At 43.3% G+C, this 120,549-nt stretch overlaps 2 protein-coding genes across 9 annotated transcripts; one reads left to right on the forward strand and one right to left on the reverse strand.

Moving 5' to 3' along the window:
• Positions 1-4,665: 4,665 nt before the first annotated feature.
• ESYT3 (extended synaptotagmin 3) lies at positions 4,666-55,715 on the forward strand. The gene is made up of 23 exons (XM_044754496.2): positions 4,666-5,219; positions 21,173-21,214; positions 23,200-23,334; positions 26,650-26,726; positions 28,229-28,295; positions 28,950-29,039; positions 29,469-29,524; positions 30,936-31,056; positions 33,324-33,494; positions 34,199-34,281; positions 35,977-36,025; positions 36,461-36,550; positions 37,087-37,149; positions 37,278-37,340; positions 37,935-38,003; positions 38,476-38,562; positions 39,292-39,441; positions 41,250-41,746; positions 42,638-42,736; positions 43,259-43,390; positions 51,049-51,154; positions 51,997-52,046; positions 52,384-55,715. The coding sequence occupies exons 1-23, from the start codon at positions 4,902-4,904 to the stop codon at positions 52,418-52,420; spliced, it is 2,652 nt and encodes an 883-aa protein (XP_044610431.1). The 5' UTR covers positions 4,666-4,901; the 3' UTR covers positions 52,421-55,715.
• A 2,729-nt stretch (positions 55,716-58,444) lies between these two features.
• Positions 58,445-117,502, reverse strand: CEP70 (centrosomal protein 70). 8 transcript variants are annotated; one of them, XM_070493402.1, is made up of 19 exons: positions 117,358-117,498; positions 115,400-115,502; positions 100,121-100,199; positions 99,260-99,379; positions 96,295-96,385; positions 96,064-96,187; positions 95,559-95,739; positions 90,424-90,593; positions 89,867-89,923; positions 85,742-85,829; positions 85,562-85,650; positions 83,959-84,033; positions 75,483-75,588; positions 67,758-67,925; positions 63,870-64,016; positions 63,524-63,692; positions 63,224-63,338; positions 61,843-61,922; positions 58,445-59,184 (listed from the first exon to the last, which is right to left on the reverse strand). In XM_070493402.1, the coding sequence occupies exons 4-19, from the start codon at positions 99,344-99,346 to the stop codon at positions 59,123-59,125; spliced, it is 1,809 nt and encodes a 602-aa protein (XP_070349503.1). In that variant the 5' UTR covers positions 99,347-99,379; positions 100,121-100,199; positions 115,400-115,502; positions 117,358-117,498; the 3' UTR covers positions 58,445-59,122. The 8 variants fall into 8 exon arrangements, with proteins under 8 accessions (XP_070349503.1, XP_070349501.1, XP_070349498.1 ...); XM_070493400.1 differs by having other exon boundaries at positions 100,121-100,202; XM_070493397.1 differs by having other exon boundaries at positions 100,121-100,205.
• Positions 117,503-120,549: the final 3,047 nt, after the last annotated feature.

Genomic DNA, 120,549 nt, shown 5'->3' on the forward strand with positions numbered 1-120,549 from the left:
AAACATTATGGTGTTTTTCTTAAGAAACTAAACATAGAATTACTACACGATCCAGCAATCCCACTTCCTGGGTATAGACCCAAAAGAATTGAAAGCAGGGACTTAAACAGATATTTGTACACCCATCTTTTGTTTGTTTTTGTTTTGGGGTTTTTTGTTTGTTTGTTTTGCTGAGGAAGATTCACCCTGAGCTAACATCCATGCCAATCTTCCTCTATTTTTTAGTATGTGGGCCGCCAGCACAGCATAGCTACTAACAGAGTGGTGTAGGTCTGCACCTGGGAACCAAACCTGGGCCACTGAACCGGAGCGTGCTGAACTTAACCACTAGGCCCTGGGGCTGGCCCTGTGCACCCATCTTCATAGCAGCATTATTCACAATAGCCAAAAGGTGGAAACAACCCAAGCGTCCATCAATGGGTGGTGAATGGATGAACAAAATGTGGCATACACATATGGAATATTATTCAGCCTTAAAAAGGAAGGAAATTCTGACACATGCTACAATGTGGATGAAACTTGAAGATATTGTGTTAAGTGAAATAAGCCAGACACGAAAGGACACATGTTCCATTTACATGAGGTACCTAGAGTAGTCAAATTCAGAGACAGAAGATAAAATGGTGGCTGCCAAGGGCTGGGGGAAGGGGAGTGAGCAGCCTATCTAATGGGAACAGTTTCACTTTGGGATCATGGAAAAGTCCTGGAGATGGATGATGGTGCTGGTTGCACAACAATGTGGAAGTACTTAATGCCACTGAACTGAGCCCTTAAAAATGGCTAAAAGGGTAAATTTTATGTTATGTATATTTTAACACACACAAAAATAAGACATCTTTGGTCTCATTTACTTTTTGTAAATAAATACTAGTGTGTAGATGTCAAGAATTGCAAGAGTGGAAGTTGGAGCCAACAAGATGGAGAAAAGGGGCGGGAAGAGAAGAGAACTGAAGGAGGAGATGAGGCAGGACTCCCAGACCTGGCCTTCAGGCCCTATCTAAGGAGTTCTGGACCCACACCTGTGGGCAGGCGGAGGGATATGGGGTCACAGCCCCAGCCCAGGGTGGGCCTCTGGGGGAGGCCCTGCTGAGGCCTTAACAAGGTGGTCACCCCACCAGCCTCCTCCCCGTATTAGGTTGGAGGAGGAGAGAAGCAGTTAGAGCCTGACCTTTTGAGATGGCAGCAATGGCCACGCTCCCGTGCCCTGGTGGATGTGCCCAGGAACCCCAATTTGATTCAGAACAGTGAAGACCCCTATGGCCACCTTCCTCCCCTGAGGGTGTTAGAGTGTGTGGGAAGTGTGGTGGCACTGGAAGCACAGGCTGGATCTGCCAAGAGGTCATCTTGGAGTGGCAGGCAGGGGTCAAATCATGAAGAACATTGTAGGGACATGCCCCAACTCCCGCCCTTGAAATCTTCCTGCTGCCCCACCACTTCAACACACACACACACACACACACACACACACACACACACACACACAGACCCCTCCACCACATTTTCATGATAAGAGTGTAAAATAACCAACTTCTTAGGTGCATTCTCTGCACCCGCCCCCATCCCAGGACCACAAACAGTGCTCTACAAATGTTGTCAAATTTCATCGGCTGTTGTATAAATGGCCTGAAAAGGTTATAGGCTAAGCAGCCTATGAGTCTGCAGCTCCCTCCGTAGTTTTTTTATCAGATGACATGATTAAGAACCTATTCTTGGCTCTAACACATTCACGTATTCATTCATGTGTGTGTTCCTCCACAAACATTAACCACCTACTGCCAGGGACCAAGCTTGATAACCCAGTGGATTATCAAGACACAGAGAGAATTGCAGCCTCTTAACAGAAGAACACCTCACAGATACTCTGGTTAAACTATTCGTTTGACCAAAGGAGTCCAGAGCAGGAATGAGATCTGCACAAGCTCATACAGCAAATCACTGTTTTTAAATTTTTTTTCCAGCTTTATTGATGTATAACTGACATATAACATTGCATAAGCTTAAGGTGTACAATGTAATGATTTGATATATGTATATATTGTGATACAATCACCAAAATAAGGGTAGTTAACACATCCATCACCCCACATAGTTAGAATTTTTGAGTGTGTGGTGAAGACTTTTAGGATCTACTCTCTTTGCAGCTTTCAAAATACCATACGGTATTTTTTTTTAACTATGGTGACCATGTTGTACATTACATCCTCAGAAGTGCAATGGCCTACAAGCATATGAAAAGCAGCTCAACATTACTAATCACTAGAGAAATGCAAGGCAAAACCACAATGGGATACCACCTCACACCAATTAGGATGGCTACTATCAAAACCTCCCCCAAATAACAAGTGTTTGTGGAGAAACTGGAACCCTTGTGCACTGTTGGTGGGAATGTAAAATGGTACAGCTGTTGTGAAAAATAGTCCAGTGCTTCCTCAAAAACTTAAACACAGAATTGCCATAAAACCCAGCAATTCCACTTCTGGGTATATATGCCCCCCCCCCCAAAAAAAACTGAAAGCAGGGTCTCAAGAGATATTTGTACACTCATGTTCATAACAACATTATTGGCAAGAGCCAAAGGTAGAAACAACCCAATCGTCCATCAATGGACAGATGGATGGATAAACAAAATGTGGTATATACACACAATGGAATATTACTCAGCTTTAAAAAGGAAGTTCTGACACATGCTGTCACACGGATGAACCTTGAGGACATTATGCTAAGTGAAATAAATCAGTCACAAAAAGTAAATACGGTATGATTCCACTTAGATGAGGTACCTAGAGTAGTCAAAATCATAGAGACAGAAAGTAGAATAGTGGTATCAGGGACCAGGGGGAAGGAGAAGTGGGTGGTTGGTTGATGGGTCCAGAGTTTCAGATTTGCAAGACGAAAAGAGTTCTGGAGATGGATGGTGTGGTGGTTGCACAACAATATAAATGTGCTTAATACCACTGAACCGTGCACCTAACATGGCTGAGACAGTAAAGATCATGTGATGTGTAACTGATCACAGTAAATTTTTAAAAATTATACAGATAATACACAAACACATTCTTGCTGTAAAAAGTCAAACAATACAGACAAAACTAAAGTCTTCCTTGACAACTTCCCCGTCTGGATGTACAGCTTTATACACAGTCTGTCTTACTTAATCCTCTTAACCACCCTAGGATTTAAGGATTACTATGATCCCCATTTTACAGATGAGGAAACTGAAGTGCAGAGAAGCTAGGGAGCTTTCCTGGAGTCAGGGACTGCTTGATTTAAACTCAGGCAAACAAATGACAAAGACTGCTCTGACCCAGCGCCCTCCCACCTCCCTTTGTATGTCCAACTCTGTGCTGGACACTGAGAACATAAGATGTATTGGACACAGCCGCTGCCCTCGAGGAATTCCGTCTGACAGAGAGGGCAGACACCAGGAAAATTCCTCTAGCCCCATATGGAGATGCAAAAGTAAAACTGATGACATATAGCAGAGGCTATTCATCTTTCTATTCCAAAGGAGAGGTGCTTTTCTGAGATAGTGTTTTTTAAAAAAGATAAAATTGTACATACACTTTTCTATTTAGGTCTCAAGTCAAATGTGACCTCCTCAGAGAGTTCTTTCCACATCACCCTGGCTAAAACAGCCCTCCACCCCAGGCTGGTCACTCTCTCCCACGCCACTTACTGCCTTGTCCTCAGAGCACTTCTCCTTACCTGCTATTTTCTTCTTTATTTGACTGTTTGTCTTCCCGACGAGATGTCAGCTCTATGAGAGTAGGGATCCTGTCTATTCTGTTCACCCTGAATCTCCTGTGCCTACAAGAGTGCCCCGCACTTGGTCAGTGGCTGTCTTAGTTTCCAAGGGCTGCGATAACAAAGTACCACAAACCGGGTGGCTTAGAACAACAGAAATTTATTCTTTCATCACCCTAGAGATTTACTGTCTGCACTTGGAGTCTCAGACCTCCACCAGCTCTGATCATTCAGAAAGGATTAGATGGAAGCCGTGGGCTTCCCAACTGACCCCCAAGCACCCCAGCTTGCTCATCATTTCTCTTGTCATTCCCCCATCGCTTGCCATGCTGGGCGCCCCAGAGATGAGCAGGACTGGCCTGGCCCCTGGAAACTCCCGGTCTGATGATGCAGGGGATGAAGATTCAACCTGACACCCGCACAGAGGGTGGGGAGTGCAGGGCAGAAGAGGGGCACAGGAGGGGCCCTGAGCTTGGTCAGGTTCGGCTGGGAGCCGGGCCTACGCTTTATACATGCCAGAGGATGGGGCAGCGATGCAGAGCTGGAGGGGCCACTCGGAGGGCTTAGACACAGGGTCAGGCCCACCCTGGGGCTGGGAAGGCCTCGAATGCCCAGCTAAGAGTCTACACTGGACCGCAGATTGTGGACTGGGCGTAGGAAACAGGTTTTAGGTGATGTTTATCCACGACAAGCCATTTGTCCACATACCTCGGTGAGTCATAAACCTCTTGGGGCAGCACTTGGTCCACCCCAGGTTCTCTCCGGATGTTGCGACTGCACCCTCCGCTGACGCCTGCGCGGGACGTTGAGGTCCCACGGCGCCCTCTTCCAACCGGTTCATTTTTGGGCTCCAGCAGGCGCCAGCCCCCGGTCGGACCCCGCCCCCTCCCGCCTGGGCCCGCCCCTGGGGGCGGAGACCTCGGGAGCTGTGGGCCTGGCGCCGAGAGGAGCGCAGCGGCGGTGCGGTCCGCGGTGCATTCCTGCTCTCCGCGCTCCAGGGCGCGGCGAGGACCTCGAGCGCGGAGACGGCGCAGGGCCGGCGGGGCAGGGGCGGCGGTCCTATTCTCGCGCTTGGAGGACAGATGTGCCCAGGCGTCGGGGTGCGCCGACCAGAGCTCAGGTGAAGCTCTCGGAAAGGGCAAGACGGCGGCGAGGAGATGCCAGCGGAGGAGCCCTGCGCCCCCGGTGCCCTGGGAACCCAGCGCGAGCCCGGCCCCGAGCCGCGCCTGTCCAGCCAGCTTCTGCCCGAGCTGTACACCTTCGTGGCGCGCGTGCTGTTCTACCTGGCGCCCATCTACCTAGCCGGCTACCTGGGGCTCAGCATAACCTGGCTGTTGCTCGGCGCCCTGCTGTGGACGTGGTGGCGCAGGAACCGCCGCGGGAAGCTCGGGCGCCTGGCGGCCGCCTTCGAATTCCTGAACAACGAACGCCAGTTCATCAGCCGCGAGCTGCGCGGCCAGCACCTGCCGGCCTGGGTGAGCCGGACCGAGCCGGGCGGGGGTCGGAGGTGGGGCGGATGCCCTTGGAGGTTCGGAAGGAACCTGCGGTCAGCCGGGGAGCTGGGGCGCACAGACCCGAGGGAGGGCGGGAGCCCCACGACCTGCACACCCGGTGCCCCACCGCGCCCGGCGCCCAGACCCTGGAGGCGGTGGCCGTGCCCCTCACCACGGAGCCCGTCAGCCGCATTCTCACTTCTGGTCGGGCTGCTCTGGGAGCGGGGAACCTGGGTTTCACTTAAGGGCCCAGAGCCCAGGAGAAAAGTCACGGGCGGACCACACCCAGGAGAAAAACAAGGGTGTCTGGGACTCTGCGAAGTTGCTCGAGAGGGAAGCAGAGGGCATTTCTTCTACCCGCCTGTTGATTCGCAGAAAGAACGCGGGGCGCGAAACTGATCGGCAAAGACAGCCATGGCAGAAACTGGCCCGGACAGAGGGAGGCGGCCGGGCTAGAGATGGCAGGGCAGGGATGGGGCTGAGAGCGGGCTGCGGAGAGGCCCGGCTGCGCTGGGTCACGGGCTTCCCTCCCTTCCTCCCTGCCTCCCTCCGCCTGGGAGGGATGCTGTTACACACACACTCTCTACAGCTACAGACCCATCTCCTGGTGTGGAAGGCCTGGATTCTGGTTTCTCCAACGCTTCTGGTTCTGACAATCACCTGGTCCACTTAAAAACAAGTTGTGGGCCCCACCTCACAACCCCTAGGTGGGGTTGGGGCACCCTTGTGAATCTTATGATTAGGCGAGTTTGGGAAACACTGCAAGAGGGGCGTTCAGTCCAAGGCGTGGTCTCTGGGCACCTCCCCCGCTGGGTTCTTCTCTGGTACTTCCAGAAATGCTCAGGCCCACAGAGGAGAGGTCCAGAGGCCGCCAGACCCTCATTTCCTCTGGCCTGAGGCTTGTGTTCTAAATTCCAGCCAGGCCATAGTTTCCTCACTCCTGCCCATGACAGTGGCCATCAAAGTGGGGTGTGAGAAGAAAATATCAGAAAGGCCTATTTATCTTAAAAAAAAAAAAAAGAAGTTCAGCCTTACTGTATCAGTTTGTCAGAGGTGCCATATCAAAGTACCACGGACCGCGTGGCTTAAACAACACAAGTTTACCAAGACCAAGGTGTCAGCAGAGTTGCTTTCTTCTGAGTCCTCCCTCTCTCTCTGGCTTGCGGTTAGCTGACTTCCTCTTATGTCTTTGCGTGGTCTTGCCTGCGTACATGTGTCCAAGTTTCCTTTTCTTATAAGGTCACCAGTCAGATTGGATTAGGGCTCTCCCTAATGACCTCATTTTAATGTAATCACTTCTTTAAAGGCCCTATTTTCAGAAACAGTCACCTTCGGAGGTACTGGGTTTAAGATTTCAACATATGAATTTGGGAAATACAATTCAGCTTGCCGGCACAGCGTGGAGGCGCAGCATGGCCAGTGTATGCGGGAGCACCGTGTGGTTTGGCCTGGCTGAAGTGTGTGATGGCGCTGTGGACAGGGGCCAAGTTGTGGCAGGCTTGATGGAGGTTGTGCCTGACTCTGAAGGCTCAAGGAGCCTGTGGAAGGTTTTGGAAGCACCCTGTGAAACACAGCATGGAGGGAGGAGTGAAGCTGGAGGAGAGAAACCAGCTGAGAAATTGATTTAAGCCAAGATGGCAGTAGTGGGGATGAGGAGGAGGGGATGAAAGGTGTGTGCGAGTGGGACTCCACACGCTTGGTGGCCTCTAGATTGGCGCAAAGGAAGGATCCAGGGGTCTCCAGGGGGCTTTCTGATTTGGGGAGCTGGACACCCATTACTGGGGTTGGGAATCCAGAAGGAGAAGCAGATCTGGGGAGGATGGTTGTCTGTGAACACCTGTGAAAAGCATGCAAATAGATGTAAATGTGGGCTTTTGGACCCACTTCCTGAAGGTTTCCAAGCCTCAGGATGGTGGGGAAAACCTGGGACCTGCTTGGGTAGATATTTTTCCGTTCTCTCTGCCTCCTGAGGAACACGTTCTGCTTATGAAGGCAGAGATATGTGGCTCTGGGTATGGTGGGGGCAGCGTGACCTTTGCCCACGATTTTGGAGCACAAATGTCTTTATTCTTAAATGCAGTTCTCAGGGTGCCTTCTTCCGTGTTTTGAGCACTCATTTCCTTCATGGAGGTAGGGCTGATGGCTTACGACCTCCTTTAATATCAAGAAATATTTTTACAAAGTAACAGATGGCAAACCAGTAGTCAGGAACTGAAGGAAAGTTGAGGGTCACGAGGGCCTGGTATGTGCTACCACCCTCAGGCCTGCCTCGCTGTGCGGCACCCACTGAGTCGGGGGTGGATCTACAGCCCACCTGCTGCTTGTCAAGCTGAGTGCTGTTTGGAAAGTGCACCTTATTCTACTTTGCGCCAAGCACCTGTGAGGGGGTGGAGACCAAGGCCAGGCTGGGCTGCAGCCAGAATGCCGTTGCGCTCCCCTGCCAGGCCATTCTTGGTCAATTCTTAGCAGCGCCTTGCTGCCCTGTTAGACTCCTCAATACCGTGCTCCAAGCTGCTGCCTCCAGGTGACCCCAGAAGTTGCTCTCCCTCGTTTGGCCTCGGTGTCCTCACCTGTAAAAGGAGGTTGTTTCTGGTCAAACTTTGACAGACCTGCTCCTCCTCTGGTTCTCTTGCATGGAAGATAGAACTTGAAGAAAGGATTCTTCTGCTTTAAAAGGGGTCACAAGGGAAGGACCTGTGGATCCCCTTGTCTGGTGAGTGTGGCCTGGCCACTCTGAACAGAGGAGCGGCTGCCACTCACTGTTTACGTGCGAATGTTCCTTGCACATTTCTAGATATATTTTTCAAGGAATTAAGAGCCTGCTCAGCCCTTTCCAGGGCTGGGGACTGTGGACAGCACAGTGATCAGAGTGGGGCCTGTGATGCTACTGGGCTGGTGAAACCCCCCCTCCGCCTCACCTGGCTGTAGGCCTTGAAAGCTCGGGCCTGCACACGGTCGTGGTGAGCTGAGTGTCTGAGAAGCCGCTTGTGCAGGGCCAGGCCCACGGGAGTGCGCAGCAGCAGCTGGTGCTGTATCTCCTCAGTTTCCCAGGCCTCCTGACTGCCTTTTCCTAACGTGAAACTCATTACCATGCGTCCCAGCTGCAAACGTGTCTCTGGAGCTGGATGACCGCAGAGGCTGGAGCAGGTAGGAGGACAGAGCAGAGCACGTGGGTGAGGCTCCATCCTGTGGCCCTGGGGCTGCTCCTGGAGGTCTGGAATCCCAGCTCTGGTGCCCCAGGAGCCACTGCCCTTTGGTCTTCAGAGCCGCTCCTTCATGCTCTGGGCTCCTCAAGGCCCTTCTTGGGTAACTTCGCTGCTTCCCTGCCCCACCACCTCCCTCGGCATGGGCCCTTGGTTGAAGGTCTGCAGGCGGCCCTCCCCGATTCGCCCACTGGTTCGGCCTTTCACTGCTCCATGCATTTTCAGGTTGTTCATCAAACACTTGACCACAGCTGGGTGGTTGGTTTGTGTATCAGAGATCTGTTTGGCCCCTGCCACGGCTGGACTGGCCTGAGGAGGGAAGTTTGGTGAGAGCCTCGCCCGGCTCCATGTTAGGTGGGCTGTGTTTGGGGCAAGAGGGCCTGGGGCCAGGTAGAGAGGGGAAGGAAAACCTGGTAGTTTCGTCTGTCTGTGGTCTCAGGTCAGTCAAGGGCTTGCTCTCCTGCCCTCTGATAGCAGTCAGCTGGCAGCCTTGTAGGAACAGTTAACCCTTGTGAATCTGCCAGGGGGAGGGGGAGGGAGCTGACGTGATGTGGTGGCAGGGATGGACTTGGATCCGATGCTCGTTTACTGGGGGACCTTGAGAAGGTCCTATCTTCTCTGGGGCCCTGATTCCCCTCTGAAAATGATGAAGTTTTAGGAGATGTTCTGTAGAGTGTTTTTAGCTATAGGATCTGCCATCATGAATCAGTCCCAAATTAGTCTTTCTTTGGTGCCACGTGCCCATAGGACCCTGTTCCCCAACTTTTCCCGCCTATCCACCATCTACCTGGGGGTGCCCTGGGGGTGCTGGCTGAGGCGAGCGCTGGGGAAGGGTGAGCCATTCACCCAAAGCAGTGAGCATTCCAAGGCTCGCAGCATCCCTGGGATGCTGGTCCCCTCCAAGCCTCCCTGCCAGCCAGTCAGGCCACTGGCAGGGCCGAGTGCTTTGCTTTCCTGGGGCTGAGAGTTTGACGTTCTTTCTGTGGGTAGAGCAGCAGTCTTCTGGGGCCCAGTTCTCATGGTCTGTCCTGAACTGATCATTTGTTAATTAGGGGAAGTAAATGCACTGACAGCTGAGCTAGGCTGGGCTCTCTCAAATTAGACCACAAAGCTCAACTCTCGGAACCAGTGACATGGAAGCTGGTTTTAAACATCAGTACTGGTTGCGGGTGGCTTGGAGTTGGGGGACTTCTTCCCTACGAGGTCCCTGCAGCCCTGTGGGGCCATTCGTATGGCTTGGAGTCAGGCTTGTCCTCAGGAAGGAAGAGGCGTGGCAGGTTTTAGCCTGCCTCTTGAGTCTCTGCCCCATGTCTTAGTGATGCTTCACGGACTTATCATGTCCTGGGCCAGGATTGAGCAATAAGGAACAGAATGTGGGCCTCCCTCCCTCCAGGCCCAGCGCGGGGAGCTCAGGCGTCCATGTTCATTCCTGGACTCAGTAGGCAAACATCGGTGGAGGGCTTGCAGTGTGTCAGACAGTGCTGCAGCCTGGCCCTCGACATGAGTGACACACGGTCCCTGGCCTCAAGGAACCCCCCGGGCTAGATGAAGATTCAGAGCCACGAGAACAGGTTCTGAGAATTGCAGGGTTCTGAGAAGGCCTAGGGGGAGGGTTCTAAGCGGGCCGGAAGTCACCCAGGAAGGCTCCTTGGATGAAGGAGCAACATCTGCTGGGTGTTGCTGGCGTGGTCAGGGGTGGGGGACTCAGGGCCCGAAGTTTTCCACAGGTTTGGTCACTTGAGCTCAGCATCTCATCCTGGGGTGTCCAGGTTCTGGGACAGCAATTTATGACACCCAAACTCACAGGAGACTGCTTGCTGCCTAACTTACCAGGGACTGGCTGTCCCTGGGACACGAGTGTCTGCAGCAACCTTTTCTCCAAGCCAAGGGTCTGAGGATGTGAGTCTCTGGGAGGTCCTCTGGTGAGTGAGGAACAGGGCCAAGGGCGGGACAGCCCCGTCCCCTCCTCTGACATGGCTCTCTCTCCCGTGGGCAGAAAGGTGTGGAGAGCTGATCACCAGCTTCTCTTGGCCTCCTGGCCCAGAGCCTGGACAACAACAGAGACGGCACGTCTGTGGGAATGTCCCCAGTGCCTTTGGGGGAGCCACTGGGAGATGCGAGCTGCCCCTTGATGACCCGTGAAGGCCACAACCCAGCTACTCCGAGGAGCAGGGGACTGGGGCCTTGCCTTCCCTCTCTGCCCCTCCCACCCCTCCATTCAGACTTACCTCCCCAGGCAGGGTGCCAGGGGAGCCCTAGCGCCTGTAGCCCAAAGTGCTCACCTGCACCTGAGGACAGAGGTGGCCCTTCTCCTCCTCTACTGCAAACGGGTGGGGGCGGGGGGGGGAGGGGCGGAGAGTTAGGATGTTTTCTGCCCGTGGGAACTATTAAAGGGACAAAGGCCCATTCTCTTACCACCCTGTCATTTCAAGGGCGGCAGGGCCAGCGCCTGCAAGCCATCTCTGTGGGAGCGCAGGGTCCCGCCCCAGGGTACCCCAAGTCATTCGTCCTCCCAATGCTCAGAGTCAAAGCCAAGGGACTTCTCTAGGACACAGGATGTTTCAAGACCCTGGAGTCACCCACTCCATTCCTTGGCCCAGGTTGTGTTTACTTTTTCAGTAACTGGTTATAAACTGCTTAAAAATCTGTTTTTTCTGGTTATAAAAGTAAAAATATTCCCACAGTAGAGTTATTTGAAAACAGCCTAAAAGTGAAAATTAGATTAAGCATTTACCATCCTCCCCCAAACCCCCAAGATACCTCATTATATTTGGGTGTACTTCCTTTGTATGGAAGGTCTATGCACACAATTTTTTAAAAACTTGTGCATTTTTTTTTCTTTTTCTCCCAAAGCCCCCTGGTACATAGTTGTATATTTTAGTTGTGGGTCCCTCTAGTTGTTGCATGTGGGATGCCGCCTCAGCATGGCCTGATGAGCAGTGCCATGTCCGCACCCAGGATTCAAACCGGCAAAACCCTGGGCTGCCGAAGCAGAGCACGCGATCCTAACCACTCGGCCATGGGGTCAGCCCCTTATTATTTTTTATGTTCTTAACATTATATTACAAACATTCTTCAAAAACACATGTTTAAGAATTATGATATCCTAAATATGAATATGCTATAAGCTGCTGACCCATTTGTCTAACGTTAATTATTTCCCAGTTCGCCCTGTCCAGGCAGCTGGCCAAGGTGGATGGTGGCCCCTCTCTCTGTCTGGAATTTCTCCCTCTGATCAGCCAGTCTGGCTCCCTTGACTTTTCGAGTCCAGGCTCAGGGCCCACAGCCCCCCGAGCAGGTCTCCATCACCCCACTTCCCGTGCTGATCACTTATTTTTAGGTCTGACTTTTCCTCCAGACTGAACGTTCTTTTAAGGCAGCGGGTGATTCTTGTTCATCTCTGTACCCTCAGCTCCTCACTCAGTGCCCAGTACGTAGTAGGCTCTCAATAAAAGTCTGCTGTGTGAATGACACAGGGGATGTCTGCTATATAAATCTTAGTCCGTGTTTCTCCAGTTCCTTGCTAGAGATTCCTGCACACTAAACCAATATGTCAAAGCTCATGAACTCTTAAAGCTCACCGTTCCTACCTCACTGCGGCCGTATCAGCATGGAGTATTATGTTTTCTGGCCTTTTACTAGTTTGATAAGCAAGAGGATAAGTTTTTTAACCTGTAGGCCTTACCAAACCTAAGTGGGTCATTGAAATCTCCAGCAACTTACCTCCCTCAGGTCTCCTTGAAAAAATGACTCTCTGGACAGCTCAGGGCAGTCCCCCGCTGCTCCGAGCCCTTATTCCTCAGCAAAGGGTGACAGGCTCCTGGCACCAGTGTTCTTGTCACCGATCACTGCCTTTGGGGTTGATCTGCTCAGCTGTCCTGCTGCTGCTGGGTCCAGCTGACTTAGGCCAGTTTGCAGGCTGGGTGTTATGGAGCCTGTGCATTCTAGAACAGCGCTAGACAGAATTTCAAGTTGGCAAAGCAGTTCTTTCCCTTAAAGCACTTTTAGCAGGGTAATTTTAAGCAGACGAGTGGGCAGATGTAAAAGCAGTTTTCGTGGTTGAACGTTTACCTCTCAAGAACAGAGAAAGAGGGACAAAAGGCTGCGCTTCAGGAGAAAAGTGAGTGAGGGGCCTGTTTGCCAGTAGAGCAGGAACCACTGAACAGGCCCCCACAGAGCAGGGGCCTGCTTGTGTAGGACATCCCTGCAAGACGCCGGAATGACGGGTCTCCTCTCCTCTCTGAGCCTAGGGAGGGTGTTGGCAATGCCAGTGTGTGTGGGTAAGAATGCCCTTTGGGGCGGAGAAGAGCCACGAAGCTTTTTTTTTTTTCAGCAAAGAGGGTGTGTATCACATGTACACACACCTGTGGATGTGTCTCAGTAGTTCTGGGAGTGCGTGTCTCAGGTCTTTTTGTATGTGTCTGTGTATGTGTGACTTTGTGTGTGTCTGTGTATATCTTGGTATGTATGTCTGTGTGTGTGTTTCTGTATATGTGTGTCCACGTATCTCTGTATGTCTGTGTGTCTCTTTGTATCTCTGTGTCTGTGTCTCTGGACATGGCTGCTCCCATGGGAGGAGCTCCCGTTCCTGTGAGAGGGAGCCAGCAGGAGTCACCTAGTGACAGGCAGGCCCTTTAAGTGAATCCCCCTGCCTCCTCAGAGGGTCTGGTGTCCAAAAGCTCCTGTCCAGGCCTCCCACCTTCACCCCAGCCCCTGTGGGCCGGGCCCAGCCAGGGACGCAGCCATCACTCTGGCTCCATTTCCTCGCTACTGTGAATCATTTTTCCTAAAGGGTTTAAGAAAGCAAGCACATGACCACCTAAAGATGACACATCCATGTGGGCTGTGTTGGTGGCCTCTGCCAGCCTGGAATTCTGACTTAGACTTGAGTATGCTCTACAGTCTGTCTCTCCTCCTTAAGCTCTCATTACTGCCACTCCCTTGACAATGTCACAAAACGCTGTCATTAAACTATTAGCCCACTTTGCCTGGAAGGCTTCAGCCCAAGTACAGTGACATCAGCAAGATGTGTGTTAGCTTAAGGAGGCCTCAGATGGGGGCCAGGACCCCATCTATTTAAACTTCTCCGGGGGTACTGCAGGGGGAATAGCAGGCATCTGAGAGCCTGGTGACATGACCGTGGGCCCAGGCAACTTTGGAATTTTCCAGGCCTGCTGTGGGGAAATGCCCACACCTGGAATCCATCAGTCAGGGTAGCATTCACACTTCTGCTGGGTGAACCTTGCTCTGAATTTGTCTCCGTCTGGAAGCTGATTCCCATCCATGATCTCCCTTGACTGTAGATCCAGACTGCAGATCCTGGGCAGCACAGGAACTGACAGGCTCCCTTCTCGATCAGAAGAGACCTGAGCTGCAGGAAGTGCGTCTGGACTCGACCCTGCTCCTCTGCCCCCTGGCCGCACTTCCTACTCATATGAGGTGGCGGCTATGGGGTGGGAGGGCTCCCCTTTTAGGGGTAGGGCAGTGCCCAGAGCCTGCGGAATCATGGTATCGGAAGTGTTTTTCGCCTGCTAGCCCTTGCCTCCTCTTGCTCTCTGTGGCACAACAGAGATTCCCTTTGTAAAAGAATTGAAGTCCATAGGCTGCTGGTAAGAATTTGATGACAAAGCAGTGTTCTTCCAGAGTGACAGCTGGAGACACAGGCTGTGACTTTGAAGCTCTAGTCCGCAGCCCCAGGGCCTGCGCAGGTCCCCCAGCCCGGGGAGCCCTGTCCACGCGTTCCTCCACACCCTGCAGCACCACGATCTGAACGACCTGGGCGGCTCGTCAAAGATGCAGGTTTCCAGGCCCCTGTCCCATCCTCCTGAATCAGGATCTCTGCGGGCCCTGACCAGGAGCCAGTCTGTATCGAGCTCTCAGGTGGTTTTCCTTCGGAAAGGTGGAGGAGCGCTGCCTGAGGCTGGTCCTTTGCGTTGCCAGGTGGTGTGGGAGTCTGTCTCCCCGCTCCCTGGTCCCGGAGACTCCCCGCCTCGGGGGAATTGGCACAAAAGCTCAGAGGTTTTAGGACGCAGTCTGGGAGCGAGCACCTGCCTTCTTTTTGTGCCTTCCTTCTGTCTACCTAGCGAGGGAGGGACACAGACAGGCTGGGATTTGGCCCCTCTGCCAGTCTCGCCGTGGAGCGCCTCCGTTGGGCGGAGCCGCACATGCACCCCACAGGCGGCGGGCCCAGCAGGTCTGTGGTCTGTCCCCGGGACGGGACGGATGGCTCGGCCAGTCAGCGGAGGCCAGGGACACAGCTGTCGACTCGGGTCCTTGCCCTTGGCCTCAGCCGCTTTGCCGTGTGATGCTCTCCTCATCTTCTATTCTCCCTTCTCAGCGGTTCCCCAAAGGGCTGAGCTGCAGGCACTGGGAGCCCCAGTAGAGAATTTGCGGGGCTTTGGGTCACACAGAACTGGACACATAGCCCAGGTGACCTTGTTCTTGGCGTGTACTTGAGGTCAAAGGTGTCAGAGTGTCTGCACCTCCGGGGTCTATAGAGCCGCCAACAACACTCATCACTTCTGGAACATTTACTCTGTGCCAGGAAGGATACTGAGGCCTTACAGGCATTGGCTTCTTTACATCAGTTTTTCAGGAACTCTGTGAAATTGGCAGTATTGTGCCCATCCTGTGGAGGAGAGAACTGAGGCATACAGAGGTGGAATTTTAAATGCACAGGGAATAGTTAGAAGAACACTAAGAAATGAACTTTAAATACTGACGTTTCAGGTGGGGGAAGGGGAGGAGAAAATGGGCAAGAAAAGATTTGAAGGCTGGGCTCAAATCCCACGCAGGTGAGAAGATCTGGGTTCTGGTCACCTGGGTGATCTGGGCAAGTCCTAACTCGTCTCTGAGCCTCTCCTCCTCTGTAAAATGGGGACAGTTGTAGATTTGCTGGTCACCTTAGGGAGTTTTAGGTGGATTGAATGAAAGTGTGGATGTCCTTTGTAAGCTGTAAAGCGTGGCCTACCAGTGAAGACTCAGGTCCCATGAATGCCATCCTCGATAAATTAGACTTTCTGTGAAAGAGGAAAACACAGTGGATGTAAGGTTTTCTTACGAGGAGTGAGTGGGGAGGTGTGGAAAAGCACTCTGTGACCAGACAAACCTGGCTCCCGGGCTGAGCACCAGCACTCCACAGCTGGTGATTGTAAGTAACCTCTCTGAGCCTTAGTTTTCTAATCTGTAAAATGGAGCTAATAAGGGATTAAGGTGAGTGTTAAATGACATGAGATAACATGAACTCAAAAAGATTAAAAATAGGATGGGCAACTTTGAAACAAAAGAAAGCTGGAATAGCAATTTCCATATTAGACAAAATAGAATATAATTCAGCTATATCATAGAGACAAGGATATTGTATCCTCCTAAAAGGAGTAATAATTAATAAGATAATATAATAATTGTGGACATATATATGCTTCACAATATAGATTTGAAATATAAACCAACAACTGACAGAACTGCATGGAGAAGTGAGTAGTCAACAGTTGGGCTTGGAAACTTTAATACATTCCTCTCTGAAAATAAGGTAGACAGAGAATAAACAAGGATAATGAATATTCGAAGGGCATGATTAATAACTTGATCATACATGGAACAGTCATGGAAATTGGTCATGTACTGGCCACAAAGGAATTATCAACATATTCCAATGAATACCATTCATTGAGATGATAAAGAAATGAAATTAAAAAATGATAATAAAAAGCTATAGAAATCTCACATGTCTAGATATTTTTAAGTATTACTATTTAAGAAGTCATTGTTTAAGAGGAGGTCAAATTGGAAATTACAAAAAAATTTGAGAGCTGAATAACAATGAAAACAGTGTCAAAAATTGTAGGGGAATTTATAACTTTGAATTTATTTATCATAAAACAAGAAAAAATGAAAATGAATGATTCAACTCCAGAACTCAGAGTTCAACTGTAAGAACATAAGAGTAATAGATTTAGATCAAAGAAATAAGGAAAGAAATAATAACTATATGGATGAAAATGAACAAAAATTTAAAAATAGAGATAAAGAGGAAAGAAAATTAACAACTAAAGCTAGTTCTCTGAAAAGATTAGTACAATAGGCAAAACCTTTGTCAAGATTGATCATGAAAATATAGAAAAGATGAAAATAAACAAGATATGTGATGAAAAAGGTAGAAATAACTACAAATATAACATTAAAAATAACATTATAAACAACTATACATCAATACATTTGAAAACCTAGATGAACTCGATACATTTCTAGAAAAATATAAATGCCAAAATTACCACAATACAGCGATAAGTAGACTTTGAATACACCATTAACCACTAAAGAGAGAAATGGTAATTTACCACCCCAAAAAGCCTCAGCCTAAGGTGGTTTTATAGGTAAGATATGCTAAATTTCATTGATCGGATAATTCCTATATTTGCAAGTTATTTCAGAAAATAGGATAACTGAAGCTGTCCCACTCATTTTACAATTCATTGTAAAATCTTTATACTAAAAGCAGACATGAACCGTACAAGGATAAAAATTGTAGGTATCACTTTGAATCACGAGTGTATAAAACCTAAATGAAATCTCAAGCTAACTAAATATATTACACTTTAGTGGGGTTTATCCCAGGAACTAGAGAGGGTTCTGTTTTAGAAAGAAACATCAGGTAAGTTGACCGCATTAATGGAGAAAAGGGGAAAAAAATAACATGATTATCTCAATAGATTTGAGAAAGGACTGAATATAGTTCAATACCCACTTATAATGGAAAGCTCTTAGAAATTTGTAGGAATTCAACAGAGCTTTCTCAACCTGACAGGGGCCGTCCAGCCCAAATACCATCTTTAATAACTGCAAAACCCACAAAGTAATCTAACAAAATATGTACAGGACTTTTACAGAAAAAAGTTTATGATCCCAGATGTGAATAAAATCAAATGTGAATAAAGGGAACTATTCTGTTCATAGATGCAAAACTTAATATTGTAAAGACGTCAGTTCTGCCAGAAATTATAAATTCAAAAATACAGCCATGCGTCGCTTAATGACAGTGATAGATTCTGAGAAATGCGTCGTTAGGCGATTTCGTCATTGTGCAAACATCCTGCAGTGGACTTACGCAAACCTACATGGTATAGCACATCTAGGCTGTGTGGTACTAATCTTCTGGGACCACCGTCACATACGCAGTCCGTCGTTGACGGAAACATCATATGCGGCACGTGACTGTAACAATCAAAATCCCAGGAGGATCTTTTTGGGAAGATCGGCAAGATGATTCTAAAATTCACATGGAAGTACGAATACCTACTATTAGCTAAATCAGTTTGAAAAAGAAAAGCAAAAGAGAGGAATCGCCCCCCAGGTCGTCCTGCGAAGCCGTAGCGATTGAAACAGTGTGGTGTGACGTGGGAGCAGGCACGTGGGCCGTGGAGTTCAACGCCAAGTGCAGAACACACCAGGTACACAGGGAAGCTGATTTATGAGGCAAGGAGCTTCAGAAGTTAGGCAAAAGATGGACTTTTTTTTTTTGTATGGGATGTTAGAAAATTGCCTTAGTGAGAGTGTGGAGAGCAATAAAATTGTGTGCCTATCTCACCTGCTATAAACAATTCCAGACAGATGGAAGACCTAAACACAAAAGCTAAAATATAAAGCCGATAGGTAAAACTCTAGAATAACTTTGAGAGTTTGGAGTAGAGAAAGATACAAAAAAGACCAATTATAATGGAAAAACAGTGATTTGCCCGCGTCAGGCTGAGGGAGCAGTGGGATGAGGAGCTGCTCCACAGTGTCGGTCTCTGACTTCATTCCCTGGTCCAGAACTAAGTCAGGGGCGGTCACAAAGGAGGTGGCCGGGCTCCTGAGTACCGGGTCACTGGGGAGTGACGACAGGTGCTGAGGTTCAGGCCGAGGGCAGCCTGCAGGGCGCCTAAGGCAGAAGCGGGTGACTTTACTGTCTATTTGCTTGATCTGAATTGCTGCTCTCATCAGGGGGTTCAGACTCGCTCTCTGGAGGAATCTCTGAGTGAGGAGCCTCAACCACAGACATGGGTGGCCACGGGACACCATGAAATGTACTCAGTGTGCGCCCTGGGCGTGCCGGTGCTGTCCTCACTGTCAGGGTGGGTGTGGGTCACCCTACAGCAAGGGGTGGGCTGGCCATTGATAGCTCACAACCAACCCTGACTGAACTCCAGCATCATGCCAGGAGCTTGTTAAAAGTAAATTGGAAGCCCCACCCCATACACTCTGATTCAGCAGGTGTGGGGCAGCTCAGGAATCTTCGTCGGACTGGCTCCCACGTGTGGCCAGGGTTGGCCCCGCCAAGCTGGATCACGTTTCCAGGGCCCAGCAATCAGAACCTCTCAGCTTCCGGGGTGCAGAACCGCCTGGGGGTCTGGGTGGGAGGTTGGAAGGGGTGTGCACAGAAGGTGTGTCCTGGGAGCAGGAAGGAAGTGCAGTGGTTAGGATGGAAGGAGGAGAGAGAGGGCCAGGAGTACCAGTGAGAGCCCAGCTGTAACCAAGCTCTCCTCTGTGGGGGCCCCTCCGCCCCCCGCCCCCAGCCTTGGTACTGACCCTGTTCTGGAATGATCAGTTCATTGCCTGCTTCCTTACCAGTCTGGGAGCTCCTTGAAGGCAAGAACCTTGTATTCAGTCATACATTCATTCATTCTACAAATATTTATTTAGACATTCATATGCCAGGGGCAGGCGCTAATGGGGAACCAGGCTGAGTCAGCCCACTAGGGCTTCCAGTCTAATAAGGAGGCAGGAAGACCAAGCAGCTGTAATAGGCTGTGTTAAAGGCCACGATGGAGAACCGGCAGACACCTAACAGGGACACCTATTCCCGACCTGAGAGATCTGGAAGGACTGCCTGGAGGAAGTGAAGTCTAAAATGGTGATGGGTGGAGCAGTCGAAGGGGTGCAGGGAAGTCTGTTGCAGACCTAGGGAATGGTGTGTGCAGGTCTTTATTGGGAACGGAAAAGGCCAAGGTGGCCGTACTGACGGGTCTCAGGGCAGAGTCTGGGGGATGAGGCCATGCTGGGAGCTGGGGCCCCTCTCAGGACCCCTGTGCAGGAGTTTTTACTTCAGTGCTGGGCAGTGGAATGGGAGCAATGGAAGGGGCTCCCCTCCACTTGCCTGGTACCCAGCTTGGGACCTGACCTGTGGTGGCTGCTGGGGACGTGTGGACCTGGCTGAACTGCACGGGCTGCGCCTAGCTCCTGCCCCGCCTCCCCCAAGATTCCTTCCTCCAACATTCCCTCTGTTCCTGAGGGCTGGGCCAGCTCCCCCTCTGGGAACCAGGCAGCACTTTCCTTCAGTACCCAGTAATGTTAAATGCTTCTTCAGGTTAGTATGGGCCACTGCCCAGAGCTGGGGAAACTGAGGCTGCGAGCATGGCATGATGTCCCAGGAGTCGGAGAAGCACTGGGCTCCTCTCACCTCTCAAGGCTGATAAAAACTCCTCCTAAGGGAACTCAATGCGTCTGTCCCCTCCTTTGGGAGTGGCTCTCCTCCTGGGCAAGTGGTCCAGGCCAGGGTCTGAGTTTGGGCCTTCAGGGCATCCCCGGAGCTGGGCCGGGGCCTGGCACCTGTGGGTGTGCACTAGGTGTGCACTGCACTAGTGTGTGAAGTGCATGGACACATGAACACAGTCCCTGGACAGTGAGCCTTCTGAGCCCCCAGACGGAAGGGCAGGCCCTTTCTCGACCGTGGGGGTCCCTGGCCTACTGTGAGTCTGATCCCGAGTTGGCCTCGTGCTCGGGACTTGGGGCTTGGCTACCGTGGCTGTCACTACCATTATACTGATCCATGTTTTTGCCAGGCACCGTACGCTCTTACCCCTCCATCTGTCCTAGAAAACCTTCTGGGGGGAGGTGGTGAGCAGCTCAGGAGACATATTTGGAGACCGAGACTCTTGAAGGGGAGGGGGTGAGCACGCTCAGAATCATGTCATGCAAAGGTTAGCCAACAGGATTGTCACTTCATCTTGGGGACCCCATCCCAACTGAGGGATGTGGCAGGACTCACCCAGCAGGCCCAGTGGCTGGGGGTGTGACCTGGAGGAAGCTCTGCTGTGTGACTATGGGACCTGCCCCAGGGGCTTTCCTGCTGGGGATGCGAGAGGCTTGGGGGGCTCCTGGGAGCCCAGGAGGGGCAAGGAGAGGCCCTCACCAGCTGTCAGTGAAAATGACCTGATGCCCTTTTTGGCCTTTCAGATAAGCACTAATTACCTTCAGAGTCAGCACACAGTATATTGTTAAGTGAAAAAACGCTTACAGAAAGGCACAGTGACCTCAGTTTCTGTGAAAACTGCACATACTTGCTTCTGGAAGAGACTGGAAGGAAATGCATCGACTTTTAAGAGCCATGATCCTGGAGTGGCTTTCTCTGATAAAATATTTGTCATTTGGCTTAGCTACATTTCCCAATTTTTCTACAGAAGCAACCATTACTTGTGTCATTAAAAGGAATAAGGGAGACGGAACCTGCAAGGAGCAAAGGCGGCTGTTCCTCTGGGGCGGCCCACGGGGGCGGTGGGGCTGACCCGCTGAAGCGGCCCCGGACCGCCCCCGGGCCCAGCCGGCGGCCTCCCCCGCGGGTTGCTTGCCGCCTGCCCTACCGCACGGTGCGCTCCTTGCGGATGGACGGAGGGCGGGGCGTGCGTAGGGCGCCTGTCGGCTCCCTGGGGCGGCAGGTCTCCAGTCTAACTTCTTTTCGGGGCTTCTGTTCCCTAGATCCACTTCCCGGACGTGGAGCGGGTCGAGTGGGCCAACAAGGTAAGGCCGGGGTGCCCTGGGGCCAGCCTCGGCCTCCCCGCGGCCCTGAGCTGGGTCCCCCGCACATGGCCCTTCCCCGCTGCGGGGTGGCCTTCTGCCTGTCTCACGCCTCCCACGCTCAGGTTCTTCTCATCACCTGATAGGCTGTCTTTTCTTTATAAAGTGTTTTTGGTTTTAATTGTGAAATTACTGCATGACCACAGCAGAAAAGTTAGAAAATACAGAGAGAAAAGTCCCCCTCCAGGGCCCTCCCCCACCCCAGGCCAAGATCAGTGCTTTCTGGGGAGAGGAAGGCGGTGATGTGACAACTGCTGCCAGATTTCGCCTGATTTCCAGTCGAGATCCACAGGCACTGTGTGACCCTGGGCAGGTTGCCTAACCTCTCAGAGCTGGTTCCCTCATCTTGCAGTGGGAATAATTATGGCCCCTGCGTCGTGGCCGTTGTGACGATTAATGGGGTAATTAATGCACCACAGTGCCTGGCATGTCGTGAAGGCTGGTGGAGCTGTCATCGTCCCAATGACTGCTGTTGGGTCCTTCATGGGAACTCCCCAGGGATGTCCGATGGGGGTGGGGCCCGGGTCCGGCCCCCCCTTACAGCCCAGGAAGCAGAGTGGCCCCTGGCTGATCTGCCGAGCCTGGCCCTAAACCTGAAGACTCCTGCACCCCGCCCCCCAAGTCTCGTGACTCAGGACTTTTTCTAACACAAGCCTTGCCTCTGTTCTGGAAGAAGTTTACCCTGTAGCAGGGATGACAGGTATAAAAAAGGCCTTCCTGATGGTTTTTGATTTAAGGTTGGCATTCTCCCGTTACCGGAAATGTCATTGCCGAGTGGATCAAAAACCTTTCCCAGCCTCTGGGTAAAAGTTGGAGGGAGTAGGTTGCTGCTTTAAGAGGATTTCTGTGGATTAATGCGGGGCCCGGGGCCCCTGGGACAAACCTTGGGCTGTGCCCCCTAAGTGGAGTTCTTCCTGCACGTTGCCAGCTAGTTCATGGTCCCCACATGCGTGGCGTCTTTCTTGCACTAACACATAGACCCACAGTAGGGGTGATACATGGCCGTTAGGAAGAGGCTCCCTGCTGAGCTCAGGGCATGGATGGGGGAACAGCTGTGTAGACAGACCACACTAGGGCACCAAGTATGTCCCAAAGAGCTTCGTACTCAAGAGGCGCTCAGCAGGTGACAGAGCAGTGACATGGGAAGAAGGGACTGGCCCCTAGAACAGCCCTGACAGAGATGGGGCTGTAAGCCCTGACACCTCGCCGCCTTCAGGCTCTCCAGTTACAGGTTCAGAACCGGGGAAGGCGCATCTTTAAGTGAGGCCCAAGTCCGCGAGAAGGAAGAGCGAGAAGCCTTTACACCAAAGAGAGCACAGTGGCCAGCTACCCGCCCTCTGCCCCTCTCTGATCTCCCTCTCTGATCCCCCTCTCCATCTCTCGGCCTCCCTCCCTCTCCCGGGTCCACGCTTGGTTCCCAGACCAGCGCCTTAGGTCACTCCGCTGCAGACATCAGCTGAAGGCAGCCTTTCCTGATTGCTAGAGAAAAATTAAATCCACAGGGAATGATTTAACTTTCTCTTCTGATTTTTTTTTTTTCCTTAAACCTCTGACACCTGCTACTTGTTTTTACACCACGGTGTCGGTTCAGCTAGTTTCTGTTTTAGCTCAGAACTAAAGGGCTTCATGGTGTTAAGTTTAGTGAATGACTGTTGCATGGTGCTTTGCAAAATGGTCCCAAATCTTGGGGTCCCACTGCCTGTGCAAGAGCGAGAACCGCTGGTGTGGTTCTCCGATGCTTGACGGACAGAGGGGTGGGGGCGTGGTGGGTAGACGGGTGGGCAGGCAGGCGATGGGTACTGCAGCTCACGTGAGGGCCATGCGACCCCACCGCCGGGGCCAGGGAGTCCTGAGCAGCCGTGGGTCTGGGGTGGGGGGGGGAGGGGGGCGCATGCCGGACCACCAAGGTTCTCTTCCTGTCCTCACAGGTCATCTCCCAGACCTGGCCCTACCTGAGCATGATCATGGAAAACAAGTTCCGGGAGAAACTGGAGCCCAAGATCCGGGAGAAGAGCGTCCACCTGAGGACCTTTGCCTTCACCAAGCTCCACTTCGGACAGAAGGTCGGTGCTCCCTGGGGAAGGCCAGCGGGACCTGCTCTGCCGTTTTTTTCTCTGTCCCCGCCCCTTGCCCCAGGTCACTAACCCGACTGAAAAGATCCCACTGGACCTCACAGGCGCCAGCCCCACCTGCCCTTCCCAGCCTCTCGGCCTCTGTAGACCCCCCACCCCTCATCCCCCAGCCCAGCCCAGCATCCCTCCGTTCTCAGGAAGCCTGGCTCAGAGAACGAGGAGGAGGGGTGGAACTGACTCCACTTTTCTTAAGCAACATCTTGAAAACACGCCATGAGGGGAAGCCAGCCAGATACAAAGATGTACAAGCTACGCTCGCTGACCTCAGGCCTCCGCTGGGGAGGACACGCCTTCACGGAGTGAGACAGGGCCTCGAGCAGTGTAGACTTCTCTCCTCACCAACGGATTCTGCCGTCAGTGTGACAAGCCCACGCTAGTTCTGTGAAGATGACAGGTGGCCCAGGATAAGAGAAGTTTGTGGTTAACATACCTAACGCTATGTCCCTTTCTAGACTGAGCTTCCTGTTCTCCCCCCGCCCCAGAGTGCCCCCTCGAGATGAGTCTTATCTTGATCCCCCAGGCAGAGAGCCGCAGTAATGTCCATCACCCGGTAGATGAGAGGCATGGCCATCTGGTTGGCTCTGGAACAAGCAGCTGTCAGAATGCGGGAGTCTGCTGAGAGCTGTCCCCAGCCCTGGGTGTGCTCAGCCCTGCCCCGCTGGCCCCAAGTTGGGGGTGGGGGGTGGTCAGGCAGGCCTGAGCCCTGGAGATTCTGGTTGGTGCCCCTCAGACTCTGCCAGGACTGGCTTGTCCCAGTGTCTCTTGCTCCACTCGTTCCTTCCCTGGTTCGTTCATGTCCGACTTACTGAGCATGGCTGTGTGCGAGGCACCGTAGATAGACGGGTGGCCGTGCCCCTGCCTGCAGGAAAGTCACTGTCCTGTTGTAGAGGCAGACACATTAACTGGTGGATGACAATGTGGCAGTGTCTGCACGATGGTGGAGGAATGTGTGAATTCAGGAGTGGAGCGTTGTGGGGCTGTGGCAGTCAGGGAAGACTTCCAGGAGGGGGTGACCTCTGGGTTGGCATTTGAAGAATTCAGCGGACAGAGCCAGCAGGCTGCAGACTACTGTGTTGATAGCAGAGCCTGCCTGGCTGCGCTGCTCGCTGGTGATGCCCATGGAATGTGGCCCTGCTGGAAAGCTCTCCCTTCCTGGCAGCATCCACAGGCCTGGTGGTGGCTGATCCTAAGGGATGATTTTTATCATGTCAGGAGAGCCTGGCTGACCAGATGCCCTGCCCTGCAGGAGAAATACCTGACTCCTGGTCCTGGCATGCAAAGCCTTCATGTCCTGGCTCCTCCCACTTCCCCTCAGCTCTCACATCCCCTCCTCTCACCTCCTTTCCTTTGAGGGGGTCACAGAGGACTCCTCATGTGACCTTCCTGGGCTTGGTAAGGACCCAGTGCACTTGCCACACCCCCTTCCTTCATGCCCATGAGTGTTTCCAGCTCCCTCCTATTCCCATGTCCATGCCCAACTCTGCTCTATGCTGTGATGACCTTGGGCCAGTGACTGAACCTCTCTGAGCTCCAGTTTCCTCATGTGTAAAAGGGAAGTGAGGTGGTTGTGAAGCATGACTGACAGTCCTAGCCTCTGGGTCATTCTTCATGGCTGTGTGAGTAGTGCTCTGCCAGTGGAGGCCAAACGCCAGCCTGGCACCCTTCACCTAACTGTAAGCCCTGGGCCCGGCCGGCTCTGCCTGGCACAGAGCAGATGCTCAGATGGTGGTTTCCCTCCTCTCTGTGTTGGGGCCCCCAGGCAGGCAGCCTTCCCCAGGACCCGTCTCTGCAGATGGGGGTTGTGGGGCTGGCTGAGCTTTGACAGGGGCGTGCAAACCAACCCCAGCCCGGGAGCAGGCTCCAGGCTGTGGGGGTTGGTCAGTGTCCCCCAGGCTTCCTCTGGCTTTTCTCAGTCTTTAACATCAAGGCCCTGGAGGCCTGGGCAGAGCCAGGGTGCTGTGTGGCCTGAAGCTTCTACAATTCTGGGGATTCCCTTAAAGAAAAAGAGTATAAAATTAAAAATGTAAAATTAGGACAAAAATTGGTACTAAATAAATATGAGAAAGAATGAGGAAATAAATCCTAGCAAGTTATACATTTTAAAAAGACATGAAAAACTCTGGAAAAATTACATATAATTAACTGCTCAACGTGTCCCTATAATACTTTTTTCCCTGCATTTTTTGCTTTGCACTTTCTGATAACCTTTTCACATGACAATGCGTTTGTAAGTATCACCATCTATGGAGAGAATAGAAAGATAATGGAATCTTTCCTCTAGTGTGGTTCAATTTTTCTCTCTGACATTTTATGATGAAAAATTTCAAACATAGAGAAAAATTGAGAGCATTAGGCAGTGAACCATCTGGATCGTTCTGTTGTTAAAATTGCTCTGTTTGCTTTAGTGCGTATCTCTGCATCCGTTCCCCTTGTCGTTTTTTTTAATGCATTTCAAACTAAGTTGCAGACGTCAGTGAACTTCACCCCTCCCCACCTCCGTATGCATATCACTAACTCAAATTCAAGTGACATTTATTTTTTATCCTTGATGAATAATAACCACGCGCCACTCCAGTGCCACCCGACAGGAGGATAAGAGAAGAGTCTGGGCAGAGGGGGGAGGAACAGGTACCTAGGAGTTCAGCCCTCAGCCCCTGAGGCTGGGACCGTGGCCCTGGGGTGGGGCACTTCAATTCCTAGGGTCGGATCCCTCAGTCAGGGACACTGCCCTCTTCCCTTGCCCTTAGGGGGCCAACTCCTGCTCATCTGTCAGAACTGTTTAAATGCCTCCTCCTCCAGGAAGGCTTCATTAACCCCCGTCCACCCCAAGCTGGGTGAGGAGGAGCTCCTGGAGGCCCCAGACCCCGATGTGGTGGCATGGGCTGCACCTCCTCGTGTGCCCTACCCCGTTGCCTCCTCTGCTGGGCTGTGAGCCATGCGGGCAGGCTCCCGGCTCAGCCTGCCCTGCTCCTTGCCTTCTCCGCAGTCCGGGGCCTGGCACCCAGCAGGTGCTCAGTCCATACCTGTGGGAGGAGGGAGAGAAAGAAGGGTACACATTCTTGGGAGGGCAGTATCAGGGTGCCAAGGACAGATGGGGCTGCGGGGTGGGTTTCTGTGTTTGTGCCTCATCCCAGGCGTGCAGTGGTCATGCTGGTTGTTGCGGACAGAGCCCACTGCTGGGTGGGGGCAGCAGCTGTCCCCTGCTGCAAGACCCCTGCTGACCCGGCCCTCTGGCATCTCTCCCAGTGCCCCAGGGTCAACGGAGTCAAGGCGCACACCAACAAGCACAACCGGAGACAGGTGGTCCTGGACTTGCAGATATGGTGAGCCCGCGTGCCCTGGGGCCGGTGTGGGGTGCAGGGGACACTGTGGGCACAGCCAGTTTGAAGATGGAGTAGCATACATACACTCTAATTTGGGTATGAAAGCTCCTCACAGCACACATACCCCCCGCCCCAGGCTGCAGCACGAGGTCCCTGCTCGGGACGGGGAGGAGTGTCAGGAGGATGGATGGTCCAGGGGAGCCATGGCTGGCTGACCCCTCAGTCCAGGCCTGGCTTCTCCCATCAGCCCAGGCACCGCATACTTTGGCACCAAGGCCCAGGCAGCAGAGCTTTCTGGGAGGCCAGGGCCAGGTCACCTGGAAGGTCAGACTAGCTGCCTCAGAGGGGATGGAGCAAGAGGGAGCAAGTGTGACAAGAAGGTGTGGGGAGGCCCAAGGAGCTCGAGGCACAGACTGTGAGAGACCAGTGGGAGAACTGGGCTCTGCGGCACTTCAGAAAAACTCAAGGATGCAAAGGCACGTGAGTGACGAGTTCAGTGGGCTGGGCAAGGGCTCCTCTTTGGAATGAGGTTTGTAATAGGCTTGAGTTGGAGAGAAGAGAGATTCAATCTAGGAAGTCTTCCTGGAGGTGGTGAGATTTGTATTTTAAAGGACTAAAGATCAGCTCCTGAAGTTCCAGAATGTTGCCGTTCCTTTCTAATGTCTCATACTTCCTGTCCTTAGCCCAGAGGCTGGCACTGAGAGCTCATTGGGAAGACAGGAGTCGGCTCTGGGAACACCCAACCCTATTTGGGGGCTGGTCTCAAGAGTGTTGGGATGGTGATGGCTATTGGGCACTCCTGGCCCCAAGGCTCTGCCACAAGATCCTTGTATGACTAGTTGGGGCATGTCAGGGTCATCCAGCCCACCCACGCAGCTCCCAATCAGCTCAGGCAGCCCCTGGGGCCCCCACAAGCATTTGGGGGCTGCCCTTTCCCTCCTTTAGTCTTTTCCTTCAGTCCTTTGACAGGGTCTCCTGATCTTTACCCTCAAGGGCATCAGCCTGGGCTCCCTGTGCCCAATTTTGGCAAGAGCCACCAGCTGGACTCCAGCTCTGAGCCCTTGTTCCCCTTGCCCATCTCCACCAGCCAGCAGTGACTAGGGGAATGGCTGGACGTGAGCGGGGTAGGGGTGGCTGCCCCGTGTTCTCGGGGAAGAGACAGGAGGAGTGGGCAGTGTGTTCACCAAGAGCCCCTCCTTTGCATCTGTGGGGTGTCATGGGGCGAGATGTTGCCCAGAGTCACTGCCCTCTTGAGCAGAGGTGAGGATGTGCAGGGGGCACCTGGGGGCAGGGAGCTGGGGGGCTGCCTCCCAGAGTCTGGGCCTGGTCAGTGTCTGCACAGAACCCAGAAAGCCCGAGGCTGGTAGGGAGGTGATGCAGGGCTCAGGCTTGGTGGCCGGCCACCTGGGTTTGGGCTGGGTGACACTGGGCGAGTTTCCTGACCTCTCTGAGTGGTGGACCCATCCCTCCTCTCCACCTTCCTTCTCCCTTCCCGCTTTCAGCTACATCGGGGACTGCGAGATCAGCGTGGAGCTGCAGAAGATACAGGCTGGTGTGAACGGGATCCAGGTGGGTGGAGCCCGGATGGACTGCCCCTGCTCCCCCATTCCTGCCCCAGGGTGGGGGTCAGGGCAGTGGGGCAGGCTGTGGATGGGGATGATGACACCAAACACAGATGCTGGTAATGAGCAGGGGACTCCAGGCCCGAGGTCCCACGGCCAGGGAGTGGTGGCTGAGCTTCACCAAACTGCTGCGCAGCCCCAAAGCGCCACCCCACGCCTGCCTGTGTGTAAAGTCCCCCCAGAGGCTTCGGCTGCCTGGGGCACGGAGAGGTTCTGTTATGGAGCGATGCAGAGCCGGTGCTTGGAAACTGAGTGGGTCGAGGAGAAGTATCTGGCGGCAGGAGTGGAGGAGCGGAGCTGGAGCTGGAAGGCACTCCTGGGTCCCTGCTGGCCGGGCCAGCCACAAATGTGGGCAGGGCTGCAGGCCCGCGTGGCAGTGGACGGCAGTGAGGGCCAGCTCATGGCCCCTGAGTACCTGGCAAAGGGGTGGCAGCCATGTGCAGGCTTCGGTTCCCCGAGTGCAGTCCCTGCCATGACAGCAGGTGGCCTGACATTTGGGGGTGGCAGGGGCCTGAATGAGACAGCAGTGGCCTCAGTTGAGTGCAGCAGGTGCAGGAGGAAGGGAGGCCAAGGTCCCTCACTAGCCTCTGTACCTGTGTAGTTGCAGGGCACGCTGCGGGTCATCCTGGAGCCCCTCCTGGTGGACAAGCCCTTCGTGGGAGCCGTGACGATGTTCTTCCTTCAAAAGCCGGTGAGTCCAGGGGCGAGGGCAGGACTGCCGCTCCCTGTGAGGAAGCCCTCACCCACTGGCCCAGGCGCTGGCTTTGAGCCCAAGAATGGACACTGCTTGAGCCCCCTGGACCTGGGCACTTGCAACTCCTCATCTCCTCAATCTAAGGCCACTTGCTCTCCCCAAGACCTGGAAACAGCTCAGAGAACTGGCTTGCCGAGGTCACACAGGTAGTCTGAGGTGGTGAGGAGGCCATAGCTCAGACCTCTCTGAGTCCAGGCCGGCCTGTGCCCTGGGTGCTGGCCCACTCCTGTGGTGGTCCCGGCCCATCCTGAGCCGAGGCCCAAGCAGGCCTGGGAGGCGCCTCACCTGCCTGACTCCCCTGCAGAGGGTTCTCAGCCCTGGGCTTCTGGCTCCCTCCAGCCTGACAGTCTCCCTCTGCCCCTGCAGCACCTGCAGATCAACTGGACGGGCCTGACCAACCTGCTGGATGCGCCAGGAATCAAGTAAGTGCCCTGAGAGCCGCCAGGCAGATGCTACCCATGGGGCCCTCCGGGCTGTGCAGTCAGGGCCCGGAGCTGCACCCTGGCTATGGCCCCTTCCCTGCTCCATGTGTGACGAGTTGGGGCGGGCACCAAGGCCTCCCCCCGAGAGGAGGAGTGTCGGTGTTCGGAGTGGGAGTGGGAGGCAACAGTGTTGCGTGGCCTCTGTGGGCAGGCGCTGCATCCAGAACACACACGCTGCGGGTGAGCAGGGGAGTTGTGGGTGAGAGGTGAGCAGCAGGCCTGATGACAGCATGAGTTCTGCAACCAGACCCAGCTGGACCAGGCTTCTGGCTCTGTTGCTTAGCAACTGTATCTTTGGACAAGTTACTTCACGTCTCTGGGCTCTTCCTCAATAAAAGGGGAGCCTGGCTCCTCTATCTTGGGGTCCCTGGGAAAACACCACGGTGGGTATGGGGGTGACACAGTGGGTGTAGACACACACGAGTGTCCTCCTTTTGTCCTTACTCTACCCCCTCCCAAGTATGTGGGGAGAGGCCCACGTGGCCTCCCCTGACCATGGCATCAGATACACATGTGAGGGGGAGTGGCTGTCACAGCAGAGGCCAGTGAGGAGGAGCTGGGCTGGGAAACCCCACCTTCCTGGGGCTACCCGCAACACCGAGAGGAACAGAGAAGGACTCCAGCCACATGTGGACACCCCTCCCCAGGAGAGAGGGACAGTTGGACCAGCCAGGGTGGCTGGCTTGCCAGGCTCAAACAGCTGCTGCCCCACTTGCGAGGAGGACCACTTGCTCGCTCACTGGGGACATTCCACTGACCTTGGCCCCTGGATGCAGAGAACCCAGTCATGCATTCTTTCATTCAAAAAATATTTACTGAGCACCAGCTGTGTGCCCATGTTGTTGTAGGCCCTGTCCCTGCTCCCTTACTGGGGAGATGGAGTCAGGCAGTAAACAAAGGGAACTCTGATACGATGTCAGGGCGTGGAAGGGCCATGACAGCAACCACTTACCTAACATTTACCGTGAACTCACCGTCATAACAACCTAGGAGGCAGGCGTGATTATCCTATTTTAGAGACGAGGAAGCAGCTCCATCAAGGTTAGTGACTTACCCGAGGCCCACATTCGTGGGGCGTGGAGCTGAGATTCTAACACAGGCTCCAGGTCAGCACTCCCTGCTGCCTTGCCGTGATGCCTCAGAGGACAAAGCAGGACTGGGGGAGCCGGGCCGTCAAATGTAGACCCCAGTGCTCCCCCTCCAGGCAGGCTGGGGCCAGGGCTGCTCTCTCCCGGGTGGGGACACCACAGCAGGCTCTGCTCCTGGGTCCAGCTCCAGAGATGGGTGGAGGCAGGTGGCCTGGGGGAGGGAGAGCCACCCCTCCACAGCTGGTGGTGCCTGCTCTCCCCAGCGAGGTGTCAGACAGCCTGCTGGAGGACCTCATTGCCGCCCACCTGGTGCTGCCCAACCGCGTGACTGTGCCCGTGAAGAAGGGGCTAGACGTGACCAACCTGCGCTTCCCTCTGCCCTGTGTGAGTACCTGCACTGGCCACCGCGCCGGGCCCAGAGTAGAGGGACAGACGAGCTGGTGGGGTTGTGTACTCCCAGATGGCAGTCCTTACTTCCGCCCTGTGAGGGCGTGGCATCCCCATTTTATAGGGCCAAGACTGAGTCTCGGGAAGGTTGAATGACTTGCCCAAGGTCACCCTCTGGGGAGGGGCAAAGTCCAGGTGGCATTCCTCCCTGGGTCTTCATCCGCCCATGTGGCCTGTATTGGGGACTATGGGCAGTCACCTTCCCCCCAGGAACCTCCAGGAGCTTCTCATCCTCCCTTCAGGGACATGAGGCTCCTGACTCCGTCACTTAGGGGTGGGGAGAATCCTTAGGGTTGCCTGGGAAGGACAGTGCTTGGTCAAGCTAGGATGCGGGGCTTCCTTGGGTGCTCGGCCCCGCTGCCCTCGCCCATCCTGGGCCTGCCTCAGGAGGCCCCTGAGGAAGCCACATGGGCCTGAGCCCTGCAGGGCTGGGAGTCAGGGCCTCAGGATCAGGGAAGACGCCCATGTTCACCACCCACACCAGCTGTGAGGCATTGGTCTGCTCAGGCCATATGGGGGTGACGCCCAGGCCAGCCGGGCAGCAGCACATCCCTCAGCCCTCGGGTGATGCATCGGCTTTATCCCACTCTGCATGCTGGGTAGTCTCAGAATAACAGTGCAGCGCCCTCACCCACATCACCACCACTGACAGCATTCTGCCCCCATGGCATATCCCAGCACAGAGGTCCCGTCAGGTTGCTGCGATTTAAACTCACTTGGAATAGTTCCTCTCTGTGTGTTTGTGACACAACTGGCCATGAATATTTACAGTGATTTGTTTCATACCATTTTCTATTTCCAGGGTTTAAGCTTTCCTTAAGTTCCTTTTACAATCATGTAAAATATTTGCACACTTCCAAAGTGCAATAGGAAAAACAAGTTGTATTTTTAGGCATCTGGCTTCTACCCCTTGTTCCCTCACCTCGTCTCCGCCCTCCCCCCGTAAGTAATGTCTTATCCTTCCGGTATTCCCACTGTTTTCAGACGTGAGTGGACGCACACATGTGGGCGTGTGCGTGCATATTTGATTACATTCACATCCTCGCTCTTGGACGGCAGGACACTGCATTTCTCCCCACTTGGCTTTTATCACTTCCTGTGTCACGGGGATCACTTCCTGACGGGGCGGATGGAGCCCCTCCTCCCTCATTTTCTTACAGCTGCATCGTACCCCACAGTGTGAATGTGCTGTAGTTTATTTAACCAGTTGTCCACGGATGCATGGATGAGTTGTGTCTGGTCTTTTGCTGTTTCAAGTAGTGCTGTCATGAATAGCATTGTATGTGTCTTTTTATATTTTTGCCACTCTGCCTTTAGGATGGCTTTCTACAATTGGGATTGCTGGGTCAAAGGGCAAATGCGTGTGTATTTACTGATATTCAAAAAAAAATATGGGCCAGCCCGGTGGCACAGCAGTTAAGTGCGCACGTTCCGCTTCAGCGGCCCGGGGTTCGCCGGTTCAGATCCCGGGTTGGGACATGGCACTGCTTGTCAAGCCATGCTGTGCCAGGCGTCCCACATAGAAAGCAGAGGAAGATGGGCACGGATGTTAGCTCAGGGCCAGTCTTCCTCAGCAAAAAGAGGAAGATTGGCAGCAGTTAGCTCAGGGCTAATCTTCCTCCGAGGAAACAAAAACAACAACAACAACAAATAGTTCTAGGCAGGAGGCCTACTAGCCCCGTGAACTGTGTTTTTCCCGAGTCTTGTGCTCTGTTCTGCCCATGACAGCGCAGAGTATGGGGAGTGGGGTGAGACTTGGGGCCAGGGCCTTTGTGAGCCCGGGGACCCACTGCCAGCAGCAGGCAGTGCCCACAGGTGTGCGTCCAGTGCAACTCAGTTTACATGCAGGTTACAGAGAGGGGCTGGAACAAAGACAGCAGGCTCCTCAGGTGGGGTGCTTGTTGGCACAGGAGGAGAAAATAGCTGCAGCTGAATAAGCCATTCAGGTGACAGGTTGGAGGCAGGGAGGGTGGTGAAGGCCAGGAATGCGATGCGGTGGACAGAGCCCTGTGCCGTGCCATCACTTGCTGCGTGGCCTTGGCCAGGAGACAGCCGTCTCTGGCTTCTTTCTCCCCATCGAGACCACAGAGAGGGTCAGATGGGGCCGGGGTGATGTCTGAAGGCCTTGGCTCTGATGTTGCGGGCCTTGCGGGCTGGCATGGCCCAGGAAGCAGCTGTGACCTCCATGCTGGGACAATTTCCAGGGAGTGATCAGAGTCCACTTGCTGGAGGCGGAGAAGCTGGCCCAGAAGGACAACTTCCTGGGGATCCGAGGCAAGTCAGACCCCTATGCCAAGGTGAGCATTGGCCTGCAGCATTTCCGGAGCAGGACCATCTACAAGAACCTGAACCCCGCCTGGAACGAGGTGTTTGAGGTGAGGGTCTCCTCAGCTGTTCCTGGCTGCTCTCCATGCCCTCTGGGCTCCTCTCTGGGTTGTGCTGGGCACGGACAAGGGCGGGTCTTCCCTCATCGTCCTCACATACCCTTGGGGTGACACTGGGCCAGAGGAGTGGGCTCTGGGGACAGGCAGACAGGTGTGTGTAACTCCTGCTTCCCGTATCCACCAGGATTCCAGAGGTGAGCTGCTCTGGCCCCGTTGGAGGGACAGCTAGTAGGTGAATTCCCACTGCCTTTCCCCACCAGTCAGCTTTGCTGGAAGTTTTCAAATCAAAGGAAAGAGAGAACCTCGAAGGCAGTTCTCCCCAGTCCTCTCAGCCTCCCTGCTGGGGCCAGACGTTCCTCCTTCAGTTCAGCTGCAACCCCACCATGTGAGGGGAGGCCCCCCAGCCTGCTGAGTGTTCTGGAAGCTGTCAGGCCCCTGCAGAACACTCAGCAGCCGTGTCCCCTGAGCACCCCCTGCCGTGGGCTGGCACGTGGCTCTGAGCTTCGCCACCTGCAGGGGAGGGGTCCACTCCCTCTTACACGTGGGGTTCTCCGGGCGCTGAGAGGGGCAGGAAGCTGCCCAGGACTCAGAGCTTGCAGGTGGTGGAGCTGGAACTTGGCTTTCCTGGGTCACGTTTGATCTCTCTTCATCGGCTGTTGTGGTGTGCGGGTCACGTCACCCCTCTTTCCTTCTAGTTCATAGTGTATGAAGTCCCTGGGCAGGACCTGGAGGTGGACCTGTATGACGAGGACCCTGATAAGGATGACTTCCTGGGCAGGTGAGGAGGAGGGCTGAGCCGGGCCGGGAGGAGCTGGGCCAGGCCTTGGGGCACAGGTACCTCTGCTTCCACTGCTCAGTGACCTGCAGCCCTCTTCTGACAGTACCATGCCAGGCAACCCGCCCCATCATTCCACGTTCCTGCCACAAACCTCCTTCCCAGATGTCTCCTGAGACCCCAGCCCTGAGTTGGGCCCTGGGGGAACAGAGAGGTCCCCACAGTTTGTGCACCATGGGCTCTGCTTTCTGTGCTCCTGGTAGTGTACCCAGAGTTCCCCTTTGGAGCAGAAGGCAGGGGGCAAGGCTGGCACAGATGGCCAGGTGCCCGGTGCAGAGAGCCCTGGGCGCTCCCGCTGGGCTGGAGCACAGAACGTCAGGGCTGAGGGAGGACGGAATGGCCGGGATGGGGCTGGCTATCAAACTTCAAATTTACAGGTCTTTTGGTCCGGCAGTCCCCTTTCCAGGCAGGTATCCCCTATAGAATAAAAGCACTGTGCCTGAACTGTTTATCACAGAAGTGTCTGTGGTGGCAGAACAAAAGCTGGAAACAGCATGAATGTCCAGCTCAGAGGACACTGGTTGAAAGCTTGAATAAATTTGCCGCTGCCAAACTACAGAATATTCAGCAGCTGTTACACACGATGGGCAGGATGCGTGTGTGTTGACCTGGGGGAGGTCCCTGACATATTAGTAAGCAGGGGAAAGCATCTGGGAGTGACCTGTGCAGTTTGATCGTCTTTCCAGGGAGGACCCTTGTGTGTGCATGTGTTTGTGTAAGCACCGAGAAAGGCACGGAAGCTACACAGCAGGCCGTCCACACTGCTCATCTTGGAGGGCTGAGATTAGGGGACGGAAAAGAGTTTATCCAAATCTTCATACTCTTGTACTGTTTAGCTTGTTTCTGTGAACATGTAATTTTAAAAAGCAGAAAGAAAACAGAGTGGGAAGGGCCCAATCAGACAGCCTGAGAAACAGCTCACCACCAGAGGTGGCTTATCATTTTTCATCTTAATGAGAAAAGTTGCAGTTTTTGTAATGTTGCAGATTAGAAGTGTGGTTTGTGGTTTATGTTTTATGTAACTGATTTCAAGTGTGTTTGGAGCTCAAGCACATTCCCAACAGTTACATGAAATTAATTTCCCCTCTGGCTGTCAGGACCTTCCGTTTGGGCTTGGGTCAGGGTAGATGGGAGGCATGCTGTGAATGTGGGGGCTATCTCTTTGCACGCAGGGCATCTGGGCAGTTTTGGAAATGGAGGGGCATTTGGGGTTGTTACAATGACTGCAGGAGGTGGTGGCCACGGGCATTTAGAGGGCACAGGACAGGGAAGCTAAATTCCTGCAATGCATGGGCAGTTTTGCACAATGAAGAATCATCTCACTCAAAATGCCAGTAGCACTGCCATTTAGAAATCCAGAGCTGATGTGTCCAGCAGCATCTGCTTATTCTCCTCTGGGGATCGGAGCCACCTCCCTCCCCAGGCAGCATGCCCAATGGGAGCAGCTCTGATGATCAGACAGTCCTTCCAGTGCCTGAGCTGAAAGTGGTCTCCCATTGGCTCCTTGGGATAAATAAGATCCTCTATCTTGAAGGCCCCACTCAGATATCTGAAAATGGCTTCCAAGTTGGGCCTCCACGCCCTCTGCTTCTTGCCTTCTCTGAGCTGGGCTGACCCCTCGCTCCCTGTGTATTCCAGCCTACAGATCTGCCTCGGGGACGTCATGACGAACAGAGTGGTGGATGAGGTAGAGTTGGTGCCTGCAACCCCCTCCCCGTGGACAGCTCTGGCAGGCTCCTTCAGCTCAGCTAGTCCTATGAAATGGGCCATTCTGTGCTGAGCCACACATGCCTGTCCTCAGGCGCAAGAGCTGGGTGAGGCACAGATGGGCCCAGGGAACCTGCCAGGGCCTTGGTTGGAAGAGCTTCCCTGGAAATGCCCCCAGACCAAGGACCTCTAGCAGGAGGTGGTCACGTTACAGAGAGGACAGGCTGGGATGGGTAAGACCTGAGTAGGAGTGTTTTCCATCCTAAAGCATAGCACTTCCATAAAACCTCCACTCCCCGTCCCTCAAGCCACCTGTCTGGGCCCCACCTGGTGCCAGAACTGAGCTGCCTGCAGAGGGTCAGTAGCATCTCCCTGGCCCCTTCCCCAAGCTTTCCTCTCCCTGCTCTCCCTGCAGTGGTTTGTCTTGAACGACACAACCAGCGGGCGGCTGCACCTGCGGCTGGAGTGGCTGTCACTGATCGCTGACCCGGAAGCTCTGACTGAGGTGAGTGCAGGGTGTTGGGGCTCCCTAGCAGAAAGGTGGGGGTGGGGACTTGTGGCAGGACTGGTCTGTGTGTGGGCTGTGCCTGTGGAGGGAGATGAAGCCCCCAGATCTTGCTCAGAGAGTCCTCTGGCCAGCCCCACCCTCTGGAGGACATGTCCCTCAGCCCTTGTCTCCACACACTGCAGCTCCTGATCTCAGCAGATGGCCTCTCAGCATCTCAGCCATCTTCAGGGAAGATGGGATCCTTCAAAGCTCTCTTAGTGCCCATCAGCCTAGTACATAGGGAAAATCCACCCTTGTGTCTGACTTGAATTTGTCATGCTGCAGTTGCATTCACAGCCTCAACAAAAAAGATAGGTGGTGAGGGAGCTGATGGCTAGGCTGGAGAGCAAGGGCTGGCTGGCTTCCTTTGGCCACAGACAGGCTTCTCCAAAACCAATCTGTGTCTCCTGCTTTGGCCACAGACAGGCTTCTCCAAAACCAATCTGTGTCTCCTGCTGCTGGGGCACCCAGTGAGGGTCTGTGTCTTCTTGTAGGACCATGGTGGCCTGTCCACTGCCATCCTTGTGGTCTTCTTGGAGAGCGCCTGCAACCTGCCGGTGAGTGGTGACATGGCCAGAGTGCCACACACACCCTGCCTTGTGCCCATCCCTTTCAAAGGTCCAATTAAAAATGGACATTTACAAATGTTGTGCTGCTCACTTACCCTATTCTTTTTGTGCTGCAGAGAAACCCTTTTGACTACCTGAATGGCGAATATCGAGCCAAAAAACTCTCCAGATTTGCCAAGGTGTGTGTGGCTGAAAACTTGAGTAAGAGCAAGTCACGGCTCCTTTTCCCCAGAGTAACCGAGCCCGGTGTCTTCTGAGCGCCAAGCTGTGCGCACATAGCCTGGGCATGGCAGGCGCTGCCATTCACTGAGGCCAGTGTGTGTCAGGCACCAAACTTGGCAACTCATCCCACGTTTGTTATGTCCAAGTACCATGATGACTGTGTGTCTGTTTCTATTGCCATTTTACAAATAGGACCCAGAAGGTTAAGTGCCTGGGTCACATAGCTAAGGGAGGAGCCAGAACTTGACTCCACCCTCTCTGTCTCTACAGCTCCAGGGAACAAGAGCCTGTGCCCAGCCGGCCGGCTCAGACCTCCTGTCTTTAAGTTGGAACCTCCCCCTGGGGTCAGCCTTGCCCTGTTGCTTGCACAGTGATGGCAGCCCAGGGGTCCTGGGTGCACCTGGGTAGCCATCTCTCAAAGGGAAGCAATTGGCTGGCCCCAGGTCCCACTGATGCTCCTGGGGGTTGGGAGGTGGGATAGGGGGTGGGAGGGTGGTGTCTCAAGCTGACACTGATGGTGCCACTTTCACTGTGGATTTGCCCCCTCACAGAATAAGGTCAGCAGAGACCCTTCTTCCTATGTCAAGTTATCTGTAGGCAAGAAGACACACACAAGCAAGGTAAGATAGCTTAGTGAGTGGCCATGGAATAAGGAAATGGGGAATTTGCTTTGCCCTTAGGGCCTAGTAGGCAAAATAGTTTCATAGTTCAAGAATCTGCAGGTCAAATCAGTGACTTGCCCAAGGGCACATGCTGGCAAGCAGGAGAACTAGGGTTCAAGCTTAGACAGCTCTAAGCCCTGTGTCCTTCTCACCACCCACCAAGTTTCTCAGTCCAGCAGCAGAAATCCTGCTGACCCCTCCCCTGGAAGCAAGCTCTAATGCAAGCATGATTTTCAGCCCCTGTAAAGCTTCCTGGCAAACCTCTCCTTGCCTTTGAGTCTGGCTGCCCTGCCCGAGAGCTTCCCACAAGCTGTAGAGGGCATGGCCTGGGCAGACAGTGGGCTCCCCAGGGTACCGGTGGTCAGAATGGGAGGAGAGTATCCTACTCTGCCCAACCCCCTTCAATCATCTCTCCCTCTTCCGTCCCCAGACCTGTCCCCACAGCAAGGACCCTGTGTGGAGCCAGGTGTTCTCCTTCTTTGTGCAGAACGTGGCAGCGGAGCAGCTGCATCTGAAGGTTTGCTTCAAGTTGGGCTCTTGGAACAGAGCTAAGCGGTGTCGAAGCCGGGAAGGGTGGGAGCTCGAAGTGCACCTTGAGCAGGTTCTCCTGGCGGTACAGTCAGCCCCTTCCGTGAGGGACAGGATACTGAGGCCCCGCATCTTCATGAGGCTGTGCCCAAGGTCACTGAGTGAGAGGCCATGAAATGACAATCCTCAAGTCCCTTGGCTCTCTCTGCAAGAGTCTTCCCAGCTGGAACATAGCACCCAGAGTGACCTGTGTTGGAATCTACCCAGGACATTAATGATGATGTGCTTTCTAAAAGAAGATATTTAGTTTTCACAAAAGATCTGTGGACAGAGATATCTTCATTTTACACATGAGCAAAGAAGCTCCCACAATGGCTTGTCTGAGATCTCATGACCAACAAGTGGAAGGACTGGGATCTTTCGGGGCCCTTAGCCCTGTCTGGATGTCCCAGCATGGAGCAGCAGAGCTCATCAGTCCCTAAAGCCCCCCTGGCCCTGGGCATCATAATTGCCTCTACCCTGAGTTACTCTCTTCCCTTGACTAAAGGCAGGGACTAGGCCTGGTGCCATTCCCAGTTTTCAGAACAGGACAAGAGGCCAGTAGAAGCATAGTACATACTTACTGAAGTGAACTCAGAATTGGCTGGGACCCAGAGAGTGGGGGTGGTGGGGGTGGGGCTTGGTTATCCTCTTGTTTTGTGACTGGCCCACTGTCCAGGTGCTTGACGATGACCAGGAGTGTGCTCTGGGAGTGCTGGAGGTCCCCCTGTGCCAGATTCTACCCTGTGCAGACCTTACCCTGGAGCAGCGCTTTCAGCTGGACCATTCAGGCCTGGAAAGCCTCATCTCCATGAGGCTGGTGCTTCGGGTAAATATCTCCCCTGTCCCCCAGTGTGGGTGGGGGTGGAGCTCTGGCTATGGAGCAAGGTGGATTGCCCTGCATTAAGTATCTGCTCTGTGTTGGGAAGAAGCTAGGAGATGGATTCATATTTTTCATGAATTGTGGAATATTGTCAGCCACTCTCTCTTCAAATATTGCCTCTCTCATTCTTTTAATCCTTCCTTCTAGAACCTCTTCTATGCTGGACCGTCTCATCATCTCCTCCATGTCTTGACCTGACCTCACCTTCATCTTTTCCATCTCTTTATCTCTTGGGGCCCATCCTAATTTCCTCAGATCTGTCTTCCAGACCACTAATTCTTTCTTTGGTTATGCCTAATCAGCTGTTTAACCTGTTCATGGTTTTTATTTCAAAGGCTATTTTTCATTTCTGATTTTCTTTTCCAAATCCACCTTGTCTTTTTTCATTGTGTTTTATTATCTTCTCCTGTTTCTACTCCATCTTTAATCATTTAAAAATACTTATGTTATAATGTATGTCTGTTAATTCTATTATCTGAAGATCTTGGGAGTTAAACTTTGATGTTTGTTGTATCTGCTGATGCTTTTCCATGGTTACTCATTTCTGAGTTTGGTAACTTGGATTGCAAACACGTGTTCAGTGTTCTTTTGTGACCTGGATTGAGGTGGTTCACTTCCAAAGAGGTTCTGCTTTCACTGCAACTGAGTACCTCAGGGGCATTATAAACTTGGTCCATTTTTATGTTAATTTTTTAACTTTGGGTTTCAAGACCCTACAGGTAGTATAAATATGAACCCAAAATTCATATGAGACAGGCCTATAAGGCGCCATATTCTCAACAAAGACTTTATTTCCTCCCAACCAGAGTATAGGCTGAGACAGACACATTTCTTGTCATCAGTCTTTGCTGGAGAGTGGAACATTTATCCTGGATGACTTCTTCACTACAGAGATCCCACCCTCGTGGGTCCTGCTCCAACCCCCAGCCTCACATCCACCCAAGGCCTCTTCTCCTAACCCCTAGATTCCAAGGTTGATAAATGACCCTAGGAAAGATTAACCTTTATTTTTCAGTTCTCTTTCTTTTGAAACCCTAGAGATTTTTTTTACTTTCTTGTGAATTTGGCTATGCATTTAAAAGGATGTTTGTTCATTTTGTTGGGCATTCCTAACAAGAGGTTTTTTAGAATATTCTGCCCGCCATATTACTGGAAATGAAAGTCCCTAGGAAGGCTCTTGATAATTGATGACTGAGGGGAAAGGGGGAAGGAGAAACACAATGGCCGAGGTTTGAAACTCTGGTGCTAGGAGCCCAGGGATGTGTCTGTATAGGAAACACATTTTAGAGAAAGCAATGGTGAATGAGGTGACAGCTGGAAATGACCATATCCAGAAAGCAGCTGGTAACATATGTGAAGCTTAAGGTGAGGGCAAGACTGGAGGTGTAGATCTGGGAGTCCCCTGCACAGAGGGAAAGTGCATGCTATGAGACTCCAGCAGCTGGTGCGACTACAGAGAGAGAAGGGGGCCAGGAATGAGTCTTCATGAAGACCCACTAGTGAGGCAAGAGGAAGGGAAAAGACAGAGAAGCATTGGTCAGAGGGGGCCAGGGGCCAAGAGAGGTTAAGGAAGATATGGTCTAGGGGGAAGAATCTATGGATTAGGCAGTCAGGAAGGAACTGAGTTTTGAGAAAACTGTTCCTTCCAGAAAAGAGGAGAAGGAACCATTTCCCAGAGGTTAATGTGAGAGCAGAGGAGGAGAAAGTGGAAGAGGTGGGCCCAGCCTATAAACAACCCTGTCGTCTGCTTGCAGTTCCTGCGTGTGGAAGAACGAGAGCTGGGGAGCCCATACACAGGACATGAAGCCCTAAAGAAAGGCCCTCTGTTCATTAAGAAGGTGGCCACCAACCAGGGCCCCAAAGCCCCACCCCAGGGAGAGGGCCCTACAGATCTGCCATGCCCCCCAGACCCTGCTTCTGATACCAAGGAAGCCTCCAAGTGCACCACGACAACCACCAGTGCCACCACTGCTGCCACCGAGCCCACACCCCAAGAGACAGGCCCAGAGGCCAAAGGCAAGGACAGTGCCAAAGGGTTCTGTGAGCCCAAGGGGGAGAAGAAGAGTTCGGCCACCATCTTCCTGACTGTCCCAGGCCCCCACTCGCCAGGGCCCATCAAGTCACCCAGACCCATGAAATGCCCTGCCTCCCCATTCGCATGGCCGCCCAAGAGGCTGGCTCCCAGCATGTCCTCGCTCAACTCCCTGGCCTCTTCCTGCTTTGACCTGACAGATATCAGCCTCAACATTGAGTATGCACCTCTCTGCTTAATCTTTTCTAAAATCACCTGCATGAAAAATACCTCCCTGGGTGGAAAAGTAGCTAACTTTCTTTTCCGTGCAAGTTCTGTTTTTTCACAAAATGGCTCCACGAGAGGCAGCACGATGTGGCAGAAAGAACACAAGATGGGGAGAGAAAGGGTTTGCTTGCACCCCAAACAGTCTGGTGTGGCTCTAGCTACCTACCAACTGTAAAACAGATGCTCGACTTTGGTTGTTATAGTTCCTTACGGCAGAGATATTTCCTGAATTCTAAAGTCTACTGGGATGATATGGAAAGCTTAGAATGTGGAATTATGTAATAAGTGGCTGCCATTTATTGTTTACTATGGGCTTAGCATGTTACCATCATCTGCTGTGTAATGACGTTCCGGTCAACAACGGACCACAGATATGACAGTGGTCCCATAAGATTCGTACTGTACAGCCTAGGTATGTAGTAGGCTATTTCATCTAGGTTTGTGTGAACACACCCTATGATGTTCATACAATGACAAAATTGCCTAACAATGCACTTCTAAGAACATATCCCTGTTAAGCAATGCATGACTGTATTTGATTAATTTTATCTTCACAATAACTTACTATCATAAAGGTCAAACGACTCACCTAAGGTCCCACATGAAACCGTGGTATAAAGGCAGATCCCACGCCCGGGTTCATGCTTTTCCTACTGTGAAGTAGGATAATCATACATGAGTGCTGTGAGGAACTGACTTCTAACTGAAAGGGACCTACTGAGAATTATTTTATTAACCCACATGGCTCTGCGTTCCTAAAGCAGGCCATGCGTCTGTCTTGGGGATGTGGGGAGAGGCCAACGCTGGTAATGGCAAGAGAAGTGACAAGCTCTTTCTTTACAGAGGCGGGGATCTCAGGCAGCGGGGGCTGGGTGAGATTCAGCTCACAGTGCGCTACGTGAGTCTGCGGCGCTGCCTCAGTGTGCTAATCAATGGCTGCAGGTAAAGGGATGCTGGGGCCAGGAAAGGTCCTTTGGGAGGATTAAGTGGCCAAAAACCAGAGTAGGGGTACTTGGAGCAATGGCAGGGGTGGATGGCCCTAAAGTAGACAAGTAAATAGACTGGGAAGGAGTGAGGTTTGAAGGCCTGCATGCTGTGAGTGACAAGATCCTCAACAGTGCTGATGGGCTCCAGAGCCAAGGGCTTTGTTCAGACACCACTGCAAACCTGTCTAGGGTGGCTGGGAGCCAGGACATTTTCTCAAGTGGGAATCTCCAACTTCCTTTAGATGGAAAGTATTTGCTCCAGACTTTACAAAAATGCGTGTTTTCAAAACCATGTATCTAATGTTTTGTCCTCCAAATTCTGCAGTCTTTTGCTTTTTTGGTCATCTAGACTACAGGGCATTTTTATCTTCAAGGCCATCTAGATCTGAGTGGCAAACTACAGCTTTCTCCAAATGAGTATTTTCAATGTTTCAAAACCAGGGGCTTTCTTTCTTTAATGTCTTTGAAACAAAATCAGAAACCTGACACCCTGTACCATCAGTGGAGCTGATCCCTACGTCCGTGTCTACTTGTTGCCAGAAAGGAGGTGGGCAAGTCGTAAGAAGACCTCAGTGAAACGGAGGACCCTGGAACCTCTGTTTGATGAGACGTAAGTGGGCCTATTGGCCTTCCCAGAGTGCCTGACAGCCTGCCAGATGCTGGGAATGGCTAGGGTGGAACAGGACAACATGCTCTATGCCTTCCTGAGGCTTCTATACATTAGTGGGACAAAAGGACTGCCAGGGCAGTTTAGCCAAACAGCTACCCCATTTTCTTGCCCATAGGGGCTAAAGTGTTCCTGATTATGAAATGTTCCATACTCCTCTTTAAGTGAAGCCTCTTTGGCAGTAAAAGGATTAGAATCTGGTCAAATATGTTTTCTTTGAATCTGTTTTAAAGCAGCAGTTAAAAATAAACATACCTTGAACCTAAGGACCTAAAATTTCCTCCAAAGCTCCAAGCTCTTTGGCCTGTCTTCCCTCCTGCAACAAAGCACAGGTGGCAAGTGAAACAAATACCACCCCCACCACCCCCACCCCCAGCATGTCCACTCATGTCCTTGGGGACAAGACTGGTAGACAAATTCCAATCACATTTCTTGCTTTTGATGGGTCTGCAGTGGCAAGTCTTATATTTGATATTCTTATTCTTGATTTCAAGTCAACCTCAAGGTATAGAAATCAGAATCTCATCATCGCTTCCTTCTGCGTCAGGATCCTAAGAGAAGACATTTCTAGCCAGCCTAGGAAGATATTATACTTGATAATTTTGGTTTCCTCTTATCTTAGTCAGTAAATACTCATTTTAAAAGAGCTGTACTGAGTCCTCATTGGGCCACATCTAAGAACTAATATGTTCCTTCAAGAGCTACACTTTGAGTTCATCAATACCAAGAAAGGATGTGGGTGAGAGAGAATTTATTCATTAAACATTTATCGAACACTTTATGGCAGGCACCATCCTATGTTCTAGAGCCACACAAGAGACTTTGCCCTCAAAGAAAGCTCTGACATAATTATAAAAAGATGTCAAAATTGCTATGGGAACATAGGAGGGAGAGGTTTGACATTTGTGACAAACCTAATCTGTTAGTAATTCTCTCTCAGAATTGCCTGGTTTATCTGGAGGACAGACTTGAAAACCTCCACCCTAAAAATAAACCTAAAAGGAAGGAGTCCAGAGGCCTCTTGCGAGTACATGACACACACCAAGACATAATTAAAATGTCAAAAGTTAAAGAGAAGGAGAGAATCTTAAAAGCAGCAAGAGAAAAACAACTTGTTAGGTATAAAGAACCCTCATAAGACTATCAGCAGATTTTTCAGCAGAATCCTTGCAGCCCAGAAAGGAGTGGCATGATATATTCAAAGTACTGAAAGAAAAAACCTTCCAATGAATACTCTACCCAGCAAAGTTATCATTCAGAACTGAAGGAGAGAGAAAGTTTTCCAGACAAGCAAAGCTAAAGGAGTTCATCACCACTAAGTCAGCATTACAAGAAATGTTAAAGGGACTTCTTTGGGCTGAAAAGAAAGAGTGCTAATTAGTAACAAGAAAACATATGAAAGTATAAATCTCACTGGTAAATGTAAATATATAGTAAAGTTGGTGGATTAATCACTTATAAAGCTAGCATTAAGATTAAAAGATGAAAGCAGTAAAAATTATAACTACAATAATTAGTTAAGGGATACACAGATGTAAAATATGACATCAAAAACATAAAACAGAGAGAGTGGTAAAAATGTAGAGCTTTAGAATGTGTTCAAGCTCAAGTTGTTACCAACTTAAAGTGGACTGTTATAAGTTGTTACTTGTAAGCCTAACGGTAACCACAAAGCAAAAACCTGTAAGGTAAACAAAGGAGAAAGAGAAAGGAATCTAAAGAAAGCATACCACTAAAGGAAGTCATCAAACCACAAAGGAAGAGAGCAAGATAAGAAGAAAGGAACAGAGAGGAACTACAAGACAGCCAGAAAACAATAACAAAATGGCAATAAGTACATAGCTATCAGTAATTACTTTAAATGTAGATGGACTAAATTCTCTAGTCAAAAGACAGAGTGGCTGAATGGCTAAAAAAACAAGACCCATCTATATGCTGCCTACAAGAGATGCACTTCAGATGTAAGTGAAATGTAAATGTAAGACTCACTTCACACACAGACTGAAAGTGAAGGGATGGAAAAAGATATTCCATGCAAATGGAAATGAAAAGAAAGCTGGGTTAGCTATATTTCTATCAGACAAACAGACTTTAAAATAAAGACTATAGTTAGAGACAAAGAAGGGCAGTACATAGTGATAAAGAGGGCAGTCCAACAAGAGGGTCTAACATTTGTAAATATGCACCTAACATAGGAGCACCTAAAAATATAAAGCATATATTAACAGACCTAAAGAGAGAAATAGCAATACAATAATAGTAGAGGACTTTAAAACCCCACTTACATCAATAGATAGATCATCCAGACAGAAAATCAATGAGGAAATATTGGCCTTAAACAACACATTAGACCAGATGGACTTAACAGGTATATACAGAACATTATATCGAAAAGCAACAGGATACACATTCTTCTCAAGTGCACATGGAATATTTTCCATATAGATCAGATGTTAGGCCACAAAACAAGTCTTAATAAACTTAAGACTAAAATTATATCAAGCATCTTCTCCAACCACAATGGGATGAAACTAGAAATCAACTACAAGAAGAAAACTGAAAAATTCACAAATATGTGAAGATTAAACAACATGCTACTGAACAACCAGTGGGTCAAAGAAGAAATCAAAAGAGAAATAAAAAAATACCTTAAGACAAATGGAAATAAAACTTATGGGATACAGGGGGCTGGCCCCGTGGCCGAGTGGTTAAGTTCGCGCGCTCCGCTGCAGGCGGCCCAGTGTTTCGTTGGTTCGAATCCTGGGCGCGGACATGGCACTGCACATCAGGCCACGTTGAGGCAGCATCCCACATGCCACAACTAGAAGGACCCACAACGAAATATACAACTATGTACCGGGGGGCTTTGGGGAGAAAAAGGAGAAAAATAAAATCTTTAAAAAAAAAAAAAAAACTTATGGGATACAGCAAAAGTAGTTTCTAAGAGGGAAGTTCACAGCAATAAATGCTTGCATCAGGAAACAAGAAAAATCCCAAAGAAACAACCTAACTTTACACCTCAAGAACTAGAAAAGGAACAAATGAAGCCCAAAGTTAGCAGAAGGAGGGAAATAACAAAGATCAGAGCAGAAAAAAATGAAACAGAGACTAAAAGACAATAGAAAAGATCAATGAAACTAAGAGCTGGTTCTTTGAAAAGATAAACAAAATTGACAAACCTTTACTTAGACTCATCAAGAAAAGAAGGGGACACAAAATCAGAAATGAAAGAGGAGATATTACAACTGATACCACTGAAATGCAAAGGATTGTGAACAATTATATGCCAGCAAATTGGATGACCTAGAAGAAATGGGTAAGTTCCTAGAACCATACAACCTACCAAGACTGAATCATGAAGAAACAGGAAATCTGAACAGACCAGTTACTAGTAAGGAGATTGACTCAGTAATCAAAAACTTCCCAATAAACAAAAGTCCAGGACTAGACGGCTTCACTGGTGAATTCTACCAAACATTCAAAGAAGAATTAATACCAATCTTTCTCAAACTCTTCCAAAATGTACGAAGGAACACTTCCAAACTCATTGTACAAGGCCAGCATTACCCTGATACCAAAACCAGACAAGGACACCACAAGAAAAGAAAATTACAAGCCAATATCCCTGATGAATATAGATACAAAAATCCTGAACAAAATATTAGCAAACTGAATTCAACAATACATTAAAGGATCATACACCATGATCAAGTGGGATTTATTCCAGGGATGCAAGGATAGTTCAACATTGACAAATCAGTGTGATACACCACGTTAATAAAATGAAGGATAAAAATCATATGATCATCTCAATAGATGCAGAAAAAGCATTTAACAAAATTCAACACCCATTTATGATAAAAACTGTCAACAAAGTGGGAATAGAGGGAATGTACCTCAACATAATAAAGGTCATACATGACAAGCCCACAGCTAACATCATGCTCAATGGTGAAAAGTTACAAATTTTTCCTCTAGGATGAGGAACTAGATAAGGATGCCCACTCTCACCACTTTTTTTCAACATACTATTTGAAGTCCTAGCCAGTGCAATTAGGGAAGAAAAAGAAAGAAAAGGCATCCAAATCAAAAAGGAAGAAGTAAAACTCTCATTTTTGCAGATGGCACGATATTATATATATAACAACTTAAAGGCTCCACCAAAAACTGTTACAGCTAATCAATGAATTCAGTAAAGTTGCAAGATACAAAACCAACATGCAAAAATCTATTGGATTTCTACACACTAATAATGAACTATCAGCAAGAGAAATCCCATTTACACTTGCATCAAAAAGAATAAAATACCTAGGAATAAATTTAACCAAGGAGGTGAAAGATCTGTATATTGACAACTATAGAACAATGAAAGAAACTGCAGATGACACATATAAATGGAAAGATATTTCATGCTCATGAATTGGAAGAATTAATATTGTTAAAAATATCTATACTACCCAAAGCAGTCTACAGACTCAATGTAATCCCTATCAAAATTCCAATGGCATTTTTCACAGAAATAGAACAAACAATCCTACAATTTGTATGGAACCATGAAAGACCCTTGAGAGAGAAGAACAAAGCTGGAGGCATCATGCTCCCTGATTTCAAATTATATTACAAAGCTATAGTAATCAAAACTATATGGTATTGGCATAAAAACAGACACAAAGGTCAACAGAACAAAACAGCCCAGAAATAAACTCACACATATATGGTCAATTAATTTATGACAAAGGAGCCAAGAATATACAATGGGGAAAGGACAGTCTCTTCAATAAATGATGTTGGGGAAACTGGACCATGATCTTAGACTATACACAAAAATCAACTCAAAATGGATTAACGACTTGAATGTAAGACCTGAAACCATAAAACTCTCAGAAGGAAACATAGGCGGTAAGCTTCTTGACATCAGTCTTGGCGTTGAAATTTTATTTTGGTGAGGAAGACTGGCCCTGAGCCAACATCTGTTGCCACTCTTCCTCTTTTTGCTTGAGGAAGATTGTCACTGAGCTAACATCTGTGCCCTCTATTTTGTATGTGGGACACTGCCTCAGCATGGCTTGATGAGTGGTATTTATGTCCATGCCCGGGATATGAACCCACCAAACCCAGGCCACTGAAGTGGAGCGCACAAACTTAACCACTACACCACCAGGCTAGCCAATAGGCATTGGATTTTTAAATCTGACTCCAAAAGCAAGGCAAGAAGAGCAAAAATAAACAAGTGGGGACTACATCAAAGTAAAAAGCTTTTGCACAGCAAAAGAAACCAGCTACAAAATGAAAAGGCAACCTAATGAATGGGAGAAAATATTTACAAATCATATATCTGATAAAGAGTTAATATCCAAAATATATAAAGAATTTATACAATACATATATTTATAGCAAAAAAACAAACAATCTGAATAAAAAATGAGCAGAGTATCTGAATAGACATTTTCCAGAGAAGACATACAGATGGCCAACAGGTACATGAAGAGGTGCTTAACATCACTAATATAAGCACGGAAATGCAAATCAAAACACAATGAAACATCACCTCACACCTGTTAGAATGGCTACTATCAAAAGGACAAGCAATAACAAGTGTTGGCAAGGATGTGGAGAAAAGGAACGCTTGTGCATGGCTGGTGGAAATGTAGTGCAGCCACTATGGAAAACAGTATGGAGGGGCTGGCCCGGTGGCGCAGTTGCACTTGTCGGCGGCCCAGGGTTTACCGGTTCAGATCCTGGGTGCAGACATGGCACCGCTTGGCAAAAGCCATGCTGTGGTAGGCGTCCCACATATAAAGTAGAGGAAGATGGGCATGGATGTTAGCTCAGGTCCAGTCTTCCTCAGCAAGAAGAGGATTGACAGTAGTTAGCTCAGGGCTAATCTTCCTCAGAAAAAAAAAGAAAGAAAACAGTATGGAGAGTCCTCAAAAAAATTAAAAATAGAACTACCATATGATCCAGCAATTCCACTTCTGGGTATTTATCTGAATAAAATGAAAACATTAATCCGAAAAGATATCTGCAACCCATGTTCACTGTAGCATTATTCACAACAGCCAAGATAATGGAGAAAACCTAAGTGTCCATCGATGGATGAATGGATAAAGAAAATGTGGGACAGTCATGCACCACATAATGATGTTTCAATCACCAAAGAACCACATATACAAGGTGGTCCCACAAGATAGTACCATAAAGCCTAGGTGTGTAGTAGGCTATACCATCTAGGTTTGTGGAAGTACACTCTATGATGTTCACACAACTAGGAAACTGCCTAACAATGCATTTCTCAGAATGTATTCCTGTCAGTAAGTGATGCGTGACTGTGTGTACACAATGGAATATTATTTAGATATAAAAACTGAAATCTTGCCATTTGTGAAACATGTATAGACCTTGAGGGTATCATGCTAAGTGAAATAAGTCAGACAGAAAAAGATAATTACCATATGATCTCACTTGTATTTGGAATCTAAAAAAAACCCCAAACCCAAAAACCAAGCTCATGAATATGGAAAACAGACTGGTAGTTGCCTGATGCAGGGAGTGGGGGGTGGTCAAAATGGGTGAAGGGGGTCAAAAGGTACAAATTTCCACTTATAAAATGAATAAGTCCTGGGGCTATAAGGTACAGCATGGTGACTATAGTTAATGATACTGTATTACATATTTGAAAGTAGCTAGCAGAGTGGATCTTGAAAGTTCTCATGGCAAGAAAAAAAATTTTGTAACTATGTATGGTGACAGATGTAAACTGGACTTACTGTGGTGATCATTTTGCAATATGTACAAATATCAAGTCATTATGTTATACACCTGAAACTAATAAAATGTTATATCACTTATAACTCAATAAAAAATTAATTAAAAAAGATTAAAAAAAAAAATGGGCCAGCCCCATGGCCTAGTGGTTAAGTTCAGCACACTCGGCTTTGGTGGCCCAGGTTTGGTTCCCAGGTGTGGACCTACACCACTCGTTGGCAACCCTGCTATGGTGGCGACTCACAAACAAAATAGAGGAGCACTGGCACAGATGTTAGCTCAGGACCAATCTTCCTCAACGAAAAACAGAAAAACCGCCCAAAACCTGGAAGTAAGGAGTCTAGAGGCTTCTTGTGAACACATGACAAAGCCTGTACACTAAGATTCCTCTGCCTTACTCCATAAGCAGAAGAGGGAAGAGGCCACTATTTTCCATGCAACTCCAACAAACCTAACTATTCAGCATCCTACCCCTTAGTGGGTCAGAAGAAACAACTCAAAAGGGGTTGAGGTGGTCCTATGAGAAGGCACCGTTCAGAGTGAGAAGGGGCAGCTGAAAGCGCAGCAGCCAGGACAGAGTCAGAGAAAGCAAAGGGCTGAGGCGCTTCTCAGGCAAACAGCCTCTTGACACTTCCAGGGTTTGTGAATAACAAGACAGTGATTATCTGTAATAATGATGCACTCAGTATCTGCTGAGCCAATACTATTCTAGATGCTCCCCTTAGTGGTCTACATCTTCTGTTTTAAAAGTAGGAAAATGGGAGAAACACTTTAGCTTTTCAACAAAAATGATTAAAATATGTAAATCTCATTTCCTGACTTTTTGCTTCTTAAAGATTTGAATTTTTTGTTCCCATGGAAGAAGTAAAGAAGAGGTCACTAGACGTCGCAGTGAAGAACAGTAGGCCACTTGGCTCACACAGAAGGAAGGAGCTAGGAAAAGTAAGTACAAGAGGGGCTCCTGGTACTCTAACTGCAGCTCATTGGTGGCACCTGCCCTTGCAGAAATTCTGATGGGATCATCTGGCTGTTACCAGAACAGACCTCAAGGAGGGTGTAGCCTCATTGGGAGGTTTTTTAATTTTATGTGTGTTTGATTTTTTAAAAATACTCTTGAAACTAAACAATATAGATGTACAAATTAATATGATAAACTCTATTTTAACAAACTCGAGAATCTATCCAAATTCATCATTGCACAAATATTTGAACATCTATGGTATTAAGAATTGTTTTGATAAATACAGCATTGTGTGAACTCTGGATCTCATCATGTCAAGATTTTTGTGGTGATGGGATTTTACTTAAAGTAGAAGTAGAGGAAATGTAATCCTCAGGAAGATGCCAAGAAGAGACAAAAAAGAATGATATTTGTATAATACTTTGCAGTTGTATTTTAATAAACACCTTCTTATACTCATCTTTTTAAAGCTTCTATGAAGTAGGTGCTACTATCCCCATTTTTGTAGTTGAGATAATTATGGTATCTTGCTTAAAATTACGAATTAGTTAATGAGTAAAGGCAAGTTGTTCTCTCTTTCCATAACATTCATAAATAAATTCCCGAGGTTTAACTCCAAACAGGAATTCACCTTTTCCCAGGACACTGAGGTCAGTGTCTGTACAGTCCTTCTGGAGAGGCTCCATGTTGAAAGCCAAAGGAAACGGCCCCTGCTCAAAACTCCAAAACTCAAGGAGGCCATTTTTGTGATCAATTCCATTTATCCCAATGTTTCATTTAATGCAGTTTTTTGGAAGGGAACTGATTATTTGTGGTTGTTTAGGTACTGATTGACTTATCAAAAGAAGATCTGATTAAGGGCTTCTCACAATGGTAAGTGAACCCTTCATTTTATCATGTTAATCTGCTACTCAGGACAGTGTCTCAGATGGTTCCACCTAATCTCTCTCCCAAGTCCCTCCCTTTTCAGTACATCTTAGCTCCTTTGGTTATCAAGGAGAGGGACAGAGTATTATCTCAACTGCCTGCAGATCTGACTCTCCTAAAGGACCTCTGTAAACTCTGGCCTTAACCCTGGCTGGCCAATTTACAGAGAGATGGGTTCCCTGGCCCTACAGAGGCCCAGGCAGGCTAGACTAGGGGGCTTGTCCTGATGCTGCCATAGCACACCCTCAATACTAACACAAGTCTGATCCCAACTGTCTTACAGGTATGAGCTGACTCCAGATGGACAGCCCAGAAGCTGATGATGAGCACCATTATCACCTTTATATGAAAACGTGTACATATGTATATTTTGTAATTTAAACCAGAACAGCCATCTGAAAATATATACATACGTTCTTGTGTGAAATTTAACTGCATGACTGGATAGTATTAGGAAGAGGTAAACATATGGAAAAGCAAGAACTACTCTCTCTTGGTTGGATTTAATTGTTCAAATCCAGAAAGAAATGGGGTATTCATGCCTAATAAATTGTCCAAACCTCAGTGGCGAGTTTTCACCTTTGGTAGGTAATACAGACCATCTGACTTAGGACTTGCCTGAATGTGCGTGTCAAAAGCATCGTGTCTCAGACACAGGGTGAGGGAGGTCTGTTCCTGGAGCAGCTACCAGTATTCCTGGGCACTAACTGACCAAGGGAGGAGGTTTCTTTTATGGGAATAAAAAGTGACCCCCGCCGAAAGTGCCAAGACCTAACACTACTTAACCCTTCTAGCTGCCACCGCTGGTACTTCGCTGCCTGGGGATTTGTTCCTATAGCTGATTTGGAACTAAAATGTACCTTTCTGATGGCAACAATGTTACAGCGATATACCTTGAGCTAAAATCTCCAGTGTGAGATGGTCTGGGACCAAACTCCAGCATGTGGCATGATTTCCACAGGAAAATGCAAGCCAAGTTCCAAACCCAGGGCCACGTCTGCACTCCCACTGCAGAGCACTGGAGACTGCTACAGAGCACCAGTGCCAGAAAGGAAAAAGGCTGTTTGATTCTCTCTCAGACAGATGTGGGAATTCTCTACTTTTCTAAGAGACGGCTTGTGCACCTAAATAACAAACATGTAAAAAGCAAAATATGTAAATTGTGTATTTAAACAAGTGCCTCTTTTGCATTTCAAACTTTATAAAACCAAATATTCTTGTCCTCTCTGATGTTCCTAGAGCTGTTGTTGAGGTCAAATCCTCTTTTCTCCTTCCACTCAGGCAACACCCCCTGCCATCAGTTTCCTGTCCCCACCACAGCCTTTACTGCCACATTTACGAAAAATGGTAACATATTAAAATTTTTGTCATGTTTCTCCCACATATAAACTATCTATGATGTCCTTTATTCTACAAGATTAAAACCCACTCCTCAGTTTGCTTTTTAGACCTAACATAATTTGGTCTCCAGTTTTTCGCTACTTTACTCATGTGCAGATGCTCTATACCAGAATAGTCCAAATATTATATCCTGCCTACTCAAATCCTACTTGCCTCTTAAAGGCCTATTTTAAACCCACCTCCTCCATTAAGCCAGTCCACACTGAAATGGCCTCTCCCCACCACCTATAGTATTTACTGTCAATACTGTGCATTTTTCATTTTAACAATTCCCTGCCTTGTAACATTTAATTTAAAAAAATTTTTATCAGGTATCTGCTAATGTCACATGCTAAGCAATTACTTGTATTGTGTTTGGCATTTAATGTTTGCTTACTCTCCAACTGAACTATAAGCTACTTAAATTGATTTTCACCCACGTTATCCAAGACAGCATATGCTGAGTACGTGGTACATATGTAATAAAATTTGTTTCTGCTGAGATTTCTATTTTGAATGACAAAATAGGGCAACTGATGCCTGTCCTGTCTGCCTCCCAATGACATTGTAACGTTCACTGAATAGACAAGTGCCTTGAAGATGCTAAGGCACCAGAGAAGTGTAAGGGAAGGCATCACATATCCCATCCTGATACAGGCTGCTAATGCAACCCTAAAACTACCACCGATCAAGATGGCAGACAAAGCAGACAAGTGAAAACCTAGCCTGCCTCTTCCGAAGACATAGAAAACCTAGTTAAACTGTGAACGACATTTATTTTAAACACGGTTACTTAAAAAGTAACACAGGGAAAGTTCCTGGTGATGGCCCAAAGAGGAGCTCTAAAGCACTAAGGGTAAAAGGGGAGTTTAAGTGTTGAAGGGAACCAGAACTTCAGCACACACCAGACAGGAGGCAAGGCTGCTGTGTCAGGGACAAGGAGCCTGAGAAGTGTTGTGTCATCATTAAACACCTTGGCTGCCAATGAAGACAAGGAATTGGTTGTCAGCAGTGGGTGGAAACAATCAGCTAATCTGCCTACAGGAGCACAGGGTCAGAAGTTACATACAACTGATTTGGTGTGGAAACCCCCAAACCTTGATACCAATGTGGAAATTGGTTTAGAACCTGGAACCATGAGAAGCCCTGACAGGCAAGCACAAAACTGGCCCCTGGGTTGCCACATCCATCCAGGGCACACATGGGACTACTGCAGCAGACAGTTCCCACTAAAGGGAAGCTCACAGGCAAAAATTATAAAACAAAAACAATTTTAAAAATATGCAACAAATGGGAATAGCAAACTGAAAAATGGCCACTAGATGTATTTCAGAAAGAAGGAAAATATGGGCCAGCCCCAGCAGTCTAGTGGTTAAGTTTGGCGCACTCCACTTTGGCAATCTAGGTTCAATTCCCGGGTATGGACCTACACCGCTCTGTTAGCAGCCATGCTAACAAATGAATCTACCTCAGGGAAAAAAAAAAAAAGTAACATGAAGGCAGGAGTGGCACAGGAGAAACGAGGGAGCAAAGAAACCCATAAAATGTTAGTAAAATTAATAAGTCTTGATAGTTTAAGAAATATTAACAAGCAAGCAAACAACGAAAGTTTTCTGCAAAAACTGGGTTCAAAAACACAGTAGTATTTTCCCCTAGGACTTGGCATTTTATTTCCTGGATATTGAGTCTAAAAACTTGCACACAAGTGTACGAGGATGCATATACAAGAATGTTCACAGCAGCAAGTTCACAATAGCCAAAAACTAGAAACAACCCAAATGTCAATCCCCAGTAGAACAGATAAATGAATTGTGGAATATTCATAGAGGAATACTAGACAGCAATGACAACAAGTGACCTGCACCTACACATTACAACAGGGATGAATAATATAAACATAATACTGAACAAAATAAAAAACATTAAAAAAGAATATATAATATGATTGCATTTTTATAAAGTTCAGAAACAGGCAAAACTCAACTATCTTGGTTTAGGCATACATACAAAAGTGGCAGAACTAAATAAAACAAGGAAGTAATTAACATAAGTCAACTAATGGTTACCTCGTGGGGGAAGGAACACATGGTGGGTGGGAGAGGCCTTTCGGAGTGTTGGTGAAGTTCTATTTCTTGGTTGTTGCATGGGTGTTCACTTTATAAGCATTTATTACACTAGACATTTATGGTTTATTCCATTTTAGGATGTCTTATATTTTACAAGAAAAAGATTAGTGAATAAATTAAAAAGAAAAAAAGGAAAAAGAACAAAATTGCATTCAAGGCAAGAAGCATGAGTAGCAATAAAGAGATACTAATCAAGAAGATACTATCAACTATGAATTTATAAGTACTTATAAAATAGGCTCAAAATATATAAAACAAAATTAGACAAACCCATAGAGAAATCTGAGTTCCATAAACTAACAAATCAAGCAAATAAAAAGTTGATAGAAATGAAGCAGATTTAAACCACATAATAGCACTATATATCAAATAGAGATTAGACTTTTTTTAAAGAACATGTGGAACATGTATAAAATTCATCACATGGAAAGCCACAAAAGTCTCAAAAATTCCAAAGATTCAATACCAAAAAGACCATATTCTCTGACTACAATGTGATAAAATTAGAGAAAAATAATAAAAACCTAAGAAATCCTACATATTTTCAGACTTAATACTTCTAAACTTCCACTTTTAACCAGGATAGAGTAACAGAAACCAAATTTACCCATTTGGGGGCCAGCCTGGTGGTGCAGCGGTTAAGTGCACACATTCTGCTTCGGCAGCCCGGGGTTCGCCTGTTCAGATCCCAGGTGCGGACATGGCACCGCTTGGCATGCCATGCTGTGGTAGGCATCCCACATATAAAGTAGAGGAAGGTGGGCATGGATGTTAGCTCAGGGCCAGTCTTCCTCAGCAAAAAGAGGAGGATTGGCAGCAGTTAGCTCAGGGCTAATCTTCCTCAAAAAAAAAAAAAAAAGTACCCATTTGCCTGTACCAACAAAAACTAAAATCAAAATACAACAAAAAACAGGCAAAATACATGAAAATGACAGTTTTCAAGACACTGGATATCAGGCATATGTCCATACAAAGACCTGAATATAAATGTTCATAGTTATCAAAAATTGGAAGTAACCCAAATTTCCATCAACAGGTAAACAGATAAACTGTGGTATAGTCATACAATAATACTACACCGCAATAAAAAGGAACGAACTGTTAATAAATATAACAACATGCAAAAATCTCAAATTATGCTAAGTGAAAGAGGCCAAACAAAAAAGAACATATTGTATGATTCCATTTAGATAAAATCCCATAAAATGCAAGCTAGTCTATAGTGACGAAAAACAGATCAGCTGACGCCTAGAGACGGGAGGGGATGAGCAGGGATTATCCAAGGCCAAGAGAGAACTTTCGGAGTGATGGGTACATTTATTATTTTGATTGTGGTGATGGTTTCAAAGGTGTATATGTTTATCAGAAGTTATCAAATTGTATACTTTAAATATGTACTGTTCATTATATGTCAATTATACATCAATAAAATTGTAAAAAAATCAAGAGCTAAACAATAATTGTAGATCTTTACTTATATTTTAAATAACTAAAACTAGACAAAGGTAGACCTGATAGAGAGGCCTGCGGCTGTTCCTTCTAGTGGCACTGTCTCTCTCTGTAGCCCTCCAAAGAACTCTTAGGCCTCTGAGGAAGAGTTTGAAAACCTCTGTTTCAAGCTGTTAACCACAGACTCTCAAACTAGCTGACAAAATTTAGATTGGCATTATTTTTAAATTACATTTCTTCCTTTCAAATATTGTTACATTTTATAACTGTCTCATAGCAATTTCTTGGAGTAATCTAATCAACTCAGAGTATTTACATTATGAATATCCAAATACTGTTTCTATACATCCGTGAAAGACACAGGTTCTTTCACAAAGTGTAGTCTAGTGTTTAGAAATGTAACTGCAGGCTAACAAAACAAAGACTTTTAAATCTAGAAAGAACCTGTTACTGCACAAAGGGCACGATCTGCTTGCTGCAAGACAAAAGCCAAGAGGCAAGATGGTGGCAGAGAAAGGGCATTTTATTGCAGCTTGCTAGCAAGAGGGAAGGTGGCCCACTAATGTCCAAAACCACCACCTGAAGGAGGCACAGAATCTTGAAGCGGTTATATGGGCCAGTGGGTTATGGGGCAGGGGTTAGGAATGTTGACCCTCTGGTGTTACAGACTGGGAGTCACCGCACCAGATCTTTCAGTTTTCACTGATGGTGACAGTCAGCATAGACTCTCTGTTCGGGTGTCATCACATTCCTAAGGAACTCCAAGGAATGAAGCTATCGTCTTATCGCAGCTGGGAGGGACATACACAAGCAGGGGTCATAAAATTTACAGAGCAGGTGGATCTCCTGAAGGGTGCATATCCAGCCAGGTTAGTTAGTCAGAGGTCTCTCAAAGTTACAATATGGTCTCTTTTCTACAATATGGCTTCCCTTATGTCAAGCTTGGGTTGAGGTATCAAACTTAAGACATTATTTTATATCTAATCCCTAAGGTCACACCACCAAGGATCTGGATGCTACCTACTGACATTTACTCTCTCCATTCCACCATGCTGCTTCCTGGAAACTCTTTACAATGTTCTACATGACAACAAACAAGAATAACTGAGAAGTCTTCCTAGGCCTGCTACTTATAAACAGGGTAGGGGCAGTGGCACTAACCCAAAGTGGCTTGTACTTATAGATATGAGGCACAACACTGGTCCCTTAAGGAAATCAGACTGAATATTAAGAACAGAGAATAAGTAGAAGGCAGCAAGAAAAGTACTCTTACGTAAAATGCAGCAAGTGTGAACCAGTTGCCTAAGGAATGCTCAGCCTAGTAAGAGAATATGACCTACTATTTGTGAGTAATACAAATAAGTCACTGAGGACACTTACTTTTGGAAATTCTTTACAAAAATTTTATTTAAGATCTCATGCCCTTATAAAAAGTACATTACATCAAGATTGCAAAAAAGACACTTTTTTATAAAAGAGAGACTATCTACTATCTATTTACTCATCTGTTTTACTTCATAATTCATTTCCTACCCCAAAACAATGATAAAACACTTTCTCCTTCTTCCTTTCTTTCCCCCTGCTTTGAAAGGGCACGTGCCATAAGGGATATAATAGAATGTGCCATTTCCTTGCCAGGAAAGCAATAGCCTTCTACTGGCTGGATGTAAGAGAGCCATTGGCATTCCTTGTTCCCAGAACCAAAAAGGTCACTAAACCCTGAACTTAAATATAACTTTTCTATTACTTGCAATATCTCTCCCTGAGTTTCTCTTTTACTCACACACTATACTTTAAAACAATCTTAAATTTTAAGCACTCAAGAATTGCTTACGAAATGATTAAAGGATCTAAAGTTAACTTACTTCTTTAACTTAGCAACTGTTTTCTACATAAGAACTCAAAGTTAAAAATTACATGGATGGACAAGGACCCAATTCTAAGAAAGGGATGAATTCTCAGAGTAAATACATTTTTATAACCCTTGTCTCAAAGTAAGATCAATCCTACAAAATACTTAGAACGTTAAGAATGCAATTTACACAGTAAAAATTATTTGATTTGTTTTCAGTATGAAAGTACTTTTAATTTCTTTACTGCAGGTACAATGGCATCCAAGTCTTCAATTTCTGTAACAGAAAAACAAGAATAATAAAAGAGTAGCTTTATCTAGTGACAGACTCAGACGAAATGAGAATCTCTATGCAAAGGCAAACCTCAAACACAAAGGCAACAACACTAGTGCTTTTGGGCACATGAAATTTTCTCCAACAGTGGTGATAAGAGTATCAGTGACTCAGACACAGATGTTTCACAGGGCATCTGTCTGTATAGCTACCACCTACCTACAAGCATCCTCTAAGTGTGATATTAATCTCATTAGCAATGTGCTCCTATTAACAGACCCTACTGGCCACATTTACGATATTATGCTATTGCCTCTTTAAGTCTCTGTGGTTACTTGGGTGAGCCCACACAGTGAAATCCCAGGTAGAGGCTGTCTCTTTCATGGGTCTCCATCTGAAGACTTTGGGATTTCTTCTCATGGAACACAGCTGTATCCTTAATTCTCCTGGAAAGATTTCTCATGAGTAGAGTCCCTCTTAGGTCCACCTTTAGGATGAAACACATCTACCTAATAAAAGGTGTGAGGCTTCTCCAAGTACAAAGCTCAGGTGCAATGTCTCATAGAGCTTAGCCCGGCCCAGCTTACCAGATAAACCAGTGCAGGTTCTTCTCTGCCAGGTTCTGTCTGAATTTGATTTCTCTTCCTAAGACTACCTTCTTCTAACTAGCATAACTTAGAATTCACTGTCTGAAGGTTCCTGACTGCTGAGGAAGCGGTGCTTTCTCTCATTATCTAGACTCCAGCCCTACTTAAGTCCCAGTGGCAAGTTCTCTAGATTCTCACCACTTTTTCCTAGATTATTCTGCTAGCTTACTGTTCTCATAAACTCATTTCCTTTACATAAAACATGCCTCCTTGGATCCTACCTCTCTCCCTCCACATTTAGCTGGATTTTGGTTGTTCTTCCTTTAGCCTAAACACATGACTCATGATGTTTAAGCTCCTGACTTCAGTCAGAATACTTGTCTGGATCCACTTATAAATACAGCATCAAGATATAGGAAAGGAAAAAAATATAGCAAATCTACAACAGAGAATTTGGTTCACGCCTTACATTGTGGTAAGGTACAAGATCAAATTATAATCTGACCCCCCATTCTGAAATCACACCTGTTTTCTCACTAAATGAGAAATCTGCCTTACAAATGAACCTCACAGAGAAGGCTCTTGGCTGATAGGAGAATTTTTTCAGCTAATCACATCCCTTTATGAGAAAAAGACAGACCTTCTTCATATCTGGTATTTGGTACACCGCTCTGTTGTTCTAGATGCTTAACACGACATCTAGTAATAATAAAAATATTCATGCTTGCCAAAACAGATTTAACTTTCACAATGTTAAATATAATATTTAACTCCAGAATTTCAACTGTGACCAAAATATGGAGTTCATCTGCAGGATGACTTGGTTTCTTGAAGCAAATGATCCCACAAGCCCCATACCAAGTATCATAATATCTGAGAGGAGGTTTCTACAGAAGAATTCTGAAATAAGTGTTACTAGCACAACTATTAAAATGTTTATTAATGATGAGAACCTCACTGTTTAAGTTAATTGCTACCCCAAAGCAACTAAAATCATATTATTCTATGAAACAAGGCTCTTGGAGATATGAGGCAACACATTTCTATAATTTCATGTCTCATCTTGAGTTTAACCTTCAGATTACATTTTCCCTTCCTATGACCTTTTCAAACATACCAGCATCTCTGAAGCACGCTCACTCACTGCCTCATTTGCTTTCACAGACTACAGAAAACTGGCCACGAAACTTCCTTTATATTCACTCACCTAAGTACTCCAGTCAGATACTGTTTTCATTTATCCAAATTCTTTCCAAATTTTAATTTACTCATTCCTTTATCTTCTACTATACCTCATTTCCTCCTCTAATTTACTCTATGTCAAGAAGCCATTCTTTAAAAAAACTTTTTTTCAAATGAGCTATTTAGAAAAAAAAATTCATTAGTGAATAAATCACTTTAAACTTTAGAAAGAGTTCTTAATAATAAGACAAATTATTTTTATAGCCATATACAATCGCACTTAAAATAGGAGGCTTTGGTGTCTATCTTGCCTATGATTCCTAAGCAAATTACATTTTTTCCTTTTAAGAGAGATTATACTAACAAAGCCCTCAGTCTGACCAAGAGCATAAATGCAGCTCTTCCCTTCTACAGATTTATAAACCTCTCTTCCTTTCTACAGATGTTTACTTTACATTACTTCCTATCACCTCAAAAGGAAATTTAATTTGTATATTTTTTAAAAACATCCAGTAGGAACTATCTTCAAAAAAAAAAAAAAGGGATGAAAAAAGTATCTTCCAAGATCATAAATTCTACCAAGGTTTCTCAATTGGGAATGACAAAGTCAAGGTTAAAACTGGGCATAGCCAGAGTACTGCCATTTCTCATTTTAAGGTCCCAAAACGAGGCAGCCCCAGCTCCTTAAAGGACGTGTCTCTCTCCTGTAGACTAATCCCAACCAGCTCCAACTGTGAGGTGGGAGTGCACTTCCAGAACCGTTAGTGGTTTCCAGACACTTTTTACAAACACTCTAGGGAAAAACACCAAGCCAGTGACAAAGAACACTCTTCTCTCAAACCTGCTCACTTCTTAAGACTGGAAATTTAACCACCACCAACAGAGGTCTTACCTAAGATTTCAAGAAGGTCATTAGTAAAGGCCTGAAATGCTGGGAAAAATTCCTCATGTTCTTCCAATTTGTTGATAATGCTTTAAAAAAAAATGCACAGTTTACACTGAATTTCCAACTTAAAGTTCTTGCCTCTGATTGAAAACAGAACATTTTCAAAATGGAAAGAAATTTCCTGCTGATTTAAATATAAATTTAATGATCATTTACTACAATCCTTCCTTTTTGAGCACTTTGTTCAATTAATATCATTTTTCTAAAAGAAAAATCTCTTATTATTAGTGTAAACATCTGTTCCAAAGTTAATTTATATAATATTCCTAATCTGGGAAACTTTCCATTTAGCTCTAGGATTCTTAAGAGACCATGATTTTATAACATTCTCTAAAAATAATTGGCTTGAATATCTAGTATTCTATTAAACATTAAGAACAAGTATCAGCAGTCAGGAAAACTGTAGGAAGGGGGGAAAGACCAATATGAGATACATGCTCCTTTTAAAAACATCAAGTAGGGGCTGGCCCCGTGGCCGAGTGGTTAAGTTCGCACGCTCCGCTGCAGGTGGCCCAGTGTTTCGTTGGTTCGAATCCTGGGCGCGGACAGGGCACTGCTCATCAAACCACGCTGAGGCAGCGTCCCACATGCCACAACTAGAAGGACCCACAACGAAGAAGATACAACTAGGTACCGGGGGGCTTTGGGGAGAAAAAGGAAAAAATAAAATCTTTAAAAAAAAAAAAATCAAGTATCAGAAAACTCAAATGTCAGATTAGGTAAGGGCTCTTCTTGGAAAACCTGCAGAACATATGGGACAGGCGGGATACTACGTGTTCCCCTTCCCAAATGTTGCAGTGTAACATTTGGAGAGGGGTGCAGGGGAGGAAGAGTCCATTTAAGCAAAGCTAAAATGTTTCAGTATTTTAAAAAAACATTAGGTTTTATGTTAGAGATGCCTAGCTTTTTACAAAATCCTTACCATTTATCTTCTAATCAAATAATAAATATACTGTGAGGGACTATTCAGTGGTCTACGGTAGTGTACTAAAGATAGCACTTGTTTATACATTCTGAACTCACATGAAGTTGCTAACCAGGTTTGAATTTCTCCAGATATAATTTTCCCTGGGAAGAGGCTTACAGCAATAACGCTGGAGTCTTGACCTACCCTATGGAAACTTACAGGCTCTACAATCTACTTTTATCTTGAAATAGTTGGTCTTCTCTCCATTCCTAAGGTGGGAGATCATTTTCAATTGTCTAGTTATTTAAAAGACGCTATTCCAAACAGGAAAGGTAAATAACTTATAAAGTTTCGAAAGTCTTTAATTTTACCACTCCATGCATTCTGAATGATACTTCGAAAACTTTTTAAAATAAATACCTCTGGAGGTCTTCAGGTCCCAATACCTGCGTAACCTGTTCACTCACATCCTCATTAATCAGCCTACACAATTTTCCAACTGTGCTCACCAGCACACACAATGAGGATGAACTATCTGCAAAGGAGAAATAAAAGGATAGGGTATTTCAAAAGAGAATTTTCAAAATCATTAAATCAAACACTGCTTCAGTTATCCTCATTTTTTTTTTTTTTTTTTGCTTTAAACTGTTTTACCTATATTTTATTGATTTATCAGGAATAATTCTTAAATGGGGGCCAAAAAGAACAAAGGGTCATCACCTAATTCTAAGAGTTCTTGGAGGTTTCTCACAGCATTGTTCATTTCTCCAAGCCTAGTATAAACTTCATGCATTCGGGGATAGACTCCATTTAAAGAAGGCACATCAAATAATTTTTGGAAGTGAGAAACAATAGCTTGCAAAGTTTGAAAGTCTGGCATATTGCTGTCCTGTCCAAAAGAGAGGGAGAAAAAAAAAAGATAGTTCACATCTTAAAATAACCCCAAATCTTTAATAAAAACTTTAAAAAGACAAAGAATCCTAGTAGAATAAATGTCAATATCCATACCATTACCAGTTTTTAAGATAAGATTACATTAAAATGTGAATATTTGCATAAGTATTACCTTTTCCTTATTTTCAACTTCTTCCAACATGGTATCTACTATAAACAACAGATCTTCAACTCTGATACCTTCATTTTCATCCTGCTTCTTTAAATTATGCCAAGGCACTAGTTCTGCAGATAGTATTTTCAAGGACTTATATAAATCCTTTATAACAAAAGAAATGACATGGTATTATTGATTTTAAAAAATATTTTCCATAATAATGCTGATAAAATATAATTATCCAGGCAGGTTTAATATATATATTAATCATCATCAGTATTTTTTAAAAACAACTTCCAGTTTAGAAAAAGTGTGTTAAATTCGTTTTCTCCAGGTAAATATAGGCCTTACAAAAAACATTATATATTGTTTATCCCATATCTGGATGTTTTAAGTAATTATATTATTAGTATTTATTTAAGTAATTATTTTGAATTATAGATGGAGAAAAATAAGTTTGTTCTTTGTATTCTGGCCATTAATTTTTTCATAACAGATTTATTGAGATGTAATTCATATACCATAAAATTCACCCTCTTTGTGTGTACAATTCAGTGGTTCTAATACATTTAGAGATGTGCAACCATCACCATTAGCTAATTTCAGGACATTTTCATCACCTCCCAAAAAACCCCCATACCCACTTGCAGTCATTCCCCATTCTCCCCTGCCCTCAGTTCCTGAATAACTACTAATCTACTTTCTGTTTCTATGAAATTTGCCTATTCTCAGCGTTTCACATAAAATGGAATCATACAATAGTGGCCTTTTGTGACTGGCTTCTTTCACTTATGATAATGTTTTCAAGATTGATCCATGTTATAGCATGTATCTCCAGGCAATTCTTAATTTGAAAGGATGACTAAATTAATTCTACCTAATCTTCATGACAGTCTACTTAGTTTCCTGGCCTAGACATGTGGTCCTAACGTATTTTAAAACTGCACAAGAGGCAAGGCTACTGGAAGTTTAGAATACTAAGACTGGCCAACCGATAAATATCTACTGAGCATCTGCTATGTGCATGGTGCAGTGCTTGGCCCTTCAGAACAATGCTGTCCCAAAGAAACGTACGTGAGTCACAGTAATTCTAAATTGTCTTGTAGCCACACTTAGAAAGGTAAAAAGAAACAAGAGACATTAACTTTAATAATATATTTTACTTAACCCAATATATCAAAAATATTTTCATTTCAACACATAATCAATATTTTAATTATTTTTTTTCTATATTAAGTCTTCTAAATCTGGCGTGTATTTTATACTCACGGCACATCTTAGTTAGGACTAGCCACATTTCAAGTGATCAAAAGCTACATGTGGCTAGTGGTTACTGCATTAGACAGCACAACTCCAAAATACAGAAAGAGGTACAGGAAATTCTTTTTCCAACTTCTTATTTTAGTCCTTTGCTTATTTAACACTCTCTAATTAATGCCCAGACCTCACATACTCATATCTTTAACCTTTCATTTGGTAATCATTTGGTAAGAAGGCAATTACCTATTTTAGCAATTCAAGGCAATACATTCCGTGTCAAATGAATGTTTTAAGTAATAAGTGCCACCAGAATTGGAAAAAAAAAGTCAGGAAGTCACAGCATAATGATATCTTCATTAACCAACGCTCCATCAACAAAGTGTGATTATAAAGAAATGGTCTATGGTGAAAAACGCACCAAATATAAATTTTTGCTTGAGAATAAAAGTATTACAAGGTTAAGAAAAACAGATGTTCTGGTCTACTTATAGCACAGTCTATCTAAGCAAACCCTGAGAAATCTAAAAGAAGGCCTCCTAGGTTCTCCACATTACTCAGTAGCAGGGATGCAGAAATACAACCAAGGTCCTGTCTGATTGCGTATGGCTGGCCTCTGGAGCAGTGGGGGATGGCAAAGACTCGGCATACAAGAGTGTACTGGGTTGCGAGAGCCTCTGTGTCTGTAGCTCACCTTTCCCGGACAGACGGGTGAGAAAGACAGAAGGAAGGAGGCTGACAGCCAGCTCCATGCTTTTCCCATTCTTCTCTTTTAAGCAAAATCTAACCTGAGAGAACAACTAATCTGGGAAGATGGTTGTCCCAAACTTAGAGGCTGCTATGGCAGAGAAAACTTTTCATATAAGGAGGCCTCAAATAACCTCATGTCGTTTCTCAATTTGGATCCTGACTCTGCAGCATAAGAAAAATATCTGAAGCACTGCCTAAAATCCATGAGTTCCTTGAGTAGTAGAACAAGTAAATTCCTCCTGGGGGTCCTCAGAATATTCTAATTATAAAGCTAACTCTCCTTGTCTCCTAGCGGGAAAACTGCAAGTAGCAAGAATTCATCACCTCTGTGAAGCTTTTCTTGAAGGCTCTCCCTCCTCCAGAATCTGGAGTTATCTGCATCATTCACTTAGTATTTCATCATGGGCTGCTTTTATGGCATTCATTTCTTCTAGTGATATCCTGAATGGTTAAACTTTATTTCATATTTTAGTATGTTTTGACCATCCAATTAGTCTAAATCTCGTGTTCACCTTTTCTGATACCACCCTCAATGCACTGAATATAGTAAATAATAACTATCCATTTATTTGATTCTTCCCTTTGTCAGCTTTCTCTGCTAGTCCTTTCCCTTCTCTTGGGAAGGCTGGGGCATTTTCTAGCCCATTTCCCTGAGAAGGAGAAAAGGAGTTAGCACGATTTCTTCCAACCCCCAGACAAGCAATGACTGGGAAAATGCCATGATTTACATAACCTACCACTAATCATTTTACCCTCTTCTGAGATATAAACTGGAGGAACTCAGACCTATAAAACAGGTATATTAATCCAATACTGTCACTTAATTAAAGTGTTTTTTATTTTGTAGCTCTATCTGAGCCCTATATAAAAAAGGAAGGATAAATTAGGCTGAACGTGAAGACTGCTTCATCAGTTACAAGTATGTTTTCATTAAAATTTTCTTTTAATTCAGCATCATCTCCATTTAGTTGTCTTGAAATGTGTATTCTGCTTCATTCTTTTGACAAATATTGAGCACTCATCAAGTATCAGGAGGTTCATTGGGACACATCAGAAAACAAAAAAGACAAAACTCACGGAGCCTACCCATTCTTACACACATATTCTGCATCATCTACACTTCATGCACTGAGTCTTCTCCTGACAAACACTACTGTTGAATCACACCTGCATGAACAGAGGTGCTGCTACATCTCTATGTATAGGTTATTGAAAAATCTAAAGTTTAAGGGGAATAGAAATTAAATACTGACTTTAGCAATTTACCTCTCAGTGAACTACTCAACAAAAACTGAACAAAATCTGAAGTTATGTAATAAAGAATACACAATAACTCTATAAAGTGGAGAGATTTTAATCTTCCATGGATAGACAGGATAGGTAAGAGTGGTACTGGCTGCTATCTGACTACAACCTGCTCTAGAGAATAGAGAGACATGGAGATAAGCTAAGTTTTGAGAGAAGAAAAATAATTTAAAATATAAAAAGAGAAAAAACACCTCCAGTTAAAATGGAATAAGAATAAGACATTACATCTGTAGAGGAATAAGGGCCAGGAAAATCTGTAGCATGAGGATACCAAAAAGAGAAAACGAAGGTAGAACAGGGAAGGGCCTAGAAGTGCAAAGTGGATCCACTATAGATTTTCAACAAGGCAACGGGCCTAAAACATGTCTTCTTTGGTAGAACTTTATAGGAGGCAAAGCTTATGGTAATGACAACAGCGAATACGTAGTACTCAAAACAGATACATAAGTACCAAGATTCAAGTTATAGATAAACTAGGCCTTTTCAGCTTTACAGTTAAACAAACAAAAAAATTAAGCCTAGTTCTATTAATAAAGCCATAGACTCCAATGTATTTTCAAAGCATGTAAACAATATTCAACCCTTTACCTTGAGGGAAGTCAGTTGATCTGCCCACATTTCTATTATAGGAACAAGATGCTCAAATCCACAATCTTGAACAAGCTCTTTATTGAAATGTTGGGCTCCTCTGCTCTGTTTATAAATTATTACTGGAGCTCTTGGATTGTGAATAATTGAATTGATGCTACTCAGCACCTTTAAAAAAGACAATGTTTTTAGTTGAAATGTTTATCATTGCTCTGTCAAAGTGATATATGTTAAAGGAGTGCTTTACATTCAAAGTAACATTTTTTAGAGTTAATTTTAGACATTAAGATCTTTAACAAGATTGACAGGTAATGCTTTGAAGGACAACAGCTTCATCAACATGATTAAACACATCAGTCCTAATGAGGATCACAGACTTCACAGGAAAACTAAAATGCATTTTTAAACCATTTAGATTTGAAAGTAGTTATGAATGATCTATTATAATCCACATAGGGAAGAGTAACCATCCAGACATCCTTAGCTAGAGTCCCACATTTCCCACTTTCTATCTCTTCATATTTAAGCGAAGTAGGATGTTAAAAGGGGTATTTCCTGTTGTTTCATAGCTTCACTTGAAGTTCAAAGTAAGGACAATAAATAAGTTCAACACCTTCTAAATCGAAAACCTGGAAACAGCACGTAGGTCTCGCTAAGAGGTGATCAAAGTGATCTTGGATAGTGACCAGCCTATCTAAGAAAATGTTAGAGAGTCATTGGACAGGATTCACCAGGACGAATGTCTTTTAAAGGAATATACAGACCTAGTGAGTGAAAAATGCTGTGTTGTTTTTCTTTTCTTCCCATAGAAAGCTACAGAAAACTACAGGTCTCCTGAGAATTTGACTTATGATGCTTACTTACAAGCAGTCTTATTATTGTTATTTAAGTATATGAGAGTACATTTCAGTATTTCACTTGTTATGTTTAAACTCCTCTTTGAAAATGGAAAAAACAATTAACTCTTCTCCATTAAATTACTGAGAGCAGACACATAGTTCCCCCTCTCCCTCTGCCTCACACCAAATCTAAGAAGGGCAGCAGAACTCCTGAAAGAGATCAGGGAGCTGATACTGGCCAAGCTTCAGAAGCTTACAGGACAATCCCACTCCATGATGGAGGTGGAGAACCAAGGCGGATTACATGTATGTCCAGCAGTATGCATCCATATTTTGTAGTAGATTGTTTGCAAAAATTATCATCATTATTTTTCTTCCTTATATCCTCTCCCCTTTGCAGTATGACACTGCAGGATTCTCTCATCAAGACGGAGTCTAGGGGCCGGCCTGGTGGCACAGTGGTTAAGTTTGCACGTTCCACTTCAGTGGCCCAGGATTTGCCGGTTCGGATGCCGGGTGCGGACATGGCACTGCTTGGCAAGCCATGCTGTTGCAGGTGTCCCACATATAAAGTAGAGGAAGATGGGCACGGATGTTAGCTCAGGGCCAGTCTTCCTCAGCAAAAAGAGGAGAATTGGCAGCAGCTAGTAGCTCAGGGCTAATCTTCCTCAAAAAAAAAAAGAAGAAAAAGAAATGGAGTCTATTTTCTACTCCTTGAATCTGGGCTGATCCTGGGGCTTGCGCTGGCCCACAGAAAAGGAAGTAATGCTGTGCCAGCTTGGGCTCCAAGACTCGAAGGGTCTTGATTATTTCTGCTCTCTCTCTCTTTGAACTCTGTTGCTGTGTTGGCAAGCCCAGGCTAGATGGTGGATGATAAAAGACACATGCCCCAGTCATCCCTATTACCCTGAGCCAATACCCACCCAACTCACAGAAGCAGAGCCACTTAGCTGACTTGTATCTGACAGCAGATGCATGAGGGAACCCAACCAAAATCAAGAGAACCGCCCAGCTGGCCAAGCACAATGATATTAAAGTGTTGTTATTTTAAGTAACTAAGTTTTAGGAGAGTCCGTTACACAGCAAAAATGAACTGATATACATATAAAGATAAAGATGGAAGAGAGCAAGGAGAGGAGGCAGCAACAAGAGAAGCCTGCCCTTTTACACTGTGGTAGGCCAAGAATACACCCTGTGGCCAAGCAGACACTTTAGAAGAGAGTCAAGCTTTGCTTTCATGAAAGAACACTACCTATAGCTGGAAGACTCAGGGGGAATATCACTTGAACAGGAGGAGGAAAGGGATTCATAAGAGGTCAGCTGGAAAGTGCACTGCCCGTAGAATTAACGGTACATTGCCAAAGTCCCTAGTTGGTGGGGAGGAAATAAGTGCACACACACACACACGTATACACAAGCATTCCCTGAAGAGAAAAACAGGCAGTATTTGGTCATCAGCCACAACACGGCACCAGTGCTAGACTGCACCAGCACCAGTCAAGAAAGATTCTACTCTCTTGCTTTCTATTCTCACCCAACATGCACCCTCACTGCCAAACTTGGAGAAGCCAGATACAGCAGAGGACTAGGAGAGAAGGTGGAGCAATGGCAATAGAGAAATGGACCACAGCCGCTCGCCACACTGCTTGTTTGAAGAAGCATAGGTCAGGCATGAAATAAACTAGGCATAAAGTAGAAGCTTTGAACTAAATGAGCTTGAAGTTTTGATTGAGTTTTTTTTTTTTTAAGATTTTATTTTTCCTTTTTCTCCCAAAGCCCCCCGGCACATAGTTGTGTACTTTTTAATTGTGGGTCCTTCTAGTTGTGGCACGTGAGAAGCCACCTCAGCATGGCCTGACGAGCAGCGCCATGTTCGCGCCCAGGATCTAAACCAGTGAAACCCTGGGCCGCCGAAGCAGAGCATGTGAACCCAACCACTCCACCAGCCCCTTGACTGAGATTTGAATGACTTTTTCTCCCAATTTTTCATCAAGAAAATTTTGAAACATACAAAAAAATAAAAAGAATATAAATAAGAAACACTGTATTAGTCAGGGTTCTCCAAAGAAACAGAACCAATAGGATATGTGTGTGTATTTATTTACTACAAGGAACTGGCTCAGGCCTGACAAGTCCCAAGATCTGATTGTTCTATTGAGGCCTTCAACTGATTGGATGAGCCCACTCACATCAGGGAGTGCAATCTGCTTTCCCCAGTCTTCCAACTCAAACGTTAATTTCATACAGAAACACCCTCACAGACACACCCAGAATAATGTTTGACAAAATATCTGGGCATCCATGGCCCAGTCAATTTAATATATAAAATGAACCATCACAAATACCCATATAATCACTATCTAGAGTCAACAATTGTCAACATTTTGCCAAATTTGCTCACTCCAGCTATCTATCTTTTTAGCTGAACCATTTAAAGAAAATGCAGACCTGATAACACTTCACCCTCAAATACTTAAGCATGCATCTCTTAAAAGTAGGCATACTTTGAGTCAGCCCTGACGGTCTAGTGGTTAAAGTTCAGTGCTCTCACCACTTCAGCAGCTTGGGTTCAGTTCCCAGTCACAGAACCACAGCACTCGTCTGTGCTGCCATGCTGAGGCAATGTCTCACATAGAAGAACTAGAAGGACTTACAACCAGAATATACAGCTCTGCACTGGGGCTTTGGGGAGGGAAAAAAAAAAGAGGAAGATTGGCAACAGATGTTAGCTCAGGGCGAATCTTTCCCAGCTTAAAAAAAAAATAGGTGCGGCCGGCCCCACGGCCGAGTGGTTAAGTTCGCATGCTCTGCTTCGGTGGCCCAGGGTTTCACCGGTTTGGATCCTGGGTGCAGACATGGCACCGCTCATCAGGCCATGGAGAGGAGGCATCCCACATGCCACAGCTAGAAGGACCCACAACTAAAATATACAACTATGTTCTGGAGGGTTTTGGGGAGGAAAAGTAAAAAAACAAAAAAAAAAAGTAGGCATATTTTCCTACAAAATCACACTATCATTATTATACATACAAAAATTAACAATAATTCCCTAATATCATCAATGCCTGCACTGAATTTTAAATATCTTAATATGTATAATATGTGACTATAACCCCTCTGCCAAAAGCAATGAGTTCTACCTTATATATCATCCAAGAAGAGGGAAGAAAGACTGAAAACAACAAGTTTAAAGGAAGAAGAGTAAAAAGCCATTTGCTTATTTACCACCATCAAGCCCAGCCTATTTAATAAACAGTTACACAAGTATAAAGACAAGATACCGTTTTTTTTTTCCTGCTTTTTCTCCCCAAATCCCCCCCATACATAGTCGTATATTTTAGTTGTGGGTCCTTCTGGTTGTGACAAGATGCCATTTTGATCTTGAATCTTTGTCCCTATTCACACTTTAAGCTACAACTCACAGGTCTCCTGGTAATATTACTTTAGATGTTTATTGAGGAGCTTTTTGTTTTTAGTTCAAGAGAGTGTATTTCACCATTTCACTTCTCTTATATTTAAACACATCATTTTAACAGAAAAAATTCATTAAATCTCCTCCCCCGAATTACTGACAGCAGAGCATATTCTTTCTTACGGCTTATTCACACTCTGATGACTGGCAGCAAAGATGTATTAGTGAGGAAATGGAAAAATGACAAACAATTCCCAGAGAGATGGGAATTAGAGAAAGAAAATTTACAACATAGGTCTTATCTTACTCAGAAAGAGTTTGATATGGATAAAAAATATATTTTTAAGGGTAATCACTAGATGAATAGAAAAGAATTAAGAAAATGAATGTCCTAACTACTTTAAGAGAAAAAAAAGACAAAGAAATCTCAACCTAGCAAATGTCAAGAAAAGAATGGAATAAGAAACCATGTAAATAGCAAACAGAAAGTAAGACGTCAGGAACAAAAGCAGATATATGAATTGGTGTCAATGTCCATGAATGGTTTAATTCCCCTGTTAAAGGACAAAGCCTCTCAAATTGAATCTAAGAAACAAAATGAAGTAAAAGCCATTCAGTTATATACTGGGTACAAGAGAATTATCTAAAACACAACAGTTTTCAGAAAGGTGCCTGGGCATGTAATTAACACAGAGATATATGAAGAACCAGGAATAATCAATTAGAAAATGTAACGGAAAAAAAGATCCCCTTCAAACAAAGAATCCTAAAATTCATATGGGGCAACAAAAGACCCCGAATTTCTAAAGCAATCCTGAGAAAAAAGAACAAAACGGGAGGCATCACAATCCCTGACTTCAAAACATACTACAAAGCTACAGTAATCAAAACAGCATGGTACTGGTACAAAAACAGGTGCACAGATCAATGGAACAGAATTGAAAGCCCAGAAATAAAACCACACATCTATGGACAGCTTATCTTCGACAAAGGAGCTGAGGGCATACAATGGAGAAAAGAAAGTCTTTTCAACAAAAGGTGCTGGGAAAACTGGAAAGCCACATGTAAAAGAATGAAAATTGACCATTCTTTTTCACCATTCACCAAAATAAACTCAAAATGGATCAAAGACCTAAAGGTGAGACCTGAAACCATAAGGCTTCTAGAAGAAAACGTAGGCAGTACATTCTTTGACATCAGTATTAAAAGGATCTTTTTGGACACCATGTCTTCTCAGAGAAGGGAAACAATAGAAAGAATAAACGAATGGGACTTCATCAGACTAAAGAGCTTCTTCAAGGCAAATGAAAACAGGATTGAAACAAGAAAACAACCCACTAACTGGGAAAAAATATTTGCAAGTCATATATCTGACAAAGGCTTAATATCCATAATATATAAAGAACTCTCACAACTCAACAACAAAAAATCAAACGACCCGATCAAAACATGGGCTGGAGACATGAACAGACATTTCTCCAAAGAAGATATACGGATGGCCAATAGGCACATGAAAAGATGCTCATCATCGCTGATCATCAGGGAAATGCAAATCAAAACTACACTAAGATATCACCTTACACCCATTAGAATGACAAAAATATCTAAAACTAATAGTAACAAATGTTAGAGAGGTTGTGGAGAAAAAGGAACCCTCATACACTGCTGGTAGGAATGCAAACTGGTGCAGCCACTATGGAAAACAGTATGGAGATTCCTCAAAAAATTAAAAATAGAACTACCATACGATCCAGCCATCCCACTACTGGGTATTTATCCAAAGAGCTTGAAGTCAGCAATCCCAAAAGTCCTATGTACCCCAATGTTCATTGCAGCATTATTTACAATAGCCAAGACGTGGAAGCAACCTAAGTGTCCAGCAACAGATGAATGGATAAAGAAGATGTGGTACATATATACAATGGAATACTACTCAGCTGCAAAACAGAACAAAATCATTCCATTTGCAATAACATGGATGGACCTTGAGGGAATTATGTTAAGTGAGAGAAGCCAGCTAGAGAAGGATAATCTGTGCATGACTCCACTCATATAAGGAATTTAAAAATGTGGACTAAGAGAACAGTTTAGTGGATACGAGGGGAAAGGTGGGGTGGGGGGTGGGCACAAAGGGTGAAGTGGTGCACCTACAACACAACTAACAAACATTAATGTACAACTGAAATTTCACAAGATTGTAACCTATCAATAACTCAATAAAAAAAAAAGATCCCCTTCACAATAGCAATAAAAGTTATAAAATACCTAGGAAATAAACCTAACTAGAAATATGCAAGAGGTAAATTTTAAAACATATAAAATTTTATTAAAGGCTGTAAAGGAAGACTCAAATAAAATTAGAGACATATTTCTGAGCAAGACAGTTTAAAACTGTAAAGGTGTCATTTTTCCAAATACTAATTCAAAAAGTTAATCCAATTTCACCTCCTCTTAATGGGATCTATTTTTCAATTTGACAAACTGTTCATTCAGAAGAATAAATATGCTAATAATATAGCCAAGGAAAAATTCTAAAAAACAACAAGATACTTATCCTAAAAGCTATCAAAACCTACTATAAAACTATAGAAATTAAAAGAATATGGAAATAGTATAAAAATGAAAGAGAGTCTAGAAACAAAACTATACATATAAGAAAATATAGTAAAGTAGAGAAAGAATGGTCTATTGGAAACTGCCAACTCAAATGACTATAGAAGCCAGGTAAGAGCATAAGTGAGTGAAGCAAGCACGGTGAGGACTGGGGCTAAGTGAAAAGCACATGGCCGAATGTGACAAGGGAAGGCATAATTCTCCTCTGATAATGACTGTGCAGGAATTTGCTGCCAGATTCTTCGGCTTTTTAAGAGAAGCTAGAAAGAGGGACTTAAAAAATTTAATTAAAAAATATTAGTAATTAATTCAAAGTTTAAAAAACTCTGCATGGGACCGATAAAATATGAGTGCAGGCCTAGTTCAGTCAGTAAACTACCAGGCTTAATTGCTCATCTATTCCATCGATGGTCTACAAAACCAGTAAGGTTAGGTCTCTAAATCACACCACACAGGAAATTAAATTTCAGATGGACTAAGTAGCTAAATAAAAAACAAAACCATACAAGGACCTTAAAGAAAACACATTTACTTATATAATAATAATACCAACAACAGCAACAACAAAAACAATAAAAAGGGCAATGGCTTAAAGGGGGAGAGTAGGGAAAAGGATTATAAAATCTTTTTAAAAGCTTACCTGCTTTGAACTAGGCCAAGTCTCTTTTAAGGGTTAAGACAAATTCTAAGTCAAGCTACCTGCAATGTTTTTAGCTAAGTAGGTATGTCATGGCAAGACAACACAGGATAAGCACACACAAATACAGGACACAAGTATTCCTTACCCACTGATAATCCATCACACTGCAATTAAAACCAAGGTTCACTACAGTACCAGTCTCTTTGCCAATTGTTTAATACCTGAAAGTATCTCTGGTCAATTAGGGCCTGCTGCAGATTATCCTTGCTGGGCTCATCTTTTTTCTCAGTGTCCTCAGCCTTTCTTTGGCCAATAATATCCTGTAATCTAAAGGGGAAAAAAGTCAAGATAATACAAAATGCTTTTCTAGACACTAGATCAAGATGAAAAACTGAGCCAATGATCCAGCTACCCTCCCAACAGCTTACACACACACACACATGTGTGTGTGTATGCACATATACCCATACATAAAATTTTTTAAAAATTTTAAGCCATATCATCACTGGAAAACAGGAAGGTCCTCTCAATAACCACAAAGCAGAAGGAATCCCTGAAAAAGAGGATCAGACTGAAGAAGAAAGCTGTAACTGTAACCACGGGCCCAGTAAGACCAGTTCAACTGACCCCATCCTCTCAGTTTAGGAACTGAGAGTCGGCCCCTTGTGCAGTTCAGGCCAGTTGAGACCCCCAACCTATCAACTGGGCCTGTGCAAATACCCGATAAGTGACCCTTTCGATGTCAAGAGGCCAAAAACTCCTCCCTCAAATCACACTAATACCACTATTTTGTGAACACGTGTCCTATGAAGAGCCAGGAAGCTTGACTATGCTGGCACAGATCATCAATTACCTCAGTTCTCCTCATCTCCAATCATCTATCTCCACACTTCAGAATGCCCTGCCCCTCATCCCATAAATTTTGCCCCAAGCCCCACATCAGGTAGACAGATTTGAGAGCAGATTTTCTCCTTGCAGGTCGACCTCACAATAAAGCTTTTTTCTTTTCTCAAAAGCTGATGCTGTAATAATTGGCTCTTTATGCACATCAGGCAAGAGAACTCCAATTTTGTGCCGTAATATAACTACTCCCCAACACTTGCAAAAAACAGAGTAAGAAAGAACTACAGCAAAGGAGGGAAGCAACTTCCAAGACACTCCAAGTTTGGAAGTTACAGTAAGGAGAGGAAGAAGCAATGGGCAGAACAATCAGTGTGGACACTGTAGCAGCAAGAGCTAAACACTATGGTTCTTCCTTCTTCATAGTCCACTTGTGCTAAAGAACAGACAACAGTGATACCTGGGCCAGTCAAGAGGGCACAGAAACCCAAGAGACCACTGTCCCAGGTGGCTACCGGAACTCTGAGGGAAGAGTCTCTTTGCCCAGAAACCTAACTATGTATGAACGTATTCACCTAGTAGAAAACCCTTGCCCTTCTCCAAATATCTCTGAAGTCAAGCTAGTAAATCTTCCTCCTCTCACCCACCATGCCTTTGGAAAAATGCAGTCCCTTATTAAATTTGAGTATGCCTATCAGTTTCCTGTGGAAACCCTGACCCATTAAACTGATTCTGTGACTCATTAATGAGCTTGACCTGCTGTTTGTAAAATATAATAGCAACATTCCATCATGTCATTTGCCTGCTAAGAAAACAATCAATGGCTTCCCATTGCTTTGTTAACTAAATCTAATCTCCTTGGGTTAGCTTGAATGTCTTAACCTAATATTCCTACTGACTGGCTTCTTAGCTCATCTCTTACTACTACCCTAAACTATTTACTCCAATCACTTGTATTGCCCTTGATCTTCACTCAACCGCTTTTCTCTGCTCTCTATTGAGTATATGCCCAAAACAAATTGATAAATGGAATCAGCTCTAGGTAAAGAGTCAACCTCCTTCCTCTAGTGGACACAAAGACCTCACAATCCATTTTCCACTTGACTTCCCACCTATTTACCACATTCACATACTTTACAGGTTTGCCTAAGGGCAGCACCAGGAGCCTATTATCTAGAATACAAAAGGGACATAGCAAAACTGTTATGCTGTCTAGTGGGAATACATGTTAACTGATACATGTAAATTTAAATGTTAGTTAACCTTTCACTCAGGTAAAAATATTTAACTTATCAATGAACTGTTTGCAAATCTGATTATTAAATATAACACTACGGATATAGAACATTTTAGCTGTCAGTATAGTAACCTAAATATATAATTGTACGTACTAGTTACAGTCACTACGGGAAATGAAATGTGATTCAATTAACTAGATGAATAAAGAGATACCCTCATTTAATAATGATAGTAACTAACATATATTGAGAGCCTGTTGATGATGATAATTAGTATTTATTGAGAACCTTCTCTATGCAGGAATTCTTCTAAGCACTTTACGTGTATAAATTTATTTAATCCCATTGTTTTTTCTAAGTTTACAGAAGATAAGGATTAGTAAAAGCTAGGGACTCATGGGATATTGATCTTTAGTTCACTTAGTCTCACAGTAAGTATCTGCCATAGCATAAGCCTCCTGAAAAACTTTGTATTCTACAAAAACACACACTCAAACATAACAGGGCTCAGGAGAAAAGCAGTGTTAGAAACCAGACGATTTAAAACTGACGCAGCCTGTAACCAGAAAACCAGCAAACACAGTAATTGGTACCTCAGGAGGTAAGTTAGACAGCTCAAGTATGTCTAGAGGTTGCCTTAGGGGATATTAAAAATGCACAGACAGCACAGCAGAAATGTTGGCTTGAGGATGCCAAGACTATGAAGACAGAAGTGGAGCTCCCGGCCAAAGCAGCTGAGGTTAAAATAGGCGAGGGAGGAAGTGCAACTTGCCTCCAGCCCAGAGTCTGCCTAATGCTGGGGGGCAGGAGGGAGCTCTGGGTGCAGTTTCTCATTTTAAATTTTCTTAAAAAAGAGCTGAAAGGGCAGCTGCCTAGTACTAGCAGAACTTTTCCCTTTCCTGAAGGTTCTACCACTACTGCTGCTCTAGCTCCTTGTACTTAGGAAAAATTGTGTGTGGCCAATGCGACTCCTATGTTATACTACTAATCATGCCCTTATTTTCCAATTGCATATGACTTAATTGGTGTTTTCAAAACCTATGTTGCAGCAGAATAGGCTGTACCCAGAAATATGCCAGGGTTGTTTTGTAGTCTCCAGAGCAGTGAGCAGGGCCTGAAGGCCACAAAAATCCCCCAAGAGTAGCTAAGGGATGCTTTACATACTTAGCAGACACTCATTCCGTGCAGCCAGCAGCAACAGCTGTATTTTTTTGTGGAGTCTGGGAAATCCAGAAAACTGCACCTCCAACTTGAAATACGCTGTGTCGTCTCCTGTTTTCTCGAGCCGTCTCCCTAAGTGTCTATATGCAGACGCTTCATAGCTTTTAACTGTGTCTGTTGAAGCCTTTCCATGATCTCATGGCAACTCCCATTCGGGAGACGAGGAATGAGTTGAAAAGTGGAATGCCAATTTTGTTTTAAAAAAATCATGCTAATTTAGCCACAATGATACAAAACACATGTATGCATCAACTGAGACTCTCACAATTGTATGTTCCCCGAGTCCTTTTCCCCACATTCCTAGGATTTTTTAAATGATTAGGATGAAAAGAAGGGTGGTTCTCTCCCATCTAGCAGCACCAATGCCAGAACTCTGAAGGCAACTATTTCTCCAGGAGAGGGAGCCCAGCTCCAAGCCAAATACTATACGTTATCTTTCAGGCCCAAACCATAGGCAATTACAAAGGCTTTGCCTGGAAAGCCTCATGGGGGAAGGATGCCGTCTCCACACCAGACTGATACACAGCCTGTGCACTGCATCTCTGGAGGGAGTTGCTGACTCAGTCTCCCTAACCCCTCCTTCCTGACTCTCAACTTCAGGGCCAGCCATGCTCACAGGCATTTCTGCATTCCTAACCCAGGTGCCTCCGTGCTGAGGCCTCTTTACTGGGGGGCCGTGACTAAGGCACTTTTCACTTCTTATGGGGTGGGGGAGCCTTAAATAAAACACTTTTCTCCACTCTGACTCAGTATTTTTCCACTCTCAGGCCCTCCTCTAGGCCTACGAAACAGCAGGAATCTTTTGTGCAGGAATCCTAGGCAGGGAGATGTTTCCTCCCATCTGGGCTGCATGTCACTGACGGACCCTTGCCTGGTGTCATTCCATGAGGAAAAACGGAACACATAGGAGCAAGCCCTTTTCTTTTCGGCCTCTTGCTTATACTATTGCCGTAAGTGAATAAAAGCTTGATTGTTAATTTCAGTTTGGCTCATTGTCCTAACTGACCACAACACCTCAACACTGGGGTGTTCAACACTAGTCAGCTCAACGCTAAGGGGGTGGGATTCTGATTTTGTTTTCTCCTAGCCACATACAAATACCAACGAAAAATTAAATGGAATTAGTGTAGTACCTTTGCTTATCTTGCACTGGCAGGCCTATTTGATCACTTCCTAGCAACAGAATTTTATAATCAACCTGTTTGTAATATTAACTCAAACAAGAAGAGTCCATGTTTTCCCACGTTAAATTAATAGCCTCGTTTGATATTGAAGGTTGGTTAGTTGAAAAGTAACTACAAATCTAAAGAAAAAAACTTAATTTTCTCTAGTTCTAAAAGGGAGAGAGACTTCCCCCCTCGTTTTCTTATAGCATTTACTTTGGAAAAGTTGTAGTTGCAAATTCTTTCTCTGTCCCTTTAAGAAGTACGTAGTAAATCTTTTTAATATTTACATAAGCCTCTTGCCAATTTTAACTCCTAGAAATGTCTTTCCTAAAAACCTTGAAACCATATCTGTTTTTTTGTTTTTTGAGGAAGATGAGCCCTGAGCTAACATCTGCCACCAATTCCCCTCTTTTTGCTGAGGAAGACTGGCCCTGAGCTAACATCTGTGCCCATCTCCCTCTACTTTATATATGGGATGCCTGCCACAGCATGGCTTGATAAGCGGTACGTAGGTCCACACCCGGGATCCAAACCGGTGAACCCCAGGCAACCAAAGCAGAGTGCATGAACTTAACTGCTACACCACCGGGTTGCCCTTTGAAACCATATCTTTGAAATGTAGACATTGAGAAGGATGGTGCCTTGTCTCTCTGTCTCTGTTAGAGTTTAGTCTAGGCTCCTGGCCCGAAGTTGTAACTTCCTGCTTTGACAAAGATATGAGAAGTTTTATTTTTCCTTTAGATAAAGACAATTCACATGTATGTAATCGGTTGAGTCTGCCTGTCTATATTAAAGGTGAGATTTCTTTCTGTCTTTTCACTGTCTTTAGCAGATTGCCCATAATGCACATCACAGTCTAGCTGAATGTTTATTCAGTAATAAAACTGCTTCTTTTTTTTTTTCTACATATGTAGAGGGTTTCTGGGTTGACAGAGATTTTATTTTAAATTATTTCCCCAATATCACTAGTTCTTTGAAAAATATATTCTATTTCTGCTACTGTAGATAATAAAAATTTCTACAGTTTTACCTTAAAAAAATTTGTCTTCACTGGGTGTCTTGTTTGGGTCTAATTATTAACGTGATGGTTAAAACTGTGAGCTCTGGAGTCAGAATGATTGGGTACAGACCTGACTTCTTTCCGAGTTCTTCCTGTGTGATGTGGGCAAGTTACCTAACATTCCTAATTCTCTGTTTCCATATCTAGATACTACAAAAGCTCCAAACATAAAAAACAATAGATTTTTTTTAATTCCAAATTTAAATTTCTAAAAATTTAAGTTTTTAGACAAAACTTATAAACAAATAATTTTGTCAAAAGTCAGCAGAAAATATAACAGGGTTGGGTTCTGAAACATAATCTTAAAGGCTAATAGTGAAAGGTCAATCTAAAGACCAGAGCCCAACAGAAAATGAATATATGGTCAATTCTCATTATTGGTGGTAGTTATGTTCTATAAAATCACCATAAACACTGAATTAGTGAAGATGGAACCGCTGCTCCTACGGAACCACAGTCAGGTTCCTGCATGCCTCTGTTCACATTTTCCTCAACTGATCAATATATAACCTTGTTTTACGTGTGTTAATATTTAAAGACACTTTATTTAATATTGTTGATTCGTTAACATTGAATTCATGGCTAAGAGCACTATAACTCATGCCTTAAAGAAGTCTATCTAAGACATGCATTCTCTCTGTAAGGCACATAGCCTTCTTGTGTGTAGGAACACTAGACAGCACTTCAACACTATGCTTGGGGCCATCTTGTTAGAAATCACTAACAAAAAGTGCAAAAAAAAAAAGTAGTACTATAAGAAAAAAAAAAGGATGCTTGTTTATAGTGTGAGAGGTGAAACAAGAGGGTAGAGCATCACCCTGGTCAACAGCTGGAAATGTGTGTGTTGGGCATGCCCATGAATGACTGCAAAAATGAGGCAAGTATTGATTTTGGGATTAAAAATACATTTCAACAGGTAGGCAAATTCACAAATACGGAATCTGAAAATAATGAGGACTGACTGTGTCTCTCTACGTATATATAAGTGCATGCACATATATGCATATCTTTGTGCATACACACATATGTAAGTGCACACACATGTAAGAGCATATGTGTGTCGAACTTCACTAACATATTTGCCTTGAAGTCAACAAGATTTCTTTGAAGGGGATCTGGATACGCCACTCCAAAATATGCCACTTTGACGTAAGAAATGTTTTAAGCTGAAGGAATTTAAGAAATGGCAGGTGCAGGAAGGACTCTCTGACTTCCTCCTACTCCTCTCCTGAAGCTGATCCTAAGACCCTCACGTGACAGGTGCCCTCCCTGTACCCGGAAGAAAGGAGCATCTTTATCTCTGAAGACAAAGGGACGCCAAGAGGAATCCACATTTCCCCCAGTTTACCGCCCTTAGCTCATACCCTTTTGTCCTATCACGTTTTTTCACAACTTTCCACTCTTCATCAAACCCAGGATAAAAACGCTCAGGCTTAACTGTTTCTTCAGGTCTTCATTTCCTTATGAAGGCTCCCATGTCACATAAAACTTATATTAAATAAATTTGTATGTTTTTTCCCATGTCACATAAAACTTATATTAAATAAATTTGTATGTTTTTCTCCTGTTAATCTCTCATCGTCAGTTTAATTTTCAGGCCTAGCCAGGGGCCTTAAGAGGGCTGAGGAAATGTTATTCCTCCTGATACTTTCTCCTCTGACTTTTTACCCCTCTACATCCTCCTTTTGCCAGCTGCTTCACAACCAATTTTCCCATCTCAGTTAATGGACCAACAATTACCTAGCTATTCAGGCCTAAAATTTAGGAGTCTTGATTCTCCCCACCCCCAGCGGCCTATTTCCAATCCATCATTAAGTCCCATCAGTTCTACCTCCGACATTCCAAAGACTTCTCACCACCTCCACGTCTGCAACCTGTGACCATGTCACCGCCACCTCTTGTCCAAATTCACACAATAGCAACTCACACTATTTTACATTTAGTATTTATATTATATCAAAATTGTCTTATTTATTTTTTCACTGTCCTTCTCCCTTCACATAATCTCCATGAGGGCAGGGACCTTTTCTACTTGGTTTACCACTGTAATTCCAGTACCCAGAATGCCAACCAGATAGTAGGAGGTACTAGAGATACCCAAAATGTCAAGCAATAGTTGGAAGAGAAAAAATATTAATTGAATGAATAAATGTAGCCTTTCCAAACCTTCCACTTTTCTTTTCTTTATTAGTTTTCCTTCCCTACTATCTTCATTTAACTCAACATGTAATTCCTGGATGTCCAGAATACTTGCTTTGCACTGTGGCATATGTTGCAATGGAAGGAGGAAACGCAGCTGTCACTGAAAATTGAATCCATATATGCTAATATAACTGATTTAATACATCTAATGCATATATTAACTCATACAGTTTTCAAAATATTTCACCCCAGTGCTCCCCATAGCACTTCACGCCCCATTCCCTTGAATCGAAGAGCACGCATAGATAATATTCATGGGATAGTATCACTATTTGAGGACCAACTTTTTGAAACTCCTCTGAGTATGTACTTTTCAAAGTCAAGAAGGTACCAGTGGTGGATATGAATGGATCACTGCATTCGTTCTGGAACTCTTAAAGTGTGACGAGGTTATACACTATTCAGGTCATGACTACCATCAACAAAAATTTGGTGCTTGTTATCTCTAATTTCTCTCTTTTTTTTTTAAGATTTTATTTTTCTTTTTTCTCCCCGAAGCTCCCCCGGTACATAGTTATATATGTTTAGTTGTGGGTCCTTCTAGTTGCGGCATGTGGGATGCTGCCTCAACGTGGCCTGACGAGCGGTGCCGTGTCTGTGCCCAAGATCCGAACCAGTGAAACCCTGGGCCACCGAAGCAGGGAGCGCAAACTTAACCACCTGGCCACGGGGCTGGCCCCTATCATCTCTAATTTCAATGATTCTCTTGCAATTCCTCCATGACTTCCAAAGACAATTTTCTAGTTAAAACCTTTGCCCTTCCTTACATCAGGCAACTACCTTTTTCATGTGCTCATTTAAGACAAATATATAGCCAAACCCAACACAGTAGAAACTGTTTTTAAACTGTGAAGCCAGAAATATTCCTTTTAATGCCATTTCCCCACCATCATAAGGTAAGCTGATAGGTAATAAAAATAATAAAATACAAAACCCTAATAAATTTGTAACTTTGGTAAAATATAATTACTTGATGTTTTTCTTAAGGGCTTTCTCCAGTTTCTTCACCTGTTGTTTATAAAGTCGTAATTCATGCTGTGTGGGCCTGTAGAAAATAAATCATGTTGAATGCATTCAATTTTTTGAAAAAAATTATAATATATTGAATAGTAAACAATACAGTATATCTTAATACTTGTCACAAACATGCTTATTAAAATTCTTAAAATATTTCATGACTGCTAGTCAGGTGTTTATTAGCCATCGGATTTCTTCTTCTGTGTAGTCCCTGTTCAAAATTTTTTACCTGTTTTTACTGTTGTAAATCTATTACTTGTTTTTATAGTGAAATATTTCAAATATACAGACGAGAATAGAAAAACAAACAGTGGTGTGTCCACCACTCAGCTTCAGCAAAGTTGAATATTAACAGATGTTTCAAATCTTTTTTTAACTTAAACATTATACATATACTTAAAACTCCACATATGTCCCTCATTAATGTCATTCCTCTCCTTACCGTACTACAGGTAACCACTATCCCAGATTCAGTGTTCATTATTCCCATGCACGTTTTAAAATTTTTACTACATACCTATATAACCATAAATTTACATATTATGTGGCAGGTTTTTAAACTTTATATAAATGGTTTGTACTGTAGATATCAGTGTCTCTCCATTAAAGTATAAGCCTTGTGAGAACAAGGTATTTGTTTTGGTCATTCTATTACACCAGAGCCAAGGACAGTGTCTAAGTGATAATAGGTAAACAAATATTTATTGAATGAAAAAAGTCTCGACAATGTTCACTCCGTATTACTCACTGCCAACATCTAGAACGTCACCCTTTTGTGGCAGTATGCTGTGTATAAATACAGTAGTCCCCCCTTATCTGTGGTTTCACTTTCCACAGTTTCAGTTATCTGCGGTCAACTGCCGTCAACCGAGGTCCAAAAATATTAGATGGAAAACTCTAGAAAGAAACAATTCATAAGTTTTAAACTGCTCATCGTTCTGAATGGTGTAATGAAATCTTGTGCTGTTCCGCTCCGTCCCACCTGGGCTGTAAATCATCCCTTTGTCCAGCGTATCCATGCTGTATACCCCACCCCCTCATACCTCCATCCCGTTAGTCACTTAGTAGCCATCTTGGTTATCAGATCAACTGTTGCAGTATCAGTTCGGTACTAGCCACAGTTTCAGGCATCCACTGGGGGTCTTGGAATGTATCCCCTGAGGATAAGGGGAGACCACTGTATACTTTTCTATTGTATGCCATTTAAACCTTTTAGTTTTCTTCTCCCACAACACAGAGATAAGATGAAATAACAAGTCATTTTAAAGTAATTTGGGAATTGGAAACCTGCTAGTATAAGACTGAATATACTCTGAGTTCCTACCCAGTTTTATCTTCTTTAATGTGGACTCCTATTTTCTCATTTCCCTTGCCTACCTATATTTTCTTGTTCCTTCCATCGTATGAGAGACAACTGACTAAAACAATTATAAGAGTATGAGGTTCCCAAGATTAGTTTTAGAGTAAAGGGGCTAGAATGATTCATTTAACATTCCAAACTCCAGTATGTGTTTACTTTCCAAAAACTAAATAAAAATGACTGAAGTTTCTCTCACCTGCTTTCCAAATCTTTCTGGAGATTCAGCTTTTCACTTAAAAGTACATCAAGCTTGGATTTCGATTCTTTGAGTTCATTCTGCAATGACTGCAACACATTTCACAGAAAAACAATTAACTTTCCTGGGAGATTATTTTACTTTATAAAAAAGCATTTATTGGTCATGCAGTCCCCATACCATTAGAAGGCCTTTGTAGGTTGCTGAAGCATCCAGACTTCTGTAGTCTTTTTCTTCTTCTGACTGACTTTCATCTTCTTTATACCGCCTATGAAAAGATATATGCAATGTACTTCTTATGAAAAATCTATCTTCAAAGAAAAAACCTGGTTAACAAATTAAATCAATCCAATAAGAGTTTGATAACCTATTAAATTGAAGCCAAATTTCCTACTTGTTCTCATAGAGAATGGTATTAGAACATACTATTACCTAATATTATAGTATATATCTGTTCACTTTCATCTTAACTACAATGTTTAAGATCCATGTGGACCAGAACTTTGTCTTGTTCACCATTATATCTCACTGCCTAGAAGAGTATGGGGCATGAGAAGGGGTGAAAAAACACTTGTTGAACGAATAAACAAACAATGTATGTTGTTTTATCCTTCTAGTACTTTTAGGTCACCAAAAAAACCTACAGGAAAAAATGCAGAATCTAAGTGGACAAGGCAATAGATTCAACAGTCCCAATTCAAGTCTTGACACCACCATTAACCAGTTGTGTTATCTCTGTAGGTCAATCTGTCAGAATTTGTGTTCTCATCTGTCAAACAGAGATAATATGTCACATCCACCTCACAGGATTGGTGTTAAAAATAAATAAAAGACATTAGCTACACATGGCTAATGAGCACTTGAAATATGGCTAATGCGACTGAAGAACTAAACTTTTAATTTAATTTTAATTAAAATTAAAATTTAAAAACTGAAGCAATGTAAAATAGTTTTTTGTTAAACACAACTTTATTGTTCAAGACTATATTCCACTTTGTTGCATCACATTAAGGTATTACTGCTGTAGCCTACTGGGCACTGGGTGCATGCGTGGTCTGTAGTACTAACCAAAAAGACACCACCAGGCTGGCAGTGTCAACAGATTGATTCACCTGGAATGATTTTTTCCCCCTACACACCAATATAAAATTGTAATGTGTTTATTCTGGTACTGAGTCTATGGTGAAACCTATATAATCATAATTGATAATTAAATCGATATATTTATTACTTTAATTATAAAAACGAAACTATTTTTCCTAGTTAAAAAAATAAATAAGGACAGATTTTTAACAGAATCAAGTGGAGATAACATCTGAGACAGAACAACAGGGACACTAAAGAAAAGACATTGAAAAAAGGTATGTCACAAATTTCCTAATGAATGCTATTGTAATTTGCTGCAGAACAAAATGAAAAAGCTGTTGGGTGAAAAGTGACAAAAGAAAACACAGATAAATTGGACTTTATAAAATTAAAAAGTTCTTGAGCTTTCAGGGATACCAGCTCCTATTTTTCTTCCTATCTCCTTCTCCCTTAATGAGAGATATCCAATCCAAATATCTGACTTGAGCATAGCTTGTACAGGCCAAAGTATTTCAATTCAGCTCTTCAGCTAGACCAGTTAACTGAGTATCAGTTGCAACTTTTGTGAATTTTAATCTAGATTCAAGGGTTGGCAAAATTTTTTCTGTAAACGGCCAAACAGTAAATATTTTAGGTTGTATAGTCTCTTGCAACTACTCAGTGCTGCTGTTATAGCACTAACTCAGCCATAGATGATATGCAAATAAATTGGCATGGTTGTTTTCCATAAAACGTGGCTAGATGTAGCCCACAGGAGTTTGCTGACTGCTGATCCAGGTGATGAGGAGAGAGAGTGGGATTTTTAGTGAGAGTAGACAAGTTTAGCATAGCATCACTGAAGTCTGTCCTGTGCAGTGTGGTGTGAGAGGTTGCCTCTGAAGTTGTACACATGGGGTCTCTGAAAACAAATGATGAAAGGATTGAGGCCGTTGCAGCTAGTGGTGTTGCATTGGTTGTCACGGATCTGTAGTGGAAATCTGGGGTTCACATCCTTGCATGGCATCAACTGGCTAGAGTACATAGTAACCACCCCCTTAAGACAGATGGACAGACGGTACACAGCTCTCCAATTTGCCACAGACCCCACCTAACCTGCTTCACTCATTTTCATTATTTTCTTGATTCTGTGAGCATAAGAGTTTGCAACCTCTCAAGCCATAAAATTCATTTTCCTTCTCTTTACTCTTATATACTGTGTTGTTCATTTTAGCATCATCTTGGCTAGGTTGTGGTGCCCAGCTGTTTGATAAAACAGCAGTCTAGATATAGCTGTGAGGTATTTTTCAGAAGTGATTAACATTTAAATCAACAGACTTTGAATAAAGCAGATTACCTACACAATGTGGTGAGCCTCATGCAATTAGTTAAAGGCCTTAAGAGCAAAGCCTGAGACTCCGGAGAAGGAGGGTATTCTGCCTCCAGACTGCCTTCAGCTCCAACACTGCAACATCCACTCTTCCCCGGGTCTCCAGCCTGCAGGCCTGCCTCACACATTTCAGACTTGCCAGCCTCACGACTGCATGAACCAATTCCTTTAAATTAAATCTCTCTCTCTATATAAATGTACATCCTATTGGTTCTGTTTCTCTTGAGAATCCTGACAAATACACATGTGCCTATAACCCCATCACCCAGCTTTTCTGTATTAAAGGAAAAAGTGCCTTCTTTCTTTCCAAGACAAATGACGTCTTCTTGTTCATTTATAGCTTACTTTTGGTCCAGCATGTGAACGATTGCTCTCCACAGATTACCACCTCTATTTATGAAGATGCCAACAAATCCCTTGGACTCCAGCCAAACTGGCTTAATTACAGCACCATAAAAAAAGTCTACACTTTTATATCCATACACTTTTGTTCATAGCATCTAAGCAGTCTAAAATGGCTTTTTTTTTTTTTTTCGCCTTTCTGCTTTCCCAAATTTTACTTACCCTTCAAACTCAAGCACAACCCCCACCTGCTTTGTAAAGGCTACCCTGGTCACTCCAAACAAAACTAATGTGTTCCTCTTCCAAACTCCTATATTACTGTCTGTACAACTTTTAGTAATTACTCTATTGTGATATTACATATTAGTGTTTTTTAAGCCTCATATTATTTTTCTTAATTATTAATGTGTTTACATTTGATCTTCCTTACTAGACTGTAAACTCCTAGAAGGTAAGGACCATATCCAAAACTTTGTCCTCTCTCTACAGAATCTATCTAACACCTCAGCTACCACCTAACATACACAGTTCCATCTGGAAATCAGAAAGGCCCTGAACTTCCCTGATACAATGCTGCTTTCTGAATAGAATCAAGAAAGAAGTTGCTCTGTCATTAGTTGTTCTTTCATCTTCCCTTCCTCCCTTTTTCACTTCTTTCTTCCCTTCTTCCCTCCACCCTGCTCTCCTTTTTTTAAGAGTCCCCAAGACGCTAGAATGAATCAGCAACCAGCACAGTCTGCTACTGGTCTTGCTGGGTTTCTGGAAAGTCATTATTATTCATGAGGCAAGAATATTAGAATGTACACTTAATGAAAGCGGAGAATTCATCTGCTTTGTTTTTATGATATCCTCAGTACCTAAAACAGAACACGGCTCACAGTAGGTGCTCAGATAAGTCTTTATAACTGTTCCATATACGAACAATGAAACAGAACAGCTACTGTTTTAATGACCTCACATTAAAGCATTTTGGATTATTTGGCCTTAGATATCCTTCAGCTATTTTAGGTTAGCCAAAGACCATTATTTTAATTTTCATCCTTATTTCTTTAATCAGAGGTAACAAGTGTGTTTTACTCTATTGCATGATTTTTCACTATGACATTTTATCTTTATTCCATAAATCTGTATACTAATTAGGTTTCTCTTAGGTAGGCAGCTAATTTAATCCTACACACTTCGTGGATACACTGAGTAACTATCCAACGGCTAGATGACTTCAGTAGAACAAACTATAACCCTTCATCAAAATAAAAAGTAAATACTATTTCTTCTGTGACCAATACTTTGGTGATTATTAAACATACACATTTTAATATAAATGCAACAACACATTTTAATATAAGTGGTAAAACATAGTCTTCAAGATCTATATAAAGAAAGGAATTCACAGTTACATATTAGGTAGATTTCCAAAGCATATTTAAAGTCTCAAAAGGCTTTTAAAAACTTTTGGTCTGATTCGTGATTGGAAAATAACTTTAAAGTTTGTAATACAGGATTAGTCATACCTCTGTTCATGAAATCTTCTAATTTTAGATTCATAGTAATCAATTAGGCAAAGCAACCTAGAAAACAGAAGATAAACTAAATTATTTTCAAAATGTGATGTTGGAGCATTTCCTATTCTCTCTGCAAAATTTCAAATTACAATGATAAACATACAGGTTATCTAGCAAGTTTATAAAAAATTTAAGTGATTTTTGCCAGAAGCAAGTATTATACTAAGCCATATATTTTATATTAATTTCAAAGGAAAGATTTTAAAATAACCGCAAACATTATACCTCAAGATATTAAATGCATATTCTCCTTGTCCCAACATTTCTACCTCTAGCAATCACTCCCACGGTAATATCTGCCAAGGTTCTAACTCAAGAACAACAAAGCTGTTTATTGCAGCATTATCTATAAGACTGCAAACCCGGAAACAATCTAAATATTCTCCAACAAGGGAAAATTTAAGTAAATAACAACACATCCATACTAAAGAAAATGATGAAGGATTAGAAGAAGTCATGTAAATTTGTATTTCTAGCTACGTATCAATTTATGTAGCAAACATTACTGTCTATCCAAGACGGTATGAGGAACTCTCTTGCAGAGAGAAGCAAACACCCTGTTTTGAGTGACAATGCGCTCTTCTTCCTCCTTTGTTAATCTACAGATATCCTTTTGCAAAGAAGCAATAGTCTCTTGTTGCTCCATTCGTTTTTTCTTATAATGGTGACATTTTGCCTATAAGGAATTTTTCAAAAAACATAATTAGGATATGCACATCTAGGACACACTCTCCTAACAATACTGTACACAAAGCCATCTTCGCAGTTTCTATCAATCTGCTTCTTTCAAGAACTTCAATATTGAGCCTGTTTTTAAATGAGTGCCAGCTCCAGGAACATTAATATGTGATAAATACAAAAAATGTAACAAGTAAAATAGGTGTAAAATGAGAAAAATATAGCTGATAACTGCATGCATTCAAGGTTTCAGAATAAGTAAGGGAACTCAAGAATCTCCATAAAACTGACATAAGTTTATGTATAAGGTTTAGATGAAAACAATAATCAGGAAGGGACCAATATTAAGGATGTTAAAAAGAACCAGGAATGAAAATTAAGATTCTTAAGTGATCAATGATAACTTAAGATTACAGATGGTTTAATCAACTTAGGCATTCATGCAATATGGGAGACTGAAAACTCAGAGTAAGTCTCTAGCCAGGCAGTTATTAACAAACAATATATATCCCAAGATCTATACAAAGGAACATAAATCTTGGATACTCTCTTCCTTGTCTTCAGGGAAATAACACTAGCCTGGCTTTTCCTTTATTCCCTAGCTTATTCCCTAGATTCTATCCCTCAGTGTCCTTTGAATGCTCACTATCAATCGCACCATCACTCTTATTATGAATATACTTTTTATAAAGCTCAGTGAGAAATCCTATCCCCATCTGGCCTGCACATTACTAAGACACATCACTTTCAGAAAAGGACGCCATGTCTAGGCACATGTTCATCTGTCCATAGTGTCAAGTTTGCTGAGACTTGGAGACCCTCAGGGGAAAAGGGGACTCAGCTTCTGGTACCATACCATCTCTCAGTAACCACAGGCTACACCCGGAATTGATTCTCTGCCTCAGTCTCATCCTGAAAGCCCGGCAGGAGCTCTACAGCCAAGTGACATGGGTCCCAGGTCCACCTCTATCTATAAATTAGCTGTGAAACTACACCTAATAATTGAGTTTTGTAAGGTTGGAGGTATAAGAGCAATATACAAGAATGAATTGTATCTCTCCTAAGTCATTCTATGAGGCCAACATTACCCTTGATACCAAAGCCAAATGACACAAAAAAAAGAACCACAAACCACATCCCTTATAAACCCCTTATAAACACTGATGCAAAAAATCCTCAACAAAATACTAGCAAATCAAATTCAGCAGCATATTCAAGGATTATACACCATGACCAAGTAAGATTTATTCCTGGAATGCAAGAATGGTTCAACATATCAAAGATGATCAATGAAATACACCACATTAACAGAATGAAGGAAGAAAAACCATATGATAATCTCAATTGATGCAGAAAAAGTATTTGACAAAATCAACACCCTTTCATGATAAAAACACTCAACAAACTAGGAACAGAAGGAAACTACCTCAACACAATAAAAGCCACATGTGAACAATCCACAGTGAACATCATACTCAATGGTGAAAGACTGAAAGCGTTTCCTCTAAGATCAGGAACAAGGCAAAGAGGCCTGCATTCGCCACTTGTATTCCACATAGTAGTGGAAGTCCTAGCCAGAGCAATTAGGCAAGAAAGAGAAATAAAAGACGTCCAAATTGGAAATGAAGAAGTAAAATCATTTCTGTTTGCAGATGATATGATCTTATATGCAGAAAACCCTCAAGATTCCACACAAAAAAAACCTGTTAGAATAAATGAAATAATAGGAAGGAAATATTTTGGGTTATTTCAATTTTCAGTAGTAAATAAATCTATATAGAGAGAATAAAAATAAATATGGAATTAAAATACACAACAATAATCTAAGTTGGGGAGTGGCAAACTTGTTTTAGAATTATTGCACTGTCATGGAATAAGGTAAAAATGACAAAGTAACATTAGATTTTGAGAAGTCAAGAATGCATATTTTAATCTTTGAGGTAACCACTAAAAGAACAGTACAAATCAACTTCTTGATCCATATATTCACTATGAAGATCACTAACATTTTTGTAAAGAAGAAGAGAACTACATCCTGATACAGATCACACTGACTTAAACTAAAGAGCTACATGAAAGTTTAGAAAACTATTTCCAAAGAAGCCAATACACTGGTCTAAGTACAGAAAAAGAAACCGCACTACAGAACACAGAAACTGCAAATAGAATGTTGTCTTTTGATTTCTGCATTTCTCCAGCAAACTTTCAATATACTATTATCAAATGTCTGTTGATTTCCTGGACCTCTTTGCCACATACCTACAAAATCAATGTTTCCTTTCTCTCAATTGCAAAACATGCAGCAATAAATCATTCTAAAATTGGAAACAACCAAATGCCAAAAAACTGTGAAATAATTGTTCTTCCATTTTCCCTAAGAAAGCACAGACTGACTAGTATGGAATAGAATGCAGAGCAGGTCTGTAATGGAACAGGACAATAGATAAACACTGAGGGGCAGTAATTTCTTGGGTTTGCCAATTTTTGTTGACACTATAGAAAGTACCCTTTAAGGACTTAAAAACAAATAATTTCAATTGATCAAATTAGCACAGACAGCCTTCCCCAACACCAGGTGTCCACACCCCAATGCTAATTCTGTCTGTCCTCCTCCATTGCAGATTGGAACATGAGAGCTCCTCTGGACCAATTTGTAAGCTACATAACAAACTGCTGGGACCTGAAACAAAAAGCTAATAGCACCATAAGTGATTTATGACAGATGGAACTACTTGATAGAAAATATATGTCACTCCACTCAAACCACCCCTTGCCAATGAACCCTCAAGCATCTGTTTTTTGAAGTGCCTAAAATCCTGATAAATTGATGTCTTATATTCTAATAATTTAACTTCGTAATTATTTATATATCAACCTCTTTGAAAAGATAAATAGATATCTTCCTAAAAAAAGAACACTAGTCTCCCCTGCCCTCAATTTCCTCTGTGAGCCAAGGACCCAGCGCCTTTACCACTCCTGGTGGCTGCTTTCTCACATCAACAAGTTGATGACTTAAAGGTCTTCAGGTTTCCACATGCCCTATATCTGAGAGCAAGGTCAAAATCGAACTGATAGAGAAATATTTCCAAAATCTTCCCTCCCTTTATAGAGATTTTATAATGTATCATTGATGAGGAAAGAAACCTAACAAAGCCAACCCAAAAACAGAATATTCTAATGGTAGAGGATTTTATTGACTGATGAGTATTAGAAACAGAGTTGGCCATCAAAGAATGATAGTGTCTTCTTTGGAGCCATGATCAACACCAGCAGATGCAGCACTGCCTACCCCACGCTGATAGCCTAAATGTGTGCAGAACACCAGCTGCCTCCATCCTTACACCAGAATTCCCGAGTATCTCTAGTTGATTCTCTCTGACCCCCTGGAATTTATATTAACTCATCTGATCATTTCAGAGCTGCCAGCATCAACTGAGGGGACACCCAGACCCCCTGGCCTGATGAGTACTGGTCCCTTTTAGGCAGCCTGAACTCCTGTGTGCAACAGGTACATACAGATTTGGGCCAACAAAACCACTTTAAAATAAGATAATGTTTATAATGATATGATGTTTGTAAGGATCTGTAATATTACATACAACTAAACATTTGTTATCACTATAAAATATTTATTTCTTTTAATCACAATAAACACCCAAATTTTAAAATAAGGGTTTTTTTAAAATTAGGAAATCAAGTATTCAATGTTAGAATACTGCTATTTCTATAAAAAGAAAAGTAACAAAACAACTTGTAATCACATGCATATGCCATACAAATATTGGGAAAATTTAACTCAATAATTCAAATATTTATTAGGCATCCAGTACTAATACTAATGTAGGCACTCTTTCAGCCCTAAACAAAATAACAAAAATATCTGCCCTCATGGAAACTGCATTCTAACACAGGGACATATACAAACAAAACAAATAAAGTACATATAGTTTGTTAACATGTTAGATGGTGGTAAGAACTATAGATAAAATATAAAGCTGAGAAGGCAATATGATGTGTGGGGCACAGGACTGCCAACCGTAAGTAGTCGAGAAAAGAATCCCTGAGAGATGGTGACATATGAGTAAGGAGAGAGGGAACAAGCCCTGCAGCTATCTGGGGAGAAGTATGCACGACAGAGGAAAGAGAAAGAACAAAATGTACAAAGGCTCCGAGTGAGAATGTTAGAGGAAAATGTTCAAGGAAAAGTAAGGATGTCAGTGTGGCTGGAGTAGAATAAGCAAGGGGTACAGTGGATGAAGTCAGAAGATGACAGGGGCCAGATCATGTACACCCTTGGAGGCCATGGTAAGACTTTTTGATTTTCCTCTAAAGAAAAACAAAAGCCATTGGAGGGTTTCAAGCTACTATGCTGAAAGCACAATGAAAAAGGCAAGGGTGGAAGCAGGGAGACCAAAAGAGAAGCAGGAGAGAAATGAAGGTGACTTGGACCAGAGTGGAGACTAAAAGAAGAAAGTTTTGGGAGGAAATTCAGGAACTCAGTTTTAGACGTGTAAAGTTCTAGATGCCTACTAGACATCCAGTAGATATCAAGTAGGCTGCAGGATTGAGTCTGGAATTAAAGGAAGAGGTCTGGGCTACAGATTTAAATTAGGTGCTATGAATTAGACGGAGCATCACCAAGGGAGTTAGAGTACATAGGAAAGAGAAAAGGTCTAAGGAATGAGTACTACGGAATCCCAACACTAAGAGGTTAAGGAGACAAGAAGAACCAGCAAAGGAGTTGAAGAATGGCCAATGGGGCTAGAGGCAAACCAGAAGAAAGGATATTCTGGAACCAAGCAAAGAAAGAATTTCAAGAAGGCAACAGTGATAGGTCAAGTAAGGTAAGGATCATCGAATGAAGCAACATGGAAGTTGCTTAAACAAATCCATCTAACAACCTGTGACCTTGATGAGCTGTTTTAGTACTATATATCATGTAAGAAAATACATAACTCAGTACCTGTAAAGCTTTATGCTCCATTTGAAGATCTTTTATTTTATTCTGTTGCTGGCAAGCCCTATTAAGGGATTCATCCTCCAATTCACCAATTTTGGATTTCACACTCTCCAAAATTTGTTCCAAGTCATTAGCTCGTTGTTCCTGGTCTGCTGCTCGGCTTTGTTCTAGCTGAAGTTCATTTCTAATAACAGACACAATCCCTTCCCTTACTAACAAGCATAAATCACATCAACACACATATCCATCTAACAACGAAATGAAATTTCTAAAGTTTCTCTGCATTCTTAAAATTTCATATAACACAAACCAATAGAAGCAGTATAGGATACCATTACATACCTAAGCTAAGCTATCACCAAAAGATTTACCTATTAAATATATTTTTTAACTTAATATTTAATCAAAACAGAAAATTAAATTGCAAGATTCTTTTCAAGGGTTATTTTTAGAAAGGATATCCTGTATACAAACAATTCAAAAGAGATTTTTTTTTCCATTTTCATACTTAAGTTGCTGATTAGTTTCTATGAGCTCCTGGATCATGTTCTGTTGACGTGTTGTTTCTTCCACCAACGTTTTCAAATTCTGTCTCATCCTTTTCGATGACTGTTTGTCAAAAATGATGAGATCTACATTTTTTGAAATGCAATACAGATATTAAAAATAAAGGTAAGGCAATAATTTTTAAAGCAAAAGAAGGCGTTTTACAATAAACAGCAAGAATAGGATCTATTACCTGTAAGATCTGTTCTTTGGACTAGAGACAAAGGTTTTAAGCCACGCGTCATCAAGAGCACATTTATGCTTTCCCATTCTGCTTCTTCCCGCTACAATTACAAGGACAGAGAAAAGGATCAACTTTAAGATACAAAGTGAACAAACACTCTCTTGTATATAATTTCCTTTGTTTTCAGAATAACAGAACGTTTTCTCCCAAAGTTTTTTAACGTGAATTTGTTATGCACATATAATGATTAAAATTAAAACAATACATTTGTTTCTAACAAAATTAGCAGACTAAAAAGGATGCAAATAAGCACAAATAATTATATTATATACTTCCAGAATACTCATATATAGGCCTTAAGGGATAAATTAAAACAAAAACACCTTGTAATTTCAGTGAACCAAACAGACCTTGGGTTTTTTATTTAACTGATCCAGACCAGGCTCCACTAAAAAGAAACAGCTACAAATTAGGTTACACTAATTGAATAGTAAAGAAAAGGTGAGTCACTCAGAAACAAGTGCCACTTTAACAATAACTAGAGTCACAAAAAGATCAAAACATATGTGACCGGCCAAAGCCAATAATCTAGACAGTCCTTGTATAACAGACAAGGCCCACCTCTACAAAGGAGTCTGTCCATCTAGGTAACTGATTCTGGTGGAATCACTCTGAAAGACACGCTCAAGTTTTGTCTCCCTGATTCTAAATATGTATTTACACCATAAACCCAAGAGGGGAAATCTAACTCTCTAGATTAAGTGAATAAAAACAACAATGGGAAGAAAAAACTAATAAGAACATAAAATACAGAGAAGAATAGAAATAGAGATGATTTTAAAAAATGACACATTTAAAGCCATCATATTAATAGTTTTATAATGGGCTTTTAAAGTAAGTACAATAATCAATTTTGAAATCACTGTGTGAAGTGCTTTGCTTGCTTTTTAAGCCATTAAAGTACATTGGTGAAAAGGTAATTTGAGTGAGTTTTCAGTGATTAAATGCTTGAAAAAATATATAATTTATACAATACTTTTTTATTAGTAGTATAGTATGTAAATATTACAACAGTTTAAATATTAATAATATAGGCAATAGACAAAGTGCAAATTAAAGTATTATTCTCTTGGGGCTGGCCCCGTGGCTGAGTGGTTAAGTTCACGCGCTCTGCTGCAGGCGGCCCAGTGTTTCGTTGGTTCAAATCCTGGGCGCGGACATGGCACTGCTCATCAAACCACGCTGAGGCAGCGTCCCACATGCCACAACTAGAAGGACCCACAATGAAGAATATACAGCTATGTACCAGGGGGCTTTAGGGAGAAAAAGGAAAAAAAAATAAAATCTTTAAAAAAAACAAAAAAGGTATTACTCTCCGCACCCAAATGCCCCTCAGACATTAAAGAATCTACCAAGACAAGAAAGGAACAAATTGCTCATGACACTCGCAGCGCCAAATAAATCTTTCCTTTTGACTGCTGACTTTCTACCCCTTCTTTATCCTTTCTACACTTCTCCCTCCCAGAAGCTTTTCCCTTATTTATACTTTAGGTCTTCTGGTCACAAAGTTTCATGACACAGGACTAAAATTACTGCTGATATCTGTTTTAGGAGCCAAAAGTTCTGTGTGGGTATCTCAGTGGATATCTACTATGACTCATAAAAACAAAATGCTCTGTAAATAATAATGTCACACATTTTGAATGATCAAATTATACATATTGTTCTCTGATACCGCTTGGTTTTTTGTTTTTTTGTTTTTTGAGGAAGATTAGCCCTGAGCTAATATCTACCACCAATTCTCCTCTTTTTGCTGAGTAAGACTGGCCCTGAGCTAACATTCATGCCCATCTTCCTCTACTTTATACATGGGACGCCTACCACAGCATGGCTTTTGCCAAGTGGTGCCATGTCCACACCCGGGTTCCAAACTGATGAACCCCGGGCAGCTGAGAAGTGGAACATGTGAACTTAACCGCTGTGCCACCGGGCCAGCCCCCTCTATAACTGCTTTAAGAGAAAGAATAACCTGTTTGCAAATTCTGAAAACAGGTGAGAATGGCATTTTCCAAAGTATGGTCGTTTCCCCCTTATCCTTGGGAGATACGTTCCGAGACCTCGAGTGGATGCCTGAAACCAGATAGTACCAAACTGTATATATAGTATGTTTTTTCCCATATACACATGCCTATGATTAATTTATAAATTAGGAACAGTAAGAGGTTAACAACAATAATTACTAATAAAATAGAACAACTATAACAACATACCGTAGCAAAAGTTACCGTAGATCTTGGCAACCTCAGCATACGATTTTTTTTTCTTTCCTTAAGTCAAGAACTTTCACCTTTTCACTTAAAGGAAGCGCTTTATGGCTACTCTTTTTCATATCCAAATTGCCAGTATCACTATTCTTAGGCTTTGGGGCCATTATTAAGTAAAATAACGGTTACTTGAACACAAGCACTGTGATAGCGCCACAGTCAATCTGATAACCAAGACGGCTACTAACTAATGGGCAGGCAGCATATACAGCACGGATACGCTGGACGAAGGGGTGACTCCCATCCCAGGTGGGACAGAGCGAGATTTCATCACGCCACCCAGAACGGTGTGCGATTTAAAACTTATGAATTATTTATTTCTGGAATTTACCATTTAATATTTTTGGACCATGGTTGACTGTGGGTAACTGAAACCACAGAAAGTAAAACCGCAGATAAGCAGGGTACTGGTTTGTGCTGCAGCGCTTGTCAAACAAGTAGGAAATACTGTATACTAAAGCATCCTTCTGGAGACTGACAGTATTGTGAAGTTTTAAAATAATGAAATCATTTAATAGTCTTTAACCCAGCATTTCCCAAAATTATTTTACTAAAAAATCCTTTTAAAATAAGGTTTTTTTACTTTAGTAGACGTAGTATTCTTTGGCACATACTTTGAGAAACACTGGCTTCAAATATTACAAGTTTACCTGTTTTTCAGTCATGAGTCTGTCTGATGATTTACTGGACTCCTGGGCTTTAGGGGCTGCTGGAGATAATAGTTTCTTTCGTAGCATCAAAAGAAGTAGAGTGGCAATAAAAAATTTGAGTTCCCTAAATCAAAAATGAAAAAGTACAATAGGTGTTAAAGGAAATTATATTAAAAGAACCCACTACTTTTGGGTAATTTAAGACACTCCTGTGTAAAAACTTTTATGACTTCTTAGAAAGCTGATTTTAAGAATGATTAGAATAAAACCTACCTTATAACGTTCTCTAGAAATAAAACATTATGAGGTTTTACACACACACACACACACACATAGAAAACTATTTATTTTAAGTATATAATGAGAAAAGCACATGATGCTAATAAATAAACTCTTATCTTTTGGAAGTTGCTTTCCAAAAACCAAAAGAATCGTGCCTGACCCAAAGTTACAGGTCAGTCTAACAATTCACTGGACTAACTCGAAAGGTGAATGGAGTACCACTTTCTTAGTGGTCTTTATTTCTAAGTAGATCAGAAGCCAGCAACAAACGATTCTGTTTGGCACACACAAAAGTTTATACTGAGTCTACCCTACCATCACTTGCTCTTGTTATCTAAGATTCTGCCATTCTATAGGAAAATATTTCCTTGGATTCTATGATATATAGGTCTAATTCCTCCTTTCCAGAGGCACAATCACACACATTCATTAGCTTCACGGAATTTTAGACCTCAAGAGGACCTCGGAATTGTTTAATCCGAAATCTCTAGCTATTCATAGCTGGCAGGAAAGAGTGCAGGGAAAGTTGTACCAATATATCAGATACTAAAACCATCTGAGACGCAGAGAGAAATGATCTTCCCAGGATTGATTAGAAGTAGGCCTCCTTGCTGCCAGTTCAGTATTTCTTCCAAAGCACCCTTCCACCCATCTGTATCTGCTTCTGACAGTGAAATCCAACTAAGCAATTTAGCAGTCACCAACAATCTATTTTCAACTAAATCTAACAACATGTTACAAATTCTCAAATTCTGCCATTTTTGTTGCTTGGCATCATAGACTACTCTCTCCTCTTTAAATTTTGGTCCTTTCAACAACTCAATCACCCACTATGTTCATCCCGCCTCCTTTATTTTAAATAAAGATCCTTTTTGAAAATATCAGGAAACGTCAGCTGCTACCACCTTTCAGCTAGTTTTTTAACTTTTCATCTAGAAGTTTTCAAAAATACACAGAAGTAGAGAAAGAGTATAATGAGCCTATGTATTTACAATCTAGCTTCAATGATAAACAATATTCTTCCCTTAGTTTCAGTTCTTCCTCATCCACTTATATTTCAGTACACATCTCTAACAAATACAGACTCTCTTTAAACATAACTTCAATCCTATTATCACACACACTAAAATTAACAATAATTCCTTACTATCACTTAATATCTACTCCATGTTCAATTTTCCCCCAAATGTCTTTAAAATGTCTTTTTATGACTTTTTTCCTTTCAAATCAATATCCGAACAAGGTCCACACGGCACTCTTAAGTTTCCTTTAATTTATAACAGTCTCACTCCCCCCACCCTTTTCTTTAACATGCCATTTATTTGTTAAAAAAACAAGTCATCTGTTTTGCAGAATTACCCACATTTCAGATTTGGCTTATTGTATTCTTATCATTTAACATATTTCTCCATCCCTTATATTTCTTGTCAACTGGCTATATGTAGAAACTCGATTAACTTCAGGTTCAGTAGTTTTTGGCAAGAATACTTCAGAGGGGGTACTGTGTTCTTACTGCATCACCATCAAGAATCAGCCTTTCAAATCAGAGTGTTTAAGTGGGAAAAATACACCCTGTAGGCCAGACATAAGGGTGGTAGACAATCCACCAAAGAGTGTGGAGCCACATATTCTGACAATCTCCCTAAAGCCACACTGGAGCTCTTCTAAATCTTCAAAAGTGTCTTCTCCCTCTAGGCTCAAGGCCTGGGGACTCTTATCTTCTTCTTCACTTAGTTAACTCATACTTGACCTTCAGATCTCAGTTCAAATTTCCTTCTTAAGGGAAATCTCCCTAATACCATGACTAGATCAGGTCCTCCTGTTATGTGCTCTTGTAGCACTATAAAGAGTAAAGTAGAGAGGTTTAGAGTTCAGACTCCGATGGCCTGAGTGACTGACTACCAGCTTAACCATTTATTAAATGTGCAACATGGACAAAATCATTAACATCTTTGAGCCTTGATTTCTCCATCTGTAAAAGAGAAAACATAGTAATAGCTACATCTCATACCTTGAATTAAGTCAGACAACATGCAGAAAGTACTTAAAACAAGTGCCTGGCACAAAGAAACTGATAGATAATTGGTGGTGGTTGTTATATCTAAGTATGCTAAACAAAATGGACCTTACCTAACCATACCACTGTATATTAGACTTTTTCTACAAATTACTCTGCTGATTATCTGATACAAGTTGTTTTATATAAATATGTCTAGGTAAGACTAAATTCCATGAGATAAGTAGCCTACTTTTTTGTAATAGTAGAGTAAGCAATTCTGCCTTTAAAGACAATGAAGAAAGCTGAATAAAATGCATTAAAAAATGTTTTTCTTACTAACAAGATAATGAGGAATTATCACGCAAAAAGTTGAGAGGAGGAGAACTCATTTTTCCCCTTAAGGCATTTGCCAAATCCAAAGAAAGAGCTGTGAAAATGCATGCTAAAGATCAGTCTGTTACCTGTTACCTGTGAGGGCTACAGCTCTCAGGATAAGGGTGAACCAGAAGTAAACCACCTCTCCCATGAACTGAACCCTGGCTTCCCCTCCTCGGGGGCATTCCAGTATCTCAAGAAGGTCTCAAAATAACAGTGCTTTCCAAAGGGGGAAGTGGTGTACCCACAACATGACTAACAAAAATGTACAAGTGAAATCTCACAAGGTTGTAATCTATCATAACATTAATAAAAAAAAAAAATAATAACAGTGCTTCCAAGAGCCTGGCAGAAGCAAATGAAATCTTCTCTGGAAAAAGGCCTCAAGTTATCCCCCCAAAAAATGTTTCAAATACAACACGCAGCAAACAGTCAAAGATAACCAAAGTATACAGGAAACAAGATAAAAGGAGAATAGAAACAACAGTCAAAAGAAACCAACCAACAAAGAAAGACTTTTGATATTGTAATTATTAGGCACAGACCATAAAACAACCATGCTGACAATGTTCAAAGAAATAAAAATCAAAGCTTAAAACTTTTGGCAGAGAAATATAAACTGAAAAGGAGACAGAACAGGTGTGAAAAAGAATAAGTTAAAAATTTATAGCAAAAAAATCACAATAATTGAAATTAACATCTCAAGTCACAGGCTTAACAGTAGACTAGAAAGAACAAGAAAAAATTAAATGACTAGAAGGGAAGGTGGAAGAGATATCCACCTTTTTAGTTCTCTACACTGTATTCAGGAAAACATGGAAGAAATTCTACTACAAATGGAAGGGATGCATGTATAATTGGCATCCAAAAAACAGAGAAAAGACTGGAGCAAAAGTAGCATTTAAAAATATAATGGCTAAGAAGTTTTGAGAGCCAATGAAAGACACAAATCCACAGATTCTAGAAGCACAGAATAGAGAAAAAAAATCACATCTAGACACATCATATTAATGTATAGAAAAACAAAAACAGAGAGAAAATCTTAAAAGCAATCATAGGACAAAAGATCATCTTCAAAGGAGTAACAGGTGGAATGTCAGCTAACTTCTTAGCAGTAATAATGGAAACTAATAATGGACTAATATCTTCAATGTGCTGACAGAAAATAATCACCAATATAAAATTCTAAACCCAGTGAAAATATCCATTAATAATAAAGGCAAAAGTAAGATATTTTCAAACAAACAAAACAAATCTGACAGATCTGTTCTATAAAACATTCTAAAGGAGATACTTCATGCAGAAGATGTCACAGAAAGGCAGAGATGTAGAAATGAATAAAGAGCAAAGAAATGGGTGAGTGTAAACACACACTGACTACACAAAATAATATAATCTTTTGAAGTTTAAAAAATATAACTAAAATGCACAATAACAAAAATAAATTAGCTGGGAGTAGGGTAAATGGAGTAACAGTGTTCTAATTTTGTTTATAATCCAGAAGGAAGGTAAAGGTATCTATTAATGTCAGGCTTTTGTAAATTAAGGATGCATGAGAATTTCCAGGATAACCACTAAAGAAGACAACACAAGTGCGTCATTTCCTGACTAACAAAGGGGAAAAAGAAATCATGATGATGGATAAAAATGAATCCAAAAGGAGAGAAAAATAAACAGGGAACAGGTTCAGCAAAGAGAAAACACATGGTAATATAGCAGAGTTAAACTCACATTAATAATTATATTAAATGCAAACAGATCAATTGCTCCAGTGAAAAGAGAAAGACTGTCAAGCTGGATTAATAAAATCAAATTTCATGTGGTTGAAGGAAAAAAGACATCTAAAATATTAAAAAGTCATGCAAAATATAAACATATAGAATGGTAAAAGTGAAAGAATAAAAAAAGGATTGATGGCATGGTGACAGCAGTTTTTAAATCTCTGAATTCCTACATAAAAACAGAAGCAACAAGGTAGCAAAGACAAAAACCAAAAAACAATATTTATATTAAAACTTAGTGACAAGTTATTTCCACAAACACCAAAATATAAGGGGATGGGGCAAATCACTAATAGCAACAAGAACTATAGGGTATCAGCATCTGTGCAGGAAGACAACAAAAGCACAGGCAGCATTCTCACAGTTATGAGGACAGAAGGATTCCCCAATCGTTGGTATTCACTAATATCCACTACCGCACTAATATGAAAACAGCAGGTGAAACGAAAGGGTGTTGCCCTCTCTTGCTGTAAGGACTGAAGATGCTGGAAGCCTATGAACTCTCAAAATTGACATGCTAGAGCTCCATGAAGGGTTCACAATGAGAAGAAACTTCTGGGAATGAAGTCAAAATTGAGCAAGACAGAGACAAGAGAGAGGAAGGCAAGGTTGAGACTAAGGTAGGATGGGTAACAGAGCCAGGAAATTTTGGAAAACTGCTATATTTTTGAACACTACATAAAAGCAACACAAGAGGAAAATCTGAGAACTTCAAAACGCTTTCCTGAATTCTACCCCATTGTAAAAGTTCAGAAGGAGAGGATTCTGGGAAGATGGCAGAGTAGGAAGCACCAGGAATGTCTCTCCCCACCCAGACAACAATTGCACTGTTAGAATTTGTCTCATGTAACTATGTTGGAACTTGGAGTCTATTGAGGCTCTCAAATTCCAGGGAAGGCTTGAATGAGAATTTGTAGTTAATTTTGATCAATTTCAGCTCTTAGCACAGTAACAGCTACATGTTCCCCACACCCACCCCAATGGCAGACAGCTGTGCACAGCATACCAGGAGCAGCTTGCACTCAGTTTGTGTGTCAGGGTGAGCAAAAAGGACCTGTCCTCCAAATATCAGGGTTCTGTGACCTGATCACAGATTGCTGCTTTAGATCTCAGAGGAGCAGAGAAAGAGGCGGAGGTCGTTGTTGTACCTACCCCCATTGTTATAAGCCCCTGCCACTCTTGCTACAGAGACTTCCAAGGGATTTAAATAGCCATCATCCTTTTCTTCCCTCCTTCATTTTTCTCTTTTTCCCCTTTCAGGAGCCAGACATTAAAGACTAGGACATTTAAAAGCAAAAGCATATATGAGGCATTAGAAAGTCACTGCACATGTCCAGGGAAAGGTGCAGGCTGAAAAAGACCTGAGAAGACCTTAAGTTTACATTTCAGGCTGATCCTCAGCACAGAGACAGCCTACAACAATTAAAAAAAATACAAATAAAATAAACAAAACAAAACCCAGAAAACCTTGGTAAAGGAGGAGAATGTGATTTCCAGACATCACATTATTAGATTCAAACATACAGTTTTTTACAAAAAATAACAAGGCACACAAAGAATCAGGAAGCATGGCCCATGCAAAGGAAAAAACCAAATCAACAGAAACCATCCCTGAAAAAAAGACCTAATGGCAGATCTACTAGACAAAGACTTCAAAACAACCATCTTAAAGATGTGCAAAGAACTAAAGAAAGATATAGAGAAAATCAAGAAAACAATATATGTAAAAAGCTTCTGAAAGGTAAAGGAAACCATGAGCAAAACAAAAAGACAACCCACCAACAGGGAGAAAATAGTTGCAAATCATATATCCAACAAGGGGTTAATTTCTAAAATATATAAAGAACTCATACAACTCAACAACAAAAAAACAAAAACCTGATAAAAAATGGGCAGAGGATATGAACAGACATTTTTCCAAAGAAGATAAACAGATGGCCAACAGACACACAAAAAGATGTTCAACATCACTAAACTACTAGGGAAACTAAACTACAATGAGATATCACCTCACATCTGTCAGAATGGCTATAATTAACAAGAAATAACAAATGTTGGAGAGGATGTGGAGAAGGGAACACTCATATACTGCTGGTGGGAATGCAAACTGGTGCAGTCACTCTGGAAAACAGTATGGAGATTTCTCAAAAAATTAAAAATAGAAATATCATGCAATCCAGCTATCCCACTACTGGTTACTTATCCAAAGACCACAAAATCAACAATTCAAAGAGATTTATGCATCCCTATGTTCATCACAGCATTATTCAAAATAGCCAAGAGATGGAAGCAACCCAAGTGCCCATCAACAGATGGATGGATAAAGAAGATGTGGTACCTATATTTATAATGGAATACTACTCAGTCATAAAAAAGGACAAAATCTTGGGGCCAGCTCAGTGGTGCAGCAGTTAAGTTTGCATGGTCTGCTTCAGCGGCCCAGGATTCACCAGTTCAGATCCTGGGGGAGGACCCATGCATCACCTGTCAAGTTATGGTATGGCAGGCATCCCACAGATAAAGTAGAGGAAGATGGGCACGGATGTTAGCTCAGGGCCAGTCTTTCTCAACAAAAAGAGGAGGATTGGTGACAGATGTTAGCTCAGGGCTAATCTTCCTCAGAAAAAAAAAAAAAAGGGACAAAATCGTGCCATTTGCAACAACATGGATGGACCTTGAGGGTATTATGCTAAATGAAACAAGCCAGTCAGAGAAAGAAAAACACCACATGATTTCACTCATACATGGAAGATAAACAAACACATGGATAAGGAGAACAGATTAGTGGTTACCAGAGAGGGAGGGGGGAACTTGAAAGGGGTAAAGTGGCACATATGTATGGTGACAGATAAAAACTAGACTGTTGGTGGTGAACACAATGCAGTCTATACAGAAACTGATATACGATAATGTACACCTGAAATTACATAATGTTATAAGCCAATATTACCTCAATAAAATAATTAAATAATTTTTATAAAAAAGAACTCTACTACTAAAAAAAATTGAACAAAATGGAAATATCAATAAAGAAATGGAAAACCTACAAAGAAATAAAAAATAAATTCTGGAGCTGAAAAGTACAACACAATAACTGAAATGAAAAATTCACTAGAGGCATTCAAAGGTAGATTTGAGCAGGAAAAAGAAAGAAATAGTAAATTTGAAGATAGGACAATGGAAATTATCAAGCCTAAGGAAGAGAAAGAAAAAAAACTGAAGAAAAGTGAACAGTGCCTAAAGGACCTGTGGGACACCATCAAGCAGGCCAACACACAAATTGTGGGAGTCCCAGAAGGAGAAAAGAGAGAAAGAGTGGCAGAGAGAATATTTAAAGAGACAATGGTTGAGAACTTCCCAAATTTGTTGAAAGACACAAATATATAAATTCAAGAAGTTCAGCAAACTCCAAGAAAGATGAACCCAAAAACCCTACACCAAGAAATATTATAATCAAACTTTTGAAAGACAAAGAGAGAATCCTGAAAGCAGCAAGTGAGAAGTAACACATCACATAAAAAGAACCTTCAATAAGATTACAAGCAGATTTCTTGTCAGAAACTTGGAGGCCAGAAGGTAGTGGAATGATATATTCAAAATGCTAAAAGAAAGAAACTGTCAATCAAGAATCTGGCAAAATTGTCCTTCAAAAGTGAGGGAAAAATTAAGACATTCCCAGGGAAAAAAGCTGAAGAAGTTCATTAACATTAGACCTGCCCTGCAAGAAATGCTAAAGGGAGTCCTGCAGGTTGAAATGAAAGGACATCAGACAGTAACTCAAAGTCATATGAAAAAATAAAGATCTCAGTAAAGGTAAATGGCATGGGCAATTATCAAAGTTAATATTATTTTTTTTTAATTTTTATTTTTTTCGGATGTATAAGTTAATATTATTATAACAATGGTTTGTAACTCCACTTTTTGTTTTCTACACGATTTGAGAGAATTTTTTTAAAAACAATCATTAGTCTAAAAGTGAATATTACTGTAACTTTGCTTTGCAATGTCACATCTCATTTTCTACATAATTTAGGAGACTAAATGGATTTAAAAGAATTATTAGTTTATGGTTTGGGGCACACATGTATAAAGATGTAATTGTGTGACACCAACAACTAAAAGAGGTGGAGATGGAGCTGTAAAGGGGCGGTTTCTGATGTTATTTAAGTTAAGCCGTTACAAATTCAAATTAGAGTGTTATAATTTTAGGATGTTAAATGTAATCCCCATGGTAACCACAAAGAAAATAGTTACTAGAATATATACAAAAAGAAATGAAAGGAATTTAAACATTTAAACTACAAAAAAATCAACTAAACACAAAAGAAGACAGTAACAGGAAATGAGGAACCAAGAAAACTATAAGACAATATGAAAAATAGAAAAATGACAGAAATAAGTCCCTTCTTATCAGCATTTAAATGTAAATGGATTAAACTCTTGACAGATTGGCAGAATGAATAAAAAAATATCCAAATACATGCTGTCTAAAACAAACTCACTTTAAATCTAAAGACACAAAGAGGCTGAAAGTGAAAGGATGTTAAAAGATTTTCCATGTAAATAATAACCAAAAGAGAGCAAGGGTGGCTATATTAATATCAGACAAAACAGACTTTAAACCAAAAAAGTTTACAAGAGACAAAGAAGGACATTACATATTAATAAAAGGTTCAATACATCAAGAATATATAATAATTATAAACATTTATTTACTTAATAACAGGCCATCAAAACAAATGAAGCAAAAAGTGACAGAATTGACATAGTTCTACAATAATAGTTGGAGGCTTTAATACCCCACTCTCAATAATGGATAGAACAACCAGACAGAAGACAAACAATGAAAGGGAGGACTTGGACAACACAATAAACCAACCAGAGCTAACAGATTTTTATAGAACACTCTACCCAACAGTCTTTTCAAGTGCGCATGAGACATTTTCCAGGATAGACCACGTTAGGGCCTCAAATTAAGTTACAACAGATTTTAAAAGATAGATATCATACAACATATATTCTCTGGCCACAATGGGATGAAGTTAGAAATCAATAATAGAAGTAAAACTAGAAAATTCATAAATTTGTAGAAATTAAGCAAGACACTCTTAACAGCCAATGGATGAAAGAAGAAATCACAAGGGAAATTAGAAAATACTTAGAGATTACTGAAAACAAAAACACAACAGACCAAAACTTATGGGACATAGTGAAAGCAGTGCTAAGGGGGAAATTTATAGTTATAAACATTCACCTTGGAAAACATGAAAGATCTCAAGTTAACAACCTAACTTTACAACTTAAGGAACTAGAAAAAGAAGAATAAACTAAACCCAAAGCTAGCAAAAGAAAGGAAACAGTAAAGATTAGAGCAGAGATAAAGGAAATACAGAATAGAAAAGCAATAAAGAAAAATCAATAAAATAAAAAGTTAGTTATTTGAAAAGACAGAATTGACAAACATTTAGAAAAGAAAGAGGACTCAAATTGCTAAAAAAAGTGAGGACATTACTACCAATTATACAGAAATAAAAAGCATAAGACAGTACTATGAACAGTTGAATGCCAACAAATTAGATAACCAAGATGAAATGGACAAATTCCTAGAAACACAAAACCTACCACGACTAAATCACAAAGAAATAGGAAATCTGAACAGACCTGTAACTAGTAAGAAGATTGAATCAGTAACAAAAAAATCTCCCAAGAAAGAAAAGCCTTGGACCTAGAGGCTTCACTGAGGAATTCTAACAAACATTTAAAAAACTAATACCAATCCATCCAAACTTTTCCAAAAAACATTTTTTTTCCAAACTTTTCCAAAACATTAAAGAGGAAGGAACACTTCCCAACTAATTTTTAGCGATCCTAATACCAAAGCCAGACAAAGACAATACAAGAAAACCAAAGACCAATATTACTCACGAATACTGATGTAAAAATCCTTAACAAAATACAAGTAAACCAAATTTAGCAGCATATTAAAAGGATTATACACCACAACCAAGTGGGAGTCATTCCTGTAAGGTAAAAATAGTTCAACATATGTAAAGCAATCAATGTAATACGCTACATTAATAGAATGAAAGGGAAAAAACTACATGATCATTTCAATTGATGCAGAAAAAGGATCTGACAAAATTTAATACCCTTTCATGATAAAAAAACACTCAACAAATTAGGAATAAAAAGAAACTATTTCAACATAATAAAGGCCATATATGAAAAACCCACCGTGAGCATCATACTCAATGATGAAAGACTGAAAGCTTTTCCTCTAAAATCAGGAACAAGGCAAGGATGTCCACGTTTGCCACTTCTTTTCCACACAGTACTAGAAATTCTAGCCAAAGCAAATAAGCAAGAAAGAGAAATAAAAGACATCTGAATTGGAAAGGGAGATAAAATTGTCTCTCTTTACAGATGATATGATCTTACATATAGAAAACTCTAAAGAGTCCACAAAAATACCTGTTAGAACTAATAAATGAATTCAATAAAGTAGCAGGATACAAAGTCAACACACAAAAATCAGTTGCATTTCTATACACTAACAATGAACAATCTAAAAAGGAAATTAAGACAACAGTTCCATTTACAATAGCATCCAAAAGAATAAAATAGTTAGGAATAAACTCAACCAAGAAAGTGGAAGACTTGTATAAGGAAAACTACAAACTACTGCTCAAAGAAATTAAAAAGACATAAATAAATGGAAACACATCTTATGTACATGAATTATAAGACTTAATATTAAGATGCCAATACTACACAAAGCAATCTACAGATTCAATTCAATTCCTATCAAAATCCCAAGGACATTTTTTGCAGAAATAGAAAACCCATTCTAAAATATATAGGGAATCTCAAAGGACCCCAAATCGCCAAGACAATCTTGAAAAAGAACAAAGCTGGAGGACCCATACTTCCTGATTTTGCAACTCACTGCAAAGCTACATAAATCAAAACAGTGTGGAACTGGCATAGAGACATATAGATCAGTGGAATAGAACAGAGAGCCCAGAAATAATTCCCCACATATATTCAATAGGGAGAGAACAGTCTCCTTAACAAATGGTGCCAGGAAAACCAGAAAGAGAATGAAATTGGACCCTCACATCTAACACCGTATACAAAAACTAACTCAAAATGGATCAAAGACCTAAACGTAGAAGCCAAAACTATAAAACACTGGATGTTTCTGGGCTATGACACCAAAAGCACAGGCAACAAAAGAAAAAGCAGACAAATTGGACTTCGTGAAAATTTAAAATTTTTGTGCATCAAAAGACTATCAACAGAGTAAAAAGGCAACCCACAGAATGGGAGAAAATACTTGCAAATCATATATCTGATAAGGGATTAATATCCAGAATATATATAGAACTCCTAAAACTCAACAGCAAAAAAACAACCTGATTAAAAAATGGACAAAGAACTTAAATAGACATTTCTCTAAAGAAGATATACAAATGGCCAATAAACACATGAAAGATGTTCAACATCTCTATCCATTAGGTAAATGCAAATCAAAACTACAGTAAGATACCACTTCACAGCCATTAGGATGGCTACTATCAAAAAAACAGAAAGTAACAAGTACTGGCGAGAATGTGGAGAAATTGGAACCCTTACACACTGTTGGCGGGAATGTAAAATGGTACAGTTGCTGTGAAAAACAGCATGGTGGTTTTTCAAAAACTTAAACATATAATTACCATATGATCCAGCCATTCTACTTCTGGGTATCTACTCAAAAGAAGTGAAAGAAAGGTCTCAAACAGATATTTGTACAACCATGTCCATAGCGGCACTATTCACAATAGCTAAAATGTCGAAACAACCCAAGTGTCCATTGACAGATGAATGGATAAGTAAAATGTGGTATTATCCATACAATGGAATATTATTCAGCCCTAAACAGGAAAGAAATTTTGCAACATGCTACACCATGGGTGAACCTTAAGGATCTTCAGTCACAAAAAGAAAAATGTTTTATGATTCCACTTAGAAGAGATACTTACAGTAATAAAATCATAGAGACAGAAAGTAGAATTGTGGTTGCCAGAACCTTGAGGGAAAGGTGAGTTATTGTTTAATGGGTATAGAGCTTCAGTTTTACAAGATGAAAAGAGTTCTGTAGATGGATAGTGGTGATGTTAGCACATTATGAATGTATTTAGTATCACTGAACGGTATACCTAAAATGGTTAAGATGGTAAATTTTAAGTTTGTGTATTTTACCACAATTCAAAAAGTTGGGGGGAAAAGTGCTGATGGTTGAACCTCAAAAGAACTGAGGGTTAGTCTATAAGTGAATAAAAAGCCAAGAGCATTTATCCAAAGTTTAACCATCCTAATCTCCTGGGCCTGTAAAAATTCAGCTGAAAATCATTGAGAAGAGGTTCGTCCATGAGATTCCTTGGCACTTTCTGCTTTTGCTTGGAACAGATTTACTATGGGAGTATCATTTATTTTTGCTTGCAACATTCCAACACTCATGGTTCTATTTGCAGATGGAGAAGAGCAGAGGGAAAAGAAAAGAAATAGGAGAAACACATGGTTGAACTTTTCTTAACCTACAAGTTACTGAAGCTTTTATAGGAAATTTAAAGTCAGAATTTCCCTGGTTGAGGCCAGCTGCCTATGCCTAGACAAACTTCCAGTAACAGAGGTCTCCTCCACTGAGGTTCTGATGGAAGACGGCTATTTCAAATAAAGTCTTAGATATGAGAGTAGAATTTAAATCATATATTCAAAGAGACCAGTGCTCTCTTGCTCAGAGAATAGTATATTTCATACCAGTCCTTTAAAAGGAGATGTGAGTAGATCAATGGCAAAAATAGCCACATCCTCAAATCTAGAGATAAGGAAAGCACATTAGTAGTCGGCTAGGACTGGGAGTGGGCAGGGGGAGGAATAAGAAGGAAACTGGGAGTGATGGCAAATGGGTATGGGGTTTCTTTCAGGGTTAAGAAAACATTCTAAATTTGATTGTGGCAATGGTTGTACAACTGTGAATAGACCAAAAAACACTGAACTGTACCCTTTAAATGGGTGAATTGTGTGGCATGTGAATTATATCTCGATAAAGCTGTTACATTGAAAAAAATTCACAAAAAAATTCACATAAAAATGAACAAAAAAATCTTTGCGATCTAAGTCAAACAAAAGTTAATATAAAAGAAGAGAATAACATCTCTATAGACAAGACAAACATGCCAGATATGAGCCCACAAAACAGATCAGAACTATAACCCACTGTTTTAAAATAAGTTAAAGTATACTAGGAAAATTCTATAAGATATGAAAAAACAACATAAGCCAGAATTAGAAAAACTTGGAAATGAGGTAATAGAACCCAGGAAAGAATTAAAAATTTTGTTTGTTTGTTTTGGTTTTTTGTTACTGTTGTTGAGGAGGATTCACCCTGAGCTAAATCCACTGCCAATCTTCTTCTTCTTTTTTTTTTCTTGCTTGAGGAAGATAAGCCCTGAGCTAACATCTGTGCCAGTCTTCCTCTATTTTGTATGTGGGTCACTGCCACAGCATAACTGACCAGTGGTGTAGGTCTGTGCCTGGGATCCAAACTCACAAACCCAGGCCACTGAAGTGGAGTGTGCAAACTTAATCACTCTGCCGTGGGGCCAGCCCCTAAAAATTTTTTTAAATAATAATTGCTTCAGAAATAAAGAGCAAGCAAGAAGAAACACAAGAATGAATAAACACAACAGATAATGTTTTAAGAGAAACAGAGGTTAAAGGAGAACAATTTTAAGAATTAAAAATATATGAAAGAAAATGCCAAATAGGTAAAGAAGCTCAAACAGATAATAGGAGTAACTGAAAAAGAAAACTAAAGCAGCGGAATAGAACCAATAGTAAAAAATGTAATTCAGGAAACTTCCCTGATTCTAAAACTTGTGCAGAAATGCAAAGGACTTAGGGGGCCGGCCCACTGGTGTAGCAGTTAAGTGCCCACATTCCACTTCGGTGGCCTGGGGTTCACCGGTTCAGATCCCAGGTGCGGACATAGCACCACTAGGGAAGCCATGCTGTGGTAGGCGTTCCACATATAAAGTAGAGGAAGATGGGCACAGATGTTAGCTCAGGGCCAATCTTCCACAGCAAAAAGAGGAGGAATGGCGGCAGATGTTAGCTCAGGGCTAATCTTCCTCAAAAAAAAAAAAAAAAAAGAAACGCAAAGGACTTAGTCAAAATACTCTGAAAAAGACAAAGTTGGAGGACTAACACTACCTGATTTCAAGGCTTGCAAAGCTACAGTAATCACGACAGTATGGCACTGCTGTCAAGATAGACAAATAGATAAATGAAACAGAATATAGAGTCCAGAAACAGACCCACACATACATGACAACTAATTTTCACCAAACGTGTAATGCGATTCAGAAAAGAAAGGATAGTCTTTTCAAAAAATAGTACAACTGGATATGCATATGCAAAAAAAAGAAAGACTTTGATCCATACCTCTCACATCATATACAAAAATTAGCTCAAAATGAATCACAGACATAAATCTAAAACCTAAAATTACAAAATGTCTAGAAAAAACATAGGAGAAAACCTTTGTGACCTTGGATAAGGCAAAAATTTCTTGGATACAACATCAAAAGCATGATCCATAAAGGAACAAACTGATAAACTGGGCGTCATAAAAATAAGAACTTTTCTTTCAAAGATACTGTTAGGAGAATGTTAAGCCAAATCACAGACTAGGAGAAAATAAGTGCAAATCATAAAGAACTCTCAAAATACAATTAATAAGAAAGCAAACAACCCAGCTTAAAAAGGGGCACAAAATTTGAATACACATTTCATCAAAGAAGACATACAGACAAAGAAACACATAAAAAGACACTAAAAGTTGTTAGTCATGAAGGAAATGCAAGTTAAAATCTACAATGTGAAACCACTACAAGCCAATTTGAATGGCTCAAGACAGACTATGCCAAGTGTTTGCAAGGATATGAAGGAACTGGAACTCTGATGTACTTTTTTCTTTAACACAATAAGGCAACTACTCCAAAAGTCAGAAGAATGGCAACTAATGAGAGTACAGAAGTAGCTGTGACTGGGATGGGGCAATGGAGGGGCTCTGGCATGGCCTGACCCAGGTGGTATCATCTTTTAATAACTTGTTAAGCTATACATTTGGTATGTGTGTTCTTTTCCATTTGGTTTCATAATAAAAATCCATTTTACAATAAAAAGATTTTGTTAAATAACAATAAAAACAAAAAGGAAATACTAACCAAAAGAAAGCTGGTATAGCTCTGTAGCCAAACTGCCTGGGTTGGAATCGTGGACTCCGCCACACAGCCAGGAAAGTACTAATCTTTCTATGCCTCAATTTCCTTATCATAAAACGAGGCTACCAGAAGCACTAAGCTCACAGGGTTCTTGTGAAGATTAGGTGAGTTAATATAGAAAGGACAAATAGAACAGTGGCTGGCACACAATGGGACAGAGGTGGTGATTATAGTCGGTGATTATAGCTATCTGTGATATCTTAAGTAGTTACTTAATCTCTTGGGCTTCAGTTTCCTTAAATGAGTTTGAAATATCTACCTGATAGGATTATCAGGAGGTCAAAAGGAGATATATATAATGTACCTAGCAGAGTATTCAATACCTTTCCACGGCCTCCCAACATCCAGACAGGATCTGTCACAACAGACATACCTCAGTCATAGCACATTCCTCTTGCACCTTTCACCTGGTCATTGAAGTTGATCTCAATGAAATGATCAGCCAGTGAGTCTCACGTCCAAAACTGGATCTTCATCTAGGTTTCAAAAAGATAAACAGACCAAAATCTTAATGTTCAATCTCCTAGGAAGAACGGCCTTGTGTTATTTCCAGAGCAGGGGTCTGTGGGACAGGTAACCCTGAACCCAAGCTAGACAACTGAAGTAACTGCTACTCCAGTGCTCACCACCAGGTGCCTTCTCTTCTTTCCCTTTATCCTTCCTCTCCCTGCTTTGTGGAAACACTGAGCTGGGGGTCCAAATCTATCATCATCTATCACCAATCCTGACTTCTGGCTTCAACGGTAGAGTATTCTTGTTTGCAGGGTACTAAAACGGAGCACTCTCTGATAGACAAACAGCACTCAACACAAAAGGCAGGAAGAAAAACTCTCTCAATTCCACCTGTAACCAAGCCCTCCTTTTCAGAGGTCCGTGCTGTGAAATTAACATGCCAATCGTTTGCAGCAGCCTCTTCCCCACTACTGGCTGTGACAGGACACAGGTCTGGAACTTTATGTTACAGAAAGAGACTAAATGCTTCCCTAAGCCAAGGCAGAAGCTGTAGATTTCATCAGTGTCATAACACACCTAAAGCAGGACTGTGGGAATAGGGGTTGCAGGGTACGAGTTGGTTTGTACATGGTACAGAAAGCCAAGGGCAGAGAAGCAAAACACAATACCATCTTCCAGCACTGCCCAGTTTTCCCAAGAGTGCTTTGGTAACTTGCCCTTTATGGGTCTGAAGCCCCTGTAACATGCACCATACATTAAAATGTAGTTATTTTCCACCACTTTTTTGGGAAAAAGCTGCAAATAACAAAGCATGGCCAGTAACTGTTCTTTCTCAAGTGAGTCACATCGAAATCTACGAGTAGCTTTCTCAAAAGCATCTATGTCACATTCCTGAATTAGATGGAACATGCAATGCTTTCAAAGTCTCTATTGTCTGTTAAACGCAAAAGCTCTATTCCAAAAATACGCCAATACGCTACGTAATGTTCCTAAGAAGAAGTGAATCTATCACAAATAAGGAATTAGAGTTAGGATTGGACATCATCTCCAGCAAAACACTCTGCTTCGGGACAGGTTACGTACAGGGCCAGAGCGCGCCTCTCCCTCCTGGAAGCAGAAGCCGCGCGCAAACTCCATCTAGTTAGCACCTCTTCCCCGGGGCGGGGCGCGGCGGCCCGGAGCTACTTGGGGATACCAAAAGTGAAAAAACTCCTGCAGAGGACTGAAACCAACACGGGCAACGCCTGCACAGTGCTTAATATCATCACGGTTAGAAAATAAAGCGGTGGTAGAAACCCTTTCTGTTTGGTGTATGTTAGAGCCCCCCTCTCCCCCTCGTCTGGATTGAGCCTAATAAACCGGAGAAAGGGGTTACTCCTCTACCCCTTCGCGCATCCCCCACCGCTTACTCCGAGGCTTGACTAGCCAGGCAACCTCCTGGGACACCTTGACCCCGAGAAGCGGAGCTGGGCAGCCCCAGCCAACCCTCGTGCATGTGTGATTCCCTACGACTCATCCAGAATCCAGTCAGCGCCAGGTGTCACTCTAAGCCGTCCTCTTACTGCCTCGTTTAACCCCCTCGCCCACCACGAAGGGCCAGAATGCCAGCTGCGGTCTACAAACGAAGAAACTGGGGCGCGGAGACGGTCAATGAGGAGCCGAGGATCACAAAGGCCGGGGAGCCAGGACTCAACCAGGTTCGTCAGGTCCCTAAAAGTCTCCCGGGACTTTTCACTGGCGAGTCCGTCCCAGACGGCTCCTCTCCGGGGCCGGACAAGGGTCAGGCTGGCCACACGCAGGGCGCAGGTGAGGCCGATTCCGGGACTGCCGTAGGGAGGGGCTCTGGCAGGCGAGTCTGCGAACCCGAGCGGCACTCACCTTCCTCAGCCGCCGCCTCCGCCAGCAGCGCGCCCAGCCCGGCCCCGCTCCGCCCCCTCCGGCCCCGCCTCCGCGACCGTTACCGCGCCGTGAAGGCCGGCCAATCGAGCCGGAGCGCGTCGAGGGCCTGCCTCGGCCCCGCCTCCGAGCGCCGGCAGCGAGGCTCTCGGGTCGCGCCGGGAGGCTGGGACGGCCCGCGCCCTCTGGTTGGCTCCGCTGCTGGGGGCGGGGCTTGCCGTAACGTAGACGCGAGCGCGCCGAGGTTGTTTTGCCGTCTGCGCCTGCGCGCTCCCATCGCACTTTCAACATGCGCAGGTCTCACGGATGCTTTATCGCCTACCTGGAACTTTATCTACCAAGAAGACGTCAGAAATACACGTTTGAGGCCATCAGTGAAAGGGAGGCCCGGGTCGCGTGGCCGCCGCAGGCTGCCCTCTATATACATACACGCACTTTGCCTGCGAGCTCTTGCTGCGGGACCGCTCAGTGTGTTCTTTGCGTTCCAGACCTGGCTGAGCTTCAGCGTCTGGCATTTGGAGGATCCCAATAAGTGTTGATGACTTTTTACCCTCCCATTCAGCATTTTCCAAATCTCCACGAACTGTCAGGCCTCCAGAAATGCAAAGGTGGCTGACTCGGGATGCTCAAAATATAGTTAGGGAAATGGGTATACACTCTGAAATTAAGATACAGAGTGATAGGCATGAGCAGAGAAGGGTGTGCAGTGCAGAGAAGGGAAAGAGAAAGAGGATTACCTAAGTCAGTCACTGAAGTCTTCCAAGACCAGTGGGTCTCAGCCCTGGCTGCACATGAGAATCACCTGGGGAGCTCTGAAAAGTCTTGATGCCCAGACCCCAAACCAATTAATCAGAATCTCCAGGGTAGGCCTTAGGCGTCGATAGTTTGTAAAGCTTCCAGACAATTCCAAAGTGCAGCCAAGATCAACAACTGCGAACCTGGAGGGATACATGAGGAGAAAAATTCTAAATGGTGAATAAGAATTCCCCAGCAATAAAGGGAAGAAAGGTATTTAGAGAAAACTTCATGTGCAAATTAAATAATTCCAAAGCACTAAGTGAATAAGTAGTTCGCAAGTGCTCGGTAAACTTCACTTTTTTTTTTTTGGTAATTAAACCTGGACCCCTTTGGTACAGCTCATATCTGCCCTCCGCCAAAACCTAAATCCCAAAGTATTTACAAATATAGTGAATCTTACTGAGGGCTTCCTGAGAAAGCTGAGGAGTGTGTTGCATCATTGGAGAGGCAGAGGAGAAGGCTTTAGGAGGTATGGTAAGCAACTGAGACTTTATCCACCAGGTGATGGGGAACCATAGACGAGTTTTCAAAGGGGATATAAAATGGGAACGTTTTCGTTTGGGTGTCTTCAAGCCTAATATTCTTGCATCCTGATATATAGGTAAAAACTGTAAAAATGGCTCCACAGTATACTAATAAAATCACTGCTCTGTTTTTTTTTCCCCCACAAAAGGAAATCAGCTCAATCTTCATTTCGCACTTTAAAAAATTCAGAATCTACAAATAGGGTCCCTGCCCACCATTTTCAAAAACTCATACCTGGTTAAGTGATCCAAAAATTCCTAAGGGAAAATCCAACTTCCACACACCTGAGGGAAGGCCTCACCTCTCATCTGCCCACCATTGTCATTGCATCTTACAGCCACATGGTGTCGCCGTTGACAACCTGTATTTTCCAATTGATCAAATGATGCAGGTGTGTGGGTGCGGGTCCCACAGTGGCCAACAGGGATCTTCGACGGAGGGCATGGCCGTCCCTCACAAGGAGGTCTTGGGGTCACAGCTCTTAGGGTTCATTACTTTCAGGACCATACTGAGCCTTCTTCCAGGCATCTGGGGCCACTGTGAATTTGATCTCTGTTTCTGCCCCATGCAAACATGCTCCCCCCCGCCCCCGCCTTTTCCATACCTGGCTATTCACACTAGCAATGGCTCGAAGATTTTCATTTTCAATGCTCAAAACACAAAGAATCTCAGTGGTTGCCTTTTCCAGGAGAATAGGGTGACTTACCCACTCTTCTGAGTGTAGCTACCCTAATTGTGGCCAGGACCAAACATCATTGGGTCAGTTAGCATTATTTTGGCAGCAAATAAGAGAAAACGTGATTCAAACTGTCTTCTTAAGCAATCAAGAAATTGATTATCTTGGGGCCAGCCCCGTGGCTGAGTGCTTAAGTTCTCCCACTCTGCTTCTGTGGCCCAGGGTTTCGCAGGTTCAGATCCTGGGGGCGGACATGGCACTGCTCGTTAGGCCATGTTGAGGCGGTGTCCCACATGCCACAACTAGAAGGACCCGCAACTGATACACAACTATGTACTGAGGGGATTTGGGGAGAAAAAGCAGGAAAAAGAAAAAAGAAGATTGGCAACAGTTGTTAGCTCAGGTGCCAATCTTTAAAAAATAAATAAATTGATTATCTTGTTACCACACAAAGGACACGATCTGCTCACCCCAAGACAAAAGTCAATCGTCAAGAGGCAAGATGGTGGCAGAGAAAGGGCATTTTATTACAGCTTGCTAGCAAGAGGGAAGATGGCCAACTAATGTCCAAAACAACCGTTTGAAAGGGCACAGAATCTTAAAGTGGTTATATGGGCCAGTGGGTTATAGGGGAGGGGTTAGGAATGTTGACCCTCTGGTATTACAAACTGGGAACTGCCACACCAGATCTTTCAGTTTTCATGAATGATGACTACCAGTACAGACTCTCTGTTCCGGGGTCATCACATTCCTAAGGAACTCAAAAGAACGAAGTTATCGTCTTATCGCAGCTGGGAGATACATGCACAAGCAGGGATCATAAAATCTACAGAGCAGGTGGATCTCCTGGAGGATGTGAATCCAGCTGGGTTAGTCAGATGTCATTCAAAGTTACAATGTAGTCTCTTTTCTACAATATGGCTTCACTTATGTCAACCTTGTATTGAGCCAGTTTCAATCTCACATAACAGGAAGTCCAGAGGCAACATAGACTTTGGGGCTGGTTAATTTGATGGCTCAAGTTATCAAGGACCCAATTTCTTTCGGTCTCTCTGCTCTGCTGTAAGCATGGTAGGTTTCAAATTCATACTAAAGTGATTTGCCAGATGTCTACCAGGAACAATCAGGACCACATGCTTTCTTTTCCAGCTAAAATCTTTCCTCCTGGTTTTTTG

This window comes from Equus asinus, chromosome 21 (genome assembly GCF_041296235.1).
Source record: "Equus asinus isolate D_3611 breed Donkey chromosome 21, EquAss-T2T_v2, whole genome shotgun sequence".
Taxonomy (NCBI): domain Eukaryota; kingdom Metazoa; phylum Chordata; class Mammalia; order Perissodactyla; family Equidae; genus Equus; species Equus asinus.

Coding starts and splice junctions, on each gene's coding strand:
- ESYT3 (XM_044754496.2), top strand. CDS start 4,902: ATGCCAGCGGAGGAGCCCTGCGCCCCCGGTGCCCTGGGAACCCAGCGC. Junction 38,563..39,291: donor CGGAGCAGCTGCATCTGAAG/GTTTGCTTCAAG, acceptor CCCACTGTCCAG/GTGCTTGACGATGACCAGGA. Junction 41,747..42,637: donor GATATCAGCCTCAACATTGA/GTATGCACCTCT, acceptor CTTTCTTTACAG/AGGCGGGGATCTCAGGCAGC.
- CEP70 (XM_014851993.3), bottom strand. CDS start 99,346: ATGCTACGAAAGAAACTATTATCTCCAGCAGCCCCTAAAGCCCAGGAG. Junction 96,386..99,259: donor GACTCATGACTGAAAAACAG/GTAAACTTGTAA, acceptor TTGTAATTGTAG/CGGGAAGAAGCAGAATGGGA. Junction 64,017..67,757: donor ATCAACTGACTTCCCTCAAG/GTAAAGGGTTGA, acceptor TTTGTTATAAAG/GATTTATATAAGTCCTTGAA.